The 144,179-nt window shown below is 38.8% G+C and overlaps 7 protein-coding genes across 14 annotated transcripts; 3 read left to right on the top strand and 4 right to left on the bottom strand.

Moving 5' to 3' along the window:
* Positions 1 to 27,198: 27,198 nt before the first annotated feature.
* Positions 27,199 to 32,967, bottom strand: LOC137287011 (ras-related protein Rab-39B-like). Its single transcript, XM_067819090.1, has 2 exons — positions 32,651 to 32,967; positions 27,199 to 28,855 (listed from the first exon to the last, which is right to left on the bottom strand). Exons 1-2 carry the CDS (start codon positions 32,866 to 32,868, stop codon positions 28,429 to 28,431), a joined length of 645 nt encoding a protein of 214 aa, XP_067675191.1. The 5' UTR covers positions 32,869 to 32,967; the 3' UTR covers positions 27,199 to 28,428.
* A 138-nt stretch (positions 32,968 to 33,105) lies between these two features.
* LOC137286763 (solute carrier family 35 member F1-like) lies at positions 33,106 to 53,142 on the top strand. 4 transcript variants are annotated; one of them, XM_067818754.1, is made up of 10 exons: positions 33,106 to 33,182; positions 34,185 to 34,355; positions 34,846 to 34,952; positions 35,699 to 35,892; positions 38,528 to 38,699; positions 39,798 to 39,954; positions 40,952 to 41,007; positions 46,092 to 46,246; positions 48,973 to 49,075; positions 49,323 to 51,208. In XM_067818754.1, the coding sequence occupies exons 2-9, from the start codon at positions 34,192 to 34,194 to the stop codon at positions 49,054 to 49,056; spliced, it is 1,089 nt and encodes a 362-aa protein (XP_067674855.1). In that variant the 5' UTR covers positions 33,106 to 33,182; positions 34,185 to 34,191; the 3' UTR covers positions 49,057 to 49,075; positions 49,323 to 51,208. The 4 variants fall into 4 exon arrangements, with proteins under 4 accessions (XP_067674855.1, XP_067674850.1, XP_067674854.1 ...); XM_067818749.1 differs by having other exon boundaries at positions 33,107 to 33,358; positions 49,323 to 53,142; XM_067818753.1 differs by having other exon boundaries at positions 33,110 to 33,182; positions 48,973 to 49,071; positions 49,323 to 53,142.
* Positions 53,143 to 54,016: 874 nt separating this feature from the next.
* On the bottom strand, positions 54,017 to 84,504 carry LOC137286761 (serine/arginine repetitive matrix protein 1-like). 5 transcript variants are annotated; one of them, XM_067818746.1, is made up of 17 exons: positions 84,390 to 84,437; positions 78,425 to 78,514; positions 77,891 to 78,013; positions 77,350 to 77,511; positions 76,053 to 76,223; positions 75,071 to 75,177; positions 65,711 to 65,950; positions 64,874 to 65,035; positions 64,555 to 64,761; positions 64,185 to 64,272; positions 63,584 to 63,713; positions 62,515 to 62,647; positions 61,655 to 61,678; positions 57,834 to 57,869; positions 56,440 to 57,487; positions 55,769 to 55,885; positions 54,017 to 55,558 (listed from the first exon to the last, which is right to left on the bottom strand). In XM_067818746.1, the coding sequence occupies exons 5-17, from the start codon at positions 76,221 to 76,223 to the stop codon at positions 55,442 to 55,444; spliced, it is 2,580 nt and encodes an 859-aa protein (XP_067674847.1). In that variant the 5' UTR covers positions 77,350 to 77,511; positions 77,891 to 78,013; positions 78,425 to 78,514; positions 84,390 to 84,437; the 3' UTR covers positions 54,017 to 55,441. The 5 variants fall into 5 exon arrangements, with proteins under 5 accessions (XP_067674847.1, XP_067674844.1, XP_067674846.1 ...); XM_067818743.1 differs by lacking the exon at positions 77,350 to 77,511 and having other exon boundaries at positions 84,390 to 84,465; XM_067818745.1 differs by having other exon boundaries at positions 76,053 to 77,511; positions 84,390 to 84,439.
* LOC137286764 (putative nuclease HARBI1) lies at positions 67,553 to 70,011 on the top strand. Its single transcript, XM_067818755.1, is given in 4 exon segments — positions 67,553 to 68,027; positions 68,292 to 68,404; positions 68,560 to 68,671; positions 68,996 to 70,011. Coding segments are annotated over 4 exon segments (1,098 nt in total). The 3' UTR covers positions 69,394 to 70,011.
* On the bottom strand, positions 69,500 to 74,633 carry LOC137286765 (uncharacterized). The gene is made up of 6 exons (XM_067818756.1): positions 74,443 to 74,633; positions 73,465 to 73,532; positions 73,094 to 73,246; positions 72,683 to 72,724; positions 72,345 to 72,407; positions 69,500 to 72,104 (listed from the first exon to the last, which is right to left on the bottom strand). The coding sequence occupies exons 1-6, from the start codon at positions 74,631 to 74,633 to the stop codon at positions 71,860 to 71,862; spliced, it is 762 nt and encodes a 253-aa protein (XP_067674857.1). The 3' UTR covers positions 69,500 to 71,859.
* LOC137286762 (uncharacterized) lies at positions 84,495 to 98,340 on the top strand. Its single transcript, XM_067818748.1, has 12 exons — positions 84,495 to 84,710; positions 87,724 to 88,142; positions 88,372 to 88,435; positions 88,731 to 88,856; positions 91,369 to 91,496; positions 92,010 to 92,183; positions 92,331 to 92,466; positions 93,209 to 93,280; positions 94,213 to 94,371; positions 95,333 to 95,492; positions 96,236 to 96,340; positions 96,578 to 98,340. Exons 1-12 carry the CDS (start codon positions 84,591 to 84,593, stop codon positions 96,892 to 96,894), a joined length of 1,980 nt encoding a protein of 659 aa, XP_067674849.1. The 5' UTR covers positions 84,495 to 84,590; the 3' UTR covers positions 96,895 to 98,340.
* A 10,883-nt stretch (positions 98,341 to 109,223) lies between these two features.
* On the bottom strand, positions 109,224 to 130,783 carry LOC137287593 (uncharacterized). Its single transcript, XM_067819964.1, has 15 exons — positions 130,601 to 130,783; positions 130,254 to 130,415; positions 127,621 to 127,708; positions 125,381 to 125,498; positions 124,939 to 125,062; positions 123,888 to 124,034; positions 121,990 to 122,187; positions 121,371 to 121,496; positions 120,782 to 120,949; positions 120,293 to 120,454; positions 119,858 to 120,069; positions 112,759 to 112,879; positions 112,289 to 112,438; positions 110,320 to 110,505; positions 109,224 to 110,032 (listed from the first exon to the last, which is right to left on the bottom strand). The coding sequence occupies exons 1-15, from the start codon at positions 130,773 to 130,775 to the stop codon at positions 109,602 to 109,604; spliced, it is 2,568 nt and encodes an 855-aa protein (XP_067676065.1). The 5' UTR covers positions 130,776 to 130,783; the 3' UTR covers positions 109,224 to 109,601.
* Positions 130,784 to 144,179: the final 13,396 nt, after the last annotated feature.

The raw sequence follows: 144,179 nt of genomic DNA, 5'->3' as shown, positions 1-144,179 counted from the left end.
CTGTTTGAATAATAGGATCATCAATATAGCTTGTAAACATAGCATAAAGGAAAAAACAAAGAAATTTGTCACTGTAACAGAGAAGTAGCAGCATGGTAGCACATCAACAGTTTGTACTGACAGAGGCCAGACGTGGTGTTTGTTATGAACAAAGAGAACATCAACATGTCTGTAATCAATGAACGGCCTTACATATCCCCCTTGCCACTAATTACCTTGATCTACTCCTGATTCACCTATCACTAGTTGCCATGCCCACCTGTATTTCACGGAGTCAAGTCACACCTACCTCTGCAGTCTCACAATCAATATCAGCAATCGGCTGATGAGTCGCCTGCCACACGGAATCATTCAATCACAGGCACACTCATTTAGTTTGCCACTTGGGAATTAATAATATAGTCACTATACATTATGTATTGTTTAGGTCCAGAAAAAAATACCTGTTGCTGCCTTCATTTTCATAACCTGAAAACCAGAGGCACCATCAGTTCTGAAAAATCTATTTTCTGTTTAAGTTTTATTCTTATTCATTTCACAGCTTAACATATTCCAATCAATTCTGTGCTGATACATTCCAGTCACACACGATCATTTTCAACAAAATGACAACCCATGAAGGTCGGGGATAGAGTAGGTCTTTAGCAACCCATGCTTGCCATAAAGGGCGAGCATGCTTGCTGTAAAAGGCGACTAATGAGATCAGGTGCTCAGACTTGCTGACTTGGTTGACACATGTCAGTGTCTCCCAACTGCGCAGATCGATGCTCATGCTCTTGATCACTGGCTTGTCTGGTCCAGACTCGATTATTTACAGACCAGTGCTGTACGGCTGAAATATTGCTGAGTGTGGTGTAAAACTAAATTCACTCACTCAATAAATCGACAGTTTGCAGCTTGCTATGTTTTAAATATGTGCATATAAATAATAGCGCAGATTTCTTGGTCGACACTCAGTCAGATAATGAAAAGAAGCTGTGCAAAATACTGTAAACTAAAATTAGATCATAATAAAGAAAAATATTATTCAGGTACTCATGTGTCATAACCTAATCAGATGATTTTCTTTATCTTAGCATAGTCAAAGTCAAAATGCACCCAAACAAGTAACTGTTTACACTGTCGTATCTAAAACACACTACAAGGATAATGTAAGTTATCTCCCATGTTGACTTCTCAAGTCCATCTGAACTCAATAAACTCTCAAGTATCCATCATCAGTAGTTGTTCACAAATCTTCAACAGAATGATATCGAAGACAAATCTTTAAGCACATGGCCCAAATAAAAGAAGATAATAGATATTTCTATGTGGCAGACATGTTTGAAAATTAAAGTAGTCTTCCTCGGTGGGTATAAATACTTACAAATGTATCTCTTGTCAAAAAGCTTCTTGAATATATTAGTTTTAATTTCTGCTATATTTTGTAATGTAGAAAATTTGCCACTTACTCTTATGAGAGATCACTATCATTGATTTTCAGCAATACAATGGCCAAAGCATTATCCGTTTGCCACATTTCACCCTGGAGCAGGACTTTGTATCAGTTTGTTGGCTGAATGTATCACCATAGCACATAGGTGATTTATGTATTCAAAGGCGGGCACTGGTATGATTAGAGAGTCTATACAAGAGGGAGTGGGCTGCAAGCACACTGACTAACTTCATAGGAAAAGCACTGCCTCCTTATGCTGCAGTGTCTGTGGAGTGAGCACCTGCAATGTGATTATACCGCATGTCATCACTCGTGTAAATCTTAATGAAGGCAAATGGAAGGGTAATCAATGGAACTAATGGAGTAGATTTTGATTCATCTATCACAACATCTTCCCATAACATACAAGATTTAACCATAGCCATTAGTGAGTGAGTTTAGTTTCACACAGCATTCAGCAATATTCCACCTATATGACAGCGGTCTGTAAATGTAAATAAATGAGTCTGGATCAGGGAAATCTAGTGATCAGCATCATAGGCATCAATCTACTCTACTGGAATACAATGACATTGGTCAACCAAGTCAAGGAACCTGACCACCTGATCACATGAGTTGTCTCTTATAACAAGCATGGTTTACTGAAGATCAATTCCAACCCAGTTCTTCACTGGTCTAATGTTCTATTAAAGAAATAACAGAACTAAATCTAACACTAAGTGTTAGAAAGTGCGCCTACAAAGTATCCCAGTTTAATGAATGTGAAACATTCAGTGTTGAGTGATAAAATTTAGAATACTAGTATGCAAGTTTTCAGCCTCATAACATCTCATCCAAACATAACCAATTCATACTGGAACCTCCAACATGCAGCAGTCATCCCCATGCCTTGTCCATTTCATTCATTCTTTTCTCTGAGCAAAAACTTCCAGCAGTAAGAGGTGGGGTCAGATTCATGGGTATAAATTATATGATATTGTGTAGGGCTGCACAGTATTACCAGCATACTGGTATACCACAACACAAAATTGTAACAATTATGTATCATGATACGTTTATGACATACCAGTAGACAAAGGTTTATTTGTTCAATTTTAAACCATTCCGCCCGTATACCCCCTATATTTCAATTGTGAGAAACAAGATACAGAACTATATTTAGGTAAGAGGAGTGATTGTGTTGGGTTTGGATTAGACAGAAGTCTTTCCAAATTATTGGCAACAGGTCCACTTTATAGCTATCAAATAGCAAAATACCAACCTTTTGAGGAAATAATTAAAATTGAATAAGCTTATGAATAAATTCAGAAGTTTTCATAAATGTTGTCAAACGTACATCTACGTTACTACTTCCATCATTTTAGCAATCGTGTTATGAAAGTCACGTGTTATGTTAAGTGACATTTCTGCTTTCGTCGCGTTGATCTTCATGCTTGCACACGTTTAATGCAATTGCATAAAGAATACTTGTCACAGGTCACCATCTAGCATGATATGTCCAGTATGTTTCATAATTTACGTGTATATATATGGCGATTTGTTGATTAAGACATTCAGAATAGCATTATTGTACCCAAAACAATGTCTATAAATTTTTGTTTATGAGGAAGGTATCCACTGGTGTAATATGATTGACTGCCATAGGCTGCGTGCATGATTTTACCAATCTTGAACCTTACAGCAGACTGTAGCCAAAAAGCATCTTCAGAAACTAATCTTCATCCAATTAAATCGCTTCTTACAACTGCAGAAATACTGCTGGCCACGTTTCTGTCATATTGTGAATAGAGCTTTCGAATGATACCCACAATCAAATAAATCTTCTCGAGTACTATTCATAGGGAGCCTAGAAAACAGAGGCATTTCCCCCAGTTGAAGTTGTATTATTTGAATAATAGGATAAAATAACCCTCCATATCTATCAACAGTTGGATGAGGCCTAAAACTTCTAAATGGTGTATGACATGTAGTAGCAATAATGTTTCACAAGCTGATACTTTCCTTGATAAAGGATCATTTCATATTAAACGTAATTTGAATTATTTGAAATTCAACATCCTTTGCTGCTAAAAGAAGTTAAAGCATATACACTGTATGGGTGGGTTGATGGAGGACATGATGTAAGCTTGCTTCAGTTGAATTTGTCATTCACATGAAAAATCATACAATTATCTGTGTTAACTTTCCTTTAGAAAGCAGTTACAATTAAAAGAAAGACTTGACCGATTTTTTTCTATAGTAAAGTGTTGGGGTGTTTTTTTGGGAAAGGACTAGTGACATACAAAATCAACTAGCCAATTTAACTTTTTAGTAAGTCTATCGATTTCTGCAAAGGTTTCAAATATAAACTGTAGAATGTTCTAGTTTTTCCCTTTTTTTAACTTTGAAAGAAGCTATACAATGCACAATGGTTACATATCTTGTGATTCAATTCTATGGTAAAAGAAAATTTACTCATAATGGCACAGATGGGACTGAAATCAATAGCTGTTCATAAGCAATATATCGCAATACGCATCTCAACACAGGAGAGTGTATCGAAATATATCGCAATACAAAATTCAGGGCGATACACAGTCTTAATATAGTGTAAGTCTTTAAAGAAAAATATTTTCAGAAATGTAATTTTCTGAATAAAATTGATACTTTATACTTATCCTGACTCATACTTCATTGCTTATCTCCTCTTCCCTGGCGAAGGTAGTGGAATACCTGAAATCCCTTGAAGTTCCCTTCTAAAAGAAGTGGACGTAAAATATACAAGTAGTCTCCCTTTTCTCGCGTATTTGGTCAGCTGACCAACCATGCTTGTTACTCTCTGCTTATAAATCGCCCAACACGACCATTATTGGAATTCAGCATGCCTGGGAGGGCTTTCGTCATGAGAGAAAGGATAAGTATAAAATATCAATTTTATTCAGAAAAATATATATTTTTCATTATCCTGAATCATGCTTAATTGCTCATAGAATCCGACGGAAAAGGCGGTGGGTCAGGCGATGCTGGATTCTGCTGGCTGTCAACATTACATCCAATATTTCCCCCCTAAACGGGAACTTGTAATGGCGATAATGTGGTCCTGTTCTTCTAATATTCATTGTAGATTCCTGCTAGTGTCTGATGCAACTGAATGTCAAGATATTCCCATCAAGACTAGTTGGGACCCTTCTTCATGTACATGTATCATGATTATGAGTACAGGGTCATAATCACTCACTCTAATCTGTTCGAGACGTGCGAACATGGACTTTCCACCATTACACTCCGCAGAGCATCTGGCATCCACAAGTCACGTGATAAAACGGGCGAGTGAACTCAGCGCTCAATGACTAGAGGCCCAAACTGATGCATGCCAAAAGCAGTCCTCCATTATAGCTGATAGTGAGCAATTTTCATGTAGAGCTAATGTAGAGGCCAAGGCTCTGACTTCATGTGGGCTACAGGCTCACGGAGGTTCCAATCCTGCTGCTCGAGCTCTAAATCTGCGTTGTTGGTCTTCCAACTTGAAGGAGCGTAGTAAGGCGAGTAGCTCATGTACTTTAGTCAACTTGATCCCTGTTTTTACGGTGATGACTGAGCTGCGAGCTGCCAAATACGTTGATAATGTAGAGCCTTTCAGACCTCTGGAAAGTCGTAGATGTCATAGATAATCTGCTATCTGAGGATGTGTCACCTTCATAGCCGTGAATCCTTTCTTCCTGGCGTATGTCTCAATTCGTTTCCACTTGTCATCATATAAGGTGCTAGTGGATTTCCGTAAGGCTAAAGTACCTGCTTTCGCTGCTCTCGCCAAATATCCTCTGTGTTTTAAACAGGTCTTGATATGGGCCATACATGAAGTCAGAACACAGATGGGTTGCTGTGCTCCTGTTTTGTGTGGGAATGGATGAGAAGATTCTTCCAATCTGATAGTTGTAGCGCTGGTTGTACTAACTCTTCTATAAAAGTTGGAAACCAATGTCTCATTGGCCAGTAAGGCGCGACCAAAATCAGTTGTAGTTTGATTTTCTCGATGATCTTTGGTAGCAGTACTGGAGGGGGAAATGCAAACGCAAACGCATTTCATCCTTCCAACAGGATGCTGAGAGCGTCTGTTGCCCAGGCTAAGGGATCTGGTACCAGTGACACAAAGGTTGTTGTCTGTTTGTTGAACCTTGTTGCTAATAAGTATCTGTGGCGATCCCAATGTCTGCTGATTAGTTGATATGCCTGCTGATGAAGCATCCACTCTGTTGGTGATGGACAAAGCGGACAAGAATGGGCGCCTGCCATGATGTTGCAAGCTCCTGGTATGTGACATGCTTTTATTTGGAGATTCAGACTGTCGACCATGTCAAAGACTTGAAACGTCAGGTGTAGTAGAGATGGAGATCTCGTTGACCCTTGTTTGTTTATGTAGAAAGCCACTGTTGAGTGTGGATCATGAGTAGCTTATCTCTCAGTGTTGTCGACCAGTGATGGATGGCATGAATGACCACTTTCATCTCCAACTGGTCGATGTGAAGAGCTCGATCTTCTTTGTTCCAGATTCCTGCTGCTACCTTGTTGTCTAGTTGGGCTCCCCATCCTTGAAGAGACGCGTCTATGTAGAGATCCTTGTTGAATGCCGGCTCTAACAAACAGGTGATGTTCGATCAGCGAGTCCACCAAAGTAGAAAAGGCTTCACATTGTCTGGGAGCGGTATCTGATCTCTGTTGCTGAGATGTAGATTCAAGAAGCGTTGCAGTGGATGCAGATGCAGTCTTCCTCTTCTGGTCATATCTTGCACTGATGTGAGGAGACCTAGGAGACACTGCCATTGTCGAAGTGTCAATGGACAGAGTAGTGCTTGATTTATCATGTCTTGAATCTAGACCCACCAGTCCTCTGGGATGCCAATCTGATTCAATGTGGTGATGAAACGAATCCCAAGGAACTTTAGATCTTGTTGAGGTTCCAATTCTGACTTCAGATCATTTACTAACCATCCCAGTTGTGTAAGTAGCCTGACGGTGAAGTCTCTTTCTCTTGATGTGCTTGTATGCCATCGTCCAGGTAGAAAGCGCTCCATAGCCAGCTCAGGTGTTGATAGTTGATGATTGGCTTGGTTACCCGAGTAAATAACCATGGGGCCAAAGATATTCCATATGGTAGGACAGTCCATTGGTAGTGCTGACCGTTGTACAGGAAGCGCAGATAGTTCCTGGATTCTTGATGTATTGGGTCGATGTTGGCAAGATAATCTGCTGGTTGGATAAGGAGTCTTAGTTGAGGAAGATGTATCATCTTGAAGTGCACTGGTTTCTGTAGAAACTTCTTGTTGAATTCCTTCATGTTGCATATGAGCTGAAATTTCTCTCTGGAATTCTTCTTTGGTACCAGAAAAATTGGGGAGTAAGGGCCGGGTGTCAGACTCTGTGGCTGTATTACTTCTACTGCTCCCTTCTGCAACAGCATTGACATGGCGTCGGTAAACTTATCTAGTTGAATCTCTGCATAAATGATGTGAGCTGGAACTCTTGTGAGCAGCAGGAATCCTGTAGCCGTCTTGAAGAATCTTCATGACGTAGTCGTTGAGAATTCCCCAATTTTTCCAGTGGAGTTGAAGACGTCCACCCACTCAAGACGGTTGTACGGGAATGGCTGGGGGTGGAAGACTCCAGTCGTTCCGAACCTGATCTTCAATGTTTACCTCCTCTTCCGTGCCTAGACGAACGACCAGACGTCTGAGGGCGCTTATTTCCTCCATAGGGGCAATGAAAAGATGACTTGTCTCTTCGAGGATTAAAGTTCTTATCTCTCGCTCTTTGCACCCTGGAAAACTTGGACTTCTTTTTGTAGCACTGACTTGTCTGAGCACCGATGTCAAGGTGTTGATGCATTTAATCATCATGACTTCTCTGGAGTCTTGAGCTACCTCTACCTCTTCCCATCAAATATTGTAGGCACTCACCACAGGGCTTGATATAAGTTCTCACTCCACGATACGGACAAGAGACCTTGTCAACGAAGTAGATTCAGTGACGCAGTAGTAGAGGCTAGGTGTTGGGACATAAAGTGCTGATCCTTCTTCTGAGTGACGCGTGCTGACAGGATCATTCTCTCTTCCTAATTCGCAGGATTGCTGAACTTTGAGATGCGAGTCTCGCCGATGGCTCTAGGTAAAGCTAATCCGAAGGAGGTGTGTCTTGTAGTGGTGTCGAGCTGAGCAAGCTGCTTGTCGTCTACCTTGTAGGATCTGTTGCGGGCAGTACTGATGACCTTGTATGCTTTGTCTACATCTGGTGCTCTGATGAAGGCATTCATATGATGAAGAAAGAAACGACGAGCATAGAACGGCGGCATATGCTGTTGTTGAAACTTAGGTGCTGACTTGAATGTCATAGATAACGTTTCAGGATCATAGATATCAGAGTTATCGGCAGAAACGTTAGGGTGTCAATGTCCTCGTTCTTCATCTTGCAAGTTTTAATTTCGTTGGAGTTCTTGGATGGTGAGGTTAAGCCCAGGCCATTCGTGATCCACAACGTGACTTCAGAGCCAAAGATGAAGGCTTCCTCCGGCAACGACACTCGGTAGTATCTATCTTCATCCTTCCGTGAGTGCGACGCATTCAATGGATGATGACAATCCCTCTTATGTGAGTCTAGGTCTGAAGGGGACGATGAGTGCTGACTGCATCTTCGACGAGCTGGGGAGACTGATGAAGATCTTTTTCACTGACGAGTAGACTTGTGAGTGCACTCACCCGAGCAAGCATCCTCACTCACGCGAGCATAGTCACACTGTTGAACGCACTCACTTGTGCAGGTACACTTACTCGACATGGGTGGATCTCTCCCCGGACTGCGACGGGATGACAAGCACGACGGTGACGACCTCGTCGGGCGATAGGGAGAGAGTGACAAGCATGGTCAGTCAGCTGATCAAACACGCGGGAAAAGGGAGGCTACTCGTGGCTGAGTGTATTTTACATCCGCTTCGTTTAGAAGAGAACTTCAAGGGATTTCAGGTATTCCACTTCCAATGCCAGATAAGAGGAGATTAAGCATGAGTCAGGATAAGGAAAAATTATTCATTTTCAAACTTATTCCATCTCACTTGCTGCATTTATCTCACAAAGGCTGCTAAAAGTCCCAGACAATTACACTGTAAGGTAGAGTAGGATTGACAAATCATAAGCATAAATAACTCATGACTAAATATCAACATACCTTTGGAATCATATATTCAGCTCAAACCAATCAATTAGAAGAAAGTCTAAGACAGGTGACAGAATTCTGGTGTGATAGAGACATCGTTGAAGATGCCCCAACAAATGAGGCAAAATCTGATCTTGAATAGCACTATTCCATTATGGATGAAAACATGCATTTCCTACATGTTAAGTCATGCTATCATGCTTTAGAACTCAGGTCATAAAGGTTGAAAGAAGGTGTTGCTGGTAAGCCTTTGTACAGCAAGTTTTGAGGATAACTGAATGCAATCCAAAAGAGAATGTGGCTCTGGATATGTCAGAACCTGGACACCATGACTGTCCGAGATCCTCATGATCTTCTGGATCTTGAGTGGTAGATACAGAAGAGATCATAAACAACCTACATATAGCTGTATAAGGTGGTGTTTGGCTACTAGCTGACTTTGCAATGTCTATATCTCTGATCAGTCCAAACAAAAATGCAGTAGGCAGGGAACATCTGAAGGTTTGGAAATAGACAACAAGGGTGCAACTGTGCTAGAAGGTATTTAAAAGTCCAGATAAGTGATTGCTACCAGAGTGCTGAAATAAAGTTCACAAAGGGTGTGATCAAAATCAATCAGAGCTGGTGGCTCTGATCTTCTTGAGCAACAAAAGGAGAATCTCCCATGAAATGGTTTGAGTATGAAAGTCCAATTCCTTTGGAACATGTTCAGCAACACATACATGAGCATTGTATCTTGTTGAAAAGTACATGACAACTAACAAATTGCTGGCATATTCAAACGAACACTTCTTGATGGAGCTTTCAGTCAAAATCCTCATGCCTGAGATGTATATGGCTTGAATCCCCAGAGTCCATGATGCCTCATGATTGTGGCTGATGGATTTTCACACTAGTCCTTACTGCGATGTCTTTTTTTGTCTTTGTGATTCCTGGAATGATATTTCTCTACTAACAAGCTTCTGAAGGAGCAGATTCTCCACAGAAACTTGCAGTTGGTTGTCTCTAAACTTTTATGCTGGATGGAAGAGGAGCAGTGTTTCCAAGACACTGAAAATTGCTGAAACAGCCTTACCATGAACCAACTGACTACAAAATGGGGGTCCCCAACACCTAAATATTACTGTATCAAGGACCCCGCAAATTGACAACATGAGTCCCAGGGACCCTCAAATACAGAAATCAAGGTGAATCCCTGCAGATATATTTTGAGAATCATGCTACAGCAGCCAATGCTCTTATGTTTTTTTTCATGATGGCCACAAATCTGTTTCTCTATCACTTAATGAACGTGCAAAGGAAAAGCACATTATTCACTTTAAAATGAAGCACATCCTCCAGGCTATGGATGTTGGATGTTTGGGTTCTTTCATGAGACTATTTACGACAGCCTGAAACATAAATTCACCAACAAACATGTATGTTATCTCGGAGTGACACATATTCAATACACAAGTGTTACGATGTCCATGTTATGTTTCATGCTAATTTTATCAGATGACATCCTTTTCTGCATCTAGGATTAGGAAGCTAGTGCTAGGATCAGAAGCTGTGATAAATTGATTTGGACTACTGCTTTATGAACTTTCAACATGAACAAGCCTATAAGGTAACACAGATACATTATGAAGTAGGAACCATACATCATATCTGTTCTGGTTTTTGTTTATATTTTAAGCATTTGCGTCTTATCCAATCAACAACTGATGGCATGAGGTTGTCAAATTGTTCTGTAATAATTAAATCATAAGTGACATAAAAGTTAATGTCCAAAGATTTCTGATGGATGCAAAATATTTGCAGTGTATATATTATAAAAATGGACAAATATGATGGTCAGATATGTTGCCTAACATTACAGAATATTTCATGAAATGAAGTGTTTTGAGGATGACAGTAAGAAAACATTAGCAGATACCAGCTGCCCAAGGTGAAATTACATGATTTTGTTTTCTGTGAACCATGTCTAAATAATAAAGGGTTTGATCCCACATCCACAAGAAATGGGAAAGGAAAAGAAAGAAAAAGAGTGTGAAAAAGACTGAGCTTTGCTACCACTGGGTCAATTAAGGTGGCTCTCAAGACTGAATATTGACAACCATATGAAGTGAAATGGATAAAGAGCTTAAACCACTGTAAAAAAGAAGTGAAAATGCAGGTTCAGAGGGTGAAGTTGGCTACAACCATCAAGAAAACAGAAGTGTCAGACCAAGTTATGCAAGCCTGAGTAACCTCCCTTTCCCCTCTGCCAGTGATGGAAAATAAGCATTTGTACAACTGGATGCAATTTTCCCATAACAAACAGGTTTAAAAAGGCGATACAGTATGTGCTATTATGAGTAAATGGGGCATCTCCTTCAGAGCATACCTGAGTGGGGAGCACCCTTAAAATACAGCACCACAACTTCTCGTGAGGACGGAAGGGTTAGGTTGACCTGACCTGACCTGACCTGACCTGACCTGACCTGACCCTAATAACCTTCAATTATGTAAAAGAGCAGTATGATGTGTTTTCAAAGTTTGTGGTGCTGTATTCTAAAGGTAGACTCATAATCTAGTTTTTCCAATCAATCGATCTGAAGCTGAAGGTATTCACAGATAATTGAACATTTGGATGAAATGATTGACACTTACTCCTTTGCACTTAGTTTGCCATGAAACAGTTAACAGAATCACAACTTTAACTGACTTCTCAGTATAAGGAAAGATTAAGCATTAATTGAAGGGCACAGTCTGAAAGTTAAAGTCTGTCAGTCAAAGACGTATATTTATGTGTATAAGTCTTTGGGTCAGCCAAGTTGTGTTTGGGGCCATCTTTTTTCAAGCAGTTGTAGTTGAAATCCCACAAAATTGTTTTGAGTGATTACTTCATTGCAGATATTAACTGGTTGAGTGATATCTTGTTAACAGTCACATGCAACATAAAACATAACTTTGCAGATAACAATTCACTAACTTTCCCCCAGCATTGGGATGAAAAAGTGGCTTCAACACCTATGCTGGCCTGCACTGATAATGCATGCGCAGTGAATAGGTTCACAGAGCTTGAAACAGTGTGCCTCCCCGGAGTATGATGTCGTGAGAAGTAGTCTAATCTTGGTTGTGTAGATAAACAAGTAAATAATCTAATTGTTACATAAAAAAATTGTTGATTTTGAAAAGCAGACTCTGTTACAGACAAAACTCAAAGTGTGGTATATTCACACCTATAATATCTGCCTGCCTGTCTGCTAATGACAATATGCAATGCACAACTTCAATCACTGACATGCAATTTGAAATTAACACATATTGAGCCATAAACAAACAACCAGCTAAGCGTATAAGCAAATGAACCAATGGCCATCTTCGTTACATTTGAGCGCACACCAACACGCACAGACCGAGTTCGGTATCACGGGTGCTTCGTTTCGACGAAGGTAAACCCCAGTACATGGAAAAGTCAGCATTATGAACTACAGTGAGTCCATGAGCCTGCATACTTACGCATTAGAACAGAGTTATGGTGCCTGTTTTAAAGGTGACATCATTTCTCAATATTTCAGAAGTTTATTCTAATGCAAAGTACAAATTCGATATCCAAGTCCATTATTTGCCAGGATGTATGTATCACATTAATTACTCATGTTTGAATTATGCAATTTCCCCTATCTCAGGTCTATGAGGAAGAACTTGAGCAAATTAAGTTGTGTTCATTTATCAAATAGGGAAAAATGTGGTAAAATGGCACACACCTCTAGATATAAATCTGACGTCTGGGCAGAGGCAATAATGAAGAAATTTTATCATTTGATTTTTCTTATTGAGATTGATGCAACAGCTAGGATTTATAATCAATATTGGTCTAAAGCTCTCAGTTGGATGAGCTTAAATTGTAACCACTCAAAGACATATACATCACTTCTTGTGAGAATGAATATTGTGATGTAAGATGAATCAGTGTGATGTGTTTCCCAGTCCCATCGGTCAGAAATGGAATGTCAGTAACGTGGTAAAACGTATACAAGAGGCCAATTTGATTTGGTCTTTTTTTTTTTTTTTTTTTTTTTTTTGTAAAGCCTAATAAACACCTAAACACAGTTGAAGAACTTGAAGAGTGAAGGTTTCTGACTTTTTTCAATTCAATTCTTTTCAACGCTAGTAAAGAATGCAAAATTATATTCAGAAATACAAGGTCTCCTTGGGAGTCAGCTTCTGACATAACACAAAAAATTACGTAGACTCACTCTCTTGACTTGAGACTGTCAATCAACGCCGAAGGCTTTATACATTAATGTCAACAACCAGACATGACTTTGTCTACCCTGCAGTTTTCATCCTGGTCTGTGCGAGATAAATTATTATGAAGTGAAACATTCAACTGATGTAAAATAAGTCCTGTTGCATAGCCAAATGCACTTTCAGTTTCAACGTTCGTCCCAACTTCTTACAATGTTGACATTATGTCGTCACTTCCGGAGAGTCCGTACCACGCATCGCTTCCCATTGGTCACGTGCTAGCTGGGTTAAGAATCTATAACCATGTAATGTACCGTTTCAGTGATTGCACAGTGAAATTATGTTAAACGTACACATTACGAAATAATGTCTGCGTTGAGATTAAACAAAGAGAACCTTAAATCCATTTGATTTATCCACTTGATCCATTTGATTGCTCCCCAAACAGTGGATCGAGCTTTGCCCATTTATAGACTGGTGCATATATATATAGTGAGCATTGTAGCATATGGAGGAACTAAATTTTGCGCATGCGCAGTAGATAAACAACATTTTGCCTTTCCAGGCCATCCAAACCCTTCTTGAACTATTTTTTCTTCGAAATACTGACCCAAAATAATGGTTAAACAGCTTGAAAACATAGCTGAATCAGTGTTGTGAACACTGGCTCTCGCACCATTGCATGTAAGTGAAGACTGTTTGCATTTGCATCGGTTGTTACACCCCCTTGTACAGACAACATTCCAACTCCTGAAAAGATTTTGATGTTTGGTGTAGTGTCGTCCAGTAGGGAACATACTGTCCACTTTCCATCTGTATCCAGCACCACTCCGCTGGAGAAGGGAGTTCATGTTGTGGAAGAATGGCTGACCCCATATATGCCCGGCCTGGTAAGCAGTGCATTTGAACAACTGCGTGTGCTGATGGGATGGAATGAGTTTTTCTTCACAAACAATCTCAAATAAAGATGATTGAACAAAATACACACTCAAAAAATATTGACCAATCATCCTTCCAAGGTGGTAGGAAAGGAACAAGTGGCATATGAAGCTCTTACTTTGTGTAGTCTGTAAGCTGAGGGAGGTTCTAAGCCTGAAACTCTTTGTGCTCGAAGTATCACTGATCTCATCCAGAAGGATATACTAGTAAGTGTTTTGGATACTTCTGCTGTGACATCTCATATAAGCGGAATGAAGAGGCGTTTTAATTTCTGATGTCTGGTGCTCGTTAGATGCAGTACATTAAGTCTTCCTTTTCTTCAATACGAGGTACTGAAGATGTGAAACTGGCTGGCTGAATTTTGGCAACACAATCCAAACGGAGATCAAGATGCACTGGGACCTTTTTTCAAATCTGTTAAAGCTGAAGTCTACAGAATGGAGTTCTGACATTCTGAGTGAGTTTGGGGCCTCCACCATGGTGGTGACAGAGCTGATGGGTTCTAAGAATGAGCTCAGTCTTGAGGTTCTTTAAGGTTCTGAGGCTGTATATCTGCTGGAATCACTTACTTTGGGCGAACTGGTCAAGACTGTTCCACTTATACAGGCTTCTGGTAGATCTGCATAGAGATTGCTGCTTTTCTGGAATAGCTGGTCAAGTTCTTGATTTGCATGCAGATCGAAGACACTAAGGCTTTGATGCCTCTGCTTCAGGTGAGGATAAGTAAGGCGTGCCCAGTGGTTAGAGTATTGGATAACTGCTAGCTTAGGCGAATTGTGTGGAGAAGCATCTCTTCTGGAGGCCACTGCTCTGACGTTGCATCTACGTCGTGATGTGCTCCCAAACCCTGTAGAGACGCATTAACATACAGATGCAGGTTGAAGGTTGGCTCGCTCAAGAGGTCCCTGCACATACGTTTGATTTCATCGTCCACCATTGGAGATACTGTAAAAGTCGATTTGGTAGTTGTGGTCTGAAGTCCGGCTGGTCAAGGAGTGAGACAAGGAACCTGTGGATGGGTGGTAGTTGCAGACTGCCCCACTTGACTGATTGGACTGACGTTTGGCAGTAATCGTAGTGTGAAATCAAACTGACGTTCAACGTCTTTTTTGAAGTAATTTAATGCCATTGTCTAAGTAGGAGGGGTATCTAATTACCCTGTTGTGCAGGAGGCTCAGGATGGACTTAGTTACCCGTGTGAACAATCACGGGCCACGAAAATGCCATACTGTAGAACTCTCCAATGGGATTTTTGATGGTTGAACAGGAATCACAGATACGTCCTGGCCCCAGGGTGCCGATCCCTTAAATCAATGCTTGCCTGAAAGTTGTTCTGCCTTATCTGTTTCATCTGTAGAAGGTGGAGAATTCTGAAGTTCTTCATGTTAGACTGGACTTTTCTGATAAATTGTTCTTGGGAAGCAAGATAAGGCAACACAATCCAATGTGTCTAAGAATAAGACAGAATAGAAGTGGCTCTATCGTATCTGTAAGCTTGAGCTGTAGAGTTTCTGTGTAATATATCTAAGGAAGATAGACAGAAATGACGTTGTGTTCACTGGAATGGTGAATTTATTCCTTAAGGTTTTTGTGTTAGGTCTTCCAGAAGGTCCCAATTTTGCCAAAACTTCTTTGTCTACGTAGTGAAGCGAGTCTGACGATTCTGTGTCTGGTCGGAGATAGACTCTTGGTACTTAGGATGAGTGACCATAGACATTCATACATCCTTTGCCGGACTATGGATCTTTGAAGTGTGATATCATCGCCTCTTGAACATGGTGAGGTCCAGGAAGACTCTTCTGTTAATATTTTAATAGTGTCAAGCAGAGCGAGCCTGAAAGACACTGCATTCTGGTAGCTCGGTTCTTGATGATTTGCAAAGTTGCTCCAGTTGGCGGTAAGGTGAAGGAGGACGACCTTTACTATATCTGCAATCCAAGGTAGGAGTTCATCGACTGATACTGACCTTTCATGATGAGGGTCTAACCCTGTTGGCAGTAATATAAGAGAGAGGGAAGAGTCACAAAGGCCTGGCCACGTGCATTCGCTGCACAGCCGCTGCTTGGAATGTGTTTTCTATTGAACGAGATCACCATCACTTGATTTTTTTTACTACTACAGAGATGAGATAAGTATGAGTCAGGATAGGGCACAATTTGCAAGTTTGCACTAAATCAGTTCATGTTTATCATTATTGAGTGAGTGAGTTTAATTTTACGCCACGGCCACGTGCATTCGCTGCACAGCCGCTGCTTGGAATGTGTTTTCTATTGAACGAGATCACCATCACTTGATTTTTTTTACTACTACAGAGATGAGATAAGTATGAGTCAGGATAGGGCATAATTTGCAAGTTTGCACTAAATCAGTTCATGTTTATCATTATTGAGTGAGTGAGTTTAATTTTACGCCACAGCCATATTCCAGCTATATGGCGACGGTTTGTAAATAACCGAGTCTGGACCAGACAATCCAGTGTTCCCTGCGCACCTGGGAACCGATGACAAGTGACAACCACGTCAGCAAACCTGACCACCTGCCACCCGATCCCGTTAGTCGCCTTTTACGACAAGCGTAGTCGCGTTTTCTGGCAACGTGGGTTGCTTAAGACCTATTCTACCCCGGATCGTCACGGTTAAGTATGATTTATATCGGAAAAAAAGACCTGAATCTGAATCTGAAGTGTCTCCCTTGCTTGGCCCAAGCAACAAAATTCGAGAATATTAACTACATTGTTTTTGATGGTTAAGCATATCCAAGACTTGTTTTCTTCTCAAAGAGGTCAAAATACCAAACGGAGTGTTCATTGTTTCAATATATTTTGTACTATTCTAAAATTATGTATTTCTTGTGTTCTCATGAACATGTGAATCACTTTTTATGAAAATTATAGGTGCGTAATGAATGGCAATACTACAGATTGAAGGGGAAACAATGAAAGTACACTAGACAAAATTAGTTAGGGATATATGAAAATTTTGAAATTATAAATTATGATATATTTATTTATTTGACATACTGGTAAAATATCAGTCATAAAAATGCCAATATCCCTAACTTATTTTGTCCAGTATATTACGTCAAAGTTTACGAACTGCGTATGCGCACAAGATACAAAATCTGAGGTGCCTCCATATCTGAGAAGTTATTTCTGAGACACATTCTTTCAAATGATGACCTATTTTGGTGCTTTTATCACCAAATGCACAACTCTTATGAAAACGCGATCTTAGCCGCTCCACTAATAAGTGTTTTCTCAATGGTCCATTGAATATAGACAAGGTAGTCTTGGTGTTCGATTTCGTCCCACGAAAAGACGTTTAATTTCAAAATGGTTTGAAGCGCGTGCAACACTTCAATCACCATATGACACACAGCTTTGACATAATATAAAATTATATGACTTATATGAATTGTATAATAATTAATGTTATACTGGTCTGTTTTTGCTTGTCTTTCTGAAGTGAATTTTTAGTACAATGTTAGATATTGTTTCCTTCTTGTCCCCTGGAGTCCCCGTAACGTCGGAGTTGCAGCTTTCAGTAGTAAAATTCATTTATTGAAAGAACAAATCTGTACAAGAAAAACATAACTAAAACATTGGCCAACAAAATATAGCAAACACTCATGATGGCCAAAGCACCTTTGAAGCCACCTCATGTTGGATATCATATGATATTATACATATCATATTTGACTAATGAATGGTAAACTAAATGAGTAAATCAATCTCATTCAGCGCTGAAAAAGTATATTTGTGACACAAGCTGTGTTTTTCTTGTTTTTCCAAGATCTTTTTATCTCTATGATCGGTGAATGATAAACCATTTATTATGTTCATGACAAGCGTTGCGCCTTATTTGGCAATCCTCAGTAAACTACTCAAAAGTAAACTACTCAAAAAAGAAACCCATAGGTAGTATTTTTCCATGTAACCTTTCGAATTTGAATCATTGTATTTTGAATCAGTATATCTACGGTGAACGCTGTCTGCAAACATTTACGCGTTTGAATCCATTGTCATTGAGGACAACTCGTCAAAACCCACCTAAATCAGTTTTCCTCAGTAAATGCATGCAATTGTGAACGAGAAGAAATGTATGCGTTTCCTTTTGCACGCACATTTCATGCATCATTTCCAATAAAAGTCGGAGGGGTTTCAATGTTCTTGCGGCAGTTGACAATCTTAAATTTGGTGTTTAATTCATGCCAAGACTTACCGAGGCTCAGTGCAACAATGCGATTGGTCACTTGGAGGCTGAGGAGTCTCGGTATGCGATGGCAAGGCAACTGAATGAGTAACAGGGTACCATAGCATTTTGGCACCCCTGCCAGCAGCAAGGGTCAACACGTGATCGCCCCAAGTCAGGTCGACCCCGTGTAACCATGCCCACTCAGGACAGGTTTATTCGGCTTCGACATTTGCGGAACAGGTTCACCACCGCATCCTCCACAACATCGGTAGTGCCAGGACTCAGAACAATTTCTGATGAGAATGTGAGGAACCGCTTACGTGAGACCTTTACGAGGACCTGTCCTCACACGTCAGCATCGACAACAACGCAGATAGTGGTGTCACCAACATCTCCCATTGCCATGGCAAAGATGGAGAACTGTTATCTTCAGTGATGAGTTACGTTACATGCTGCGACGTCCCGACGGAGGAGCACGTGTATATCGACGTCGGAACGAACGCTACGCTGTAAATTTTGTACAGGAAGTGGACAGATTTGGCGACGGGAGTGTCATGGTTTGCGCTGCCATCTCAAACAGTGGCAGGACAGACATCATCCAGGTCCAGGGCAATTTGACAGCTCGACGTTACCGTGATGAAATCAAAAGGTCTCATGTCCTTCTTTTCATGAACCGCCAGAATGTCATTTTTCAGTATGATAACGCTCGGCCGCATACAACAAGAATAACCAGGGATTTCCTTACCCAGAACAACTTTCAGGTTCTTGACTGGAGCTCATGATCACCGGATCTTAACCCTATTGACCATTTGTAGGACGAATTGGATCGTCAGGTGCGACAGCGCGAACCTCAGCCACAGACGTAACCTGCTCTGTTTGTGGCCTTGAGGGAAGAGTACCAACTCAATCCCTGGCACTTGATCCGGACTGTGGTCCAGTCTATGGGACGCCGATGCCAAGCAAACATTGATGCTAATGGTGGCCACACACGATACTGACTGCTCTGCGATCTTGACCTTGGAACACTTGTCATCTGTGACGTACAGTTTCTTGCAGCATTGGACCGTTGATGTTCATTCAGGTTTTCTTCATGACTGCCCTGTATTACTGAACCTTAAGTGTATAATTTGATAACAATCTTCAGCCATGCGTTTCTTTTTTGAGTAGTATGTAACTGAACGTGATCTTAAACATTTTATAGCAATAACTGTCGTACATATATTCTAACAGTACCCTGTAACATTCGGACTAAGAGAACATGCAATGGATGCCAACCTAGCTTTCGTTCAGAAGGTGCTAATGAGTCTGGCATGTTCAGTGGATACATATCATGATGGGATACCAGGGTTAACTCAGTCGTGTTGGGATTCACACGGACTGACCTATAGTAATTTGTATTTGATGTTGTATACATTGCATGATGTCAGAGATATATCAACGAACCATGGAAATAAATGAGCAAATTGTCAATGAAATATACACGGAGCTGTGACCTTCGGAGATAAGCATGACTGCAGAGAAAGGGGTTAAAATCGAGTCATCCATGAAGTTAGAACAACAATTCTCGGGAAGGATGATAATTCCTGTGCCACCGTAAGCGATACAGCAGAGTAGGACAAACATATGTCCCATGACCATCTAGCTCTGTTTGGTCGAGAAATAATCGACCTTTATATGTAGGTACTGGATCAAATGGACTTCCCTGGAATTATTTCTGCCACCTTAGCGCAATACCACAATAAGAATGCATAACGGGAAGGCTTGCATAGTATAAGGCTTGGTTCACTATTTCTGCGACATATCACCGCAAAAAACAATTTAAGAGGTTCCATAAGGCGATCGCCGAGGTTTATCTTCCGTACTTGAACGCTGATGTACGAGAATCATTGTCCTGCAATCACTTTTGATAACGCAGCTTGGTAGTTCTCACAAATGAATAGAGTGGATAGCAAGATAGCATTATGACGAGTTAACTGGATTCACCACTCTGATATTAGAAACACTTATAATATGCATTGGTTCATACTTTTATTTCAGGTCCCAGCGTGTTGTAAAATGGCGGATCCGAGTGACAGAACAACGGCGTGTTCAGTTGTTTTGATGTCAGTGTTGCTGTAACAGCTTGGACAACGTGAATGAGTGCAGCATGGGTTCAGCGAACTCCTTTCAACAAGGGAGACTGTAGTAAGTGGATTCCGGATGTATGGAAGGGACAAAAATGAAGGGATGATATCCTACACAATGAACTAAGTGTCTTACGCTATATAAAAGGTATATTATAGGTAGTTTCCCCTCATACATATTGTATTCGGTATTGAATTGTTTCAACTACAAACGTGTGTCGCCCATGCTCTCAAACATCTGTCCCAGCTGAAACTGCTTGACTATATGCCATGTCTCCAGATATGTTCAGCAGTTATATCCGTATGTGATTTGTCACATATATTTTGTTTCCGAACTTTATTAAAATGTTGTCGGGTGCCCAACTGATATAAATTTGTATGTGTTTCTGTTCAGGTTTGCAGACAGCTGGCACGATGTCCTCTCAAGTGATACACGGTTTGGGGTCCTGTTACAGGACAAGGGGTTAATATAAAACTGGAACTCCGTTCAGGTTCTTGTTTTGTTCTGCTCACTGCATGTAAGTGCATTAGGAAAAGGAAAAATAATAAATAGTTGCATGGTTAAAACACTTGTGCCACATGAAACACATAAATTCACAGGAAGTAAGATCAGCTATAAAACAATCATGATTTATAGCTTGGGGATGAACAGAAGTTTTCAGTATTCAGTCCTGTCCTAAGCTTGGGAACACCATCAATTTGACAAACAAAACAGTCACGAGCCCATGAAACTCCAGGTTAGAATTGGTGGTGAGGCTGGGTAACTTGGTTGACATAGATCATTGTATCCAAACTGGGTAGATGAGTGCTCTTGCTGTTCATCACAGGCTTGTCTGGTCTCAACCGTATAGCTGGAACATTGCTGACAGCAGAGTCAAACAACAAAATTAAAAATATGTCCACAGCAACTCATATCACTGAACACACAGACAGTGAGATGTGAAGTTCAGGTGTCTGTAACAGGTGGGTAACCAGATCAGGTTGTCAAGTTCACTGACTTGGTTCATGCATATCATCGTATACATCGGATGAAATATTGCTGTGTGCAGCTAACAACAAAATATACAGTGAGAATGGTTGGTAGAATGTCGAAAGGCAAAACAGCCAGGAAACCTTGCTTCATGAGATCAACAATATACTTACACAAGTCTTGTATGATGATACAGGGCCGTGGGCAGCCTACTGGTTAAAGTGGTCACTCCTCATGCAAAAGACTCTTGTTCAATTCCCCACATGGATACAATGTGTGAAGCCTATTTCTGGTGTTATGCGCATGATATTGTTGGAACATGCTAAAAGCAGTGTATACCTTACACTCACATATTAACAACATGTCACATGTAGACTGCATGTATGTCTTTATTGTTAACACTTTAGTGCATACCAGTGTTCACAACTGCAAGAGGCAACTCAAAACCACTGGCTGCATTAAAAACAATAATGATATTGCACTTACAACATATCAACAGACATGTATGCATATGGCAAGTAGCAACTGAAAGATACTGGCCAGCAAACAATAGTACCAGATACACATGTGACATATACATGTGGATATTGATATACATGTAATACAGAAGGCTGTGGGTATTGATACATGTGTGATACATAGAGCTGTGTGTTTGGTAGAATGTGAATTCTGAAGGTTCAAATCCAATTAATTCTTGAATAAAGAATATACTTGTACTAGTATGTTTTCAAATAACCAAACAGTATCAATTTGAAAAAGCAGCTAGAATATCACAGCAAAGACACTGCACTGTTACATCACTGGGAAAACGAGTTGTAATTAGTATGAAAGAACAATGAACATCATCTCAAATCAAAATAACAAAATATCTTTGTTTTATAGAGGCTGACCATGAGCCAAGCACACTGAACGGAATGCAAAATATCAATGTGTCCAGTCATGTGCTCCTATCGTATACATGTTTTGCAGAATCTGGATCCTCCCTGTTCCAATCATCTGACCATGTGGATCATAAGAAAATGTGTAAAATGAACATAAACCAACAGGAAAGAGAACTTGTATATGTGTCATTTGACGCTTACTGCAACATGGGTCAATAAAAGATTTTCATTAATGTTCACAAAATACAGTTCGCAAAATAAACATTATGACAAAAACAGTATTGTTACACATTTTATCTGGTAGGGTAGCAACAACACACTATGCACTATATGTAAAAAGGCTGGAATAACAGTCATGTGCCCTACAGTTTGTACATAGAGATGATGTAGTTATACACTGTAGTGCATGAAAGTTAAAACACTGTCCCTGTGTAATTTGTGTAATTAACATCCACATAGATGTATGTCATGAAGTTAACCTTCGAAAAAAAGTGTTCTAGTGATGTGTGTGAAATTGGGATGTAGTAAGTGGGAATACTATCAACTATCGGTTGATCTCCATCATACACAAAGTGTTTACAATGGCTAGAGGCAATTTTGCACAGACTGTCAGAATATTGAATCAGAACAAGTTCAAAACCAATAACATGTTATATTTGGACTACATTTTTCAGTAAAGTACTGATTCTAATATTTTAGATGGGTAAATTCCCATCCAAGATTTGAACCCACCCCTAACAGTGTGGCTTTACATTCTGGATGGGACTCAACCCACCAAAAGTTCTCGAATCTGTACCTGACTAAGAAAGTGTAATTCCAGACAAAACATGAAACATTTGACCACTTTCTAAAATGGCAAAACATATTTAAAACAAAATTAGTAATATTCCAAACTAGCAATAACACCATTGTACTGCAAGAAATGAATATCATCCAGTGAAGAGTTCCCTGCTGTAGCACAAGTCATCTTCACTAATGACTTCATTTGATGTATTGAGGTCCCTAACAAACAAAATATTAATATTCTACAATATGCATACAAAAGAAAGGAAGCTACACCTACTGACCTCTTGCCTCTGATATGTCAGCTTGTTCAATATTGCGGTGTTCTCAAATAAAATTGAAATATTAAAACTCAACACCATCTACATCCGCTAAACTGTGTTGACCAGCCATGCATATGTAATAAAAACAGAAATAATGACCATCACCAGAATTCTGGTCTAAATACATTCCAGTACTTACTTGAAGATATGAATTCTAATGGACTTAACAAAATAATATTCTCTAAAACAACAGCCACTATCCATAACCACTCTGAAATTAGTCACCACCAATACAGTGTACATACTTATTAGACAAGCCCAGAGATGTCACTGTCACTTAACACGTGACTAATACGCCAAAGCCACGGAAGTTAACTAATTCCGCTCCAGTTTAAAAGAATTTCTACTACAAAGCCACAACATATCAACATCTGAAATTAATAAACAGTGTATACAGAAAGAATCAACATTGGTATCATACTTAACAATGAATTTATACGTTATTTAAAATTTCAATAACCAGGGCAAAACGATCTTTTCACTTATCATAACCTTTGAATATTTTCACAGCTCACAGGGAATACATAGGTTTAACATGGGAAGTGTGAAATATGTCCAAAAAGTCTTATTCAACACCCTTTTTGAATTGTACCATGCATTTCTGTTTGGTTTGTTTTTTTCTGTTTTTTTGTTTTGTTTTTTAAGATAAACAATTGACTAACCATTGCATGTGTTTGTGATGGGTGCCACTGGTGGGACAGGATATTCTCAAACTCTTGCAGATACCTGTTACCATTCTCCTGTGTTTGATACATATACCCATAATACAGTGATACAACACTGACTGCTCTTTGCAGAAGTTCCTTATGGAAAGCTGGGTGGAAAGGTATTTGTCACTTCAGAGGTATTTATACTTGCTTATTAAAAAAAAAATGAACGATTTACATATAATGATGAGCCAACTTCAAAGGATAACATCCCTAGGTTATCAGTCAAGGCTGATATGCAACTTATTAACCCTGATTACATAATAACAGTAAGATCACAGTGTATAGAGTGGTGTCAATATACAGGATTTATTCCATGTATAGGATGCCATACAAAGCGTAACACATGAATCACTTTTCATTACCTATGCCTGCTATTTTCATATTTATTCTTGAGGGAGAATTAGTTCATGTCTACAAAAGGTGATATGATAAAACATATTTTTAGCTTAAGATCCACTAAGTATGTGTTATGATTGATAAATTATCTTCCATGTATCTGCAAGTATACAATCTATGTCCAGCATAATTATACTGGTGCAGCACATAATCATTTATCAAGACACACACCTCTGATTTATGAATTTGTTAGGAAAATTGTATTTAAACCCTATCCATCATAGAGTGATTAAATGAGCACGTCATCATATCCTGGCAATGAAGCAGGAAATCAAAATTACACGTATTCTTTATCGAAGTGTCCATGCAGACTGATTACATTGTTCATTGGACATTGTATAATACTTGTATACCATGAGCCATATCACACCATGATACAGAATCACACTCCTACTATCATGTACACCAAATTATAGAACAGCAAACATACAAATCTGTCAAATCATACAAAATGTTGAGTAGACATACACAGTGTTAGATTATGTTCCTACCAACACTCAGCGTTCACATACCACAGCAAGCATCATATACACACACAGTAATTTTGGCATGTGAAATATTTGGTTACATATGTGCAGTGATACTGTAAACCATTGATCAGGAGATTAATTCAATCCCTCTTTACCATTTTTTACTATTTTCACTCATTTGTTGCTTTGCCATTTGTAGGCCCCACTACACCTTGTACACAGATATCATCAACACACACTACAGTTCTGGGTAATGTTTCACAGGCTATCAGTCAACAACAGAGAACACAGTCAACTGTAACAGTTACAACACCTAATGGGAGGCTACTCATACACACAGCTGCAAAGTTTCAACAGTCTTCTAACATGTTGATATTTCAAGCCATTCAATGTGGCTGGCTTTATTTCTTGAAGCATAAAATTTATTGTGAAGACAGGTAAGACTCACACAGTACTTTCTACATGGAATATACACACTTACTGGGTATCTCAAGCTGACAAACATGCACTGATTCACAAAATTTGCATAATACATTGTCACACATTGTGATTGTCCTTTATGGTTCTTGTAACTTTTCTGTAGTATTTGCCTTTGTTCACATGGATAATCCATTTAATTTATATAGTGAAAAAGCCTAAAAAGTAAATTATGACTTGCTAGGCTGATCTAAGAAAAATCATAACTAAAGTGACATTGTCAGTTCTCTCTTGCTAAAACAAAGCTTACAGCAGTGTGTAAACAACAAAGAATTTCAAGAGAAAAAAGAAAATTCCTTTCTGCCAAATATGCCATATAAAAACCACTCCTTAGAGCCAGGACTGTCTCAGACAACATACACTTAATACTGTGGATCTGTGGCTCGTCTAAAAACCTTTAGTGGAAAACTATGAGCTAGTTACATGTTTGATTGGCTCTTAGATGTTGTAAAACACAAAGGAATACACCTTTCTTAAGGAGAACTTCTTAGTAACATTTCCAGACTACTTATTGCATTATCATTGTCCTTCTGATACACAAAAACTGAACTAGGACTGCATAAACTCCGGGTTGCAGATATCAAAATTGTACACAAGATGCAAAAGATGAGCTGTAGAACCACAGTACCATGGTAACAGACAAGACATATAAAGTGACAATATACAGTCCTTACTCTATATGAACACACTCCATTATCACAAGCTATTCATCATCATCATCATCATCATCATCATCATCATCATCCATTCATTCATCATCTAGCACACACTATAAAGCCTGGTCACTATCTCCCACTGTATTAAATTGTTTCTCTACAGTTCATACTGAGCTCCAGCAATCTGCAACCAACAACAGATATTAGGGAGAAAAAGGTAGAATGCACATTCACAAGTACAATACAAAATACAGAAGTCCAACATGATACAAGTTTGAGAAGAAATATGAAATGTTTGTGTAAATATTCTATATACATCATCAACTACATAGACTATTTAGTCAAATCTATATTGTCAGCTGAGACGGCTGAACATGAAGGGGTTTACTCATACATGTAATGAATAGTCTTAATGAATAAACATAATGAAATAAGATGAGCGAAGTATCTCAAGTCATGGAGAGCACATTTCATCATGGGTTTATATCAAAACACTTGTATATGCTTCTATCGAACTCAACTGATGAGAAATATAGTCTGAAGCAACAAGGTTCAGTAGAACATACCAGATTAAAAAATGATGCCATCGCTGGGACAAAAACAGTTGCAGATAGAAAGATTCAAGTACAATATAATGACCTTCATTGTTGGTCATCAACCACAGATGCATTAGTTTTTAAGGACTGTATTCCTTTTTTTATCCAAATTTCATTCAGGCAACTTACATGGAGTACATGGGATAAAACTGGCCACGCCTTCGATATCATGGTATTTGTTAAACAGAAGAGATCCAAAGGTAAGCGTGTCGAAACCAAAACAGAAAAGGTATGGTACAGATAGCCCCTCCTTGCTGCCGAACATAATATGCTCAAAAAAAAGCCAGCTTGACTGAAATCATGCCAGAACATTTTTTTTTGTTTGGTCATCCAAAGATTCTTGCCTCCACTGCAGCATCGTTCCTATAACAGTTTATATAATACATAATTTTTAGCAACGTTTGAGAATTCCAATTTCAATGACTCTAACAAAGAAAAGCAGCAAACATCCATAAATGAAAACCTGTTGTTCTACATGGTACAATAAGCATTTTATCATCTTAAGATGTATGTAGCCTCTATTCAAAGAAAATATGATGGTATTTACTGTCAGCAGTGGCATACCAACTGGGTGTATACAACTAATCATGGTTATGCACACACATCAATAATCTGGTCATTAGCTACTTCAAAATCTTTGGTAAGAAACTTGGCAATACTTACACCAAAATATATACCTGTTTGGACACAAAAATAAATCAACAAACGTTTGAAAATTTGAGACATCCATTCAGCTGTGAGGAGTTAATATTGGTATTTGCACCTATTAGCTTAAAACCTGAACAGCATCATCTGTTCTCACAGTCTCAAACCTTGTAAACTGTAACGGTGGGTTAAAACTGTATATTTTTACACCTCTTTCTTTACAAAAATGAAGGAATCTGAAAAGGAAACAAATTAACAAAACACAATGTCATTCATTTTGAATTCATCACAAAAAATGTATCAGTTTACATTATTCCACAACTAATAAACTATTGTCTTTTCTCCTGCAACTACTGAATTAGAAACTCCAGCTGAGCTATTAGTTCCACAGAACAAAAGCAGACAGTTGGAACAACTGGAGATAATAGATGTTGACAAACTGACCGGGCATAATTAGTAAAAGTTTCAATGCTTTTAAATGACATAAATTTTCTAATGCAGAGGACACTTTAATTAGGTTGAACAGTGAGAAGAATGTAAGTTAATCCAATGGGTGGGATAACAAATATCTGGCACATACTGGTCTTCCAAACCATGAATATGCACAAGGTATCAAGGTATAATGTAACACATTATATTTGTCCATGCTTTTCTCATTTCATGTCTTAAGTTAATTTCCACAAGGATCTGACACAAAGCTTGTAATATTGTATGCATGCTGATCCATAGTGTCCTCATTATGTGTACAGGGGAGATAAGTCTACAATACAATATCACTGCTCTATTACCCTCATCTGATATAAATACAGATTCATCAAGATCTTAACATCTAGGATGTACAGATTGGAAGACAATGCAAACTAAATTAATAATTACTTGAAATACAAAATAATTGTTTCACACAAAAAAGATGAATTAGAGAAGACAGAACCCCAAACTTACATTTCTGTAGTTCTCATGATGAGAAATCTCACAAATACAGAAACCCTAAGACAGTGGCAACTTTTCCCTCCATTACAATACACCAAATTGGCTTAAATTAGCAACCCTAACATTCTTTCATAACATAGATATCATTATCGCATGTCAAGAGCTTGATGATGATCATGATTATTTTTAAGTTATACAGAGTTACAGATCTACAGCATAAGGTCATTACACAATTTACAGATCCAATAGTAAGTACATCAAATACACTGATGGAGACTATCTTAAATTCTTTCAATCCCTTTGGTGCCTTTAGAAGAAACATGTCACATATCACATATAAGTAACAACACCTATAGTTGAAACACCAAGGTACAACTGACTGGATAGCATTATGTAGCACTTAGCTGATGATAGTGTACTATTACAATATCTATAGTGGGTCCAAATCTAAACAAGCCATTGCACATAAATTGATGGAAAGACTTAAGGGAGATAACTCCATCAACAACATCCACCTCCCTCAGGATCGCCTTCAAGAAGATGCAGATTATCTTTCGGTCGAGAAAATCCAGGCTTCACCCCATCCCATCCTTCTTCCAGTTTAATGTGGCCATCCTCCAATTGCTGATATATGTCCCGTGCAAGCAATGCAAAGGATTCTTCAATATTTTTGCCAGATTTTGCTGAGGTTTCCAAAAACTTATGTCCATGAATTTCAGCAAAACGTCTCCCTTCCCTTGCTGTGACCTGACGTTGTTCCTCCATGTCTGACTTGTGTCCTAGCACAAGGTATACAGCCTTCTGTGGCTCTATGTGCATTTTAGACTCCTCATACCAGTCCTTTATGTTCTCAAACGTGCTACGTTTCGTTATATCATAGATGATCATCACGCCCACAGAATTTCGATAGTAGGACCGTGTGATGGACCTGAAGAAAAAGATGCATCCATATTAATAGAGTAACATATTTCGAAATAAGTGAGTATTGTTTTACACCACTTTCATGTATGTCAAGGTGGGGAATGAACAGTGTCTCAGTGTGGAAAGTTGAAAGTGATGAGTAAATGCTTTATATACCCTACTGCCCGTACACTATTCAGGACACTACAAATTGTTATTTCTCTATAAGAAATATCAAATTACTGTGTATACCCTCGCATAATGCGACCCCGCGTATAATGTGATCCCCTCTACACCCCTTCAAAATTGAGGATAAATCCTATACCCTGATGTATAATGCGACCACAGATGAAGCACATCACCAGCGCCAATAAAAAAAGTGTTTTGTCATGCGTTGTTTTTTTTTCTACAAAGTTTTGTTGAGTGTGTAACTCCAAAACAGTCGCTAGGTCATGTGTGCTGTAGAGACCATCTCATGGAAACGTAATGTATTTTCGTTACTGGTTACATGTTTGTCTATTTTGCCATGTATTTCAGTATAGACATGTAACCACATACTTTTCTGAAGGAAAGTGATTGCTGTGATAATTTATTTATCGGATAGTAACAGCTATTTCGGACTAAATGCGAAGTTTTCTTGTGAAGTGTTGGGACGGCTATCAAACGCCGTTTGACATCGTCAGTGGAAACTGAGAGTAAAACAGCTGTATATAATGCGACCCCCCTTCCTCACCCCCTAATTCTAGGTATGAAAAACTTGCATTATACATGGGTATATACGGTACCGTGATGATGGACTTTAACAATAAGCACCAAAGGCAAATATGTTCTGCATGTTTGGAATTAAACTCCAAAGAACAACTGACAATACATAGTTTGATGTTATGTCTTTCAACAACCTCAAACACAAAAATTAACATTATACTGTATGTATTTTCATCTACCAGAGAGCGGAATGTCACGAGTTTGATCCCCAGCCAGGTGATACCGAAAAAAGATGTTAAAATGTGGTACTGATTGGTCCCTGCCTAGCACTCTGCATTAATGAGTACAATAAAGACTGGTCGGCTCAGAGTCAGTACAATGTGTCTGAGTGGGATATTCAAGCTTAATTGCAGCATAGTATCTCAATGAGCTATCACTATAAAACCAGTTACGTCTGGGCTAGTACAAGCAACCTGACATACACACATATTCACATCATCATACAATGAAATATTCTTAAGTACACCATTATCTCATCTTGCCTCTAACAATAATAACTTTGCCACTACAGAACTTGCAACTAGACTGCCAACTCATCTTCATACAACAACATATTTTATCTATTTACTGATGTTACAATCAATCGCTTTACTTAATAACCATGATAGTTGTCAAATTACTCTTAATTGATTAATTCTGTTTCACAATGGATTGTATTATGGTTATCATTACAGATGTCTATAACAGTCCCACCAGTCTGTTTGATGTGCCAACAGTTAATCCCAGATGGGGGGAGTACCATCTGGTCTTTGATGTACCGACTATATTCTGTTTTGGAAAGTTTATAAGGGTTAAAAAGATAACACATTTTAACAAGATTTTAATACCGCACTTAACTGACAATGATTCATAACACATCATTTTGACATTCATAAGACTATATATACACACAATAAGGATACATAAAAATACATATCAATAACCAGTGAGATGTGACACTGCATCAAGGTACTGCACAGAAGATTTCTGTCTGCTTAAGATTGTCTTTTGTACATGTCCAGTGCCTCCTCCAGCTGATGATATTTTCATTTTTTTCATCTGATGTGTGCCACCCGCTTGAAGTTGCACAAAGGTTCTTTCAACACAGGCCTGTTCTTGCTTCATATAGTCTACCAGCTTGAACAGATTGGAGCTGGTTCCTGCGCCAGCCTTCCCTGTAGTTTGTCATGAAAGGTCCAACTGTCTCAAAGTGGTTCCAGGTCACATGACCATGGTCACTCTCCTCCCAGTAGCTACTTCCTTAGTCGGTAAACTTGACTACATTGTCTCTTTCGGGAGCGTGCTCCTGGGCATGAAGATGAGCATCTTGTCTCGGTCGCCATATGATGTCAAGAGAAGATTGTTGCCAGTCGTAGTCTTGGTGTATTTACTCTGGAAGTTCAATATTGGAGCAATGATGTGGCAGAGCAGGTCTTCTCTTGGCCCTCACTCTGTACAGAGAAGATTTAATGGCGGGATATGTCAGGATCTGACTGATGACATTATCTTCAACTCCATCTTCTGGCAGACCTAATGAAAAAAAGAAAAAAAAAACATCAGTATTAGATTTGTACAAGATACTTGCACTCAAAACAAATACATTCACATAAGAAAATTGAAACTTAATACAAAGCAAATATATACTCATATTTGAAGTCATGTATTCATATAAAACCAGAAACATATTTTTAATTTAACATCAGTTATTCAATGCACATTTATCTTAAATCAATGATCGACATGTATTACACGAATAATTACCTGTTATTTCTTCATTGTGCATCCTTGGCATTGACCCATAATCTTCAGATGAGAAATGAATTTCTTTATGAGAATCACTGCAGGTTGTCATGAGGTTTTTATGTGTGTTGATGGTGCAACGACATGTCTTCTGACAACATTTCCAATGGACTGCGCCACCGTTCCTAGACTTAATACAAAATTTGTAACCAAAGTGTATTAAATATTGACCTCCATGACCGTTAGGAACGAAATGAGGAACTTATGCATTGCCATGATTGCAATGACATAAAGCAAATCCATCTCTTACTTATACTCTATGTAGTGAATTCGTTGAGGTATTTTCACTTAAGGAACGATCAGCAGAAAAGTGTTCACTCAATGGGCAAGTGACAGTAATTGACAGACAACTGAACTAAGCTCACTGAAACTGACTATAGCAGACCAGCAACCCAGATGCAACACTTGATCTTGATTACTTCGGATTACCTGACTGAACACGTGGGACGACCCCATCATGAAGTTACCCCAAAAAATGTAACAAGAGTCTCGGGTCCACTGCTTGGATCCAACTTTGAGCACAGTTGTGGATACTGTCATTGGTGTCATTTCTTAAACTTGGCATTCTGTCTCAATGTATTCTATTTCACTGTTCAATCTCACCAAACAGATGTAGCAGAAAAGCAAAAAATCACGCTCAGGACAGTGACGGATTTGCTGAGGCTATTATTTAGCATGTGCTGAGAGCCCATCTGATCATGCTAAAAGTCAAAAATAACTGACCAACAGTGACTGATTGCCCAAGCCCCCTTTGATATGATTATAGAGCAAACTGCCCTGTAGTACACTATATGTTAAGGATGTTTTGCAGTGATATAATTGATTGGCCACATTTTGAACTGAAATGTTTCAAACCTCTTGTGAACAATGTATCCAATGTATATTATTCACAACAATCCTGTAATAAGTGTTTTTCGGGTTTTTTAAACCAATGTCACTCAAAAAATAGGAAACTGACTCAGTCAATGCTACGAAGGTACCAATCTCAAATATTCAGTCTCCATTCTTGAGAATCATAAGGAATTCCTGTTGGAATGGTTAATGTGAGTTCAAATTTGACATTGGCATTTCACATACATTTACTGCAACACTCTTTCATCGATAAACATATCAATATCGATGTGTCCATATCCAAAACTGACGCCTACAATTATTTATTCTCCGTGTTCATGAATGATGCTTGATGCAACATCACGCCACTGTATTATCAATGAAGAAGCCATGTTGAATAAATTATTTGAGTTCCACATGGATGTTAATCTTTATAAAGACAATTCACCTAAATCGTTCTTGACCCGCCGTGTCCCATAGTTGTAGTTTCACTCGAATTCCAGGTTTCACCTCGATAAGACGAGCATAGAAGTCTACCCCAACCGTGGGATCGCACTGCTCTTCAAACTTTCCGTCCGTGAAATACCTCAGGATAGACGACTTTCCTACAGTGCTGTCTCCGATCAAAATCAGTCTGAACTGATACTGGAAGATTGGTTCAACCATATTATATGAGATAATTTGTCTCAATTGTCACTTAGTTCATTACGGGTATGAAAAACGTAACACGAATCTGAAAGGGGTTTCCCAACCTTTGAGATTCACCAACTTCCTGTCTAGTTTGTTTGGTCACGTGGGTGGAATAAGTGTTAGAACTGTAAGCGGTTCTCCGATTGGATCGCCTTTAGCCACACTTGGATATCTTATCCAATCCATCAAGTTTTAAGAAAATAGGGGATCAATAATTGCCTCGGCACGTGACTGAACGGAGAGGGCACTTGCAATCATGTTTATAGAGACAACGTGTATATTTCGAAAAGGTGCCTGATGCATGTTTTAATTAAATTTTTAAATGCCGCCTGATTTCTTTTGACATTTATATTTCCAGACGCAAGTTACGTGGAAGCTTTTATGTTGCAACAGCTGATCAAGTGCACCAAGGGCTGTGACAGTTCACGAACCACACTTGACAGCTGATTTGGTGCTTCCCAACTTGGTTTGTTCAATAGTACAATAGTTATAAGTCTCTACGCGGTAAGACTTCCGCCCGTATCCACCTTAAATTTCAAATCATATCACCTGAATACAATTCCTCACGTGACAATAATGTGTTTTTAACATGTTTCTTAAATTGTATTTCAACGTACTGAAACACGTGTAAATTATAACAACGACTCTCTAAGAACGTTTTCCTCAAAGTTAAAACTTAAAGGGGATACGGTGGAAGTCTTTCCAAATGGGAAAGATTTCCACCCGTAATCGTCATTTTATTTTATCATTCTATGATAAAGCAGAAATGTTTATTTATAAGAAAAAATCCTCAACACAACCATTACCCTAATTTTACACCATATTCTTAGCCTGACCCTATGACCCTAAAACCTCGAAATAATCCTAATAAATAGGATACATTTCAAGTGGGGGTTACAGGGAACTCTCACCGAAAATTGTTTTGAGGCATCATAATTTTTCAGATGGCTCTGTTAGTTTTGCCGTAAAAAGATGTGTTGATTGTAACTATACTGTGATGATGATGTTTCACAAATTTAAAGTTGTTTTCAGTTGCAAGTTACTGAGATGTTTAGTGTAATACTAATGGAAATAGTGAACTCATAGAAAGCCCTAATTACTAATTAGAGTTAATTTTAGTTTGTTTTACATATTTTCTACTAATATGTATGATACAGCTAGTTGCAAGCAGAAAAAAAAGTTTGCTATATCCGTCCATGCATTTCAGCAAATTTACTATTTATTGCATGAGGATGCACAAGTACAATCATTTAAGAACACAAATCCAATGAGTCATGAAGCACCCTTTACAGCATAGATATGGATATGGTTGAGGAGAAACGTGAGCTGGTGACCAGTAGTGGGGACAGATACCAGTACCACCAGTTGCCAGGCACTCACACACCACCAGACATGTCTGTCAACCTGGATCAACCAACAGTCAAACAGAGGTGTCGTGACCTACTTACAAAGTTGTGTTCCAGGTAAGTCACAGTATGGCAACATACCAGAACTATTCCAGCATGGGGCACTGAGAACTGATGCTACACATAGAACAGTGGTTTTCAGTGTCTCTGGCACATGATTAAGCTGCTTAGTGACATATGGGTGTTTTCTACCATATGGAATTACCAGTATGGAATTTCCCTTAAGATATTTATGTTTTCTGCAAACTGCATTGTGGCCAACTATAGATAACAGCATATATGTCCATAAATCTCTCTTTTCAGGTTAATTGAAGACATATTAAAACATGTTTATGATGTGTGTTTTAGTCTTCAAGGGCAATGTGTTATTGGTAGAAATTAGTTGAAAACTATGTGGAATTGACCAATAGGAAGGACTAGTATGATCAGTACTGTCAGTCACACCAGGGACATAAACCCCTTAATATGTCCATCTTATGACAGAAAGCAGTATTCCATCAATGCAATACTGATGAAACACATCAGGTTTCATTGACCCTGTTTGCAGACATGTGTTGAAGCTCATTGCCATGGGGCAGCTGCTGTCTCTGTTGATTTGTGGGACAGGAGTAACCAGTGGACTTCTCCAGCAACAAGGGGTACAGACACCAACAGGTTGGCACCAGCATGGACACAAATGTCTTGATTGATGGAACAATAAATGATTACTTTAGTGCCTCAAACACACTGATGACAGTTTTTGACTATCAAGAGTAATAGGCACCTCCAAATTGTACCTTTAATGCCTTCTTTTTTGACAATTTGAATCAGAGTGTAAGTGATGTAACTGACATGATGAGGCAAAATATCTTTATGTTTTAACTTACAAGTCACATCCAATTCCAAATGTATTTTAGATTTAAAAATTGCTGGTAGACTGTATTAATCCTTTTTATTCACTAGATAATGAACTAAATTTTTGTTGTGTTCCTCACAGTGTGTACTGTTTATGAACATTGCAATGCAGCAACAAATCACACATCATGTTAGAATTTGCTTTTCCTAAAATTCTACTTTCCGATCTGTCTGTTTTATTCAACATAATCGGGGCAGTGAGATAGCCTAGTGGTTAAGGCGTTTGCTCATTACACTGAAGACCCTGGTTCAATTCCCCACATGGGTACCATGTGTGAAGCCAATTTTCTGGTGTCCCCTCTGTGATATTGCTGGAATATTGCTAAAAGCAGCGTAAAACTTAACTCACTCATTCACTTATTCAGCACATTGGACATAATTAGTAAGCAAAAATGTGAGCACATCTGTTTGTATGTGTCTAACTTAAGCCTTGTCTTGTTTGATTATCTCATTTACCTGTTAAAGGTGGTGTCTGCTGTAAATTACTGTACATGTGTTTCCTTCAGCTCAGTCATTCCTCAACTATGTGCTGCTGTGTTTGGTGTTCACGGTTGTCCTGGCATGCCGACAGGAGGAGCGCAACCTTGTGTTTCTGCTCAAGACCTACTGGTGGAAGTACCTCATCTTAGCTGTGATTGACGTAGAGGCCAACTATCTGGTAGTAAAGGCCTTTAAGTTCACCACTGTTACCAGCGTGCAGGTCAGTGTCCAGGTCACATGTCTATCACTACTGTAACCAATATGCCACTCACACATGTACCCACACCATAACCAGTGTGCATATCACACATGTATCATCACTGTCACCTTGTCCAGGTCACACATGTCTCATTACTGTAGCCAGTGTGCAGGTCACACATGTGTCACCACTGTAACCAGTGTGCAATTCACACATCTATCATCACTGTAACCAGCATGCAGGTAACACATGTATCACCACTGCAACAAGTGTTCAGGTCACACATGTATCATCACCAGTATGCAGGTCACACATGTATCACAAATGTCACCAGTGTCCAGGTCACACATGTATCATCAACATCACCAGTGTCAAGGTCACACATGTATCATCACTGTGAAAAGTATGCAGGTCACACATGTATCACCATTGTCATCAGTGTATGAGTCACACATGTATCATCACTGTCACCAGTGTGCAGGTCAAACATGTGTCATGACTTTGAAAAGTATGCAAGTGACACATGTATGACCACTGTGACCAGTGTCCTGGTCACATATGTATCACCACAGTAACCAGTGTGCAGGTCACACATATATCACCACTGTAACCTGTATGCAGGTCACACATGTACCACCACTGTAATCAATATGCCAGTCACACATATATCACCACTGTCACCAGTGTCCTGATCACACATGTATCTTCTCTGTAACCAGTGTGCAGGTCACACGTTTCACCACTGTAACCAGTGTGCAGGTCACACATTTATCACCACTGTAACCAGTGTGCAGGTCACACATGTACCACCACTGTAACCAGTATGCAGGTCACTCATGTACCACCACTGTAACCAGTGTCCAGGTCACACATACGTCACCATTGTAACCAGTGTCCAGGTCACACATGTCATCATTGTAACCAGTGTGCAGGTCACACATGTGTCATCACTGTAACCAGTGTGCAGGTCACACATGTGTCATCACTGTAACCAGTGTGCAGGTCACACATGTATCATCACTGTAACCAGTATGTGGGTAACGCATGTATCATCACTGTAACAAGTGTATGTATCACACATGTATCATCACTGTAACCATTGTGCAGGTCACATGTGTTTTACCACTGTAACCAGTGTGTAGGTCACATGTTTTACCTCTGTAACCAGTATGCAGGTCACACATGTGTCATCACTGTAACCAGTGTGCAGGTCACACATGTATCATCACTGTAACAAGTTTATGTATCACACATGTATCATCACTGTAACCATTGTGCAGGTCACATGTGTTTTACCACTGTAACCAGTGTGTAGGTCACATGTTTTACCTCTGTAACCAGTATGCAGGTCACACATGTGTCATCACTGTAACCAGTGTGCAGGTCACACATGTATCATCACTGTAACAAGTTTATGTATCACACATGTATCATCACTGTAACCATTGTGCAGGTCACATGTGTTTTACCACTGTAACCAGTGTGTAGGTCACATGTTTTACCTCTGTAACCAGTGTGTAGGTCACACATGTGTCATCATTGTGACCAGTATGCAGGCCACACATGTATCACCACTGTAGCCAGTATGCAGGTCACACATGTATCATCAACGTCACCAGTGGCCAGGTCACAAACATGTCACCAATGAGACCAGTGTCCAGGTCACACATGTCACCACTGTAACCAGTGTGCAGGTCACACATGTCACCACTGTAACCATTGTGCAGGTCACAAATGTATCATCACTGTAACCAGTGTGCATATCACACATGTGCAGTTGGTGTTAGGCTAAGTGCCTGCCAAGTAATTGTTTTCCATGGTATCGCAGTTGTCAACTCAACCGTTGAGTATTAAAAGAATCCCTTGATTACCTAAACTTAATCTCCATTTATTACTTAATTCAAAAGTGACTGACTTATAATATTCTTATAGAACTCAATTCCATCTGTACCCTAGGAGAAACATTTGTACACTTTCGACAAGTGAGCCATGTTAACATAAATCAACAACTGGATATGTTCCATAGCAATTGGCTTGTGAATGTGCCAACCTTAAAAAAGTGGAAATGTAATGTGATGTTTTTAGTGCAATGACTATTTCTTGTACTTGTCAAAATGCACACATTGCAGATAGGAGATAAACATCATGACGCCGTCAGTTCAGATATATTCCTGTGCTTCAAATACTCAATAACACCCGGAAATTGGCCAACACATAATGTTTATCAACATTGTAAACAAAAAAGTAAACCAAAGGGTTTTACTGTCTGCACTTGTTTACATTGAGCATGAGTACAACAGAGAAGTGTCATCAGCTGGCTGCTTGAGTTGGTTCCCATGGTGGCATCTGGAGCTGCTCATTTGTGATGTCATTCTGACTTTACGTCACAATATGATTTCAATAACATCACCACTGTTGATGATACAATAAAATAATTGTTTGCGATGTGTTCCAACATGTCAATATGCAGAGAATAGTCTTGCAGTTTACAGGAATCAAATACTGTTTGATCATGTTTATCAACCAATCAGATCACAGAACACAGTGACTTTTGGTTTACAATCAAAGATGATGGTATCATTTTATGATCTTTTTCTATAAACAGATTTATAATCACATGACTTCCTTCTCAATATTGTCATTTGTCTGTCTGTAGCTTCTGGACTGCTTCAGTATCCCCACTGTGATGTTACTGTCTTACTTTGTACTGAGAGTCCGATATCGTCTGGTGCATCTTGTGGGTGTTGTCTGCTGTCTTTTGGGACTTGGTGGGCTGGTGGCAGCAGATGTTTTGGCTGGCAGGAACAATGGAGGAGGAACCACAGGAGGTAGATAGTATCTTAGTTGGGTTTTATTCTACAGTAAAACTTTATTTGTTAACATTTGTTTTTCTTCCTTTTAAGATAACATAGAGTCACCATAGTTTCACAAATGAAAGACTGGACCGTCAGTGTTAGAACTGGAGCGGTGGCAGTCTAAGTAAACTTATCCTCAGTACTTTTCGTTACACTCCACTACTGAGTCTAACAAAACCTTATGGGAGGTCGCCTTTGAGATTGACCAAACAGAACAGAGCTTACCAAATCGCTAAAAAAGTGCACATTCTTACATCCCTTATGAACTTTTTATCTCGAAAAGGTTCATACCCGAACAATTCCGAATGCTATTTAGCATACTGTCGCTTCCGGGTGATGCACACGGCGTACGTACTGCCATGACAACGGTGAGTAAACAGTTGCTGAAAATAGTGTTTTTGACGATATTCAAGGATGTTATCTTGCTGAAATATTAGCTAATGGTAACCATGTCAAAAGAAACCCCAAAGTGTATATACTGCAGGTCAAATAACTGTGTTATATGCGGATTTTTGTTTGTAGAGAGATCTGTGTCGGTGACCTGAATATTTTGAAAGTCCCTCCGATCCCTAAATAGTAGCCGTTGTCTGATTGGTTAAATCTATTTAAGCGTCTCGCATTTGATTTGACTGTCATTGATTGCTCAAAGGTTACCTGATATGACCTCCTACTAGGTTTTATTAGACTCAGTGGTGGAGTGTAACGAAATACACTGAGACGAAGTTTACTTAGACAGGGAGCAGTGGGGTAGCCTTGTGGTTAAAGTGTTGGCTTTTCACACCGAAGCCTGGGTTCGATTCACAACGTGTACAATGTGTGAAGCCCATTTCTCATGTCCCCTGCCATGTTATTGCTAGAATATTGCTAAACTCAGCTTAAAACCATTTTCACTCACTCACTCACTCAAATGTTTGGACCTTGTTTCACACATTTTGTGCTTATTTAAGGTTAACGTTGAGTTACAACTATTTCATCACACATTTTGCTTTTTGTTTCCTTGGTTTAATGGAATAAAACTGTATTCCTGTGTGGATTCATTTCTCATGTTAAATGTCTTGTTCTGAATGACAGCTAGTAACCCTCTCCTGGGAGACTTCCTGGTGATTGCCGGTGCTGCGTTGTATGGCATGTCCAATGTAGGAGAGGAATATGTCATCAAACATTTTGCCCGCACAGAGTTCCTGGGCATGCTTGGATTGTTTGGTAGTTTCATCAGCGGCATACAGTTGTAAGTGAAGCTCTCACCACATCTAGGGTGATTTTATTGTGTGTTAATTTATGATATCTCTCATATATATATTTCTCTCACTTTTGTTTGTTTTTCTAACCTTGTAGTTGAAATAACCTGAAACAAAATTTTCAGTCTCTTGTAACACCTCACTCAAACACACCACAGCTCCAGTAATTGCTGTCGGCAGTCACCAGTCATCTTCAAAGTGAGCGACTTGCTCAAGATGACCATATGGCACCCAGCTGAAGTCATTCTCTTTCTTGTCTTATTTATCTTTCTAATCCCTTGGCTTGGTTACATCTTTACAACTAACATCCTTCTTGTTCCTTCTCAGGATTCACCGATCCCTACAGGCTCCTTGATCAGATTTGATAAACCCTAGAGTTGATCTGTTTTGTAATGCATCTATCCACTTCCTTCGTTATGCTTTATGTATGTTCCACAGCTTCCTCTGATCTTGTTATGTCTGGATTACAGAGCTCTTTTGCTTTATGCATGTTTGTGAGGAACTGAAGTCTTTGGTTTCTGGGGCATATTTTGAATTGGAGTAAAGCAATACCTCCCGTCTCTTAGTCTCAGCTTTATCATTTGTCCTTTGACATTTGACAAAAAATCAAGGTACTGATGAGAGTCACTTAGAGTTCATGTAAAGGATTGCTCAGGGGTTTTCTGAAACAACCCATCACAAATTCAAGTCTATGATATGAACCTGGCATCAGAGGACTAGACCAGACTCCTTGTGAAACAGCCATCCCATAGTTGTTGTCTACTTAATGACCAGGGTAATCTGCACCCCTCCAAGGGATAAGTCCTGCATTCGAGCAGTTAATCTATCTGCACTCACAATTTGTTGAAACATTGCAAAATGCTATTCTTTGTTGTTTTCATCACATGTATTCATTGACAACCCAAGTATGATCATTTTTTTCAGTCTGGAGAAATGGCATGATTTTAGAGAGGTTGAAATATTGAAAATTGATATTTTGGCTTTCAGTGTCATCCTTGAGAGACATGAAGTTTCTAACCTTGACTTTACAAGATATGAAATAGGTAAGGTACTATTTTCATAAAATTTGTACGATATAACTTTTGTTAGTACTGATGTGCTTGTGTCCATTTCCTGCACTCCATAACATTCGGGACATTGTAATGATAATGTTTACATATTGTATAAATATATATATATCATCAGCCTCAATTTGCCTTATATGTGAACATCATCATAATAGTGTGTAGTCAGTGTACCATTGCAGCAACACTTTTAATTCATGTCGGTAGATTGGTTGAATGGTTGCTTTGTTGTTTAATGCTGCACTCAGCGAAATTCCAGGAGGCAGTCTCTTAATAACTGAGCCTGCCTGGATCATGTGTATCGATCTATGCAGTTATAGTTTGGCATGAAATGCATTTGGACGTTTCCCTTTATGACCCAACACTGGTCATTGGCTCCCTCCCTCTGCAACTAGGATGGGTTCTGCTGTTTATTTTGTTGACAGTTACATAGACAAATTCCTTCATACAAATGCATAAAATCAGTGATTGACAATGTGGTTAGGTTGTCTGACAAAACATCCACTTGCAAAGTTTGAGATCGATTGGATCGTTGGATGAAGAGATATTCACAAAAAAATGGGTCCACATGCATTTATGCCAAACTACAGGAATGATGACATGTGTCAACCCATTCAGCAAGCCTGACAACCCGATTCCATTAGTCACGTCTCTCGACGAGCCTGATGTAACTGAAGACCAATTCCAATCGGATCTTCACAGGTCAAAAGAGTAGTAGATAAATTATTCCTTATCCTGACTCATGCTTAATTGCTTATCTCCTCTTCTTGGCGAAGGTAGTGGAACACCTAAAATCCCTTGAAGTTCCCTTCTAAAAGAAGCGTACGTAAAAATACACTCACCCACAAGTAGCCCCCCTTCACCCACGCACATGGTCAGCTGATTGGCCATGATTTTCACTCTCTCCTCATCGCCTGACAAGGGCGGCTGGATCATGGCAATACGTTTTTCAACTATTTCGGTCCTTTAACTATGTTGGATTTGGTTTATGAATACAGTCGTGCCCCGTTTATCCAAACCTCAGATATCCGGAAAACCTGCCTTCCGAACTAAATTTCCTTACAACGAATTCACAACGTAAAACTACTCACCTATCGGGAAATCCGGTTTCCGTAACTGTACAGTCATTTTCACATACAAAACACTAAATTATGTACATTTTTTGTCTCATATATCCGATGGCTGAACACCTGTATGGTTACACACGCAATTACCGAGGGCCTCACATGCTGCAGCATGAATGAAGTCGGTGGTCTTTGAAGCGTGAGAAGATTAACTACTTAACTACCTGTATGTAGCAAGGTGACACTGAGTTAATTTTGAGCCGTGTCAATTTCTTGGTCACTATAATTAATTAATCCGCTTGATCAAGCAAGCCTGGACAGCTGTGAGCAAAAAGACAATTGCTAACTGCTTTCGTCATGCGGATATTATCAAATCAAATGAGGACCCACAAGAAGACATGGCCATGTCGGAACTTCGTGATGCACTACGATCCTATGCACAAGTTGCAACTGTGACTATAGCTGCTGATGACTTGTGAATGTCGACAGTGAGTCCTCTTGCTTTTATAAATTCCTCCGGATTTGATTCATCACTACATGGAAATACACTGCTGTCCCAGAGAATCGGTGGGTCAAAGTTCAAGTTGATGTTAGAACATGTTCTACCCTCTCCATTACCACTATGACAGTGTCACTGTCTACTCGGTCTGCTCACGTCACCTCAGGATATGACCAGATGAAGACGCCTACAACTATGTCTATGACGACGGTTCCGGAGTCACGGTTTCACGTCCTGACCGGTTTGTGACGCTGGACATCTTGTGACCACATTCGCTGTGGGGGAATCGCCAGTCAAATGTCTGCACAGGAACTTTGTGTTACAGTCGGCATTCAACAACTGTGTAGACACATCTCTCCAAGGATGGGGTGCCCATCTAAACAACAAGGTTGCAGCAGGAATCTGGAAGAAGGAAGATCAAACTCTTCCCATCAACTAGCTGGAGATAAAAGTGGTGATGCATGTTATTCATCACTGGTCTAAAACACTGAGAGACAAGCTACTGATGATCCACACAGACAACTCAACTCTTCGACAAGGTCAACAGTCTGAATCTGAAAATAAAAGCATGTCACGTACCAGGAGTCTGCAACATCATGGCAGACGCCTTATCTAGTCCTCTTCATCCATCACTGCATCGAGAGGCGTTTCTAATCAGCCAGACATTTGGGATCACCTTAAATAGACTTATTTATAGCAAGGTTCAACAAACAGACAACAACCTTTGTGTCATCGGTACCAGATCCATTAGTCTGAGCTACAGACGCTCTCAACATCTTGTGAGAAGGACTAAACGCGTTTGCGTTTCCCCCTCCATTGCTGCTACCAAAAAGTCATTGAGAAAATCAAACAGATGAACGGGCTACAACTGATCTTGGTTGCGCATGAGCGGCCAACGAGACATTGGTTTCCAACACTTATAGAAGAGTTAGGACAACCAGTGCTACAACAACCAGATTGGAAGAATCTTCTCATCCATCCTCACACAAAACAGGTGCACGGCAAGCCATCTGCATTCTGACTTCACGTATGGACTCTGTTAAAACCTGTTTGAAACACAGAGGATATTCAGCGAGAGCAGCAAAAGCAGCCACCTTAGCCTTACGGAAATCCACTCGCTCACTACATGATGACAAGTGGAAACGATTTGAAGCTAGTCTAAGTAAACGTAGCCTCAGTGTATTTCGTTACACTCCACCGCTGAGTCTAACAAAACCTAGTAGAAGGTCAGGTAACCTTGGAGCGACCGATGACCGTCCGACCAAACGCGTGACAGTTAAATAGATTTAACCAATCAGACAACGGCTACTATTTAGGGATCGGAGGGACTTTTCAGGTCACTGACACGGATCTCTCCACAAACAAAAATCAGTTATTTGACCTGCAGTATATACACTTTGGGGTTTCTGTTGACGTGGTTACCATTAGCTAATATTTCAGCAAGATAACATCCTTGAATATTGCCAAAAACACTATTTTCAGCGACTGTTTACCCACTGTTGTCATGGTTGTACATACGCCTTGTGCATCACCCGGAAGCAAGCGTACGCTTAATAGCATTCGGAATCATTCGGGTACGAACTTTTTCGAGACAAAAAGTTCAAAAGGTATATGCAAATGTGCACTTTTGCGATTTGGTAAGCTGTGTTCTGATTGGTCAATCTCAAAGGTTACCTGACGCGACCTCCCATAAGGTTTTGTTAGACTCAGTAGTGGAGTGTAACGAAAAGTACTGAGGATAAGTTTACTTAGACTGGATTTGAGGCATACGACAGGAAGAAGGGATTCTCACCGATTAAGGCAACATCCTCAGATAGCAGATTATCTATGCCATCTACATCATTGCTGACGGTCTGAAAGGCTCTACATTATGTACATACTTCGCAGCTCTCAGCTCAGTCGTCATCATGGGAATGGGGACCAAGCTGACTAAAGTACCAGAGTTACTTGCCTTACTATGCTCCTGCAAGTTGGAAGATCAACAACACAGACTTAGACCTCCAGCGTGGGATCTAAATGTCATACTCCAACATCTCACAAGTGATGCGTATGAGGTGCTTGATTGGACCTCAATTGAAATGCTGCCTTTGTGTCAAAAGACGCTATTTTTTACATGCCCTGGCTACAACTGCAAGAATGTCAGAAATTCATACTCTAGACTTAATTGAACAAAGTTTGATGCAAGTCACCAAGAAACAGCTCACTTGGGTCTGTGAGTCGATTTCATCGCAAAGATTCAACTGCCAGGTCAACCAGACAGACAGTTCCGCATACTGACCTTGTCTTCAATCCTGGGACCTCATGATACGCGAGACTTATCATTATGTCCAGTCAGAGCATTACATGTACCAAGTCTAGACGACAACAGTTCAAGTACCTATTTATCCCTATATCTACTGAGACACCTACGGAAGTATCCCGCAACACTGTCTCAGTATGGATCAGAGCTGTTACGCTTAGAGCATATAAAGCTGCAGGATTGGAACCTCTGCGAGCCTCCAACCCGCATGAAGTCAGAACCCTAGCCTCTACACTAGGGCTACATGGAAATTGCTCGCTATCAACTATAATTGAGGGCTGCTTTTGGAAGTCAAACACAGTGTTTGCCAACCATTACCACCGAGACATAGCCATGGAGGACGTCACTGGCAGTCATCAGCTTGGGCCTCTCAGCAACTAACAGTCCCCTGAAGATGCTGACTTCACTCACCCGATTTTTCACATGACTTGTGGAAGCCAGATGCTCTGCAGAGTATAATGGTGAGAAGTTCATGCGCACATCTTGAACAGACTAGCATGAGTGATTATGACCCGGTACTCGTAATGAAGATACTTGTACATGAAGAAGGGTCGCAACTACGATTGCTATATCTTGACATTTAGTTGCAACAGAAACTAGCAGGACGCTAGTTACTTTTGATGTCATCATGTGCCAGTCAATGAAGCCATCTACGGAAGACAAGTTCGACTGGATGTGATCCCCCCCAAAATCTACAATGAATATTAGAAAAACAGGACCGGATTATCACCATTACAAGTTCCCATTAGGAGGGGAATTATATGACGTAATTTTGACAGCCAGCAGAATCCAGCGTGTCCTGACCCACCGCCATTTCCGTCGGATTCTGTAAGCAATTAAGCATAGTCAGGATAAGGAAAAATTTGTAATTTTCTGAATAAAATTGATATTTAGTACTTATCCTGACTCATGATGAAAGCCCTCCCAGCCGCCCCTCAATTTCATTCAGAAAATTACATTATGCTATGGAGACATGACTTTTTTATCCGATCCTGGTACTCATATCACTCATATGAGTCAATTGAACAAATATTTTTCTGTGAGTCAGTAAAATAGGAATAGATCTGAGGTATCTGTAAATTTGACAAGGAAGGATTTTGTTTTTGTTTTATTTGCTGGGCAGTGTAAGAAGTGGTATTGTTACCAAAGCAACAACTTTTGTGTGTATTAATGGAATGGATACCTCCCTTCATTGTTTCAGTGCTACCCTGGCTGGGCTTTGTGTTGTGCCAGTTTCTGATCTACAGCTGTATGACGATCGTCATCCAGTACACCAGTGCCACCTCAGTCAACCTCTCCATCCTGTCAGCAGACTTCTACTCCATGCTGTTTGGATTGTTCCTGTTTCATTATAAAGTAAGTTCACGAAGCCTGTCCTAGTGAGTTGGTGAGTTGGCTTAAAACCTAATTTCCATCACAAAATTATTTCTAACTACTTATCAGTGGTTTGTTTGTTTTAAATTAATTATGTTCATACTGATGTGATATGCCAGCAATTACTGACTGTTAGGGATATCACAATTCACTGATGCTTCATGGGCAAGTTTTGCACAATAAGATACACAATTCATCTGATTTTATATCAATTCAGGGGGTTTTTTTTACGTATATCAAATACTATTTTGAGTTCTAACACATTTGACTTCTCTTTTTTAACACACAACAGCAAACATGACTTGTTGAGAGTCAGTGATGGGTACTTGGCTGATGGATAATTGTCCTTTGTCTAATAATCTTTACCTATTACAGAAATGAAGTGGATTTGTTGTGTACAGGTTTTCAGTGAACTATGGTTTCAATATCACACAACTAACCATCAAGGTAATGGCTGCTTGTGATGCACAAAATGTTGAAAATGCCATATCGCAATACATACTGTATTGTGACCTCAGTGTCGAGATATGTATCTTATTGCAAGGCACCTGTATGGTGACACCCCAGCTGACTGGTATAAAAACATCACAACCATGACAATTCACAAAAGAATTGGTCTTCAGCAAACGATGTTTGACTTGAGAGGTGACTAACAGGATCAGGTGGTTAGGCTCGCTGACGTGTTTGACTCATGTCATGGTATTTAAGTAGTGTAGATTGATGCTAACGTTGACCTCTAGATTGTCTGTTCCAGACTCAATTATTTACATTCTGCTGTCAAATAACGAAAATATTGCTGAGTGCAGCATTATCAAACAAACAAACAATCAGCTAAAACATTGCTAACACTCAAAATCTCGGCTTCTGTACTGTTGGTTTGTTGAGTCGAAATTTGATATTTTACACACTGATGTGAACCTACTGCAGTTTTGCTGACCGTAGTATATAGCGACGCTTCCTCTCAGCGCTATTTCAACTCTTGAATCATAGGTTTCTTTAGTCCTGAGTTTAAGTACTGATGTTCTGCGGTTTCAGTGTTGCTGACTGAGTGGTGAACTACATTCACTTAAGTTTCTAGTCAAGGTGTGGTTAAGTCATGAGTACCATCTGATTTAAGTCCAAGTAGTGACACTTCTTCCATGGCTCCCCAAAGGTGGTAGGGTAGTGTTGTGGTTAAGGCATTGCTTGTCATGCTGAAGACTTGGGTTCAGTTGGGACATGGGTACTGTGTGTGAAACCCATTTTTGGTTTCCCCTGCCATGATATTGCTGGAATATTGCAGAAAACAGCGCTGAAACTAAACTCACACGCTCCATTGCTCCCACTGAATCAAACTTTCACTGTAAGGGTTGATCGGTAATAGGCAACAACATGTATGTACCAGGCCAGTGTAATAGTGCTAACGTTTATCCTACATGGGCCATGTGTAAAGTGAGTCCACCAAACAGTCAATAAAACAGTGTCCTTTTCAGACATGAGCTAAACTATGGTTAAATCAATTTCTGATGTACATATTGGTGCACTAAATATACGTCCTAAGCTCCTGGAGGCACACCAAAGATCTGGGTTTGATACCACACATTATGAAACTTATCTTCATCTTCCTTGATAATGGTGGAACATTGCGGAAAGCAGTTTGGAGCCTTATTCACTCCCCTACCATTTTCCATATATGCAATTTGCTGACAACAATCTGTCCTGAGCATAAAGGACTTTGTGTGAAAAGGAAATGAAAATGGTTTGTCCCCAATTATATAGGCTCATTAAGTTCAGTGAATTTGTCATTTAATTTATGGTGTAGTTCTATTCTTAAATGGTACCATATGGTACATTTCTATAGTGCTCTACCGGTTCAATTACTTCCTTCATTTTCCTCTTTGTTTTTGTTGTCAGCATATGTCTGTGAACACGTGATTGCTGAAGCTGGAAACCTTGGCTGTAGAATTATAGCAATGTTCTGCTCAGTGTTCACTCCATTATCTATGGTTACAAGTACATAATTATGATTCATGCCATATAGGATCTGAAAAATGATTTTCTTGCAGTCATCACAGGCATCATAGTGCAATTTACATAATAGTGAGGAAATATTGTTCTCAAACCTTTTAACTAACTGTAAATTTAATCAATTAACACAATAGAGTTGATTTCATTGATGCAGTTACTATTACTATTTTTATCCCTCACAACACTTTTTGTGGGGATTATTCAAATGTCCTTGCCTCAGTGCATCTGTGCACATTTTGTCTTTTCCAGAGCAAAATTTTAAAACCTTTCAGTATTTCTTCACCATATTTGGTATGTACCTCTGGTAGTGTACTAGTGCCTTTTGGTATTTTTGGAATTCTGAATACAATATTTTTTGCATTTCCATGGCAACATGTTTGACTTAGACTGAAATTGGTGCTAGTGCTCTTTTCCGGATCAGCACTCTGAAACCATTCACTATTTTTTCACCAAACTTGGCACATATATTGGTCTAGTGTTGTACTGGTGCCTTTTGGTAGTTTTGGCATTCTGAATACAATACGTTTGACTTAGAACTGAAATTACTTCTCCTTTCTGGAACAAAACTCTTAACACCTTTCAATACTCTCCTTCCACTTTTCTATATACACACCAAAACATATGACATAATCATAACTCATAGACATATTTATCAAGATTATGCTTATGATTTCATGTGCTCATTTCTACCATTCTGACAGTTCCATGTGCTGTACTTCCTGGCTTTTGTGTTGGTCATAATGGGGATCTCCATCTACTCTATGAAGGAAACGGAAACCAGATAGAAGAAGTACATTCATGTCAGTAAGTTTGGGTCACACTTTATGATATGTGATATGTGATCTGAAGATTCTGTCTGACTTTGTTCAGTTAAAGTTGCAAATGTATCGAACAGTTCAGTATTATTTCAGTTAATGTAAAATTTGTTTAGAGTTGGTTGGTTTTTGAAATGTAGTGGAAACTTCCTGTGGTCTGTTCCATTCCCCAAGAACAGAAAAAATACATGTAATCAGAATTTTTGACAACTCACACTCTCCATTTTTCCCAACAGGATGGTTGGATGATTTTCCTTCTGTAATACAGTCCATCCACAACAGTGAGGAAACTGAAGACCATGAGTTGCAATCCATTTTCTGAAGACGAGAAGCATGTCGATCTGAATAGAGATGCATTCAGACTCTGCTGGACAGGATTCACCTGTTGGTTGGCAGAATTACTTGCAAAGAACTGTATTTAGAAGAAACGCTATTCATACCCCCCAAATACTTATTTTTATATATTTTTTTTTATAAGGGTATTTGTATTGCACAGAAGTTTGTCATTATGGATCAGAAGCAGTAGGCTTGATCCTCCAGGTGAAGAAAGATCTATCCCCACTCTCCACTAAATTATTTTTTCTTTCAGTCCCTCAAATGCAACAGTGGAGTGAGTGACTGGTTAATTCGATTGGTTACATGGCTCTGGTGCTGCGGTGCATTAATAGTTTGAGATGTTTTTCTGTTCTGGGGTAACACAGCAGAGGAAATTGCTAATATATTTTGGGAGAGCGAGAGATGAGGAATGAAGTGTGAGTCAGAATAAGCATAAGATTATATTTTCTCTAAAATATGTTTTCAGTATGCATTGTTTAGGATGAATTATGTTTCATGTGAACAAATGCATCAACTCAGTTAGATCTCATTCACTGAATTTCTTTTTGGTGATTGTCTATTCTTTTACCAGAGTACTTGGCAATATGATGGAAGTGTTTGGAGAAATATGGTTTTCTGTACTCCAGCATATGATAATCATATTTTTAGTGTCCAGTTTTTGCCTGAACAAAATATTGTTTGGAAGTACATGAACTGTTATTTAACTAGTATCTGATATTGCTGTTGAACTGAATTAGGTTTTCATTCAATATTCATATCAAGTGAATTTGAACGAGGTACATGCAGCAATTTTGTAAACACTGAATTTGTTTTTCCAGTAACCCCATTACGTTGTGAGCACGGTAATATGCAGTAGAAAATATTCAATGATATTACAGTGCATAGATTATATTTGTAGACAGTAGATTATTTTTTATGTTAACATGTTTCACTGCTAGCTTTTGGTGATTTGGGGCAGGTGGTGGGAGAGATAGGATATTGCCTATATGTTGACACACAGATACTGTTTCTGCCTTAACTTGTCTTCCAGACTAGTGTCTTCAAGGACACTAGTTCAAGGTAATAACTCGCATAACTCACTCAAATACACAAGCTTTCTGAAATATGATTTCTTACAATTTCAATTAATTTTCATGATGGAAAACGATTTTAATTTTGCAGTATTAGGAGTACATAGGATTTATTAACAAAACAAGAGGAAGCAATGAAGAGAAACTGAAAGAAACGGTTACAGATTTAATAAGATTGTGGAGCATCTGGTGCCTGGCTCCATGCATATAACTTTGGTTATCTCAGGGAAAGGTCTTGTGACCAAGAGGTGTGGGACATTCAAACAGTGATGATTATATGTTGAGATGGCCTTGAACTTGACTTACATTGAAGTATATTTAGAAAAAGTGATAATCTTAAGTGAGAGTTCTTTGGACATTTTAGGTGATTGTAGCCTTTATCTAAATATACAAGATCTGAAGGGCAAACAGTTCACGGTTTACAAATTTATTTTATATTTACTTTCATGTTGTTGTTTTTTTACATTATACTGAGCAATAAGATAGCAGAATGTGGAAGTTTTATGTTATTTGTGAATTTTGTGTTTTATATTTCTTAACATTTTTGTTCAATATGTTTATTTGGAGATTGTTCGGTATTCATCTGTTTAGAACACGAGAGTCCCAAATGTCATGACCAAACTTCCTTTTTATCCATACATTTTTGGTAAATGAATTTTATGAATACATTAAAATTATATGGATAAGATATGTACAATAAACCTGTAATCATGTCACATCATTATATTTATTCATTTTTGTATACATGTATGTTTTAGTGGTTGTTAGTATGGTCAAATTTTAACAAAGAGACATTAGTCAGATGTTTCTATGCAGAGCTCCATTTAATGCTTTGTTACTTGCACTGGTGCTGCTCAATATTGAATATGTAAGACTTTTTGAGTGGGTAAACATTTTAACAAAACATGTAAATATTTCAAAAGCATATTTCTTTCATTACATGTTCCAATAAAAGCAGTGCATCTGGAATGTGTCTGTTGCAACTAGGTGTATATCTTAGCTTGCACCTGGTGCAACTAGGTGTATGTCTTAGCTTGCACCTGGTGCAGCTAGGTAAACAGCTCTTAAATTGAGCCCTGCTATGAATATTAACATCAAAAAACATTTCTGCAGAGGGATTTTCTTGTCATATTTATACTGATAATAAGTAATACAAGTCTTAAATTTTTAAATGATTCCAGCTGTCACCACAAAATTAATGATGTGAACTATACAAAGCTTTCCATAAAAATCATCATGTATTTAAGTCTACAACGTACTATTATAGATCAGGGTAACTTGATGTAGCTGTAGTGCATTACAGGGTTGAGTGAGTGAGTGTTAGTGAGTTTAGTTTTACGCCGCACCCAGCAATATTCCAGCTATATGGCGGCGGTCTGTAAATAATCGAGTCTGGACCAGACAATCCAGTGATCAACAACATGAGCATCGATCTGCGTAATTGGGAACCGATGACATGTGTCAACCAAGTCAGCGAGCCTGACCACCTGATCCCGTTAGTCGCCTCTTACGACAAGCTGAGTGTCTGAGGATCACAATTATACTTTTCAAATTTGAAACTGACATTAGTTTTGGTTATAATGGGAATATTAAAACTTTGAATTCTTTGAAATGCACCTGTCCATTTTAACATGCATACAGCTTCATGAGAAGGACGTTTCATGCCATGGTCATGAAATTCAAGTATTATCTTTACGTGTTGAACAATAGTTATCCATCATGTGGAGCATATTTGTGTGAAATGGTCTTAATAAGCCTTCCAGTGTCTGGCTAGAGCTTAGAGCACAGTATGATCACAGAGGTGGTCTGTCAAATCAAGTGACGGTATGTGTATAACTTTTGAAAATGTAGCAGCAATTCTAAGCTTTTACCAGATATATATGAGAATGTGATCATGGTTGTTTTGGAGTGTCATTTGTTCTGGTTTGGTTGTGTCCAGGGAATTTATATTTACATTGTAAGATCTCAGGATTGTGATAAAACTGCATAATATGTTGATATTGTATTATTAAATACTTGTTATTGTGCCCCCAAACAGCTCCAGCTGCAGCCTGTGACACTGTGGATGTCTGTTGAAATTATTTTTGATATTAACGTTATGTACACAGTTTCAGTGGAGTCAATCAAATCATTTTTATAATCTGGACTGTCTCAATTAAGGACTAAAATAACAGTTCTGATAAGCAACTTGCTAAACACACATTTTTAATTTGATAAGATTAACACAGTGTCAGTTAGAAGCCCTTCCGTATGACCTTGACAGTCAATCGGAAGGCTTGGATAAATGACGCCATATGCATTGATTGGCTGAAACAAGTAAACAGACATATGACATGTCAACGCTGGAACACTTAACAATATTCCTTCCCGTGGATCAAAATTCTCATGCAGTGTTGAAGTGAAGTTTTTGCCAGTTAACACATCTGTCCTGTAGGCGTTAGATCCATCATCCATGACTTCAAAGCTTGTGATAGCAATCATATGTCCAAGTCAATGCTATCAAGGATAGAGGAAATGTTGAATGTTGAAAAGTTGACTGGACTGTTAAATAATCCAGACAGATTTGCAGTCCTTAAAAAGACACATTCCACTGTACATCTTTAATGTTGCAGACTCGGATGATTTAGAAATAAAAGCACTCGTTTTGTCATGCTTGTCAGTTTGTTAATAGTGAACTTATACACTGATCATAGTCACATACTGCAAGAATCTACATTGACCCTGCAATAACTGATACAAAGAACTAGAAATTATTTGAGTGAAAATTCAGAAAACTAGGCAGATATGAACTTTAAAACAAGTCTTCAACTAAAATAGAGCAATGGATAACTTATGAAAGATTTAAGTCACACGACTGATCCTGATACTAGAGAAAAATCTGTATAACATGTTTAGGTGCATGTGTAATGGCGGAATGCATTGAACTGTGTACTAATGGCCTGACAGAAGACTTGTGGTGCATGCTTACACTTCTTGTGTTGAACCTATGGTTGTCTAAAGTGAAAGCTTCGTACCATAGTTAACTATCTTCATTTATCATTACTTGTATCAAACATTTGAACAATTATTAATAAAACATCTCGTCACGACTTTTCTTCAGAACTATTTCAGAAATGAAAGAAAAAGGTGATCAGTGATCCAATGATTATGCCATTGAAGACAGCTGTTATCTGATGTCTTGAAATGGCTTAAACTTGCACTGCTGTGATAAAAGCAGCGTAAAACTAAACTGACAATGAAACTCAAGATATCACCGATTTGAAAAACAAATTTCAGCCACCGAATGTTCTTTGTGCATGTGGAATGCTGGGAGGTGCCTGAGCTAGTTAACACAGACGGCAGCGAGTAGGGGTTGACAGCATGATCATCTTTTTTCTCTTTGTTACATAACGGTGGTGGTCCCCAAATGTGAAAACAATCCAACCAAGTTATTGTTTGAACAATAATGGTTGCATGGACAGAATTCCTAAATGACCCATGACCTTTTCAGATCAGGGGAATAAAGATAAAACACAGCACAAACATTATTTTCATGACTTTATTGTACCAGTGACAATGCATCACTGAACATGAAATCAGCCTTGCAAGAGAAATGCTCTAACTATAAGGCCTTTCAAACCAGAAGTGTGAAATGTTGATTAAAACAAAAGGAATCTTCTAAAAATACTCCAAAAAGCACAGTATTGTAGAATACATTAAAACCCTTGCAGACATTCCATCCCACACAAGAAAACAAAATGGAAAAATTTCTCAGTTCAACTTAAAATTATTGTGCATTTCACATGCCATACTTTTGTTGCAATTGCATTGAGTTGGATAACTTGTAACATACTGATCAACTACTGTGATTTCAGTAACTATTTACAGAATAACCGTACCCATGTTGACAAGCACCTTACGGATGAGAAAGACAAGACCATGTTTCTGTGTCATACCATATCAAAAACATGATCTATTCTGCCAATAGCAAATTCACAGGACAGGAATACAATATAATAATCTCTGAAATTACCTTTCAATATCGACAATTGATAATTTCTTCCAGTTCATACCCTGCATCTCAGAGTAAAATGCTAATGAAGTAGAAAAAAGAAACAAAAACAAACATTATCAGAATAGAAGGATTTTAAAGTTGAAGTGTAATTTTAAGCTTTTTTTTTTTTTTTAAGTACAGCTATGTGTCAAATGATTACTGGTAAACTAGTATATTGTTCAATTTAACTGGTGGTGGTGGTGTTAGCCAGTGACAAAAATGACCAACATATTTAAAAATATCTCACACATTTGTTCTTGCCACACCAACAGCATCACATGACCAGAGAAAAAGTATAAATTAATATCACTATTTAAGCAAGTAGGTGAACAAGAGTGGTTACCTGTGATATATTCTCAGCAGCATGGCTAGTCCTTATTGCTCAATAACTGTGGTGTATAAACTTATCTTCAGTCTTAGAAATCAATGGAACAGTATTCTTTAGAAGGAGATTGTTATGCACTTTGTACATAAAGTACATGAAGTGGAATCATGAAACATTAAGGAGTAAAGAATGTACATATCCCAAAGTTCCATTTCTACCATACAAGTTTTCCCACTTCAGTGGACAAATACTTTGAAAGGCAACAGAAAAGGAATGGATTTATAAATCACTGATCCAAGAGATTTCAGGAATTTACAGTTAAGATCTTACAAACTTGCCATGAAAACAGCCAACCTTTCATGCAGCAATTAACATCCATCAGCTCTAAACATGAAACCATCATTCAATGCTAGAAAAATGGAATTTTGGCAATTCACAGGGAACATAGAGTTTATTGGACTGTATTTGAAACTACTCTGTACAATTACATCTTTATTATGACCAAGTCCCAAGGAATAATAACAGGATGCCCACTGTTTGTTTTGAATGAACGTGGAGCAACAGCTAACTGGATTTAGGGTAATAGTGATGTTAGACATCATGCCCCTCCATCACAGCACCAACTTTCATCTTCATGGACATGAGAGCCTTCTCACGCAGCTTCTTTTCTAGCTCTTCTAGAGTCTCCCCCTCACCAGTGTCTGAACCCTGCACATAAAACATTGTCAAGGTGGTGATCAAGTGTTCGGTGGGTTGATATGTGTCTGGTATTAACAAACCAGATTAAAGGAAAATACCATAAAAATATGCGAAAGGAAAATGGGGTTCAAGGTTGCATTCTATCAATGCTTACAAAGGCACTTGAAGAGGCACATGTTGCATTGGTAGCATGTCTATGTTCAGTGGTCTTGTCCTCACCTCAGCAGCATCTTTGGCCTCCTTCTTATGCTTGTGTTTCTTATGTTTCTTGTGCTTTTTGTGCTTCTTGTCCTTCTTCTTTTTCTTCTTCTTGGCTACCTGGTCACCCTCTGAGCTCTGCAACATACAGGAACAACTCTTTTAAAAATACATCTTAAGATATCACAGCAAGAGCATGCTAGTGTTTAGTTCATATGGAACATTTTGGTGGGAAAAGGGAGGAGCAAAACTGGACGAGTGAATTTGTTTGCTTCAGGAAGAAAAGAGACTCGCGTCTCCACACACCGTTTCAAGGGACAGGGAGATAAGCACATAACACGAGTCGGAAAAGGAAAAATCTTAAATTTGGCAAGAATATCAAATCATATTCCCAAAAGCATCCATGCTGACAATTTTTATTGTTTTATTCATGTAGACACTAAGCACACAAAGCGAAGTGGAGCAAGCTCTGCTTAAATGTTGACATCCCTATAATGTTTTGACATTTTTTAAAACAGTCAAACTGTGTGAGTTTCCATTAAAATGTCACAGGAGTAGGGTATATTTTAAAATTATATAGGATGAAGCTAGTGTATGTTGCTAAGGTACAAAGCCAACAGGAAAAATAACACAGAGACAACATGTACAATAAATACTCAAGTCTTTTAGGCTGTCACATTGATTCAGCTCACCTCTGAACCACTTTGTGATGCTGCTGCTGCTGCTTTCTCCATCTTTGCCTTCTTCTTGGGCGTTTCGCCATTGGCCCGGGCTGGACTTGAACTAGGTTCCCTTCTCCTAGGAGCATCACCAGCCTCTGACTTGTCCTTCTTGATAGTGATCACCCTCCTGAATGTGTCCTCGCTTGCTGGGGCCTCCTCATCCGAGTCCACCCTAGGGGGTGTAAGTCCTGGAACTGGTGGTTCTGGTGAGTAAGATGGAGCTCTCTTTGTCTTCCTTGATCTTGGCTCTGGACTGACAGACTTTCTCCTTGGAGGTCTATCATCCAACAACTTGTCTCCTCTCACCTTGGATGGCTGTTTACGACTCTCTTTGGCAACTCGCTGTGGTGAAGGGGAAGCCGAGGAGTTGCTATCACGCCTTGTTCTCTTCTGTGTCACCATAATCTGCCTGCGCGGTGGTGGACTCTCTGAGGTGTCCTTCTGTTTTCTTCTTGGAGATGACGTTGAGTTTTGTCTTCGTCTTGGAGGTGATGGGGATGACTGTGATATTTGTCGTCTTCTTACTGGCGATTCTCTTGTATTCCGTCTATGAACAGGAGATTTAGAAACAGGGGCTTTAAGCTTTCTCCTTGGTGATGGATCTGTCAATTCATCTCTATGTTTAGGTGGTGGTGATGAGGAACCTGATGATGAAGTAGATGGATCCCTCTTTTTTGGTGGTGGCGAGGGTTTGCGTCTGCGTGCAGGAGGTGATGACTGTCTCTTCACTGGATGAGGGGATGAATCAGAGTCTGATGATGATGATGGTGGTCTTCTTCTTTGCATAGCTCTCTGCCTGGCAGGTGAGGGAGACCGGGATATGGGCCGTCTTCTTGGTGATCCTCTCCTCATCTGTGGAGGGGGTGATGGACTAGGTCGGGTTCGTCTTTGGACAGGAGATGATGAGCTACGTCTTCGCCTCATAGGAGGTGGTGATCGGGATCGGGAACGCGACTTAAACCTACTGTCATACCCTCCTGCTCTGCCCCTGGGACTGATCCTGTGTCTGGGAGGACTTCTGAAAACAAAAACATGCTATGTTGTAATGGTGTGTCATACAATAATATGGATGCTGAGGAAGACCAACACAAGAGTTGTTATTAGAAGATAATGTTCCATTAGTGTCAATGAGCGAGTTAGTGTCAGTAATAATTGTGATTCAATTCATGTAGACAAATCATCCTTTAATGCTTGTTGAGCTTTTAAGAACAGGAACCTTATTCTTATGTACTCTTCAGTCACATCCTTATTGACCACCTGGTCTGGTAATCAGCAATGCAGAATACTGTGAACTGCATGCTGGTATGCAATATAACGAAGCTGTTGTCTTAGTATAGTAAACTAAATCTGTAACTACAACCTACCTCCTTGGTGGTGAACGGTATCTTGGGGGAGAAGGTCTGAAACAGAAAACAAACAATACATAACCATAACATGTCACACTTCACAGTACCTTTCAGACACAAAGCATAACAAAAATACATAACAATACAAAAAACAAAAACAAAACAAAAACGAAAAACATTTACTGCACACAGACACACACACACACAGAGAAGCAATTACACAAATAGCAACTCAAAGATGACCAACTCAACTATTTTTCAGGAGCAACATTTTGAAATCAGATACACATGTACTGAGTAATTGTAGGGATAGAAACTATGACTAGCTACAAGCAAACAACCTCTATGAGATAGTCACGATGTTCTACCACCACTACAGAAATGCCTAGCTGGTACTCTTTGCTTGCAGGGAAGGAAGACAAATTCCAACTAACCACCTGTCAGATATAGCTGCAACTTTCTTCTGTCATTACAGAAATACGAGTGAAGGGCATAGCTATCTTGTACTTGAAGAGACGGAAGACCATGTCCAACTAACAACCTCTAAGTGATACAGTTAAAACCTATACTTGTTGGGAAGGAAACCCTCTTTAAGTTCCTGCCAACTACCTCTACAAGATACAATAACTATCACTCAACGTTTCACTGTTTCTTATTTAAAAACCGGTCGAATTCTTTATGTAACTGTTCACATCTCTGTTGTCAACCTGCAATCTGCCTGCATCCCTGACAATATCACATGTGCTGTTTGCTGTCTGCTAGAGTAATTTATTTCCGACCATTCACACTACTGTAAATCTACCAGACCAACTATTTCCTATCAATTTAGGACAAAGAGCTCTTAGCCTGCATGGATGTCCCACAGGCACTACCCCTGAATGATTATGACATGGCCCATAACCAACACAACTACTTATTTCAGACCTAGACATTAACCATTGCTTCCTCATAGTTATACTAAGGTACAAAGGACTTCAAGACCAGTTACATGGCAAATCACTGGGAGTGTTTTCTTTCCAGGGCCCGCTTGCACAGAGCACTCTTAGTTACAATCAATCTTAGGCCCCTACAACCAACTTTACAACCACCATACAATTGTCCTAATCCACTTGCACAAAGATCTTAACTAAGATCAAACTCTTCAATGTAGGAGGTAGAAATTTCTTAAACTTGACTCCTGTCTACAGTTGTCTGCATAGCATGCTGTGCAAGTAAAACATGGAACTGGTTACTACACACAACTGACATACCTTCCTTAATCGCATTTAACTGAAATGATAACGTGGAAGAAAACATATGTACATGTTCTCACTCGTACCTCTTGAGTTATTCTCTAATTTTTTTATGTTCTAATTTTATTTAGGAATTAAGAACGTGATACTGCAACCACAGAAATATCATGTTTTATGAAAATATTGAAATACAAACAAATACATAACAAATTTGGGTCTTGAGTTATTGACCTAATAATCATGGAAATTAAAAAACAACACATTACCAAAATTTCCTTATGATATAACACCTAAATGTATGATTTCTCAATGGCAGTCAATGAAACATAGTTTGGTATCTGCTCAGTGTTATGTGGAGTAAAATCCCAAATATATTCCACAAGCATTAGATTTGTTTGGATATGAAAGGGTGACATGACTGTAGGAAAATGCATGACAGGGTTATATAAAAACAATATTATTATGTGTATGTTGTATGCGTTGTTAAATACTTATCCACACTATGTACATTTCATTAAATATTTTTGTCTTTCAGTTAAAAGAACTTTTTATGTAAATTTCACATGCCTCAGCAAGTGTATTTTCCTGTTTTCCTATCAATTATAGATTTTAGAATAAGAAACAAACATAATTTTGTATGTTATCCAACTGTAGATTATTTTAATGATAAACTAAGACAAAATTAGTGACACAAACATGATGTAAAAGAAATATATGTGGAGATCTGTGACGTCACAACCTACCATCCATTGTATTTGGGCATAGCATATTTTATGGCAATGGGATAACATGCAAAGGGAAACCACTCCCATCTTTCGTAAAAAACACTGCCCTCGAGTTATTGAAAAGGTCATGGCCACTGCTAATTGTATGCAGACACATTTCATTACTATCCTTTCCTTGATTACCAAAAAGGCATCCTTTCTTGATTACCAAAAAAACATGGTGTTCATACTTTTTCCAACATTCTCTTTTTTGCATTGTCTGTGTTGTTGAAGTGTTGAGGTGAATCATACATTTTTTTGTGAAATATAAAAGCAATCTCCAAACGTAAAGCTAATTATTTGTGTGAAACTTACACCAACTTGTACGCCATTTTGCTACGGACTACAATGATCTTAGCTCCATACAACTGGTTCCAACCAATTGCAAGTGTTTCCAACCAATAGTAAGTTTGCAATCGCTTTGTGCAAGTGGATGGCGATTGTAGCTGAAGCCTAAGATTGCAATCTTAAGGATTTACAATAACTGCAGCTCTAAGATTGTTTTGTGCAAGTGGGCCCAGTAAACTAAGACATTTCTCAATGCCCCATCAGAGTAACTTTTTCCTAAGATATTACACACATCTACAGTGACAAAGCACACATGTAAACTGATAAGAGCACATACATAAAATGAAATAAAAGTACATACATTCAATGACATAATGACATAGGAACACATACATACACTGGAATTCATGAATTAATATGTAACTAAAAACAGCATTGAAACAAAGACAATTCAAAATTGGGAAAGTCAAGGGACAAAAAAAAAGCTGCCGTAAAAAAAAAGTAAAAAAAGAAACAGTGTGAGACCCAATGCTTATGAACAAACATTTGAGGAGACATAGATGTTGAACCCCTCACACCTCCAGAAGAGTTTGATTAGGGTTCTGATGACTTTCCGTTCAGTCAGAGCAGACCAACAAGGGCATGAAAACTTCAGAAACTCAAAGTGATATTTGTAGGATGCATCCCTATACATCTACTAAGATGCTAATCCATCACTCTGGTCTCAACATATCAAGTTCTATACTGCATCATCTTGGCAATATAAGTAGTCAAGTTTAAAGTGGGTACAATTGACAAATGAGGTGTGTGTGCACGTGTATGTGTATGGGTGTGCAAGGTCCGAGATGCAACTGGCCTTCTACCCGTTTGTATAATAAGGGTACATACACTGAAAAGTGAGTTTAGTTTAACACCACTCAGCAATATTCCAGCTACATGGTGGCAGTTTGTAACTGGTGTCTGGACCACACAAGCCAGTGATCAACAGCATGAGCATCAATCTATGCGACTGAGATACGATGACAAGTGTCAACCACCCGATCCTGTTAGTCGTCCCCTCTTATAACAAACATGGGTTATTGAAGATCAGTTCCAGCCCAGATCTTCATTGATTCATTGATTTTAAAGTATTTAACTTTAAGTAGACGTCCTTGTGCTGTCATTCAGGATGTCACAGGTTTCAGGTTAAGTTGCATCCCTGAGAAGATGGACTGGAAGTGAGGGGGAGACAGCATGGATGGCAAGATGTGTGTAGCTGTTGTGCAGTAGTATCATGGACGTGACAGATGTCAAGGACATCAGTGATCACACACACACATCCTGTAGGATTAATACACAGTGCATGCACATTAACATCACACACTGTCAGTCACAACCAGCCATTCAAACGGTATGAAAAGTAAATAAAAGGAAACTGTAATTCTTCTACTGGTACTGAATATTGTCTATATACAACCACTGTGCCAAGATTGCTAGATATTGTAAGATCAATGTGGATTAAGTATTCTGAGACAATATGTAGCCAACATTGACACAGCTTGATATCAAATATCACCTTCTGAAGTGAGGAGGTGGAGGTCTGAAATACAAAGGGGCCTGGCATTAGAGATGGCTGATAAGGTCTCAGTAATAGTGTCAGCTCCATCATAAGCGCTTGAGCAATTGCTCAAATATTTACAGAATTGGAACATACATTCAGGTAATAATGACAATTATGTGAAAGCAACAGTTGATGCAAACATTTTCATAGTACGCTTATCATTTCAGTTTCGTTTTGTAAAAAGAGTATTAGAACAACTACTACTGATTCATGATCAATTTGGGATATATACTTCATAATGTTTACAGTGATACAACACACAACACTACTTCCGGACCAATCAATACATCTTCAGGATGCTTGTTTAGTAACAAGGATAAACAGAGCTGTTTTCATTAACAAATCCTTGAAAATCTGCTTATCTGTCATCAATAGGAGGAGCAAATCTAACACTACTAGAGGATTTTCCACTTATGATACTTTGAGTGATAATAAACACAACAACTTCATAGGGTAGAAACTAATCAACTTAAAACAAAAACATATGTCCAAAAGAACACAAAACAATTACCCACCCAGATCTAAGACAAAAATGGGACTGTATTTTACAAATGATTTATCTCATGTGGTCCTTACACATTTTGAATGAGTGTGTTTTAAGTCTTTAGCAATGTTCAAGCATAGGGTACACCTGAAAATGGATCCACACATTGTGGACATTTGGAATCAAACAGTAAATCTTAACTTTTAAAAGCATAAATCTTGGTATTTCATATCTTCACAAACAGAATGGATGTAATTCTTAGATGCATTTACAAGTGTCAAACAACAAACCCTAACCCTTATCTAAACTTTCGTAGCATAATATTAATTACCTTCGTCTCAATACAGGCGACATCCTGTTTCTGCCTCCAAATCTGCGTGGTGATGGTGACCGTCTAAAGGGAGAACGCCGCCGAGCTCGTGGGGAGCTGGATCTCCTCATATTCCGCTTTTGTCGCCCTTTATCTGAAAATATTGATTGGAAAAGGTAAGATTTGTTTATTGTCTACTGCAGCAGTCAATTTTCCAGCAACATGATGGTGGTCTGCAATAAGCAGCTTCTCTGAGTGGCATTTAGAAACTGGCGTGATGAACAAGGTAGAGAATTCTATGGATGTATAACTTCCTTATGCTGGACCAGATAATCAAGTGACTGACATCATGAGCATTGATTTTCTCAGTGAGCCTGACCAACCAAATGCGTTAGTCACCTCTTACAACAAGCATCAGTTGAAGACTAATCCTGATACAGATATTCAAATGGTAACTACAAATAAGTGTGGGTCAGTTGGGTGTTATGCTGCTTTCAGGAAAATTCCAGCAAAATCATGGCTGGGGACACCAGAAATGGGCTTCAGCCATTGTGCTTATGTGGGGAATTGAATCTGGGCCTTTAGAGTGACAAGAGGATATTTTAACCAGTAGGATTCCTGATCACCCCTCTACAACTTAGAACTCATACAAGTTCTTTAGACACAAAATCCACACGATATCAGGACATCAAAGGCATATTTGAGAAGAAACCAATCCTTGACTTGGGAGATCAATTTTTCACAATGGGCAAAGGCAACATGTAAATTAATGCATGGTACGCTTTGAAAAATACTGCCCAGGCACAGTTTTTGGGAACTGACTGATCACGTTACATGTGTTTGGGAACTGACTGATCCTTTGATTAAAGGAAAGTTATTTTACTTGTACTGGATGTATCTTAAAATGAGAACTAAGCTGTACTAGACAAAACCTGGCTGGACCATGGTTCCCAAAAAAGTTGAAACAGACTACTCTGAATTCACAGCAATACAAGTATAATGTTCTATAAAAATGAAACATTCCGACACACAAATTTTCATTGAAAAAAGAACAAAAAAATTAAAGACTTGGCAGAAACAAGCTGAGTACCTCTTTCATCCTCTGATGATGAAGATGAAGAGTCAGAGTCAGAGTTCTCTTCTGTGTCGTGTTTGCGATAGTGACGCCGCTGTTGTACGCCCACCTTCCCACCAGAATCATTTCCTTCCTCATCACTGCCCTAAACGAGATTCAACTTTTGCACAAACAATGCAACAGCGTATCAAGTGACTATATCATGCAAATTAATGATTCTTCTCAGTTTCTGAACAAAAGTTTAAAACCTTATCGGTTTAAGGTTTTGTTGGTTTTGAGTTGTATCACTTGGTTACATCCACCTGACATTAACATTAAAATTTCCTTTCATTGCAACACTATTACATGCACTGATGAAGCTGCTTTATCTATTAGCATCATGAATTTGTCAGAGGCAATTATCCTCTGAAATATCGTGAATCATAGTCAACTGCTTCACTTACTAAACAAATCGGTTATTAAACATGTTTTAAAGACAAAATCTTAAACTGACTAAAAACTAGTCTTTTCAAATCTTTAGTAGCCTTGAATGGTATCTACATGGTCTACTGACAATTGGTTAATACTGGAAAGCAAAGTTGACATATGAAGTTAAATCAAGCACACGCAGTATCACCTTTCCTGTTTTCGACTTCTGCTTGGAACGGGTACGTGAATCAGAGCTTCCTGAGCTGTCCGAGTCTGAACTGGAGGAAGGGCTGCGTCTGATTTATGCAACACATCAGTCTTAGTATCTCGTTTTCATCATTTTGCTAAAGAACTGAAGTTATTTATATTTATGGCAAATATTTATGGCATAACTTAAGGTGCTAACAAACCTCGAAACTCAACTGGGACAAACTAGCATTCAAACCAACAATGAAAGGTTTCTGAAATGCCTCAGGGACACCTCTGCACTGTGAATTGTGGTGTACTGGGTCACCTCTACCTACTCTATTAACTCCACTAAGATTTACACTAATCAAAACAACCACTAGGCTGTGTACCTTCTCCTTGGTGGTCTCTTAGTGACGGGACTCTTGGACCTCCGATGACGTGGGGAACGTTCCCTTCTTCGGGGAGAACTATGCCTATGCCGAGATCGGGACCTCGATCGAGATCGTCTGCGACGAGGGGAACGCCTAGGGGAACGTCGGGGAGATCGTCTTGGTGAATAGCGTCTAGGTGATCGTCTTCTACGGGGAGATCTTGATCTATCAATTTGAAAATTTCAACCATAAATAAACTTGCAGAGTCCCACACAAGTTTATAAAAATATTCCGGACATAAATGAACTATGGCAAAGATTCATGGGATGAAACACACCTGGACCTACTCCTCTTCCGTTTCCTCTCTGGAGTTCTACTGCGATGTCTCTTCTTTCTATCAGGGCTGCGAGATTTTGACCGGGATTTGTCTCGACTCTTTTTGTCTGTCTTAGTGGTGGGTGATGCAGCCTTTTCAGGCTGATTTTCTTTATTTTCATCCCTATAACAAAATTCAATAAAAATTACAAGTAAGGAAATGGAGACTTAAATATCATGCAGATTTCAAGTGACTTAAGGACAGGATTCTAAAAAATACTATAACAAAGTGTTTAAACCTTGCTTGAGGAAGGTGAATAATAAAAATTATACAGCAGTGTTTCAATGTAGATGAAAAGAGTTCGCACTTTGATTAATCTTGTGACAGATTATCTATGACATAACTGTTAGTAAAGCACCATGAACTGCTGACCCCAGTAAGTTGTGTGGGTGATCATGCTTTTACATCACTTCTAGCAATATTACACTAGAAATGGACTTCACACATTGTACCCACTTAGGAAGTCGAACCTTTGTCTTCGGCGGGCTGAACGAACACTTTAACCACTGGACTGCCCCCATTCCTAGCAGGGACATAACTCTTCATAGAAAACTACACCACTCTGTTACCCATGCACAACCTACTAACCTGTTTGAGAAGCCACAACAGAAGAGTTGGAATGCTCAAGGGAAACATTTATCACCAATTTATCACCAACAGACCTATGGCCATAATCAGGGAAAAACTAGACCAATGAACAACTGATATAGATATAGCTTTAGGATGCAGTGAATTACATGTTTTGTTCTTTTTTCTCCATATTTCTCGTAATTTCTATGAGCAAGATAAGACACTCACTTTTTCTCTACATCTTTCTTTTCTGTTGTTCCATTTTCAGTTTTGACATCAGTTTTACCGCTGTCAGGATCTTCTTTCTTTGGTGATGGAGATCGTTTGGAGGATGGAGATTCTTTCCTTGGTGTCTCCGACCTTGATTTACGTTTCCTGTCAGAAGGGGATCGTGACTTCCGCTTTTTTTCAGGTGATCGAGATTTACGTTTCCTGTCACTGGGAGATCTAGATTTGGATCGGGTTCGTCTGAAAGAAAATGTTGATATTTCAACCATGGATATCGGCTTCATCACATTCACTAGTGGTGTCTGGGTTCATACGTCCAATCTGAGCAGTCTAATCACATGTCAATGAATGAAAAAATGAACAAGAGTCATCAGAAGATGACACATACCCCCGGCCCTCACATATTTGAAAGGACAAATCATCTGAAGGTTACTTTATGTCTGAATCATTTCCATGGAAAGCATGAAAAATATAAATGCCTTATATCTGTTAACACCAAAAGGCACCACTTCAAGATTGTCTCATATATCTGCCAAAATCTGTTGAAAGATATCAAATGGTTTTCAAGTTCCAGAAATGAAGCCAATTACTCACTTTTGAAACTAAGTCCGAATTGTTTCCATGGTAAACGGAAGAAATAGAAAAGTCAAAACTTTGAAAACCACTATGTGGTCTGCCTTACGTATGTATCTGACACGTTTTGCTGAAAGTTTTCGAGTTATGCTCCAGAAATGAAGCCCATCCCACCATTTTGAGATTAAGTCAGAATTGTTTGTGGAAACAGGAAAAATGATAAATCACAAAAATCTGCAAATAGCAAAAGGTACCACTTTAAGGTCTGCCTCACATATCAAGCAAGTTTTGCTGAAAGATACTAAGATGTTTTCAAACAAACAAAGCCCATCTCTCCCTCTTTAGACTAGGTCCGAATCCCTTCCATGGAAAATGGGAAAATGATCAATTACAAAAATCTGTAAATAGCCAAAAGCACCACTTTAGGGTATCTCACATATTTGCAGACAGACATTAGGAAGTTTTTGAGTTCTACTCCGGAAACGAAGCCCATCCCTCCATTTTGAGACAAAGTCCGAAACGTTTCCATGGAAATGAAGAAAGTAATAAATCACAAATACCTGTACATAGCTAAAGGCACCACTTCAGGTTCTGATTGATATATATACCAAGTTTTGCAGAAAAATATTGAATGGTTTTTGAGTTCTGCTCCAGAAATGAAGCCCACCACACCATTACACTAACTCCAAAATGTTCCATGAAAAAAAAAAAAATAAATAAATAAATTAAAAATGCCAAAAAATCTGTAAATAGCCATAGGAACAACCATAGGTACAGCCTATTATATCTATCAATTTTGGTCTAAAAATATTGAACGTTTTCTTAAGTTATGCTCCGGAAACAAAATGATTACAGACAGATGGATGGGCGGACGGCCAGACAGACGAGGTGTCGACCATATCCCTACATCCTGGGAGGATAATAAAGCTTCAAAATAGGAAAAGCTACAAGTTAGCAGACAAACAGAGCTCTCTTAAAGTTGTGGCTTGGAATAGGTTGGAAATCAAAACACAAAACTCAACCAAGGTAAAAACACTATCTTACTTTGGATATTGTTTCACACTGCTTACAGCAATATCAAAACAGGGCATCAGAAATGAGCTTCATACATTGTACCCATGTGGGGAATTAAAACCGGGCCCCGAGGTTATAAAACTTTCCTGAGTACGATCTCGTGCTCAAATCCGGTTTCGTGCTCAACTCAGAACTCAGACTCAGTAAATGGAGGTTATAAATAAATCTGAGTACGTGTTCGTGCTCAACTTGAGCATGAAACCCTTATGATCTCAAGTATGCTAAGGACCGTGCTCAACGCTGAGATCGATGTCAACAATGGCAGCTCACCTGCGTCAGATTCGGCAGGCTCGGCGGAGATCGCGAGTACCGAGAGTTTTTCGAGATCGTTCGAATCCGCTCGAAGATATGGGAGAGGACGAGGTCTTCGACAGATATCGTTTTAGGCCGAGAACGATCATTTATTTGCTCGGTGTACTGAATTTACCCAGGCACACAGCACGGAACTGTTCACTGCCACCACTTTTGCAGCTACTCATCTGTCTCCGCTTTTTGGCGACTGGAGCTATGCATCTGTTGGTTGGGGATAGCCTCAACATTTCCAGATCAACTGCCGGCAGATGCATACGGGCAGTATCATTAAAAATAGCACAGCTTTCCAGAAATTTCATCAAGTTTCCAGTTGGAAGGGATGCCGTTCGTGCAAAGGAGGCATTCCGCAACATTGCAGGTACGTACATTGGGATTTCCCCAATATAAAAATACCTAGATGATTTCATTGGTGCAGTACGCGTCAGTGCCATTTCTATTGGCCAGTGTATTGGTTGAGGGGTCGAGGACGTGTCACACATCGAAACATTAACGTACGTGAAATTTATGTTAGCGATAAGTGTTACCTTAGCAGAGGGCTTTGGTTGTCAATGAAAACTATTTTATCACGTGAAAATGAAATATGCTATCTGTGTGAGACCATGCCATTGTTTTGTACTTGCAGGTTTTCCAAATGTTGTCGGGTGCATCGACGGGACTTTCGTAAGAATACAGCGGCCTACTGCTAACGAGGGAGACTTCGTGAACCGGAGAGGTTACCATTCTCTAAATGTTCAGGTAACTATCGATATGAACAAATACAATCCGTTAATGTTTAGTTCGAAGATGGTGTAGGTGTCACATGTGTTTTTGTTTTGTCATTGTATTAAGGGTTAATTTTGTTTGTTGCTGTTGTGTTGTTGTTTTTTTAAATTCTGTCTTCTCTTCTACAGATGTGCTGCGATGCAAATTTTAAGATCACCAGTTGTAATGCCAGCTGGCCCGGGTCAGTACACGATAGCCGCATCTTCCGGACATCAACACTGTGCCGTATGTTTGAAAATGGTATCATATTTTTCTCAAACGTTACCTAGCGTGAAACCCATAAATATTTTAGGTTGCCAAAATATCAAGATTAATGGTACTGTTATTTTTGTGTTAAATTGTAGAATAATTGCAGTAATGTGTTAATTTATTGCTTGTAATGGGTATTCTATCATAAACATTGTCTTCAATTTAAATGAAGATGAATGTATCATTCCAGCACCAAGCATAATATTAATATTGCAATTATTTTTTGCTGAAATAAATATCACAAATCATACACCTACAAATTTAATTAATACACTATGCTGTCATCTCATATAGGTTTTCATTTGTTTGTTTAAGGACAGTACACTGGCTTTCTACTGGGGGACTCAGGCTACCCATGTCGTTGGTTCCTCCTGACACCTTTGCTGAACCCAACCACTCGAGCAGAGGAGAGATACAACGGCTCTTTGTGCAGGACAAGGGTGCTTATTGAGCAGACATTTGGCATTCTGAAACGGCGATTTCAGTGCCTGCATAATGAGCTTAGAGCCACACCAAGGAATGCTGTGCAATATGTTATAGCATGTGTTGTGTTACACAATCTTGGGATTGAAAGGGGAGATATAATTAATAATGAAGACAATCCTGTACCTCCAACACCAAATGTTAATGATAATTATGTACCATTGAATACAGGTCAAAATGATGGTTGTGACGTGAGACATCACATTATTCGGACATTTTTCAGTCATTAATCATAAGTACCATTAGTTTATACCAATTACACTCATAGCAGTAATACACTGCATTAATGATTGTCACCCTGAAAAACATGGATAAAACTGACATTGTATAACAATATTCCTTTGACAGAGATTTATTTCAGACCACTGGCTCAGACTAAGATAGTATTTTTTTTAATCACTGAGATTTCCTCAGATACTGAGAGGCAATGTACATAACATTATTACTTGTTGCTGATTTCAAATGCACAAAGTATTATCCACATTGACAATCATTCTGTGTAGAATTTCTGATGGTAAGTTTTTCCACTGAACTGTACCTATGAAATATAAGCATTTTAGGATATTCATCCTCAATATCAAATTCTGCTGATGTCATGATACAGAAGTTTCATGAATCAAGATGTATCACAATACCCATGTGAAGGTTTGATATGTATCACGATATCATTTTTCGCTGCATTATTCTATAAATGTTGTTAAAATTTCAATGTTACTATTTCATATTTTATAATTGTCCATGAACATATGGACATGTTTGATTATCAAAGACTGAACAGTTGTAATCATCCATCTTTGTGCATCATAATGATCAGTTGAAACATTAAAAAACATTTTACAACTGCAAAATGTGAATGATACATAAATATATTCAAATCAGTAGTTTGAACACTAAATATCGATACAGTTTTCATTGTATCAACAATTGTATCTTATTAGAAAAAGTGTTGATGCATCGGTGTAAGTGGCAACCCTGTGAAATTCCTAATTCATTTTACAAAATCTTATTAAATACACAAAATGGACAATATGTCATAACACTGGAAAGGTAGTCTTTAGTGATATGTATGAAAAAGTCAGCAACAATATTGAACAATTGTAGTGATATATACAGGCATAAGTGGGATTCCTACACAATCCCCTATCCCCACACAACCAGTACGTACATGTGCATAACCCAGACTTGTTAGTTAACATAGGAACAATACAATTAAGAATACTAGATAAATCACAAGAAGACATACCGTCAAATCCGTTTCATTGTCATACATGGACCCAAGTGCTTCATTTGCCAGTCTACTCATACAAAGCAGTGACTTACACAGTTCAGCCAGTGTTTACCATTACTGAAATCTTTGCAGTAACCCATCATTTTGAGAAAAAAATCCCATAGTTTCAGTCTTATGGGTATTGACATTCATACCAGTTACAGAACAAATCTTTTCCAAAGCACCTAATGTTTGTTTAATCTGTACTGTAGATTAAGCAAGAGTGGAAACGTTACACAAGTATATGAGCAAATACATGTATCATGAAATGATAATTCATACCAAAATCCATATTTACTTGTAACCAGTACAAGCAATACATTAGTATTCAAATATTAGGAAAGTATGGAATATTAGTTTCATCATGTATCAGTAATAGCTTAGACAAGACTCCTGTCAAAAGCAGTAAAACTTATTTCACAGGCATTCTGTTGAAAAATGTGTAAGTCATGACCACACGATTTTACAGATGTTCTGAAGTTAAAATCCTAGCCTGAAGTAATCAGAACTCAATGTAAGACAAACAATTCACTAGACAGGTTAATAAATTGCTTTGATGAGGTAAAGATGCCATCACCTACAATAAAATAACATTATGCTGACACCAGTTAAGGTCATTATGCTAACACCAGTTAAGGGTCGTTAAAGATCCAGCCCAGAGTAAGTAATCAAGCTGGTCATTGAAGTTGTTATGGTAGGACACACCCCAGTTTGTTTATTCTGTATTTCATTGCCTATTGTAGGTTACACACATTTTTGTATCAGTCAGCAAATCATAATCTTTGTATTGTTTCAATTATAGTTAAATAGTCTCCACCTTCATTTGTCCATCAGTAGGGTTTAGACTCTCAACACAGGTCAGCTCTAGCCCCAGCCCAGAGGGTTGTACGGACTCTCTGTGGCCACCCTTGTTACTCTATCTCTTGTAAATAAAATTGTAATTGCCTTCTTGTGACTTCAGACTCTTTGCTGAGTTAATTCCTCCAAGCAAACCAGCACACCAGTTAGATAAGGGATTTCACTGGTACCCTCACTTGGACCAAGACCCATATCATAACACATGCCTAAAACAGTACACTCTGATCACTTCCATAGTCTTAATTAATTGATAAATGAAGTTGAAGAATATCTGTGCACTTAAAATTCAGCACTGATAAGTGCCAATCTGGCAAGAGATATAACCTGAAGAAAGTGTGTTTGTCTTATCATATGCACTAAATTTGGAATACACAGATATGATAATGAGAAGAAACAGACCTTGTGAATTCTGAAGCAATGCCATCTTAACCTGGAGACAGGTGCAAATACGGTTTCAAGTCATTTTTCTGCTAACGACATACTACAACTTACATCTTTTATACAAAGTAGTTCTTACTTTCCTATTTCAGAACCATCTACTTAATAAAACTTGAGTGCATTTGGATGTTATTTATTCTTCAGTATCACAATGTTCCAACGAAACTCCAAATTCTGCATTCATCTTTAGTTGATAATAAACTGATTTGACATGGAGCAACTGAATTTCTGAATCTAATTTCTTTTGATTTTTTTCTAACATTTGAATTTCAAGTTCGAGCTTTCTTTGTTCAAGTTTGATCCTCTTGGTGTCCTCAATGGTATTTTCATACGTAGCCTCAGCTTGATCGCATCTTTGCTTCCGGCTTTTCTTTATCTCTGTAAGCATAAGGACAGATGTATTTGACATGGTAGTGTACAGTTGTTCTTCAAACAATGGTCCAACTTATCTTCTGTTTGGGTGACAACTTTGGATGATATTCTGTGCAAATATTTTACATTTTGGTAGTATTGTACTAGTATTATGGTAACCACATTACAACTGTGACAATAATGAAATATGCAGATTACTTCTTTGATTGTTGTTTTACATACATAAGTAAACTATTTCAAATGTACCATCTGAATTGCTTTCCTGCTGTGGCACTGCCCTTTCATCTTGTGTTTCTTCACCTACTAGGCCTGTAAAAGATGGAATCATAATTTTTTATTTCAATAATTTAAAAGAAATTCATATTTTATCCGAACACTGATATATGTTTTTTTTTCAAATTAAAGGAATTAATAATTTAACAACACAGGTAATTGATAATGTTTTCAGTTGAACACAATGAAGACTTAATGTATCGTGGTAATGAAAATTCTGTGTTAAGGGAGACAGATGTTTGATGTTGTGCATGAGATGTATATACTTTTACATGTAAATAGTACACAGAGACAAAAAATGTTTGGTTTACCTTGTACTGCAGTGCCAGTTTCCTCACCAGTGGCATGGGCATCTGAGAAAAGAAAAGCAAAAATTATTTTTAACATATTTTAAATTGCTTCAAGTCAGCACATTTGAATGCTATGAATGAATAATTTTCTTCAAGTTTATTCTTTGACACACATTAATCGTTTCCTAAATACTTTGGCACTGATGTAAAGCACAAACAATGTTTTCTTTACTATGATCACATACACAGCAGGCTGTGTCTGATAGTAAGTACTTGATATGTCCATGAAGATAGTGTCCGCAACTTTTATCTTATTTCATAATGTCAAAATTTTAAGTGCCACCACATGCATCAGGATTATCAGAATATTTGCACAAAGTTCATATCAATCTTTAAAAATCTGAAGAAAAAACCTACTACCTAACAACATACCATCAGTGTCAATGCCATGATCCAGGCCATGAATGCCTGGCCTCCCTTCCAGTGACTGGGAGAGGGCCTCATCTGCACTTGTTAGTGTTGGTGGTGGAGGCCCTCCACCAGTTACGGACATTGACCTCTTGAGGCCATCTATCCTTGCCTTAGCTGTAATAAACAAATTGCAGTTTAAATTCAGTTATTGTTACACATATTAGTATTTGGAATATATCTGAATCATAAATAATGACCATTGAAATTGGCATGTGTTCATGTGTTATGAAGATAGTAACAGTTACTTTCAGTAGTTAATTAACAACTGCCCAATGAACAGTCATGGATGAAAACCACACCTACAGCAATTTCAATCAGATATGAAACAGTACCTCTTTGCTTCAAATTGAAGTACTTCTTCTTGACCTCCACTGTCTCTCTTTTGGCATTGATGTGTCTACTGAAATTATACAAATAAAGGCTCATAATATAAGAAAACATTTGTAAAATATGTCACAAATTAACAAACGATCATTTGAATACCTCATGTCCTCTTTACATATTTAGTCATTCTTATTATTACTTATTTTATTTCAATTAGTTCTTTATGAAGATATGTGCTTATTTTCGTTAAAGTGGTGGTGGTGTGGTATGTTTTTTTTCCATTCGAGATGTTTTTTTCATTCAAGACCAGAGCCCCCGCACAGCTAAAACTTGTAGCCGATTTCCGCGTAATTGTTTTTATTTGTGACATGTCCACGACCCCTGACCCAGTACACTGGCCAATCAAAATGGCACTGACGCTAAACGCACCAATGAAGTGATTTATGTAAGTTTAGACTTGGGGAAACCCCACGTATAGATACGGTGTAATTATGCATTTTCTTGGGGAGGAGGGTTAATTACCCATCGATATTTACAGTAAATACAGGCACTGCTTTGAACAGCTGATGCAGTTAAATAATGCCAAGAGCTTGAAAAATAAGGGACCGTTCACAATATCAGGACTGAGGTGGTGTGTGATGAACATTGCATGGGGCGTGTGTGTGGGAGGTTGACTGTTTTGTACATGGCATGCAGAAGATTTGTGTCGGGGGTTGGAGGTTGGGAATTCATTCAAATGGTAAATGCTTATTTCAGCATAACCACCCACCTCCAACTCGCAGCCATTAATTATGAACGACGCGCAGAAATTATTCCTTGTTTGCAAAATATGTCTTGAATTTTCCCGAACAGATTCTTTGGTATTTGCTTCAAGAGACTGGTTGTTGTGATAACATGGTAGCTAGTGAATCAGTGATGTGGTGATATTTCTGGGAGGAATAGTTAATGTGCAGAGCCTGAATATGGAAAGATGATGAACAACTTACGCGTTTAAGGTGTTCGTGACTTCTTGCCACCCATCGCTACGCTGTCGATGGATGGACTTTGCTCCACATCCTTTGATGTCTCCAAAGAGAGTTCTCTCTCTCTGGAGTACTTCTTGTATGAGGCAAACCTCCTCAGCCTCCGACCATCCTTTCCCACGTTTTTTCAAATCGGGCACACCCTCGGTTGCCATTGTAAACAGAGCAGACGACAACATCCGAGTCGTTCTTCTTACCTTTCCTGACGGAAGAGTTCCAAATTCCCGCTTGTATCATAAACAAAGAGTACATTGAGCATACTCAAGCCGAGCTTGAGTTGTACTCAGCTGAGTACGTGCTCAAAATGTTTTATAACCTTTGCTTGAGTACGAAACTCGGCTGAGCGCGATTTTGAGCATGAGCACGAATTTGAGCATAAACTTGAGTTGAGCACGAAATTTTGTTTATAACCTCGGACCCGGGTCTTCGGCATTGGGTGCTTTAACCACTAGCTACTATCAACAACAACCTGCCCCAAGCCCCCCTCCCTTCGAGAGATAGGGGATAGAGGAAACAGAGACATATTATTGGTACATTATTTTGTAAACTGACATGAATAACCTAGCCTTCACACTAGCCTCGCCAAGTCTACCTGCTGTCTCTGTCCTTTTTCTCACTCTTCTCTCTCTCTTTGGCCAAGGCCTCCTTGATCTGCTCCTCATGCTTCTTCAGACTTGTCTGGATTCGTTCCTGCTCAGCCTAGGGTGGCAACAAAGTAACCATCAACAATAAAGTCGTCACTGGGTTCATTGCTTAACAGTTACAGTTCAAATGGGAAGTTCAAAAAGGAAATTTGGAGCATTAGTCAACAGTATCAAAGGATCTCATTGTACAATTAGGCACTGTACTTCACTGAGAAAATCTGGTTGGCTGGCTGGCTGGCATGTTGTTTACTGCCACACTCAGCAATATGTCAGCTATATGACAGCCTGCAAATAACTGTGTGGACCAGACAATCCAGTGGTCAACATCATGAGCATCAATCTACACAACTGGAGTACAATGATGTGTCAACCAAATCTGTGAGTCTGACCAGCACCCAATCCTGTTTGTCCCCTTTTACAAGCATGAGCTGCTGAATTGCAATTCCAAACATGGCATGTGTTATACCTTAATAGTTAGTTCTTATGTGTATAGCCAGCAAATGCGCAAAAGGGAAAGGAAAACTGACAAATGTTATGGCAGAAAGTAGCTACATTTATCCTGATTATGACAGCCAGTTGGTAAAACTGAATTAAAATTTCAGCATGGATCATGAGACAACTTCCAGAGGGGTAACAGTATCTTGATAATGTTTGCTCAATAAGCAATATTCCAGCTATATGACAATGGTCTATAAATAATCACATGATCAACCAGACAATCCAGTGATCAACTGCATGACGTTGACATTTCAACCAAGTCAGCAAGCCTGACTATTGGATTCCATTAGGCGCTTCTTGTGCTAACTATATGGCACTGATAACAAATTCTATTCCATATTTTCACATGACAAATGTGATTACGAAAGAGAAAATGCTCTGAAAGGCAACATTAACATGTGATTATGAGACAAATGACAAGTACAACATTACCTGTCTTCTCTTGATTTCTTCTTTCTTTTGTTCAAGGAATGCAGTGGGAATGCCACCAACATTCTCTTGTGCACTACAGAGCAAGTCCCAAAGTTCTGACATGAAGATACGGGCATTCTTGGGGTTGAGGAAGCCAGTGAGGTTGATCTGCATCTCCCTTGGGTCTGGCATCTGCAGATACATGGTGGGAAGAACACTTGCATAAATAACTGTCTTTCCATAACTCTACCTCTAGCATACTGGGACCCTTGTATACTGACACTACGTAAGCAACTGGTTTTGTGTATGCCAGAGAAATAATGCTTATATCTAAAACCCATACTCATTCCTTGGAAGAATGTGTCAATGTAATTTTAATACATTAAGTTTCTGAAAAACGTCATGTCTGAATAACATGCAACTAAAACACATTAAGTGATTACATCATACTAAGTGTAGCTTTTATTCCAATACTTTGTACATCTCACCTACAACTACAATTAAACATGTTGAGGTTATAGTATTCCTACTCGCATGACTACTTGTCATAAGAAAGGTCCATTACTTGAAATAAAAAAAAAAGATTATTTAACTTGCAGGCCACAATGTAGCCTGCAATTTTCACTTCTGAAAACATATCTTTTCTTCTACCAGAACCTTATTTAACCAAAACTATGCCAAACATCTTGACACTTGTAGTAGATGAATAAGGTTCTGATGTTTTACATCCTCCAACAAATGATTCATAGTTCTATTTCTAAAATTACATTTCATCAACTTTATATCCTAAATGAGATGGGTTTGAGATACTGTCCACCTTGCTATGAGAGACTTCTTTGCTTCCAAAGATCATGTACATTATTAATTTATTGTCATGCATTACTAACAAGCAACCACACAACATCTTCCACTTTCCAAACGATGGTATTGTGACACTATTGGCTTTCCCAGTACAATACTTGACAATGTTAAATTTTAAGTTGGCTGTCAACAGTAGCAGATCCGAATGATGGTGATCCGCACTCCAAGATGGCTGCCTAGAAGAAATCAACATGAGAACAGTTCTTACATGCCTGAATAAATACTCATGGAAAATTATGTATTTTGAAATTGGATTTACTGTGGACACGATAAATGATATTTACAATAAGCTGAGATTTGAAGATATATGTCAAACTTCCATGAATTTTTAGATGACTTTGTAAACTTGACTACCTTTGACTGTGGATAGGGAAGTTCAATATCAAGGGATTACAGAGAGACAAACGAGTACATGTAGAAAGACTTTTGAAAACTTTGACAGAAATAAAATACAAACCCTGTTGTGCAAGAGCCACCTTTGCGATGGAGCATCATCGCGAGGATCAAGGGTATTTTGGTTGGTCCTGATAACTATGTAAAGCTATGGAATAACTGTACCCTGCAAGATCATCTCTTGGCTTGTCACTGATAGCTCGCTGACGAGAAATTATGATCTTCTCTAATAGCGGAAGGAAACAGTCAAGAGTAAGTAAATCGCACAACTCTTTCGTCTACACAACTATGTACAACAACATATACAATTTGTACATATGTTTTCTTGTTTAGCTTGGATAAAATAATAATAACAATAATACACAATGTACTCTTAAGTTCAAAACTGATGGGAATTTGACAAAGAAATATAAGGACTGTTTCTAGGCATTGTGTGCCCTGATTATGATAACTATATGGGTTGCGGTTAGATATGGATTATCACTGATTCAATTCCTATCATATATATTCATGTTCAAAGTATTCCTAGACAAAAAAGAACATAATCATGCAGTATATGGCATGTTGGATGGGATGAAAATAACCAAAACAAAAACACCTCTCACCCTTTCTTCCAACTGATTATATACAAATTCAACGATAACGTCATCTTCTAAGCCTAGAAGTTCAGTGATTCGTTTGGCAATCCATGGCTTCAGTGTGTCCACATTCACCTTCGTCATGTCCACCTACAGAAATAAATGGAACAACATATGGGTAATTCTAGTAATGTTCATTTTCTGACAAATCAGTAAAATGTCTGTATCATATTTGCCATATGGAGACTTTACATGCTAAATGCAATGAAACATGTCAATAGACACAAATAACCCTAGTGTCAAGCAAATGTCTTTCACTTACATTAACCCCAGATATTTCCTCTATTAAAATGATGTCCTTGTAACAATTTAAATTATATCAACAGAGTTTAGCTTTCGGCATGAATTACCTCTAAATGTACATCTTGTTTCAGCAGGAACTCTGGTAGTAAAATATGTTAATTAAAGATCATAAATAGATACAATGCACTGTCATTCTTTATGATTCTGGATATTATATGTAAGTTTGCTATCATGTTTACCATTTACCTCCCTTCTCACCTTTTTCTCCAAGGATTCTGCAAATTTCATGGATTTCATCAATTTTTTCTTTTTGTCTGCAAAACGGTTGTCCTGCTCTGCACTGGTGCCCTGAAACATGAAAGCAAATGATGAAAGAGAACTGTATGACATGTAATTATCATTCAGTCCACACACTAAGGACATAAAGACTTTACTGGTGTTGAGCTTCTTTCAGTTCATACGAGTGGCTGCAATAGATGGTTCAAGGTTTGTATATAGTATGCCATAAATCCTGTCATACATCAGCATAACATTTTCAGCATGATATGATATGGGGATTGTTGCAATATTTTTGTAATATCTCAATTAGGTATACATGACGAAAACAAGATGAACCAATGAGAATAGGGGAAATGCAAGGTGCTTATATATAAAGAAAGACTTATGTTTTCTTAGGATTATCTGTTACTGTTTTGGGCAACATTTATTCAACTGTCATGTAACCATGGAAACTATCTCATGCAGACTAGAATCTACAGGGTAGAAATAAAGAAGCTGTGGGGTGAGGGATCTGGTTAACCTGAAATATTCGCATTGTTACCTCAACAACACTTCAAGCCGGTCACATAATATACTTAATCACGTGTCTTGGTATCTTCCCATTATGACTACTTCCAGTTTGATCACTCATGAACATGAGTGACCACCCCCACAATTAATAACAGACCGTATCTGTATGGCTGATTACTCCAAGTTTTTCTGTTCTTTGAAATAAATCTGTGAGTGAGACTTCTTCTAGCACCTACCTATAATGATTAGAAGCTGAGTGCCTCCAGGATCTTGCAATCATTCATTGTTTGATATTTAGGTAAATCTTAGTACACCTATAGTACAGGTTGTTTGTTCTGAAAATAGGACATAATTCCTCCAACTTCTATTCTAACTAGTAACTGCTGAATGCAAAATATTCTCAATCATTTTACCAGAGGGACTAAGTGTTGACTGTTGTAGATTATCCCTGATTATACACTATTATGCCATGAACTTTATTGCCCGATGGAGCTGTGAAAGCTATTTCCTTGAATTAATTTTAAACCATGATCAACCTCATACAAACTCACAATTACTTTGATTTAAATTTTGGGACTTGATTTTGACAAGTCATCCATTGTCGCCTCAAGCTCTGCTGTAGTGACCTAAACACTGACAAATATATCAACACATACTTCCCATCAAAAGTTTAGATTCACATTTACTTCAGGCAACTGTCATAAACTAAAACTTGCAAAACATTTCATACTATATAAAGGTACTGTTTAAACCTGTACTGTAAAACAAATCTTAAAATTCAAAACATCATTGTCACAAGTTCAATAACCAAGTGACATTCTCAACTCAGTACTTCTGATCATTTGCTAATACTTCCAGTGATTATCATCTCCATGTATATATTCAATAAAAGACAAGTTTTATGTTACTTCATTTGTTTACAAAGTCTATGTCGCTTGTGCTTCCACATGTTCAAATATTGTGTGAACCGGGTTCAGCTATATTTGTTTACAAGGGTTGGTGGAACAGTCTACATGATAAAGGGGAGAGAGCTAGAAATTAAACAGCACTCGACTGGAACAGGCTGTGTATTGGACAGGTAGTCAAACTGAGAGTAGTCATAATGGAAATGAACCTGTGTCTGGCAATAGTTTTGTTAATGGATCAAGAAAATGAATGAAACAGATAGCAAGATCATTAATAAGTATCTTGTGTGAACTGACTCCAATCAGAATAAAGGGTAAAAGTCTGTGTGACCTACGACTTCCATCACTATATACATTCCACCAATACCCAAAACCTTATTGTTTTTATCACTAGCCCAATAACATATAACTTCTGCATGTATGCTAATTTATGCAAAAAAATAATAATGTCATAAAAATCACATTATCTTACCTTACGTTGCAATGAAAGTGGTAAGACAGAAATAAAAGTGTTCTACCTGACTATCACCTAGGATCATGAAGGAATGGAATAGAACTGGAATAAGTGACTCAAAAGTGGGCCGATGAATTGCAAGCAATTTGAAAACTAATAAACATATAATCCTCAATGAAATGTTGATCATAATCAAACCATCAGACTAACTGTGGGGTTGTTTTTTTCAGCAGAATTTGTCCTTAAAATAAAAATGTTGTTTCACTAACTGTCACTAAAATATTGACACACTTCACCATTTGTTACAAGGAAGAAGTGCAAAGAAAGGGGCAGCTAGGTATGAGAGAAAAGGCGGAGATGGCACAGCACACGTTAATGAATAAATAATTTTGTTGGCACTTGCCAAATTTGCAATCAAACATCGTGAGGTAATATTATTTACTTTTTCTAATTTGTTTTTGCTTGGCATTGCCAGATATGCAGGGATAAAAATTACTGCGCATATTTGTCTTGTATACTAGTACTAAGCCAGAAATGTCAATCTGCTGTGCACACGTTTCTCCACCATCTACCATTGATTTAGTTAAATATCACAATATGAGAAAATGAATTCTGATGCAATGATTGGGAAATAAGAGCATCAGGAACTATTATTTTAATCAATATTCTAGCACTATGTCATTCTAATTGTAGGCTTTGGTCAATATTGGTGATACATCAGTAATCATAACTTGTTTCATGCATGGAACAATCTGACCAGTCACTGAGGAGGTTTCACACAATCTTGCTATTTCCACCACAAAAAAACAGTTTGTTGATGTGATCATCTGGCTACAACCAATATAACTTTCAGTGATACTAAATATGTATATAATCATTTTCTGTTAACTACACTTCATTTCAAAGTGCGAGTGAATGTAACATGCTGTGAAAGAAGATGTAAAGATTAGAGGATAAAGTGGCATAATTTAATATGGTTTTGTTGACACTATTTCCCATGACTGATCATGACAAAAGATGAGCAAGGCTTAGGACATCGATTTTATAGTTTCGTTTCATTTAGAACAGTCATCACTTGACCTCGCAATGGTTTTTGTTCTTTTTTGTTTCGAAAAACGCAACAGCAAACAACTTTTCAGCTACATTTTATTCTGATCACTGCACACTCTCTTTTCAACTTCAGTGACCGCCCTTTGATACAGACCTGGGAAACACATAACTCTTAATGTATAATGAAACATCATGACTTGAACAAACTACGTTTTACAAGCTTCATGCATTGATTTAGGCACCACATTAGATGTAGGGGAAATCGTGTACAGAAATGTGGGGATTATGACTGCCCATTTATCACCCGGAATTGTCAAAATATGTTGTAAATATTAAAGAGTTTGGAGAGGTATGTTTTTACATGATTGATATGAGTCAAATTATCTTTTAAGCGCGCCAATCAGACCCACCAGGTTAGGGAATACTGCGTCAATGACGCAAGGGCGCAGTCTAAATTCGACTGTAAGCACAGGTGGTCAGTAAAGATACAGTTACGTGAATGCCACATACACAGCTGGGAGCCAGTTTACACAGTGAACTGTGAACGTGTGACTGGGACATGAACGTTCATCAAATTTATACATAACAGGGGTGCCAGTCAAATCGCCCCAGCGACAAAATGCCCCAGCAAATTTGGTCAAATCGCCCCAGTTTATTCAAAATGGTTCGATATATGCCATAAATGCATGGTTTTGTCAACTTCCATAGTATATTCTTCACATAATATTGTGTGTTAAATTATTAGTAATATCCCATGTCTAGGTAACACCGAAATACCAATTATTTGGTAAAGAATTACAATCTGAATACAGTAAAAGGTTTGTATAAAATATTTATTGTAAATGCTGTAAATGCATAGTTGTTTGTTTGGCATTGTGTAATCATAACATCATGCTATCCACTCATCCATGAAATGAGTGGTCTATGGGACTGCTTTCCCTCAGTGTCTCTTTGCAGATGGTGCATGTAAAGGGTATAGGGGAACCTGTCCCGTCCGGAGCATAACTCAGAAACCGTCTAATATTTTTAGACCAAACTTGATAGATGTACTTATCTCAGCCTATGGTTGTGCCTTTTGCTATATACAGATTTTTTGGCATTTATATTTTTTTTGTTTTTCTATGGAACATTTTGGTGTTAGTCTTATGGTTGGGTGGGCTTCGTTTCTGGAGCAGAACTCAAAAACCATTCAATATTTTCCTGCAAAACTTGGTAGATACTAGTATATCAGTCAGAACCTTAAGTGGTGCCTTTTGCTATGTACAGGTTCTTGTGATGTATTATTTTCTTGGTTTCCATGGAAACGTTTTGGACCTAGTCTGAAAAGTGAGAGGTGTGTTTTGTTTCCAGAGAAGAACTCAAAAACATCTTAATATCTGTCCATAAAACTTTCTAGATATGTGTGGCAGACCCCAAAGTGGTGCCTTTTGCTCTCTACAGGTTTTTGTGATTTATTATTTTCACGGTTTCCATGGAAACGTTTCAGACTTAGTCTCAAAATGGAGGGATGGGCTTTGTTTCCAGAGCAGAACTCGAAAACCATTTCATATCTTTCAACAGATCTTGGCGGATATATGAGACAGATCTTGAAATTGTGACTTTGCTGGTGACAGATGTATGGCATTTATAATTTTCATGAATTCCATGGAAACAATTCAAACTTAGTCTAAAACACAATGAGTAACTCTCAGATTATTTGTCCTCTCAAACATGTGGGGGCCTAGAGGATATGTCATCTTCTGATGACTCTTGTTTTGATAAGTATTATACCATACTTGTTGACCAAACCTATGAATTTACAGCCTCACTTTTTGACAAGAGTAATTAAAAAAAACCCAGCAAATTGTCTTCATAAGTATTATACTATACTTGTTGAGAAAACCTATGCATTTATGGTCGCACTTTTTGACAAGAGCAGCTGTAGATTGTTTTGATATGAATTAAGTCCCTTACTTGCTGACAAAAACTGTACATTTACGGCAAAAAAAAAATCTATACAAGTCTTTCATTTACTTCTTGTAATTTACAAAAGCACAGATAACATGCAAATAACTGGTGTTATAAGTGTTGTCTATCCATGAATATTACTTTTGCTCTTATCAGTTTACTAGTTGAATATTTATCAGAAACATTACTTCATAGTATTATGTGAAGGCTGTAACATGGAAGTTTTATACAGATTGTAATTCTTTACCAAATAATTGCTATTACGGTGTTACCTAGGCATGGGATATTTCTGATAATATAACACATAATATTATGTGAAGAATATAGTATGGAAGTTGAAAAACCATGCATTTATGGCATATATCGAACCATTTTGAATAAACTGGGGCGTTTTGACTACCCCCTGGGGCGATTTGACCAACCCTGGGGCGATTTGACCAAATATCTGGGGCGATTTGACCAAATTTGCTGGGGCGTTTTGTCGATGAGGCGATTTGACTGTCACCCCATAACAGCCCCCACCACAATCAAAACGACAAAAGCCAAAATCCAAAACTGACATGCACACCCTATATATACATTCAATATACCAGAACAGGTATAAAATACAATCAATAAACTTAATATCTGAGATGGAATATTACATCGGGGAAGGTAGAAATGTACGTGAAAAGAGGGGGTACGAGTGGAACTCCGTGCAAATGACCTGAGGAAAGCATCGGTCATGGTCTTGATCCAAGTTACAATGTTTAGCAGTTTAACTCCTTTCGGTATGAAGTATCTACATATTTTCGGTTGCGAAAGGTTTATTAATAATACAGGAAAACATTCATTTGTTATTCGCTTGGCTATCCGACAGAAAACTTAATCGTGTTTAACCTAAAGCAGAAGCTGAAGCTGCAACATTCCTGAATCCTGACCTGCACATGGGACCCATTTGAAGTTTCAAGCTAGTTAATGACTATTGCTTGAAACAAATTTCGCCTCATATTAGCACTATATTGACATAAAGGAACATTGGAAGTGTCTTTTTAGTGTTTTATTTATGTTCTTTCAAAATAATGCTTATATTTTCTACCTTGAAAAACCCAGCATCCGACATGGTGGCTTCGACTTCTCGCAAGTTATCGAACCGCACGTGAGCGGAAAAGGAAATAGGTGTCCGGAAACGGAAGCGGGAAATTCAAAATGGCGAAGAGTGTGTACGGTAGTTTTGAGATTAGCATCTGTCTTGTTCTCATGGCTTATTTCACTTGGACATTGTGCCCTTCTAACGCAAATGGCTTGCTCACGACCTGTTTTCTACTTTGGAATCCTTGTTCTTCTATGTCAGTGTGTTGTGGCGTCGGATAACGCAGCAGATGACAAGAAGCAAGCAGGGCCAGAGGATGAGCCACAGGTGATGTTTCTTCCACTAGTTGCACTACCACAAAACAAATACAGCAAAGACTTCCTTTCTTTCCCCCATATTCTCTCTTGGTAAGAGTTCCGCCCGTACATTCCCCACCCCCCACCCACCCCCTACCCCTCACCCCTCCCACCCCTCCCACCCCTCCCAAAACATTAACTTACGAACTGTCACTCAAATTAATCACTAGTTTTACCGTCAATAATGTATCTAAGGCATGAAAAACAATGTATTACCTGCAATAACTGCCGTTCCCGTATTTAGCATCGGGAATCGAACTGGTGTCCACATAGGTTGAGGTCAGCATAACAACATCGCCATTGTAAGCTATATTCCACTCAACTGATCAATACTCAAGAAAAGTACAACATACCTCTACTGTCCTCCAGAGTAAATGGAGCCAATGCCCTCTAGGATTTGCATAATAATGTCTTTCTCGGCACTACAGTGATACATATATTCGGCTAGATGTAGAGCCAAGTAGTGTCGCCGAGTGTGTGTTGTCGGTAGTTGCCTTTTGATGCACCACCACCAGTTTTCGATCCTTTTTGTACAGGCACAGATGGTGGCATTTGGTACTAAATACAAACAATTATTACTGGAAATGGCGGGTCATTTGCAAATTATTCGCGTGCATATAGACAAGACAATCGTTTATTGTATTTTATGCCACCGGCCCTTATATAAAAGAGTTGGATACAGCTTTGTGATACATGTTGTAGGTATATACATTATACACTTAGTGTAAGTGCTCGTTACGACAAATAAATGCATACTTAACATAGAGAGCTAGGTTACGAAGGGTGGATTCGTTATTAGTTGTTAATATACTAGTAATGACTGTCAATGATGGTTTTGATAGATAATATTCTGGGATATAGTTGTAACGTAAATCTTCAGAAAACGGACAATCAAGAGTAAAATGTACTTCATCTTCAACCGAGGAATTGTATAAAGGACAAATTCTTTCAGATTTATACTATACTGCATACACTTACCTTAAAAGTTCTATGAATGGTTCACTGTACTAGGGGTATACCTAGTTACATATAACAAAGTTCTTTGTTTACTGTTTGCAGAAAATTGCAATAAATTTTAACTGTATTCCAATACAAAATGAACATGGACATGGTGAATACATAGCCCTGACTTAATATCAATTTAACTTGTCAGATTTAATAAATACCAATAAACATTTCTTGCATTAAAATGTCAATGACTTGATATTAATTCACATTTTCGAAATATTTCTAAGCAATTCCAATAATATGAATTTGATTTTTAATCATTATTTGAATTCTGATTATTCTAAACTAAAGTGTATGTTTTGAAATTTTCTTGAACTCAGTGCTCAACTGTATTTCTGTTCATAAAAGATACAACATGTAAGAAATTGACCTTGGGTTTGTTGAATGAACCAGTACGTATATGTCCTTTAAAGATAAGGAGCATAAGATTAGCCCATATGGAGCGATAAGACTTTTGAAACTTAACACAGAAGATTACAAAGTATCGTGTCTCATGCTACTTTGGAAATGTGGCCTCAGGAAGTTATCCACATGTGAGTAACATGATTAATGATTGTGTACATATCTGCAGAATAATTTGTCCTGCTATTCCATTTAAAAAGAATATTAACTTATGAGCCATGTATTCTCACACAAATAATAGGTATAAAAGGTACCAGCACCAGTATTAGAAATAAAGAGTCCCTCATTTCTTTAGGTTCTTTGATGTAGTATTTAGATTTAGGTACATCCCAAATATATTAACATTTAGGTGGGTTGCGATAAGGTTACTTTGGCTCTAATACTTTAACAATAGCTATTGGTATGAGAGGATTGTTCCTTTTGAGGGATACTCCTATCAGACTGAATGACTGTATTCATATACAGGATAACATTTAAGAATATGTGATAATGATTAGTACATAATGACATGCAAATTTATCGTCTTGTTTGAAGAAGAAATATTTCTGTTATTCTTCTGTGTACAGCTCATACAAGCCTGTGTGTTGAATATGTGTTATTTGTAAGTTTGGGGACTTAATCAGACATACCCATTTTAATGATGACAGGTAAGATGCAAGAGATGTGCACTTGACAATCATACATAGCATGTTTTATGCAGTGGAAGATGCAGATAAACTCATTTGTGATGTTAGCCTCAGTAAGTTTTGGCACATCTACATTGGTGTGAACATACAGTATCCTCTGGGTACATTCCTGTAATTCTTGCAATCGCAAATTACTTACCAATCAGAATGCATTTTACAAACCAGCCTCAAGGTGTTTTGGTAACATCAACAAAGTGGTGTTAGATGGAAGAATACCAGGGTTAGTGTAGAAAAAGGAGATAGAGAGGATGTTTTGGGCATGATTAGCATGAATGAATTCTCATGACATGCATTGTCATTGCAAAATGTTGTAATATGTTATGATATATAGAGTTATATAGTTAAACATTTCCTGCATTATACCATCCTCAACATCTCTAGGGTATGCGTTCCGATAAATCTCTACTTTACCATGTTGCACCTACGTCCTGATGAATTTACTACCTCCCTTGGCAAGCTTTTTATCCAATTAGGTGTGTACACTGGGAAGTTGAGCATATATATCACAGCTCACTTTATCTTTTTAAATTATCGAACAATTATCAACAAAAACGATGCAGAGGTTCTCTGAAAGAGGTAGAAGGAGTTCTTTGATATAGTTTTGTTGAAGTTTTTGACCTGTCAGTTTGTCAGGATGATTTCCTCAAAATCTGTGTCACACTGCGAAGAAACCTTTGCAAGCTGCAACCACTATCATTCTTGACACTGGCAAGCTCAGTTGAAATGGTGACTTAGCTGATTGCAGAGCCAGCATCCAGGGTATAGTGGATATTTATTAGAACATATACCCTGGAGATATCAAGGATGACATTATATTTAAGATAAGTAAGATCAGATTGTGTCAGGGAACTAATAGATAAATGTACCGCATCATTCTGTAATACTTAGGCTCATAGTGAGGAGGATGAAGAACTGTTGCCAGACTTGGGTGAAATTGAAGAGGATGATAACTGGAATCCAAATGGAGTGCTTCTGACAGACAACCCAGCTGACTGGCCAGGTCATCTGAAGAACTTTGGTTCAAAAGGCAAATACCGCAATGTTGATATCTACAAGAACTTCCCCCAAGCACCTCTGTTTTTTAGTGACTATGTTGCTCCATACATACCTTTAGTTATGCGAAATGCTTCAACTACAGATGATGCTTTTGCACTTTGGAAAAATGACAGCTACTTCCTTGGTCTGCCTCAAGCAATCACATATAGGATGCCTCTTACCCCAACAGCAAATATAAGTTTTAAGGAGTTCATCCAGAGGTACAGAAAAGAGAGGCTGGTTTTTAATGACGAAGTCCCTTTTTTCCTTGGGTTAGTATTATCGTCTTAATATTGCAGAATTCATGTTAAGTGTCTTTGTATTTTATATCTTGATTTCTGCCATTATCCCAAATTTATCTAACCTTCATTTCTTTAACACAGTATGTCTATACATCTATGTCTCACTGAATGGGAAGTATTCAATCATATTCCATTTAAAATGTCCTTTCATAATTTTTACGTGATTCGCAAAAGAATTGTTTAAAATCTTGTGTTTTAGGGACAACATAAAAATGCCACTACCCTTGCTGTGTGAATCAGTGATCCGAAACCTGTCAAATCATGTGAGTAAAATAATATACTTAAACTTACACAAATTCCACTTTAAAAAGTAGCAGATAGTGCCATGATTACAATACCAATATGTCATCTATAATATTACAGGAGGAAAAGATGATATGCTCTTTTATATACACAAAATGTCAATGAATTGTCAGATAAAAGTTTGTTTTGACTGTTTGTATGGAAAGGTTTAAGATGTTCAGTGTGCACCTGATGAGGATGCATTTCTGTTCCTTTGACACGCCAAGGAAAGAATCCAATGCTTAGTATAGGTTTATGGTATTGTCTTGTGCACAGGTATTATTCATTGCTGGTGAAGATCAGCAGACACCTATTGTACAGAGAAGCCTGGACACCATGCGTTGTGTGTATGGCGGAAAACAGAACATCACTTTGGTCAGTCACCTTGACTTTGGTAATAAGGTACGTTTACATTATCATTGCTTATGAGCTTGGTTTCAAAATCTTGTTTCTTTTTATTTAGACGTTTGCATGGACAGAAAACCTTTTGACATGATTCTTTCAGTTAGCTCCCTTTGGAATTTACCCAAGAAGAATTAGGGTCACAATTTGTCTTAAAGGGGCACTGATGCGGAGCGAATAATGTTTCTCGCCAACGGTCTAATTACGAAACCAAACCGCAAATTGGTCAGCGCCCGCTCCTTCGACCGTGACGGACAAAGGAACTGGGCTCCTGTCCATATTAGCACAATGTCTTCGCCTAAACAGTCAGGAGGCCGGATGCCCATCATATGCCATTTGTTTAAAAATATCCATGGTATTCCTTGTCTGATCGTAACCAAATATCCCAGCAGTGTAGTTCTTTTCTGATGCTTGGATGGTATAGTTACTGATCCAATTTGATCCTATTTCTGTGTTTTTAACCTCGATATTTAATCATGTTACATGAAAATATGATGTCTACAGGCACGTAGCAAGCCATTTGTTTCAGTACGGAAGATTGCAAAGCTTTATATTTAGGTAGTTTTGAGTGTTGGTTCAGCTGTGATAGCAAATATCGCACGTAAATTTTGGTAGCTATGGTAGCTACAATGGTTTATTATTTATGATAATAAAAACACACGGTTGATTTATTTGAATTCGTAAACAAAAAACGATGACTTTGCCTTTGGTAGAGAAATCTGAAAATTTTCTTACGTAAAAACCCCTTATTTCACCTATTTACCCAAGTACACAGCAAATGCCTGTGTGTATTCCTTATGTAACGAAATTCAGTTGGTATCCTCAAAACAGTATCGGCCCATAAGTGTTTTCAGACTGCATGCGACACAGAGATTACATCTTCCTTGCTGTAACTCGCGTTTGAACCTACACGTGTTATTTGTCATCATTCTCTGGATGGTCAATTAACGAATTTATAACAGGTATAATTAGTAGTAACACCACTTCGGTTACTCAACAAAGGTTCCCATTTGGCATTTCTCCTGTCTGGAGTAAATACTCAACATTATAAATTAAGGTCTGTAATGGCAAATGTATTGTATGTTATGTAATATGTGCATGTAAGTGATGCAAGAGGGTTTATCAGCTGAGTTGCAAAAACAAACATCGATCAAAGGATTAACCGATAACACACTGATTGATTAATTACTTTTATCTCCTAGCGGATTTGTCAAAAGGCAGTGTGTGTAGATGACTACACCCTGTCGTAAAGAGTGAGTGCAAAAACAACATCCTCCCTTCAAAGAATTAACCACCCTTGCGCTGATTGATTGATTGTTCATTATTGGTTAACTAAATTACTTAGAATAGTGGACATCATACAATTAGTTGCCAGGTGTGCTATCTTGGGAGACCAATGAGAGGTTTATCTGGTTTTCACTAACGAAAGACTTGAAACGATGTGTTACTTTTTCGCAAACTAGACAGTTGTAAGACGCGACACAGAGCATGATTATTTACCAGCTGCAGATGAATGGAATACGATTTCTTTTACGTGGATATTGATGGATGCATTCATGAACAAGGTAGTAGCCTGACATTGTTGCTATAAAATTAGTCTGTTTTACTTTCATTATTTGCATTTTGTTTTAATTTATTTGTTGTAGCATTCAGCAGAATCTGTATTACAGAAAACACACACTAGATCGCATATGTGTGTGAAATAGGATCCAAATTGACAATGTATAAATGTTGCTGTTATGTTAGAAATTTACTATGAGTATAAGCAGATCGTGTGTTCTTTCATTAATTTTCAGAATCATACAAATATGACAATAAACTAATCAGGGTTATGAGACAAAATATAGAGACGTACATTGGCTTCGTTATTGTTCTGTCCTAATAGTTTTTTACCATTTCTACCACTGGCAGATGATTAACCTTCAAAGTGTTTCATTTGTTTTCATAATACATTTGTAATGAAGTAAAAATGACTTCACCTAAGTTGATCTGTCTATAATTAAACTATCAGTTGCTTTTACGGAATGCGCAGCAGAGGTCACGAACCAGTCATGAATTCTGGGATATCATCCAGGTACTCACGGGAGAAAAACAATAACAAACGTTTACACCAGTCCACGGAAATTGCTCCGCATCAGTGCCCCTTTAAGTAACCCATACATGTTGTGAGGGGTGATCAGGCGGTCAGACTCAATGACTTGGTTACCTCATGTTATTGTATCCCAGATGCATGTATTGATTCTTAGGCTGTTGATTACTGGATTGTCTGATTGTCCAGACTTGATCATATACATGTCATCATATACATAGTATAGCTGAAAAAGTTACAAGTAAAGCAGTTACCATTAAAAAAAACCCCAAACAACCTACCAACCCTTTAGAATTCATGTAAATTTGGATTCAATAGAGACATTCATGTATGACTGTGCATAAAGAAGTCCCTGGGGTTTTTTTTGTCTTTTTGTAATGTGTTAGCATGATTCATATAAGAATTTTCTACACTGCTGTACAGATGCCGAATGAGTATGGATCAGTTGATGTGAATCAGGTGGATTATGTCAAGTACCCAACCCTCAGAGAAGTGGAATACCACAAAGCATCCCTCTCTGTTGGAGACTGTATCTTTATTCCAGCCAAATGGTGAGAAGACTGCATTTGATATCTGACTATATGATTTGTCTTTTGAGTGTCTGATATTGCCCATCCACGGAATATGCACAGAGCTGCACCATGGCAAAGAAATTAACTTTTCAATATACCATGTATTGCTTTGGATTTTCACATATAACTTCAGCAAGGTCGCAGGTTACTTTTGAATATGTGTAATGAATCAATCATGTTACTTGTATGTTTAGAAAAGGCCAGACAAGGGAATGGATCATGTATGACACAGAAACCACAAGGCTACAAATGTCATGGCTGATTCAGGTCCCCATAACACTCATGTAACACAGCCTGTCTATGTGCTGGCACTGTTGCCATGTTGCGCTGTCATCTTCATTACTATTCATGTGATGACTAATTATTGTAGCACAATGCTATTGTTGCATTCTCCCTGCTATTCATGTTCTGATCTAGCACGGTGTTTATAACACTTTACATTAATATAATCATCCTCTCTGGTATTCATGGAAGTGTGTTTTGTGTGTGCAGGTTCTGGCAGGTGAACTCACTGGAGAGCAGCAAGTCTGTGGACATCCTGTGGTACCACAAGGTGAAACGTGTGGAGACAACAGAGTGTATGGCACTTGCACTGGAACCCACCATTGCCAAGGCTCAGTTTCCAGATCAGAAGTCATGGACTGCTGCTCGGAAGGATATAGCACTGTAAGATTAAGTTCGGAAGCATTGAAAACTTTCTGCTGCATATTCTCAAGACCTGTTCCTCATTCCACAAAGCTGTCTCAAATGGGAAGTGGGTGAAGCAGTGTGCAAATTAAGGTGACAGTTCTATACAGCTTATTACTTTTGCAGCCACTATTTCTCCACCTACCTGGTGCTCAACAGCAGCCTCACATATGGGTCATTTGCAGCAGCTGTAATCAAGGATGGGAAACTGTTCAAGGACATGACAAACTGGACTGATGAATATGATGAAATTACACATGAGGTGAGCCAGCTGCAAATGTATATGATCCTACATGATCAGTACAGTTGATTTACATACACCAAATGAGTGCAGCACTTAGTCAAATCTTAGTTTCCCACATTTTGAGACACCAATTATGGGAATATTTTTTTTTTCATTTTAACAATATTTCGTAAACAGTTTCTGAGTGTCAGCACATTTTCAGCCTCTTAAGGTCTTTGATGGGTGTTACATGTCAGACTGTATATGTAGCAGTCTCATGATTTGCATGGCTTGTGTACACCGTAGTCTTGAATATTTTGTTCATTTGTGAACCTTTAAGTTTCCTCTACTTTGTGTAGTTGCACGCTGGTCAGTGACCCCTTCATGTGCTTAGTTCTTGTAACAGCAGTACTGCGGATTGGTTTTACTTTTAGGCTTCACAATGCAGAGTTGGTGTCCCTTAGCAGTGTCAAGATTTACTCTGTAAATGCCAGGTGTTTTGTGATTGTGATCCATGTGTTTCATCGTCAATTTGGCAAACCTCTTTGACTTGCTTCAGTTTGGTATTTGCTCTCACAATAATATCACACTCAATGGTTCAGCTTACATAAATGTACTGATCAGTGTGGTGTCACTAATTGTAGCATGTGTGTTGCTCTGTTAGCTGCTTTGCTCACAACAACAGTGCATGTTGTGGTTGTTTCCTTTCATATTATTTTGTACCTCAAAACATACAAAGAACATTTGAGTTGGTACCATGCCATTGTTGACTTTGTTGCAGCTGTTTAATGTGCTGGACATTACCGGGGACCACAAATTTAGTATAGATGATTTGGAAAGCCTGACACCTGAGGTAAGCAACAGTTCATTCCAACTGTGTGAAGTTGTTAGTCTTGAAAGATGATATATGGTGTTGAACACTGGCAAAATCATTTAGCTTTGTTATTATTAATGAGTGAATCATATGGTAGTGTATACAACAAGCAATTTGTTTCACATAATCCACAGTACACAACACCTTATTAAGGCTTCTGTATCGATCAATATGAACAAGGCCCTTGTTTTGATCTCAGTTCAGTAAAAAGAAATAGAATACTGATACTTGAAGTACAATGCCAACAGTAGTTATTTGACAGAATATAACACTCTATTCACAAACCATTTAAGGCCTGATTGTGTATTCTTTTGAGTTCCCTTCCATATGAATTGAAAATGTAATGTCCAGCCCGATTCTGACAAAAGTTTACGTATCAATATATTATTTAAACTAAAACCTTTTTGAAACCAGATAAAGATAACAAGATTGATAATCTTCAGGGCACAGGGATGTGTGCCCTGGGTTAAGTGCAGCACTGTAGCATAAGACAGGTTGATTGTTTAATGTAAGCACATAATCTGACATGTCAGTAGCCTGATAACACAGAGTAGCATCAAACAAAGGTCATGAGACATCAAAGCAAGAGGTGATGGAAGTGCAACAGAGGGGAAACATGTCAGGGAGAGGAGGGCTGTTGATTTCCCAGGGAATTGGAGGACACAGTTGGAAATATGTGTGTTAGAAATACAAGGTGGTTTGGACTATGGATATTCACTATGGTGAACACAGGCAGTTCCCTGAACTGTTGTAGGCAGTCACCAACATTCCATAGTGGTAAAAGGAGTTTGTTTCTTTGCCTGTGGGAAATGAATGCAATAAATCATGCCTGATTCACCTAATCAAAATGATGCAGTTACTGTGAACCCAAATTTATGTTATATGTCGATGAATGATGTGGGTTTTTGCAGCTTATGGATGAAATGCGCGGTCACCTGGAGGATCGGGTCGCAGACTATGAGGATGTGATGAAAGATCAGCAACTGGAACTAAAGGAGGACCAGGCTGCAGCATCACAGGCTGCCAGAGACGATATTACAGCACCTCTGTCCCCTGATAACATACCAATAGTAAGTTCTCGTATTCAGTGACTGATGAATAATAGCATAACCAGTTTAAACTCCGGGTTAGTAAAACATGTAGGTCCCCAGGTAGAGATTGTGAGTTTGTGTCAGACTGTGTGTCAGCGTACCATGACATCATGGGTTGTGGATGATGTTAATCCCTGAACTGTCTGGGCAAGCCTCAATTATTCACAGGTCATCATCATTATGATCATCATCATGTAACACAAAAACTGCCTAATGCAGAATAGAGCAAGAAATTATGAAAAAATAATTGTGATTACATGGATTTTTTAAATGAAACTTAATATGCTAAACAAAATTGATTCTTTGGATTATGGTTGAGGACAAAGTTCATGCATTTGGATGGGTTGAGAATGCCTTGATAAGACTTAGCATTACCTGTGCAGCTAAAACTGTAAGGGATTCATTTTGATGATGTAATGTAAGTCAATTCATCGCTGATATGGATGATGAAGCCAAGAAACTCAGATACTGCATTATTATTCATATCCAGTCAGTTCCTATGTTACCATACTGATGATAGTATGGGTGAAATGAAAGATGATGAAAATATTTTAATTTATGTTGTCACAGTAAATCTATTCGAAACATCTTTGAAATGTTCTTTGAAACATATAATAATCAAGAATATATTACATCTGGCATCTGGAAAAATGCCTTCAACTCAATAGTGCTCCTCAGATGTCATGGAACAAAGACACAGATTGTTGGTTACATGTATGATTTGTTTTGAAGGTGAAGCCAGCTCAGGCCCTCATTTCACAAAGCTCTCGTAGCTCTACAAATACTGAAAGTCAGTGCTTCAGTATAGGAGGTTGGAATGCTTTGTAAGAGCTTTGTTAAACAGGACCCAGATCCCACTATAGGCTCCATGTGTGATTTGTTTTGAAGATTCAGTCAGGGAAGAAACCATTAGGGACTACATGTGTGATTTGTTTTGAAGATGAAACCAGGGGAGGACCCAAAAGAGGCAGTTGAGAACTATATCAACAACTACCTGAAGGTGCTGGAAGACGTCATCCAGGAAAGTATGTCTGAGCTGTCTGTCACAGGCAAAGTCCCTGACTTCAAGAAGAAGTTAGAAAGTCGACAAGCTGAAATAGGTATGCAAGGTCTTCAGTTGTCTTGGGCATTTTTCTGGTTAGAGTATAAGAGAATGACTAACAACAGAATCAAAGGTACAGACTAAGGTTTAATCAATATGAGAGTCTTGCTTTTGTATGTTTGCAATCCAGAAGGCATGTTCGAAACTTCAGATTCATTAGGCTGCATTAAGGTCAAATATCTGTTGTTCACAATCATTTATTTATTAAGTATACATTTGTGTTCATTAAGTTGGAACATGTAGTGCAACCTCTACAGCAATTTTATGACAAAATATGTGCTATTGGCAGGAATGTAATACTGTAATTTTGTTTCTAACTTATTGAAGTGAGACATACATTTCCAGATTGCTCCAGATTAAGGGAATATGTCTTGATGATGCTTGTTAAATTAATTTCAGGGATTTTGATATTGTATTTTAGGATTTCATTCAATGCAGGAATGAAAAATATTAAGCATTAAAACCGCTTCCTCCCTAATGGTCTTGATATAAGTGAAGTGCCCTCAACGGAGCTATCTCATGCATTGTTAGTATATTAACATGAAATAGTAATTTCCTTTCCTCCATTGAAAATTTTGCTTATAGTTGTGACAGACTTGGAGCAAAATATCTCCCTGTGGACAGGTGTAAATGAATTCCATACTGTCAATTTAATGTCATCATTTAGGATTTGGAAACACACCTGAATCTGATTTTATTTTTCCTCTGATATTTTGATTCATTGATTTATTTCATTTTCAGAAGGATCTCAGCCATTCGTTCCCAAAGGGAACCTTCCCAACCAAGGCACTCACAAGTCGGCTCGAGAAGAAGCTAAGGCTAAAATAAAGGCACAACAAGGAAAGAGTAAGGGATTTTAAGAGAACGATCTTTCTTGAATGAATGTATCAAATCAAGTAATAACTTTACATGATTTTGTTGTCAAAAAGCTGTGGCAGGAGTCCTCTTGAGTTTATCTCTTGATTTATGGATTTTTGTTTTAATAAAATCTTAGTATATTGATCTCGAATGACATTGATGCCTACATACATGGTTTTTTAAGTAGCAGGTAGCATTAAAGGATATGATGTTGTTTGTTTACAGAAAAATCTTCTGATGGAGAAGATGCAGCTGATGAATTTTCTGACACTGAGTCCTACCAGGTCGTGGATGACTCAGTTGTTGAGGAGATACTGGCTGATGATGAAGAGGTGGTTCAGGAGCCAAAGTCTGAGCCCAGGCCAGGAAAACCAGCAGTAGGAAGTGGGAAGAACAAGGGACAACAATCCAAACCTCAAGATGGTAAATCAGAAAAGGATAAGAAGAGCTATGATTCAAGAAAGACCAAGACGAAAGATAAAGATAAGAAAGAAGGGAAGAAGGATAAGTCTAAAAAGAGGGAAAAGAAAGATGAGCTTTAGAGGAATGTTACTATTATGTAGAAAAGGGTATTATTCACATCTCATCACAGGGTAGTTGACAGTAGGCTTTGAGAGGCTCTCATGGTTTTATTATGAAGCAAAAACCATATAGATAATCATCTGTACACATCCTGTATTGAACTTTAGTTTTATTCTTCCCCTTTAGATGGATGTTTTGTTTTTTTTAAAGTGCATATGCAAGCAGAAATAATGTTATAGTTCTTCTGTTTCTTGGGTTGTTATTTCTGTTCCTGTTCAGTTCGCTGTTGTGTGAGAATTGCTGTATTTCTGTACATATTTAATATTTTGACAAACAGTATTGCAAGCATGTTAATGTGAATGCAATGATGGCAAAATAGTTCATTCCAGCCATTTTAACACCAACTTTGACTATTTTCTGACTTCAGTGCCTTAACATTTAGCACAGTATTGTCCGTTTGGCTCAAAAGTGGACCGATGAATTGCAGTATAACTCAAAAACTAATAAGCATAACATACTCAGTGAAATGCTAATAATAATCAAAACATCATACCAACTCTGTCACGTTTTTGCAGAATTTCTGTCCTAATAATAAACGTTTAACAAACTATCGTTAAGATATTGACACAGTTCACTGTTTATTATGAGGGAGGAATGCAGGGAAGGGCACAGTCAGGTGTTTGAAAAGCACATGCACAAGTGCCAAGAAAGTTTTGTATTCATTAGCCCCTGCTGTGCTGTATCTATGCTTTCTCGCACACCTGACTGTCCCTTTCTCTGAACTCCTCCCTCGTAACAAATAGTGAACTGTGTCAATATTTTGATGGTAGTTTCTTAAACAACTTTTATATTTTAAGGATAAATATTCTGCAAAATCCTCACAGAGTTGGTATAATGTTTTGACCGACGTTTCATTGAGTATGTTATGTTTACAATTTTTCGAGTTACATTGCAATTCTTTCAGTCCGCTTTTGAGCCAAACTGACTGTAGCAGCATCTCACTTATCCAGGGAAATTATTGATTGCAATGTCTAGACCTAGTCTTTCCTACTAAGCTTAGGTTGTAGTGTCCTCTGCCATTATATTGTTGGAATATTTGTAAATTCAGCTTAAAACCAAACTCACTCACTAACCTTTGGCTCATTGTTAGTCTTGTTGTTTGAAGTCTCTGGTTTAGGTTTGTAACATGTTCATGTTATGCTTATCATGGAGAAATGTCTCTTTAAGCACTATTTCTAGACCTGAAGATGAAATTAGCTGCTCAGTAGTATCAAGCATGGTCTGCTGTTCTCACCATGGAGGTACATTATAAATACCCTAGTTCAGTCTCATATATCTAACATGCCTATAATCAAGATCTTCATGTTTAATTATCCTTCACTTCATTGTGTGCTTGCTATGTCATATTCCAGGAATCAGTGTTGTGAAGTTATATTTGGTTCTAAATAAAACACTTTGGAAATATATTCTTGTTACCAGTCATTACAAAGCATTTCCTCATTAAAAATAAAGATTTTAAGTGTTATACTGCTTGTACTTCTAACTGCTTTGTTTATAAGTTCTTGGTAATTCATATGAATGATATAGCAAGATGCTGAATCCAAAATGATTTATGCATGCAGAACCTGTGACGATCTGGGTTAAAATTGGTTCTCTGTGGTTGTTGTAAGAGGTGACTAATGGGATCATGTGGACAGACCCACTGACTGGGTTGTCACATGTCATCGTATCCCAGCTGTGTAGATCAATGCTCATGCTGTTGATCCCTGGATTGTCTGGTCCAGATCAGTTTATTTACAGACCTGTGCCATAAAGTTGGAGTATTGCTGAGTGTGATGTATAACTAAACTCACTCACTCATGCATATAGAAGTGTGTTTGTGAGTAAATCTACATTTTCTATGCTGCTACAGCAGGAGTAAATGGCTCTATCTGTTGTTGCTAAAAGCTGTTCATGGTAAGGTACATAATCTTCTGACATATGTTTACAAGAATGATAAGGCTTCAGTTAGGTGCAGTAAAACAACAATGGTATGTTCAATACATCTTGTGGCGTAAGAAAAGGGTGTATTTTGTCACCAGTATTATATGTAATGAAATCTGACAATGCTGGTATATTTATTGATGTATCTCCAAAAGCAATGTCAGTATTGATGATGTAGCTATATTTGCAGACTTACTTATCAACCTCCAAAAGAAAGTAGGTAGTTAAGATATTGTGAGAAATGGGGATTAACTATAAACAAAAATACAACCAAAGTTGTCATTTTTAAAATGGGAGGCATTTTATCAAAATATGAAAAATGGTTTATTAATGGACAGCCCATTGAAACTGTATCATATTATAAGCATCTCGGCATTGTAGAAACTGTAGAAACATGTTTTCAAAAGCACTTTCCGAACAAGTAGAAAAGGCCCTTTACCCAATGATACATTTTTTCAGCAAAATACAAAATGTGCCAAATGAGGCAGCATTCAAGCTATTAGATGGCAAGATTAAGCCTATACTTTTATACGGGTCTGAGTATTGGGGGTGGGAAAGAGATGAACCTATTGAAAGCGTTCAAGCTTTTGCAAATCTATATTACAGATTGGCTCTAGGGCATCAAGTAAAGCCGCGCTAGCAGAATGCAGTCCTTATCCTATTGAAATGTATGCCCATATTAGCCTTCTGTCATTTTGGATGAACCGCCATACACATACACAAAGAAATGTTATGAAATGTTAAGACTAGATGATAATGGGGATGAGAACTGCGTATCAAGAGTATGTATGGATAGCACAAAAAGTTGGTAATGAGAAATGTTTTCTCGATAATTTTAAACAGCCTTGCAAAGATACTAGTATTTATTACCAAGAGTGGCATCAATACATATTTTCTTCCGAATCCTTGACGTTCTATTGTCTTGAAAAAATATCTTGTAAGTTCAAAAGATTTTAAGAGAAACAAAAACTTTGTTGTAAACATACATAATTTTAATGTAAATTTGTATAGATACTCCAAAAACTATGAAACAGCATTTTGTAGTTCCTTTGTGACTGAACTACAAGATGAATTCCATATTACATGTACAATGAGTATCGTGCTTAATATTTACCTGAATACTGTTGTGTTCAAATGTTTATTGAATTGATGAAAACAAGTGATAAGGATAGATTATGTTCTTTCTTTAAAAAGTGTTTGTACTTTGATTGAAACAAAAATCTCTGTGAATATATAATTATATCAACTGAAATAAGATCTACATTATCAGTGTGTCGCATATGCATGTCTTTATCTTACTACTGTTTTACACATGTTGTACAGTTGACCTCATGGCCATCTATACATAATAGAGGATGATGATGATATAGCAGCCAGGTCTCAGTGAGTGAGTGAGTTAAGTTTGAAATCTTATCAGGAATGTTTCAACAATACAAACTTCACCTGGACATAGCAAGAGAGGCTTCACATATCATACTACTATTTCTCAAAATAATGGATGATAAACAATGGACCGATCATGGAAATTATTCAATGGTTACAACAATCTACTTTATGTTGGCTTGACATAGGTTCAAGTGCAGATGAAGAGCATAACAAGGTGAGATAATATCAGATTTATTTTTGATGCATGAAAACATGGAAATAATAGCATTTCAGTTTGAAAGTCCCATCCAAGACGAAGTTGGGATGTAAAGGTAGCATGTCATAATACAGATTTTACTGTGAAACATACATCTTCAACAACAGAGGTCATACACAACAACTACATTAAAATATCAGCAGGAATTCTACAATACATACATATGGCAGTTAGCAGTCTAAACAAATTCTGTTGTCTAGTTCGATCAGTTGAGAATAGTCCATGTTGCACAGATCCACTAAAGTCTACTTAAAATAGTGATAAAACCATTGCAGTTGATTATGTCACCTTAAGCACAGTGACAATGAAAAAGGACTTGGATAGGATTGCTTTTAAATGCATGATTCATAAGAGGTGTGAATGCCAAAAGATTCATGACAAACACCATACCACATCCCTGATGCAGGAACCCATCAGAAAGTCTGTAGCAGATGAGATCAAATGAGGGCTGATATTATGGTAGTACAGTGGTACAAATAACCTGGAACTATCACTAACTGCCAGCCCTCAGGATTCTCCATGAAGGAAAAAGGTAGGAAGTGTCAGATATATAGAAAATATATAAAAGAATCCATCACTCTGTGGCTTCCATTCTTTTCACTGAATGACTTTGATCATGGATTTGCTAACACAAACCTTAAAACTGTGAAATAAATTAAATATTTTAGGACTCTATTATATGGACAGAAGGCTGTGATAAAAGCAAACGACCAAATGTAATTAGGTATTAGAAATGTTTCTGTCTTTTGCAGACACAATTAATTCAAGTGGTGCGTAATTATGGCAGAGGAAAACTGGCAGGGGATTTTTATATTCATGTGGAGTCATTGCTGGATTGAACATTTCATATGAGTCATAACTACAATGGAGCATTCACCATAAGAAAGAAATAACATAAGTAATGGAGAAAATGTATCTTAGGAACTGCTCCAATGTTAGATGATAACAGCACTTAGAAGTGGACAGCATGGCTATAACATTACAAGACCAATGTTTCAACTGCATCACTAACAGGATGATGGGATGACAAAGTCTTGAAAAGCCAACAATACATGGAAACTCCATATTGTTGTGAACAACAATCAATAAAGACAAATGACAGATGGAAGACAAAGATTACTCACATGAAGCCAGAAGTAGTCACACAAGGCATAAGCAAGCCCTGAATCAATAATCTCAAAACATAAAATATATTACCATTGCTGAAGCTAACATCTTTCATATGAATTCAACAGCATTAGAAAAAGCACTATGATTGTCATTTCAAACAGGCTTTAAATTATGAAAGGAAAAATGTTTTTTAACCTGACGTAGCACACACTTAAAAAATTGCAAGTCGATAATGTAGAATGAGATAGACGAAGTGTAGACTCCGAGGCAAGCACTGTCAGAAAAACAACGGAGTAGCAGGATTTTAATGGTACAAAGTGTGAACATACGTAAGAACATCTGACCAAATACCATTGGCCTTGAAAGCTTTACAAACTTTCCTCATCCACCTGGTAATAAATACAATGAGCATGGCTCAACAAAGTCACATAAATGTTTGAAAATTAGGGAGACCCTTTAGGTCTTCTCATATAGTTTCTGAATCTTGGGTTCTCCTAAATCTCTCAACATGTAACATTTAGGGAATGATATGTACTGCCTGATTTTCATGCTAAACCTCCAACATTGGTTATGCATGCAACTGTTTTTGACTGGTGAGAGTTAATTGTCTGTGTGACAGATTCTAACAGAAAGTAAGGAATGTGACTCCAATTATGACATGTCCATCTCTACCACCTCTATATTGTTAAAATATTCTGAGGGTCAACAGCCCCTACTTTCAATAATCAGCCGAACATATTAGGGAGGGGATGCTGCTTTGTGCCACATCAAAACTGTTGGAATTCAACAAATAATAGTGGAATATGATCATGACAATTTACAAAATATCAACATTTCAGTGTAGTAATTCTACAGCTTGATAAAATACATAACTGAACATGTCAAAAAATATTTATGACAAATACATGATAGTTTTAATGAAGTGTGACCATTTTGAGATGATTGTTAGTAAATGAAATATAAATTCTGTGATTGCAAACATGGCATAACAAGGAAAAAGGTAAAAAAAATACACACTGTGGAAACACCTCTGAAATCACACTAAATCTGAATCTATTTGATATGTACATAACCAAATATAAAGTTTCTTTGATTAATATATCACATAATCTGTGTAAATCAAACAGTAAAATCAAACATGGATGGAACCAGGAGAATCACAGATAGTAGCCAACAAGTATAAAGGATAAAGGAATGTTTCATGAAAATAGTATACAAATGCCTTTTTCAAACTGAACATATTGCATCAATTGATAATTCTTCACACTGACCTTGACCTTTCACTAATCTTGTCTTTTAAACTGAAGTAAGTAATTTACTTATTTGAAACATGTGACCATTACAAACACTTTCACGAAGAATGAACAGTTTCTCACTGATGCAAAATGCGAGACATGTTTTCACTGTTAATGGTCAAGAGCCAATATGCAAAGAGGTAAACAACTATTATGCTTATGATATATCTAATATACATTGTGGGCATATATAAATTTGTTGGCATAGTTATAACAGATCTGCAATAAGATTTAGCAACATACACAACAATTTTAAATAGGCAAAATTTCTGAATGTCACAAGCTCAACTTACACCTGCAAATTCCTTCTACATTTATAATCATTTATACTTAAAGTATTTACACTGTCAAAGTGAATGTGTCACTATACCTGACTGAACTCATTTGGGAATCCCCCATATCAAAATTAAGCATAATATCCCTTGATGACTCGAAGAGTTCAAAATTACAGATCACATCCACACTCCCACTTTCGGCAACTACAACTCACTTCACACACAATTCACAGGCTTGGGAAATTGGCACAGATACATCAAAGGCAGAAAGTTTTCTGACACATAACAGTATAGAAAAATGAAGCCAATCAAATCTACAAGCCAAACATTGCTCGTTGGTGCAAGTTGATACCTGGAGACATCAGTACGGAGGTCCTTAATCCTGTCAATCCTACTATCGAACCTATTTGACAGGAGAGCAACATAATGGCATCACGAAATAACACTTGCAACAATTATGCAGCAAGTCAGATTTATTTGTCATTTGAATTAGGTATGGAATGCATTCATTCACAGCTTTCTAAATACGTAATCTTCAATAAGTTTATGTAGCTTAAAATAATTGCCCATAAAGGATAAATGGGTACGCCAGATAATGGCCATGGTGACTTCAGGCACATCATGTTGAGTGGTACCTATTCATACTGTTCACAAATGGATACACGTCAAACAGTGTGGGTTTTTTTATATGTGATAGCATATCCAAGTATTCTGTGACGAGACTAGAAGGCAAATGTTCCTTCATACCACAGCAAGCAGCAATTAATGATAAAACCATCATTTTAAACAAGAAGACACTAGCGATAAATGTTTCTCTGACTATACAATGGATGATTTTCCCAGTTAAAAATAGTCGCACCTGACATCAGTACTGTCTCAAATACACATCTGGAAACAAAGCATCCTCTTAAGGATAAACATAAGGAAATTAACAATTCCATTAATAAAGACCACAGAATATCAAAATGTAACACCTTCTTACCACTATGATGCAAATACTCCGTTACACATACATAGACACATCTAATTGTTTTATAGGAACAAACTTACTGGACCTACTAAAATATACACTTTATGGAAATATTTCTCTGTTTAAATGATAACAAAAATAATAATATAATATGATAACATATGGTGATGATGGGAATATGGGAAGTGTAATATGAACAGACCTTTCACCACAAGTTCTTCAAAGCATAACAATACATAGCCATGTTTTATATACAAAAAAACAATAACCTTGACCTTTGACATATTTTGCTGTAAAATGCACATCCTTGTTATCTCCATGGTGTATGTTTCGATGAATCTCCACTATACCCTGGATATCTACCTTTGCTGACTCTGCATTCTCACAGTAGCCAAACAGTTAAGCTGCCATTACAACTGAGCTTGCCGGTGGTCAACAAAGATAGTGGTCACAGCTGCGAAGGTTTGTTCACAGTGTGAATCAGACATGTTATAAAATTTAATTATACAGACAAACTGACTGGTCCGAAACTTTAATATGCAATAACTCCTTCTACCTCTTTCAGAGCACTTCTGCATCATTTGTGTAGCCATGTTTAATCGGTTAGATAATTTAAGGAAAGAGTGAGTTGTGATTGGTATGCTCAGCTTCATGACACATGATTGGACAAAATGCCAGCTAAGGGAGGTAATAAATTCATTGGCCACAGATGCATATCCAGAGTATAGTGGATGTAAAATGCAAGGACCCAGCCTAAAATTGCTTTATACCAAGTTTAATGCTGCCATTGTCTTGACCTCCTCACTGCATTTGCTATAATAATTCTCTGAACCCAATTGAAAGATCTATTCTGATGCCAATCATCTTTGCTCCATATCAATCCTATTTTGACTACTACCTCAAAGGCGACTTTGACCACTGACAAATGCAAGTGCATTAATGTTTATGCAGCAGTAACTTGACAGAATGACCAGCAGTGGCAGGGAACGCCACCCCTTTTCACAGAGCTGCTAATGATATCCAATTACATGACTCAACACCAGAGAGAAACATGGTGAAAGTACATGACATGAATACTCACAATGCATTTGCAAATACCTGGACAGAATAAAGCCCAATACTGCCACTATGCAAAAAGATGAAAAGCAAATCTCAGTGATGAATGAGATAAGCTCAGTTCAACTGCCTAATCAAACGAGATCACAGACTGCAAGCTGGTACACACTTGTATGTAGTGAGACCATCAACCATATTGGCCTTGTCAACATTCTTATCTATCACACAAACAGAGTCTGGAGTACATGCAGAAATCCTTAAGATCACAAAACAAAACAAAAATGCAAACATTTTCAAATCTTTAAACATATTTGCCAGATGATCCCAGTTGATAACACCAGGGAGGGGAATTCTCTAAAGGAAGTGGCCATTATAAAGATATATGACTACACATCACAGATGAGTGCAGACAAAATACAATGTACATAACAACATTAACAGATGTTGTATTCAGTAGTAATAACAATTACTTAAAATATATCACCAATAACAGATTAACAATCAACAATTGCAGAATATATACAATGTAGATGCATGCTGGTCTCTTAAAAGTATCAAGCATTTCCTACGATAGAATAAATAATCAAGATTTTTGGACCTGTCTAAATATAAAAACCAGGCATTTAAGTACTTGCCAAGTTTCCAGTTCAAGGTACATGATGATGTCACATTTAGTGTTTTGATTCTCAGGTTCATCACTTCACACAGGCAAAAGACTGATAGATTGATAAAGGACTCTCAGAATAAGACTGGTTTTGTGTCCATGGTGCAAAGAGAGCATGTAAGATTTTATTATGCCATAGCCAGACTAGTTGAAATTACCAACACTATCAAATACAGAGGAATACTGAATCACACGAATCATGTTTAAGTAAACTAAGACTTTGCATTATTGTAATCATATATGTAATATATTTTTAATATCATCATCTGACAGTGTCACAGTTTATCAGCAGAACCAAACCTACAAACTGCATTTTGATTGAACAAGTGTATGATTAGTGTTGTCATGAAACAGCCACAGTGTACAGATTCCTTGTATCTAACATATCAGATATACTAATACATGTACGCTTTCATGCTATCCTTGTTCATATTACTTGGTAATACGACTGTTATATTACCTCGTTGGCTTTGTCATCATACATGTATTGGCATCTTTCTATACAAATGATATTCCACTGGCTATGAAAAAAAAAAGCTATCACTCTACACCCAAAATTCCTCTTGTGTTGTGTAAACATATATATATTTTTCTGTGATCAAACATAACTTTTAAATACATGTACTGACTTATTACTAACCCTCCCCAATAAAGGTCAGTATAAACTGAGATCAGTGTAAATGTGGCATGTGTTAAAATATTGATAACGACCATTTCAATGGGATCAGAACTACCTGTCATGACTGTGACATAGTTAAAAATTTGGCAAACCCTTGCTGGTGCAGTCATCCCTTACCGTAACTTGGGCCTTGGGGTCCATGGATGACACCCCCATTTAATGGGACATCCGGGTAACACCAGAGTAAAACCATATTTTCCATGGACATAATAGAACTGCTATTGTGTGTATTGTGGCCATTCAAACCTATATTATGTCATCAGAGGTGAAAAAACAAACTTTGTAAATAACAACAGATACATGTAGAGAACATTTGTAATCAAACATCACTAGACATGGTAACTGAGTTGTTGCTCCTGTTATGCTACCTATTATTCAACTAAGCCAGAAATAGCGATCAGCTGTGTACACATGTTTTAGTCCAATGTACTGGTGATTCAGTTAAAAATGGTCAGAAAATATAACATCAGTAATAGAAATCTCCCCACAAAATCAGATATCAATGTAACTGTGGTTTGTAAATGTACTACAAAAACAACTAATTATTTTGGGCAGTTTTGGCAACATATGCTTCTAATACTTCAAATCAACGATAAAATAATTCAGATCTTTAACAGTACAATGCTGAAACAATCATACAAACAAACAATACATATACATTACATATAAAATATGTCACTATCAAATGGAGATACAAGCAAAGTTTTCCCAATAAAGGAAAGGTAAACATACATTTATAAAATCTTTATAAAGAAAAGTTTCATATCAGAATGAAGGATCTCATTTTAATCTTATAGAACTAAGTCATGGCCTAAAATCTGATTACTACATCGGTACATATCCAGGCATCAAACCAGTGTTTGAAATACCTGGCTGCCCTACCGACCAGGACAGGATATTTTCAACACCGACTGCCAAATTCTCAAATTCATCTGCCCGAAGGTCAGGTTAAAATTTAGACATGTATATATGAAGACATTTTGTGGACAGGTATGTTTTAAACGGTCCTTTAAACGGTATCTAACCTGCCCTGTGGTCTGGCTGAAATGTTTTGGTAGTTTAATTCGCTGCATATCCACATGTCTTCTACATCAACACAAGTCTTTTTCAACAAATGGTGAAGATGAATTTTGTTGCTACAACTCAAAGTCATGATGTCAGGATCTACAGGCATCATACAACATAGAGGACCAGCTGAACAATCAGATGAGGTCTCACTAAAGTCCAAACATACAAGAATTCCAGTAAGTAGAAACAACAATCACACATTTGATACACAGTCCCTGAAGAGATCAGATAAAGCTTTGACACAGAATATATCAAACTATATACGAGGTGAGCCATGTTGTATTGCATATTAATAACATTGCATGAAATGTCTCTAAGATTCATAATGCATAATTGCTCATCAGAATGGCTGTTACTAACATGTACCATGGGAACAAAGTTTTAACATTATCAAGTTGTCTTTTACTGAACTTTTGACATAGCTTGACATTAATATTTCCAGCATTCATTAATCAGTTAAAGGTCACATGCAACGTAAAACACAACTTTGCAGATTCTGATATCTTCAGGTATGCACTTACCAAAACAAATCATCGAAAATGCAAATTCAACCTATCAAGTTGAAAAAAAACAAATGAAAAAACGATTCACTAAATTTCCCCCAGCGCTAGGGTGAAAAGTGGTTTCAACAGCTGTGCTGCCCTGTGCCCATAATGCATATGCAGTGAATGGGTTTGCAGAGCTTGAAAAAGTATGCATGCCCAGAGTATGAAGTCGTGAGCAGTAGTCTAATCTTGGCTGTGTACACAAACAAGTAAATAATCTACTCCTTACATAAAAAAACCCTGCTGATTGTGGGAAGCAGCCTGTCACAGAGAAAGTTCAATGTCTGGTTTATTGACACCCATATGTCTGCCTGCCTGTCTGCTTAAGACAATATGCAATACACAACTTCAATCATTGACCACATGCAATTTGAACTGGCTATACGCCACAAACAAAATAAATTGACTTATGACTTGTGCACCTGAGTCCTGTCTCTGCCACATTATGTAATTAGGCAGGTGTGATACTTGTACACATGACATGTTTTTATGTCTGTTGTGGGCTGCAAACAAACTATGTCTATTTTTATCACAAGACTGGATCCGACAGAAGCTGGTGCAAACTCAAGTCAGTTTCAAGTCCTGCTTTGTAATGGATGAATGACAGTTACCAGCCACACAGTAGTTCACCATCTCTACTGAGATGATTTTTTATTGGATCGAACGCAAATTCAGAGAACATGTCTTTACAGAACCCAACATCTCTATATACATTCTTTATGGATAACTTTTTCCAGTGTATATGATTCTGTTTGACAACGGTATGTGAATCCATACTGAAACTATGCATCAAGTACAATGAAAGAGGTTGTTATCTATAAGGAATCTTACTTTTTTGTGACTCACCATACTTTTAAAATGCCCATCAAACAGATCATCTCTCTGTGCTCACAGTGAGCCCTCTGTGTATCAGCAAACGAACCAGCCAATCAGAAGCCATTGTTACACTTGAGTGCATACCCACCCGATATGACTGTGTTTGGTCTCAGAGGGCATTGTTTCGAGGGAAGTAAGCCCAAGTACAAAATACTGCACTTTAGAATCGCGATTGTACTCTTATAATTTTGTTTATTTGGTTTTTTACAAGCAGCAATGTATATTATATGTCATGAATAATTGATGATTTTGTTTTAAATATGTTTTTGGGTTGCATGTGACCTTTAAATAAGCATAATATGATATTTTAGGTTGCATGTGACCTTTAAATAAGCATAATACATGGATTTCCAACTAAACATAAATTTTGTTTCCGTTCACGGTGAAACAGTTTTCTGTTAACAGGGCTGAAAGTATGTCTAAATTATAGCCAAAGGATCAAATACCCACATTATTCAAAAGACGTCAGCATAGTAACATCACAGAAGCTATTACCTGACAACAAAATGTGCTTAAACCACAGAGAGAGACACATGGTTGACACAACAGAAATGACAAACCGGATCACAAGATTGTACAACTCTTCGATTTTCCTTCATCTCCTTTTCGTGACCGTTTCGAATTTCTCCGTTTGACCTTTTCTCTTACATTTCCCTGCGTGATGATAGAATCAAATCCCCTATCCTGTGGTGCCACATGAAAATTCTGAGGAGATGGAGCTTGATTTGAAACTGAAGCAGGCTGAACAACAGGAGTTGTCTCTTCCTTCCCTGGCTCCACATACTTCTCAGTGGGCATGTCCTCTGGAATGTCAGGGAGAGGTTTGAAGAGTTGGTCTTTAATGTCAAGGTCATCCAAGTCCCCGCCATCTGCTTGTACTGAGTTTTCAAGGTCAATCAGTTGTTTTGCCTCTTTGACAAGAATGTCTACTGCCTGCTTTGTGAAAGGGTGCGACTGGATGATTGAGGCAGAAAAGTCAAGCTGAACTTGATTTACTGAAATGAGAATAAGGACACATTCAATCATAATTTCATTTTCACATTATGTTCAAATTGAATGGACATGATTTGTAAATGTACGTCTCAGTACAGGTGGGTAAACATTGTAGATTTATTAAACAGTGATATCGTCAATGTGTATACTTCTATGTGGATGTTTTCATTTCTTTTTTCAGCTAAATGCTGAGATTATAATTGTCTTATATTTCCCATGTGACAGCAAACAAGGTGAATTAATACCTAGTTACTTCAATACAATATACAACTTTTGTTTATCCTCTTACCACCAGGTGGCAGGATAACCAGGGGATAGAAGCCCCCCGGTGGCTGATAGATGACACGGGTCAAAACCATGTTCCTGTTGACAGTCAAGTAGCAGATGACCAGTTGCTCCTCATGGTCCTCCAGGGTGTTGTCCAGATACAAAAGTCCCCAACCAACCAGGTCCCCCTTCTGCACCACGTCTTTGGCTGGAATTCAACATGACACAACACTGATACATCCTTACTGCAATAATAAAAGACATAGCATTCATACATCCTTGGTTGGAACAGAAAATAATGCTTCATTAATACATCCAAGGTCAATCATTTGTTAATTGATAAACTCTTCAAAATAAACATTAATTCTAACATCTTCAAATTCATTAATTCATTCCTAGTTAACAGACAACAATTTGTAGGGGTAAATAATGTAATTTCATCAGTTGCGTTGAAACTCTCCTAGGATGAAAACACTGAGAAATTACATAAAAAAGGACAACACTGCTTGCACTATTTGGGGAAGCTGAAACATTTTAAAATCAACCCAACTATCATCACGCTATTTACAAAACCTTTATTCAAAGTGTATTCAAACCTATAACTTCTTGATTTGGCTCAGGAACCTGTGTGCCCAGAATAAAGAAACTTGAAGAGAATCGTTCTTGGGGTACATATATGCATTTTCTGCAGTTGGAAAATGTCACGTGACAGTTGTATCAATGTTTTAATAAAATATTGTACAATAAACAAAGTCTTTTTTGTTCATTATATGGCCCCTCACCACGTGGAGTCACCCCTCTGCACTCTGTATAATGAACAAAACAGACAAAAAATGAGATTTTCCAGCAGCAGAAAATGCATATATGTACCCCAAGGACAATCTCTATGAAAAAAAATACTGGGCTTCCTATCAGAAGTATCAGCAGTTGTTACATGCAGCAAATTTCAAAAGAGGCAAACAAAATGTAAAGTTATCCTACTCACATACTCGTTTCGGAATATTCATCATTACCTTCTGGATATAGGCTGTGTATGCATACTTTTAGAAGAAACAGGCTTCGCAACTCATTTGTTTAAGCTAGTATTAGATGTACTAATAACAAATTCAGTGAATGACTTGTCTTCCAGTTGTCAAAAGGCTTGTCAATACCTATGTTTGTCTACTAAATCTAGCTATGTATTCATATCCTGATTATTTTAAACAAAAGGCTTATGACTACCATTTGCAAAGTTATGTATCTGGCTGCTTTATGAAAGAAAAAACTGGAGAACAGCATATTATGCAAAACACAATTCCCTTTCCCTTTGATAATTAAGAATTATTTTAACTTACCTAAACTTATCTACATACAACATCACATGGCATCCTTCATTGGAATGCAACATGACATCAATGATAAATCCTTGTTTAGAATATAACATAGTACTGACTTAATACATCCTTGGTTAGAATACAACATGGTACTGCCTTAATACACTCTTAGTTGGAATGCAACATGACATCAATGATAAATCCTTGTTTAGTATATAACATAGTACTGACTTAATACATCCTTGGTTAGAATACAACATGGTACTGCCTTAATACACTCTTAGTTGGAATGCAACATGACATCAATGATAAATCCTTGTTTAGAATATAACATAGTACTGACTTAATACATCCTTGGTTAGAATACAACATGGTACTGCCTTAATACACTCTTAGCTGGAATGCAACATGACATCAATGATAAATCCTTGTTTAGAATATAACATAGTACTGACTTAATACATCCTTGTTTAGAATACAACATGGTACTGCCTTAATACACTCTTAGTTGGAATACAACTTGACAGCATTAATCCTTGGTTGGAATACAAAAAGATACTTGATGAATACATCCTTGGTTTGAATACAACATGGTACTGTATGAATACATCCTTGGATGGCACTGCATTATACAAATCCCCAGTCATACACTAACATGTATTACTATGACCATCATACCTTCTCCTGTAGCCCAGAATCGGAGGAAGTCCTGCTTGAAGTTGGACTGAGGTGGTGGATCGAAGGGACTTGCTGTTGACAAGGCCAGAGCAGGAGGAGGGGAGTCATCATCAAATTTGTCAATAATCTTGACCTCAAAATGATTGTACCCTACAATGAATAGATGGAAAAACTGTGGGATCATCTACACATACTGCTGTTCATATGCATCTCATCATTCATACATCAACAGTGTAAAGTAGAATCCTCATAACCTAATATCATTAACATCTCTTCTAAAGACTATTGTGACAGATTATGTTCCATCTGATATCTGAGGCTGTGTAAACAATCACGTGTGAACAGATCCACCAAACGCTGTCAAAAATCCCAGTCACAGTCTTAGCGTTAATCATGGTCAAACTTTTTAATACAACACGCCACACATATATTTTAGAAGTGAAGTTCTTTTTATGCATCTGCCATCCTACCTCTATTGAGACTGTATGGAGCCTGGAGTGCGACCGGAGATATGTGATCCCTGACGTTCACCTGACAGGCTGCCTGGTCCACTTTGGATCCACTTGGCAAACACCAGTGGTCAGCATTGGTCTGGAACAAGATTGAACAGGTGATGGTCAGGACCACCAGGACAACTGCATATCATACTTAGGAGATAAACATCATGTGTTGGTCAAAATTATTAAAATCTAAATATTTTAGATATTTAAATACTTACCTTACCATAGGTCTTATGCATATTACCTCAAGCTTCGCTAGAAGAGATCAGACAGTCGTTGATTCGCCATTCCCTAGATGGCTACCTCATGTAATCTACGAATGTAGTCACGGAAGTGACGTGATCTCCCCACTCGCGCAAGCGCGAACAATCCAAAAATCACTTTTACTGGCAACAGGAAGGTCCGAAGAGTCCAGAGTGGGGAGGAGCATCCAGCGTTGGGAGGGAGTCACCGCCCTATGGTAAGGTAAGTATTTAAATATCTAAAATATTTAGATTTTAATAAATTTTTAACTTACCTTACCATAGGTCTTATGCATATGGCTTCGACAGATGGATGGTGGTGTGGACTCCAGAGGACCATCCCTCAGCAACCAGTGCACATGCATTAGGAGAACCTGGGAGACCCATGTCAACAGTCACAGGACAAACCTGGAAGCAGGACAAAGAGTAACCCTAGGGAACTCCAAAGAAAAAACCGACGCACCCTGAAGGTGAGGTTAATCTTAAGACCAACGGTAAGAAACAGTGTTATTACCTAAAGGGCGGCCGGCCGGGTAAGTTGCTGGGCAACCACCAACGGACTGTAGTCCCTCCATGTCCTCAACTGCCAAGTCCCCCAGGTAGTGGGAAGCGAAGACAGTAGACCACTTCCAAAAGCAGCCTTCCATAGTTCGTGGCACTGTGCAATTACTATGGAGGGCCAAGGTAGATGCCAACGCTCTGATCTCGTGTGGGTTGTTCGCCACCGGATGAGGTAGATGCTTGGCATCAAAAACCGTCAGGATCGTAGATCGAAGCCATAAGTCGACTGTGTTCCTGTTCACCTCCCCTTGCAGGTAGTCGAAAGTGGGATGAACATTCTTTTACGGGAACGTCTCTTAGAAGCCAACTTCCGGATGTAACATCTGAGGGCTCGAACGAGACACAGTCGCACCTCCTCTAAGGCATGTTGTCCCAAGACTGAAGATGCAGGAGGAATGGAGAACAGCCTGTCTGGCTGTCCAGGAAGCTGATTCTTGGCCACAAAATCCCATAGGAGACCCAAGGAGGCTTGTCCATGCCTTGACTGCTCAAAGCGAACATGTGTGACGTCCAGGGCATGAATTTCACTAACTCTAGCCGCAGTAGCCAACGCTAGAAGGAAGACCGTCTTTTAGACGAAATACATGAAGGAGGCTTCCTCTCATACGGCTCATACGGAGGTCCTCTAAGATGTTGTAGGACGATGTTGAGGTCCCAAGCTGGAGGATGAAGCTTAACTTTCTGGTCCTCCAATTTGAAAGGCTTGAGTAGCGCAATAAGCTGTGGTATCTTGGAAATCTGTTTATCCGCTTTAATCGCCAAGAAGGAGTTCAAAGCCGACAGATAAGTCCCCAAAGTACTGCCTCTAAGATGCTTGCAGTTATGCAGGAACAGGAGGAAGTTCGCTAAAAACTGTGGAGAAGCTGTCATAGGATCTTGCGGTCTTGAACACAAAAACTCTCCAATGAGCGTCACTTGTCGTCATATAAGGACCTAGCGGACATACGATGCACACAAGCTAGGACGCTTGCCACTCACTAGCCCTTAACTCTCAATGCCTTCTGCAGATGACCCAACCGTGAAGATGAAATCTCAGCGGGTCCAGATGAAGCTGCCGACTGTGCGGATGTCAAAGCAGACGTAACTAATCTGGAAGCTGGTACGACTCTCTGCTGGTGAGAAGACGCAGGTCGGGGAAGCATGGCCTGGCTGGCCACCAAGGCGCGACCAAAGGCAGTCGCAGGTTCTGAGTCTGCTTGACCTTGGTCACCACTTCTGTGAGAAGGGCTGATGGTGGAAATGAGTAAGCGTCCAGACCTTCCCACGACAGGGACATCACATCAATCGTCCACGCCTGCAGGTCCACTGAGTGGAAATCCTGTGCTCCAGGGCGATTAACTTCGCCACTTGAGATGAGTACCCCTTGGCCCTCAAGACTTCACAGATGGTCCAGGCACAAAGATGAAATTGCGGCGGATCCAGGTGCAGTGTCCGATTGTGAGGATGGTACAGCAATTGGTCCCACTCTAGAAGCTGATTATTTGAAAGTGTTTCGACACACAATATTCTCTGTTGGTGATATACGTAGGGGGCGAGATAAGGCGTCTGCCATGAAGATGCAGGCTCCTGGTATGAGAGATACTTTTATTTGGAGGATCTGACTCGACCACGTCGAAGGGTAGAAACGACAAGAAGTGTAGTAGAGGTCGAGGCCTCCTTGACCCTTGATTACCTAGAAGGCTACCATAGAGTTGTCCGTAAGGATCATCAGTAGCTTGTCTCTCGGTGCTGTCAACCAATGATAGACATGCATCACCGCTTTCATCTTTAACTGGGTGATGTGAAGAGATAGATCTCCACTCTTCCAGAATCCTGCTGCAACCTCCTTGACTAGATAGGCACTCCTCCTTGACTAGATAGGCACTCAATCCTTGGAGAGACGTGTCTACCTAAAGATGGTTGTTGAATGACGGCTCAAATGTGTAAGTTCCTACGCAAACATTGACCAGCGCGTCTACCACGGGTGTGGTGTCGAGACGTCCAATGTCGTAAACCTGTCTTGAAATCATGATCCCTGTCATAGACGTAATAGTGGACGTCTACGTCTGATCATATCCTGAGGTGAAGTGAGCAAATCGAGTAGACATTATCACTGACACAGTGACAACGGGCAGAGTACAGCTTGTGTATAACATCGCCTTGAACTTTGACTCCCGAACCTGGGACGGCGATGTGATGAATTAAATCCCGCGGAGTTAGATCCTCAAGTCATCCAAGCTGACTTAACAGCCTGATAATGAAGTCCATCTCTCTCAAGAAAAGCTTGTATGCCGTGAAGAATGCGTCATTATTTGACTTCAGAACGACCACGCTGTTTATTATGAATGTGTTGACATTTCAATGAAGTCTATTTAAAGCTGGCTGTCTGTCCGATCAGAAACTGCCATACATCGCTGCATGCCTCCTGACAGGCAGCGTTCAGACTAATGTTAGAGGATCTCTATGCCGACTAGAGGCATCCAATGCTGCTGTAGACTGCTAGTCTAGAGTGTAAACGACATCTTCCCATCGTAAAATGACTGTAAGTCACTGCAGACAACTTGCTAACACTAGAATAAAACAACACATTCTGCGCAGGGCGTTGTCCCTCGATGACCAATCAGATAGTAGATGTAACGACCCTGGGATCCTTTGCAGGGCGTTGTCTCTCGGGGACCAATCAAAATGTAGACGTGACGTCACCGGTGTAGCACATAACTGATCATCATGAAATCTTGTAAACGGTGTTTCCTTGCTAGCCTGTAGGCTTGACCGTAACCATGCTGTTTGGCGAGCACGTGTGTAAATGAGTAAAGCGTGCGAAAACTGTTCCGCCGCTTGAAACTGAAGTAGACAATAGCTTTCCAGGTAGATGTGTTGGCAATTTTTCCCCGAGGATAAATGCCGTCCTCTCTTGTAATCACGAGGTGTAGTTAGACGTGGCACTTAGTTGTTGTCTCGAAGAATCTTCGTGACCAAATGAGTAAAGCAAGTGAAAGAAAACTTTCTCCGCTTGAGGCTTATGTAGACAAACTGTAACGTAAGGATCTTCGAGGATGCGACCAGTCCCTCCAAAGGACACCCAGTCTCCCGCCTACCGGCATAGGAATACCTGGTAAGGTGATTGATCCTCGAGGCGTTGTCTTCAGACCAGTCCATCGCCGCCGCCGATGTAGCTGACGCCAGCGCAGAAAACGGCTTAAACATTTGCTTGAGTTCAGTCTTCAATGCCACCCGCTTAGAATCCTGCACTCTGTAAGAGTGCTGCGAGGAGCCCAATAACTGCTACAGAGATTCACCCAGGACAGCCACGCTGTTCGCGAAAACCAGGCTGTGTATCTTGTAATCTGACTTCCTGGACTTACACGCTTGAAATTCGGATTAGATGACAATTTCGCAAAGACCGCATTTAACAACAGCGGGATGAGTAGCTCCGGCGATAAATGAATTGCTGCAAGGTTGCTGGAATCAACCGAAGGCGAAGGGCAGTCCACTCGAAGACAACTGATAAGGGTAGTTAAGTGCCATCACCGTCGCCGTCGTCTCCTGCCTCCTCGTCGAAGTCCGGGCAAAAAAATCTGTTCCTCCCGGTCCTCCCAGGACACGGGATTCGAATCACGCCACAGTGTAGAAGACGAAGTCGATGCATGAGCAGCAGATTCCTTGGACGGGATTCAAGGTGGTTCCGGCTACCGCAAACGCCGAGATCTGGAGGAGCACCGAGGTGATATGGACTGGGATTGCAAGCAACGTCTTCACCTGGTAGTAAAGCGAGAGTCCTCATTCAAAAGGGCGACGCGGGGACCGTGAGCTTGACCGAGAGCGCCGACAAAGACTACTGTGGAGGGTACAGGATCACCAACTCCCAGGGAACCTGGAGCGTGATCTGCGCCGAGATCGCCCTTCATCCAGCTGTCGTGCAAAACCTCTTCCCTGGACAACGTATGCAACACCCTGGGTGTACGGTAAGGCGCAGGCGCTGGCGCTGGCACAGGGTCCGGCGTCGGCATAGGCGCTGGTGTCGGGATAAGCGCTGACGTCCGGATAGGCACTGGCGTAAGCACAGGCGATGGTGTAGACATAAACGCTGGTGACGGGATAAGCGCTGACGTCAGGATAGGCGCTGGCGCAGGCATAGGTGCTGGAGTAAGTACAGGCGATGGTGTAGACATAAACGCTGGTGTCGGGATAGGCGCTGACGTAGGCATAGGCGCTGGCGCAGGCATAGGTGCTGGCGGAAGCACAGGCGATGGTGTAGACATAAACGCTGGTGTCGGGATAGGCGCTGACGTAGGTATAGGCACTGGCGTAAGCACAGGCGCTGGTGTCGGCATAGGTGCTGGTGTCGGGATAGACGCTGGCATCGCAGCAGCACCGGGCGTCAGCAGGGAGCGCAGGAACCTCTGGACTTCCGGATGAGACAAGGCATCTGGATGAAAACAGATCCACGATGTAATCCAGGCGAGGTGGTTCTGGGGCATACAGCATACAGGCGTCACGGACGAACGCCCCATCCCAGGCGTCGGCACAGTCGCTGAAGGCGGTTGTAAGTCAGGGTCGTCCGGCAGAGATCCCAACGACCACGCTTGAGACGACATCCTTCTCTACTGCTGTGCAAAAAGCTTCTTCTTAGCCGCAATAAAGTCTTGAAATCCGCCACCAATAACGACTCGCAGTACTGGCAGCGTCCGTCAAAAGAGCAGGCTAGAGACGCACAATCCGGGCACCAAGGGTGAGGAACTTTCGCTGATTTCTGCCCCTAGCTGATAGTGTAAAACTGGCGAGACATACACAGTTAACTGTAACAAAACAAGACATAACAATGCGTGGAAACCAACGCTAGGAGGTAGAAAAAAACACCCCTACACCAGAAATGCAGCACCAACGCACCCCCACTATAAAGTAGGCACGCCCGTAAGCTCGTGACAGCGAAGGGCAAACAACCAGAAAGGCTACCTGCATACATCGCAACGTGGCACGAAAAAACGTATAAATGCAGTGAAACATGGGCAAAAATACTAATCGACATGGAAACCACATGGAGGAAGAAAAACCAGCAAGATATAATACCCCCACGGACGCCATGCCTCACTCACACACGACGCGGGCGAACCCACCCCGAAGTGAGAGAAAAAAACAAAACAACACGAGGTAGCAAAGTAAGTGCAGTTAAATGATTACTTACCTTAACACGCACACCTAAGGGATACAAACCATACCTACCCGTGAAGAACAACTTTATTGAACCACAAAGTAGGTAAACTAAGCGAACCAAAAAAACGTCCGAACAGACGAACGCTAGAAGTAAAAGTGATTTTTGGATTGTTCGCGCTTGCGCGAGTGGGGAGATCACGTCACTTCCGTGACTACATTCGTAGATTACATGAGGTAGCCATCTAGGGAATGGCGAATCAACGACTGTCTGATCTCTTCTAGCGAAGCTTGAGGTAATATGCATAAGACCTATGGTAAGGTAAGTTAAAAATTGTGGGTGTTACTGAGTATTTGAAGCACCATAATTCATTTTGAACTGATGACATGATGTTTATCAACATTGTAAACACAAAAGTAAACCAAAAGGTCCACATGGGTTTTACTGTCTGCACTCATTGACATCAGCTAGCGATTACAGCTGGTTTCCATGGTAGCATCCGGAACTGCTCATTTGTGACATCAATCTGACTTTAAGTCACAATATGTTTGAATCATGTCACTACAACTGACACCACAACAATTGTGTACAATATCTACATGTATCACAACACAGTGTATAGTCTTGCAATTTCTGAGAAGCAAATACCGTTTCATCGTGTTTTTCCACCAATCAGATTACAGAACAAGGTGAATTTTGCTTTACAGTGTTTGCGAAACAAGCTGAAAATATTGGAAATATTTAATATTTATTTTATTTAACTTCCCACAAATGTCATGTACTTTCAACAGCCATGCTCATAAAAAGAAAAGTATCTGTAGGTTGCTGTTTTTGACTTAGAGAGCTCTCTTCAAATGTAAAAAGAATGTGCACACAAAGCTAAGCAGTGCTACTACCTTAGTCTAAAACTTTGTACAAAAACGTAAGACTAAGTCTAGCATAAATTACGGAGTGCTGTCTAGTAATTTCAGATTTCATATGACAACACTAAATCTACCAAGCAATGTTTGTACCTGTAGTCTCAAAAGTTGTTGGCATAAACTGCCCTTAGAAACCAACACATTAAAACAATTTCACTACAAACATTATAGAGAGGATTTAAAATGACCGATGTGCCATTAGAATGATTACATACCACACTAAAGGTTGTGCTGGACAGGATCTGGGTTTGCCAGTAGACATGTATCTCAACCTCATAGCCGTTGCCGCACACAGCTATAGTGGGCAGGTGCTCTGACATCTCCCTTTCTGTGTAGAAGCGGGTGCCAATGGCACGGGAATTTTTACTGAACAGACACACAGACATTTCTTTGGCAAACGATGATATTTCCATTGAAACTGTGTCTCCTGCAAAGTAAAGGCAAATACTCAAACTCTTCAGCCAATGGGTACATAACCAGTGACCTTTTCAGAATTATTCACTGCATATAAGTCAGAATGCGAGACAAATATATACAGACCAGACTGAACTAGTGCCTTCTCAAACACTGTGAAAGTTTAACAGATCAGCTGACAACATGCTGCTACAATATCTGTAGCTCTAGTCATCTAATTCTCCTGCTGCACAAACCTTCACAGATCCTCTCCCCTGGCATGTTGCCTTGGCTCTTTTCATTTGCATACAGACGGCCCTCACGTGACACCCAGCCCACAGATGCCGCATACTTTCCGGGCAGTTTCTTAAGAGGGAAACCAGATCCCGCTACACCAAAGGACACTATTGAGTCCTCATCTGAAAAATGTCAGTACATCCTCAAGCCAGGAAACAGGTGTCTTCTTTCTCAGTGTCACATTCTGAATAAAAATAGCGGTCAAGAAAATCAAACACCGACTAATCTATTGACAGTTGTTAGTTGGCAGTGTTGAGACCGATACACAGCTAGATACATCAGACTATCTGACTAGACTTACTGAATCTCCTTATTTCAAGTAATGTCAAAACTGTTGCGAAAGATGCACAAATAGATACATCAGTCTAGACTTAATTAATCTCTTAATCTCTAGTAATGTCAACAGTGTTGAGACAGATGCACAGCTAGATACATCACACTAGACTTACTGAGTCTCCTAATCTCCAGCACATAGCTTCTGTTGACAGTATTGAGGGGTTTCTGCAGTTGGATGACATGAATGCCCTTTTCCTCAGCTGGCAGACGGATCTGACTGTACTTCTCCATGTTCAAAACCTGGAGAGCGTCAGACTTACGAAACATGGACAAGATGATCTCTGAAAACATATTGAAGCTAATAGACTAAAATCTATGTTCTGAAAGATGTTCAACTATTGACATTTCAGCTAAATTACGGATATATCAATGCACTGCACTTAAAAATCTGGTAGAACTGCAAATTGAATCACAGAGGATTTTTAAAAATGAATTTATAACCATAAGCTTGAAAGAAATATTTGTTAGTGCCTACTGTCAAAAAATGCACTTTTATGAATATAAGTCTATGTTAAGTTCAAGCACAGTGGGCACAGTGGGCAAATTGGACATCAACTGTGTATTCCTTGGATCAAATGTCAAAGGTCTGTGAAAGACACGTTTGAACTTTGACAACAACATTATGAAACAGTTGTGACTAGAGATGAACAGTCATTGTTACAAGATAATGTGCACTAGCTTAGCCTGTCAAAACTTACTTACCTGAACTGATTGTAGCAGATGCCAGGGTTTGCTTAGCTCCTTCTAAGAGTCTGAGAAATGCTTCATCTAACTTGTCATTTACTGATGGCATGGGATTGGACTCAACATCCACTGTTACTTTAGATGCTGCAACATAAAATATCCACATGGTTAACTTAAGTGAGTGGGTGACTTTAGTTTTACACCACTTCCACGGTGGGTGAACTACGGAGATCAAATCTTGGTTCACTGCAGTGACAATGAGTACTACAATCGAATGTGTATTGTGCATGCAACTAAATATATTCAACATTAATATCTAAAGAGATAACTGATGGACTGTAATATCTTAAGACTCCATTCCAAAAAATCATGAGTGAGTGAGTGAGTTAATATTTTACGTCACATCGGCAATATCTCAGCCATATTGTGACGAGAACATTTAATACTGAAATGAAATATATGTCTATTATAAAACCTGTCAACGAAGGACAGTAAAACAACTAGAATATCACAGATAAGAATATAAAACTAGTAACTATACCTAAAACAAAAAAAATCATGAAACATGACTGATTCTAACTAATGACCAGAAACATATTTTTATTTACAAGGCATACTCATTTTTTAAGCATATTACCTTCTCTATACAAGACAACAACAGGATAGAATCCACCTGCAGGTTGCAACATCATCTGGAAATGACCAATCCTGGTATCCATGGAAACATAGCACAACACTAGCTGTTCTGCCCTGCAGTCGAATCCTGGCAGATCCCGTGTGAGGGGATTGTAATGAACACCCCAACCAATGTGTTGTCCCACCATCACCTTACAGTCTGTGGGAAATATAGCAAAAACAGTTTTCATTAGGTTCTTTGGCCACTTAACTGTTGCATATTTAGAACAAGACAAAATTGTGTCCAGGGACACAGATGCCCTCGCTGCTGTAGGAAGCCTTCTCTACACTGAGTGTGCTCTGGTTATTAATTTCTATTAAACAAGTTCAATAAACATCTATGTAACTATGAGATGCACACCTTTCAAGTCCCAGTGAAACACATGTACAAGCTTAATCAATTCTGTTGAGCAGTTTTTGTTAAGAAGTCGATAAACTTCATCCCCTATAACACTATATTCAGAGAGAAATTCAAAAAAATTTATGAAAGTTCAAACATCTTTAAAATTGGAAAAATAAATAAATACAAAATCAAAATTATGACATGAACACCTTTAGTCCCCATAAAGCACATATATAATCTAAATGAATTCCACACAGTAGTTTTTTGGGGAGAAGAGAAGTGGATAACGTACACGCCCCCTTCATCCCCTTTTAAACTATCATCATAGAGATATTCAGTAAAATGTACACAGTTGAAATGTCTTTAAACTTAAGGGTCCCAGGAAAGCCCCTGTGTAAGTTTAAATGAATTCCACCAAGTGGGTTTGTGGAGAAGTGGATAGAGTACATTCACTGTCTTGTACAGATGTATGTACAGTGTTATGAGAGTGTATTTTCTGTAAATTGTATTAATGATTAAGTATTAAATATTATTGGGTCACAATGTTTAAAGTTTTGAGTGATAATTATTATGGGTCACATTTCGCATCATAAATGTTCAGTGCTTTTAGTATTTTGGCTGCAGGCCTTTAAGGAGGTGCTCTAGAGTTGCCTCCCTTGATTAATTGTTTCCTTCCGAGACTTCTAGAGAATTCAACATTCATGGCGATGGTCGTATGTGCTAAAAAATTCAAGAACCGATGACTTTGCATATAAAGGCTGGCAGTCGTGTTGACATCCAGAACACACAGAGACCAACTGGAGTAACATCAAACTGGCTTCATCAACGCTTGACCTACATAACCGCTGCCTGACCACTCGCTGTGTTGCATTCAGTAAAACTGTTTTTCACTCTCACACCAGACTTTGGTGAGTTGACATTATATTTGTGAACCATTACTTTAGATTTGACTCATTTGCTTTGTACATGAAACCTCTATTGTGAATCTTTTGTGTCTTGCCTTTGTTGTTGCTGAATACAAATTATTGAAAATTTCAGACTTCTCACTGTTATAGTTTGCTGGTTCTGAAGGGATTTCTTACACCTTTTGTCACAGCAAATTATTCAGCATATATGGCGGAGGCATAAAAATCATGATATGTCAACCAATGGACAAAACTATCCATTTTCTCAAAATTGCAGTCAGTTAAGTAGAGCACTTCTGATATCTACTTACTCTAGCAGTTGACAAATTTTCAGAATATTTTCTTGAATTTTAAAGTATTCTGAATGCAGATTCAAATTTCAGGTCTTTTCAGGACCAGACTGACAAGCCAAAGGCCTTTTCAAGCCTATGTGAAATGTGAATCGCAAATGTCTTCTTGAGAGTTGGCATTTCCTGATGGTCCCACATTAATTCATTTCAGCAATTATTACGACTAAATTCGGATCAAACCCACATCTGTTTCCCCAATAAACAGCCTCTCAACTGAGCTATCTTTTCACATGAAGAGATGTAGACGGACACATGTACTCACTCTTGCCGTTAGCCTGCCACATGAGGAAGTCAGATGAGAGGGAGCAGACAGGAGTGGGCTTCAGGGGGCTACATGTGGCCAGTGTAATCCCTGGGCCCCGCCCTTCAGGGCTTGTCTCCTGGACAATCACCTCAAAATGCTGCTGACCTAAGAACAAATGATGAAACTGAAAAATTACCATTTGTCACTTTTTTTAAATCCACTGTATCACTGATAATTAATCTCTCACCAAATGCTTATAGTTATGAGTGCACCTGTAACAATTTCACCCTGAAAATGCCTTTATCATTATGTATCTACTCATTTTTCAAAAACTTACAAAAAGTTTTATATTGCTATTCTCAAGAGACTAGATAAACTGGTAATCCAAATTGTTTAACTGCTTCAGAAGCTTAATCAAACCAGACATCTAACCTGCTTTAATATATACTTGAAGCCAAGTCAGTGAGCCTGACTACCTCGTTAGTCACCTTTACAACAAGCATGGGTTGCTAAAGACTAATTGTAACCTAGATCTTCATGGTGTAATGAGTACTATGTCTGTTCATCTTAAAGTGGCTTGGTCACTTACTTACTTAGGGCCATACCATCAAGGGATAAATATAAAATTTGAAATAGGTTTTCAATTTTTTAAAATTAAGTATAACATTAAAAAAGTTGATCGACATGTGCAGACTTTTCAAAATTGGCAAGCATGAAAAACATGAACATTGTTGAAAGCACATTGTTTTTTCACGATGAATTGTCAAAACTCACTGGTCAGTAACAGAGATACTCGGTTGTCTGCAATTGTGTCTTCTTAAAAGAGTGAAATAATAAATGACTTAAGCAAAACAACACTTTATGCTGGGACTTCTTTTAGTATGCTTCAATTATGTAATTGTGTTGAGAGTTAGATCCTGAAGATCTGCAGGATAACACATTTGTCTGATCCTGTCAATAACCATGTGCCCACTTTGTTTAGTCACATGATGAGATTAACATACTAGAAAGAAATAGTATGTATCTTCCGTATCTTTCTGACATCGGCTTCTGGTCACCTCCAACCTACCTGTTCTCAGTGGCCGTGGGCTTTGTATGATGTTCGGTTCTCCATCATCCTTGGCAACAATAAACATGTTGTCTACAATGTTGTACTGAACAACACTTGGGCGGATCCAGTGATGCATATTGGTCTGAAAATATGTCCACATTTTGTGACCATGAGACAAGTACCTAACACTTGTAAGAGAAGTGGAATATGGAAATCACTTCAAGTGTATGTCAAATACACTGATGGTTATCTGAATAAATAGTTTTTGACATAGCATGTATCTTGTGACCTCTGTAGAAATCTGTAGAAAATGGTAGTGCAACAACAGGTGTTTCCATTGACTGACAACTGACAATTACAAGACATGTTAGTATTGGCAGATTTGTACATTACAAGACAAATGCACTTCTTGCAGTTCAAGTTTACAATATGGAGCATTGATAGGAACTGAACTGCTAACCTCAGTGAACTCTGGAACACTGAGAAGGGTCTCCGGCCACATCAAACCAAGGTCAATTGGTCCATTCTCCAGTGCAATGGTTGGCAAGAAATGGCTGTGTTCAGTCTCAAACAAATACCTGAATTTATAAGTAGTTGAAAAAGCCTTTCAGCTAAGGTATAACATCGACCACATTTTAAACATCAATGCACCATAGCATGACATACATGTAACTTACTATGCTTACCTCCTCCCTCCATGCGAAATAGTAAAACAATTGAAACCCCTTTGAAGTTCCCTTCTTTTGAAGTGGACGTAAAATCACACTCACCCACAGGAAACCTCCCTGTTTTCCTGCTAATATTGGTCACATGATCAATCATGCTTGTCACTTTCGCTGCAGTATCATAAGCCTGACACGAGAATTACAGTGAATCCAATGTTCCTGCATGGGGCAGTTGGGAGGGCTTGACATCATGAGTCAGGATAAGTATAAAATATCAATTTTACTCAAAAAAATTACATATTTTCCCTTATCCTGAATCATGCTTACTATGCTTACAGACTCCAACTGAAATGGCAGTTAGTCAGGCCACAATGTTTCTGTTGGCTGCCATATAAATACATCCAGTACTTTTCCCTCTTCAGGAACTATAATGACTGTAGTTCTGTGGGGGACCACAGCAAGACTTTGTTACTGAGACAAGTTGCGACCTTTGTACAAGTATCTTCATTACGAGTACAGGGTCATAATCACTCATTCTAGCCTGTTTGTGCATGGCCTCTCAACCATTATACACCTCAGGTCATTATACTCCTCAGCATCTTGGTCTCTAGAAGTCACATGATAAAAGGGGCATAACTCAGCACTTTTGTGGAACCATTGGTTGTCCTACAAGTGGCCCAAACTGGTGAATACCTGAGACATCCTCCATGATTTCTTTCCTCTTCAAAACGTTGCACCATAAGGTTCATCACATGAGTGGTGACCTGCTTCATGAAGAGGCCCGTGTCAAAAGGACGGGGTGCATGAAGTGACTGTAGACTTTAAGATTGTAGAAGATGCATCCGACATGTTGAGTGTAGACGCTGTGGATGTCTGCGTTGATAATACATTCTTTGAAGACTGCAGCACTGTGAAGGTCTAGCAGAATGTTAAGCTGACTTGCTGATGCTCGGTAACTCATGAAGTAGGAGTGGAGGCCTCCCGTTAAACGAGTAGGATGATGTCATCGCTGCAGGACTTTGTAGAAGAGCTAGTTCGTTGTTTCTGTGAAGATCTAGTAGCTGAAGACTCAGTGTTGGAGAACAAACATGACTTCAACTTCTTTGGTTGAGACTACATTGATTCTGACAGCGAATGTTTCTGGGACTTGGACATGGTCTCACTGGTATCTTGACCATGCCTCCGGGAGTGCATCTGGTGATTCACTATAGACATGAACATCAGCAGTAGTTAACACACAGTTACTAGACGCAGTATCAACCGAATTACCAGACATGACTTGAGAGAGCCTATGTTGTTTGTCCTTAGGACATCTTTGAACTGCATATAAACACAAATTAAATTCTGTATCTGATAAATTCTTACAATGTTCACAGCGAACAGTGGAAAAACAAACAATTGTGCAAGCAGGACAAAATATATGCAGTTCATCCATAGCTTGCACCAGGAGCACGATTTCATCAACTATGAACACAATCTAAGTTGATGAATCACGATGTCCAATTACATCAAAATTACAAAAATTTCAACAACAATTTCACATCATGACAATAGTTGGTACAAACCAAAAGTCTAATATGACAAAATGTGGATAAAAGGACAGAAACACAAAGAGAAAATAGACCCCATATTGGGACCCAATGTGCCTCCAACCCTCTTCCTCAGGCAATGAAGGAGAAAGTGACCAGAATGGTTGGCCGTGAGACAGATACTGGCAGGAAAACAGAGACGCTTCATGGAGAGAGTGTGACTGTACGTCTGCTTCAAAAGAAGGGAACTTAAAAAGGATTTCAAGTATTACACTACCTTCGCATACAGGAAGGAGATAAGCATAATAAGCATGAGTCAGGATATGGAAAAATAATACATCAATACATCATATGTTACAGCTTGAAACTGATCTGAACTGATTTTTCACAAAACACCATGTTAGCTGTTCTTAGTCTTAAACGGTAATGTTTTAAATCTAGTAATGGCTTCTGAGAACTACTACATTGTCATTTTCGTCTTGACAGTGAAGCTGAACATTGCATACCTTGTAGCAACTGGTTGACCATTCTTCAGAAACATCACTGTTGACATAGTTGAGCCAAAGTATGTCACCAATACTCCAAACTCATCACCTGAAGACACACAACATACACCATAAAAACTGTAAAGAATTTTTTTCTGACAATGTATCATGCACACGGGATAAGAGAACACCACATATTTCTATACTTATCCATATCTCTTCATGCTTTGAAACAATGTAGAGCAATATAGAACATGCACCTGAACAACTTCTCTGACCATCTCACTCTGAGCATGCTTCACATCTATCTACAAAAGTGAAACAATACCATTCTGAAATCATGGATATTTTTCAAAAGTCCTGAGAGTGAATAATAAAGCTGTCAATCATAAGCAACTTCCACATATACTGAGGGAAACATGAAAGCACAAGTGTTCCTTTATTTTTTTCCAGGTTTCTTCACATGCTGTTCGATACAAAGCTTGTAAAGACATCTTGGAAACAGCTAAAGCTTGTGCTTTCATGCGGTTCCTTATCTTTTTCTCTCAGCATATTACATTTTGAGCGAATGAATGAGTTTAGTTTTACACTGCACTCAGCAATATTCCAGCTACATGGTGGCAGTCTGTAAATAATCAAGTCATCAATTCCCTATTTAGAGATCAACAGCTTCAGCATCTATCTGCATGACTGCAACCGATGACATGTGTCAACCAAGTCAGTGAGTCTGACCACCCAATCCCTTTAGTAGCCTCTTACGACAAACATAGTCACCTTTCATGGTAAGCATGGATTACTGAAGGCCTATTCTACCCCGGATCTTCACAGGTCAGTTTCTTTTGAACTATGAAGAAGCTTTAACATCCAGACAATGTCTGGAAGCATTAGCTGTACTAATGGATTGTTGTCCTGTAATGGGGTATGGCAGTGGCAGCAATGTTTGATTGAAGACAGTTGCAATAAGAAGGTAATTGGTACCTGTAGCATAGAGTCTGAATGACTAAGTAGCCCAGACAGGCAACATGAGCATGATGAGAAGAGACAGACAGTGGCAGCATATCCCAGACATCCCAGAACTGCTGGCCAGACACTGGACTGTTGTCTTTCTCCTTTGTACCAATTTGGAGGAATAAATGCAGTCCCTTGCCCTTTGAGGCCTTATGAGACTCAGCCTGAGTGTTTGGAGTTTGGAGTATCACTTGGCCCTATGCAGGAACTTGACCTTCAGTTCATAGGGTGTACTCCATGTACACTGGGTACCTGTGCAGGTATATATGCCCTGAACTTAGCTTTGGTCTTTGCTGTAAACAGACTTCTCATCAACATCCTGAACCTCACTGCTAAATATCTTCTCAGAAAGCCATAGCTGATGTAAGATCTAGAACCAGAGTGATGGGCACTGCCCTGAACAGTAGCACATCTGTGACAGATATCTGGGACCTATTGTCAGTCATGAACCACCAAAGAGCAGATTTTTCTGAATTGTTGGCACTCTCCCGTCAAGTGGAAGTGCTGAGGGATCAAAAGAAATCCAATGCAACATAATCTGGATGTCAAGATTGTAAACTTTCTAAGCAAACCCTTGAGTAAGATCTTATCTAGCCACTAATGCAGAGGTGCAGAAGACAGAGATAAATTTCTCATGTTTAAGCATATGCCCTTGGTAAAGAAAGGAGAATATGATCTCTCATCAAGCACCTCTACTAGCATCAAAGGCAAGAATGGAAGTTTAACTTGGCAGTGAAAATAGTGGTACAAACAGCTCTGAACTGACATCCATGTCAGAATTATTGCCCACAACAGACACAACATATTAACAGAAACCTGAATGACTGGAAGCCATGAACATTAAACCAAATGCAACCAGCCTTTCTCAAGCCCGATCCACAAAGCGTTCATAGAGTTACAACATTCGTATATGCCTATGGTAAACTACGGAGTTATGACAGGTCATAATGTTACAAAGGCTTTGTGGATTGCATCTCCGTATACTAAAACAGAGTTGTGACAAACAGAAGGCAAGAAATATCATCATGAAAGGTTAAATTAAATCAAATATGACAAGGTCACAGATGACAGAGAGAGGATGGAACAAGATATCAAAGAGCATGTAATGAAGATGCAGTGAGAGGGTAAGTAGCAGTATATTATACATAAAATACAGCTTGAGAACAAAGATAAACAAAGATTCTGAAGGGACAAGAAGTAACCCAAATAACAAACATAATCTAATTCCAATCAGAATGTCTGTGCGGTTGGGGACGTATACGAAAAGAAATGAGTAGTGAAGGAGCATGCTAGCTATTATTAGGAGCAAGGTGGACATAGGTGTGTTGTGTGAATGTTGTACATTGTTCTACACTGTTGCATGACTGAATCAAGATGGAATACTGCATACTGGTAAGTAGGAAAATAAGTCTATACAAATACCTACTCAAATTATGATCTCTATATTGTCAGTAATATTAAAAATGCTTTTGATTTTGCGAAAAATATATGAAAAATGTAATGGAAACTATGACAGACAGAGGATAATTGTTTATCTGACTGCTTATTTATACGCACCATATATGGACATGTACTGTAAAAGTAAAGGTCTTTTTCCAAACATTCGTCACTGAATTATAGAAACAGCTTTATATTTTGTTCCTCACCGATGCCAAACTTTTCTCCCTCTGTGTTAGCTGTGCCATTATGGGATGTATAGCACTTTCCTGTATCACTATGGTAGCCCACAGAATTGTTCCAGTTTCCTGGGTGAGCATTATCCTCAATGTCTGGACCAGCAATGCCCAGGGTGATCTTGCTGTTCTGAGCTTAAATACAAGTCCAGGAAAATTACAAACATTCAACTGATGTCACACCTTCTATCACAATACTTCTTATTTAAAAATTCTACAAATTCATGAATATTTATCACGAACAGAAGTGTTAAGTTCCAGCTCAAGTCTCATTCATTTTCAGCAGTAGTCTTCATAAATTCTTGCGATGTGAGACTTACCAATTCCTCTGATCTGAGCAAAGAAGCATGGCTGCTGCGGTGTGAGGGGTTTCAGATACTGCAGGAAGTTGCATGTCTCTGAATACTGTTTCAGCTGTACACTGCTGATGCTGCCCGCCCTGGGTGCAGTGCGGTCAAACACTACATCACCCGCACAGCGGAATAGTGACGTCATTGAGAACACTTCTCCTGGAAAACATATGATGAGGTCAGTGTGCGAAATAGCCATAGGCCAGTTAGTCCATAGCCAATAAAAGTCAAGTCAGGCTAGTAAATCTCCACAGTTACTGGCCCTACTGGCAAGTGAAAATGTTCATCATACAAGCAGTTTGATGATAAAACACATGTCCACATTCAAACTTCAGGCTAGTCAATTATTTTGTGGGCTAGAAGTGGTACATTTCAGGCGAAGTTAGTCCGGTTGGGTAGTAAACTTTGGAAACTATTTCGCACTTCACACACTGGATGAGGTAAAATTTGATAATGCAGTTGAAATACCAGACAAAACTTGAAACTGTCTTGGTCTTTATGTAAATGAAACATACCATCTGGGTCACCGTCATTAATATTTCAGTCACATGATTTTAATAAAATATAACATTCTGTTCCATTAAAAAAAATTACAAATGAGACAAACATTATCCTCATGATACTAACAATCTCTATTTTGCTGATCATTCATGCTTGACCAAGTACAGTATATATTTCTTTTGGCTTTGTTCGCATTTGTTTGTCATATCTAAATTCATTTTAACTGAACATATTGTCAAGACAAAATTATGGTGTCTATGCACCATCGTAATGATGGCACACAACTTAAATATCATCTTTGAGTGGCATTTTAAAAGCTGGGGAGTATAAAACAGATAAACAATATAGATAACAACTTCTTTATTATAAGTGTGCAAATTCTTGTCACTGTCAAGCAGGAATGTTATCCTTAAAGTTTGTCTGTAATGAACTTTAAAATATCTATTCCACAGAATAAGGGGGTAACAAGCATAACTTCCCTGCAGGTGTTGAAACTGCTGTAAACTTTCAAAATCCACTTGACCAAACATTAATTTCACTTGACCACAGTCAAGAATTTGGTTTCTTCTACAAATAATCTCTATCAATTGGTAGCAATTATATACTACCGACAAGAAATAAGGGAACTAATGAAATAATAGCGAAATTGAAACTGCTTTAAATATCCACTAAATCAATCTGAGGCGTCAAGTTCAATATCTGGTGTGTCCACCATGTTGGGCAACACATTCACGGCACCTTGATGGCATGCTGTTAATCAATTTCCGGATGGTTGCCCGTGGTATTGCCCGCCATTCCTCTTGAAGAGCTGCACCAAGCTGGGCCAGGTTGGCGGGTCCTGGGTCCTGGGTCCCTGGCGTACACCCTTTGACCAAGAACATCCCAGAGATGTTCAACTGGGGACAGGTCTGGGGACTTAGAGGGCCAGTCCAATGTCTGGATACCTTCTTGTCAGAGATAAGCGGAGACAATTCGGGCCCGATGTGGTCTGGCATTATCATCTTGGAATACAAAATTTCGGCCGATAACTCTAGCCAATGGAGCCACAACAGGACGCAATATTTGGTCAACGTATCGCTGACCAGTCATGGCTCCGTTAATGATGACCAAATCTGATCGTCTGTCATGTGTAATCCCACCCAGAACCATGACACTATCACCTCCATATCGATCATGATCAAGAATTGCTGCTCTGGCATATCACTCCCCGCTCCGACGCCAACAACGTTTTCTGCCATCTGTGAATCGTAGGCAAAACCTTGACTCATCAGAGAACATGGTGTAACGCCAGTGGCGCATAGCCCGTCCCTGATGCTGCCTAGCCCATGCCAATCTTTGGCGCTTATGGTGAGCTGAAAGGGTGACACCCTTAAAAGGCCGTCTTGCTTTCAGACAAGCTTGATAGAGTCGGTTTTTAACGGTTGAGGTTGAAATGCGTCTTCCAGTGAGTGTGCGGAATTCCCTATTGATGGCAGGGGCCGATTTAAACCTATCGCGTAGAGCAATGAGACGATCCTGTCGTGGTGTCATTGATTTTGGTCTACCACGCCCAGGTCTCGTTGCAACCCCACCCGTTTGACGGTACTTATCCCACAGGCGTGAAATTACACTTTTTGATTTACCCATCTGCCGGGCAACTTCACATAATGATGTCCCCACCTCTATCATCCCCACAATTCTCCATTTTGTTGCTTCACCGAGATACTGCCTTGGAGGCATTTCTGTCAGTAAGTGTCAATCTCTATTGCATTAGTGATTGCGACTTCTCAAGTACATTTACAGGAGTTAACTTCTGTATGCACGTGTAGCATGTGCTGGGCATGCATTATGCGAAATTCCATTGTCATTGGATGCTGCGTTTGGGAGATACGCCACGATAACGGACCCTGTCACAGTCAAAGTCATCTACATTCAATTTCTTGGTTCCCTTATTTTCTGTCGGTAGTATATTTCTATTTCATCATCAAAAAAACATATATCATCAAACGATTTCAGCAGTTTGGTACTTCTGGCTAGCAAACAGTCATCACCATACTTTAGCGGTATTTACAAAATTACTCCACCATTCACTGAGTTAATACAACCTCAAATAATTGTTTGTGTGACTATTTGAATGTTTCTTTTACAATAGATTGATACGGAATGAAACAATGAATGACTTGTGAACTTGCCATCATATAGGCCGTTAGACATTCTTTGACAAAGTTCATGTTTTTATAATGGGTTTATAACTTTGTCTTTAATTTTTTTTTATGCAACCCACTATGAAGAATTAGCTCTTGAAGTCCTTTATTGTTATCTGATCCTGTGGGGCAAAAATACTGAAATTGTAATTGCACACAGCTGCATACATATGATACTGCTGTATTGGCAATAACTGTAACACAGATATAACTGTTCGCTAGCCTATACTGTACCATGGTAAAGTTAAATGTGGATATACACTTGTCCGACGGGAGAATTCAACTCCACCCGGACCACGGACAATGGTATTTTTTAATCCCTGCCCTGCAGGAAGCATTCAGTCTGCAGCAAGCTTTCAGATATATGCAATCAAATTTTAATTAAGGAGTACAGAAGCAAAACACTAACTTTTTTGATGATATAAAATATTATATAGGATATATTAAATTGAATCAGAGACCATATAATAGATTTATTATATGGTCTCTGATTGAATGATATAATGCATGTATTCTTTCTTAGATATTTTTTTAAATTCACAATTCCCTTCATAGATCACCATATTATATAAACTATTAAAGTGCATACACGTACTGACAATTATCGACAAATCTATCAGTATCACCACAGGCGATCGATGCATAGGGTATGCCCCTATACTACTGTTCTTATACCTATGCTTCGATCGCCTGTGAGTATCACGTACTGACACCTACCCGCGCTGTACCTAATATTTAAATCAACAACATTGGCAATATGAAGATCCAAAACAATGCCTCAGTCCTTAGAGGATGTTCTATTGTACTTCCAGCAAAACCATTAGAGTTAGTCAAGAGATGACATGCTGCCCAAACATGTTCAAAATGTACACCTATCTCCTGTCATGCAGCTTGTAAACATCTTGAATATGAGAATTACCTCCCTTGCTGCAGCCTCCTTATCAGTAAATAATAAAATCGCCCCATTTTTTATGAAATATTTCTTTCAACAGGCTACTCACAATTCTTCTAAGACTGTAAATTCCTTGTCATCTCTAAATGTGGTCTTTTGTGGAATAATTTACGTATGAAAAGCAGAACGACGTACAATATATTCGTCATCGAGGTTTGTTTCGTTGCTACAACAAGTGCACGGAGAGCTCATCCAAGGGGAGTAATTCTGAGTTTGGGTTTTCGTTAAAAAAAAATATAGCCATCAGATGCTATTCAAGTCGCGGTATTACATCTCAGTTATATATGTACAATTGTCAATAATCAAATGCAACGTACATGCCAGACACATGTACTGTTATTCTATAGAAAATTCATATCTATTCCTTTTTCAAACGGACAGCATGTAGCGGGTGAGGGAGTTAAGTGGGTTTAATTTTACGCCGCACTCAGCAACATGGCCGCTTATACTGGCCCTATTCTGATGGGGTGCCAGTCAAATCGACTGAACAAATCTGGTCAAAATGTCACACCATATTGGTCAAAATGCCCCGAAGTTTTGGTCAAAATATCCCAATTTGTTTGAAGTGATTAAATATATGCTCTAAATGCATAGTTTTTGTCACCTTTACACTCTTCAACTTATTATGCTCTTCATATGATATTATATGGCAGGCATGGTTTGCTGAAGGCCTATTCTACCCCGTGACCTTCACAGGATGAGTAGGCGGTCAGATAGCAAGCTAGAGTCAAATCCTTAAACACTACTTTGTTTTCATGGTATCTCAAATGTTGTTACAAAAGTCATGTGGCTTATCAGTGACAATGTCTGCGTTTCACATACGACTCTTCAAAGAACGACGTCACTTGTAAGCAATAGGAAAATAACTTTAATATCTTGGAGTACAGTCCTATATGCAGCAGATTTACGGCTTCACTGTGAACGAAGGTGGCAACATGGCTACGGATGTGATTTTTATTTATTTGATGAACTACACAATAACATTGGCAAGGATAATAGATATAATCAGAGCATGATAATTCACTGGCTTACAAACAATAGTATCGATGGTGCATGGTGGGCGAGATGACTAAGGTGCCAGGCTAGTGAACCAGAGAGGTTGAGGTGTCGGGATCGAGCCCACCTGTGACCGGGTGTAGAAACCTTGGAGTCAACTTTGTGGGCAGACTCTTTCAGTGTTGTCACAACCCCTAGTGTACAGTACACAACCCTGTGCACTTAAAAGAACCCACGAATCCGTTGGTATATGACCAGATGGTGGTCACATTTAAACGTGCAAACACCTAGTTGCGGGTACAGCAACGTGCAGTGTACTTCGACAAAATACTGTGAATACGTGTCCCAATCCACCCAGCTGTGAATGGGTACCTCGTTAGGGTGAGAGAGCCTCGGTGAGCCAAGTGGCAGCAATAGTTGTATACTCCCCAGGGAGTTGAGATTGAAATACGATGTGCTGTTGAGATTGACATCCAGTGATCGAAGGGAAAATACTACCGCCTTCGGCACGCACTAGTGCGTGGATATGTGCGCTATATAAACATCCTATATCACCATATCATCGATAACACGTACATCATACGCATCATTAAATGAAGACGGTAAATATAGCATCATTGTATGGGGTTATAAAACTGGCCTTGACCACATTCGAGCATCTTCTAACAAGTAAGATACAACCTGAATTACAGTTGTCCAGATAAAGAATGCACACGCACGCACGCACGCACGCACGCACGCACGCACACACGCACGTACACACACACACCTTGAGTGTGAGTACCTAATTTGATGTGGAGGACGCTTGTCTTTAAAGTAAAGAGTATAGAACGACATGCTGCCTAAACCTCGACATACAATATAGAAATACGTTTTTGTTAAACTTTCAAATTAAAATCAATTGGTAAATACATTTTTCTGATGAAACAAGAAATTGGAATTTATGTATGCATAGTCTTTTCACTTTCACACACAAAAGCTCGGATTGGCAGAAAAGTAAGTCCTTGTCTGACTTGGTTAATGAGACTCATGTTGTAGGCATGTGAGACTCATGTTGTAGGCATGTGAGACTCATGTTGTAGGCATGTGAGACTCATGTTGTAGGCATGTAGTTCAAACGTATATAAACCACCAATATATAGTCCCACGTTAGTCCCTTTTCTGACTTGAGCTGTGTGTTACGAGTTTTATGTTTCTTGTTCAGAGGGGTAATTTGACGGGTCTGCACGGTCTGTTCCTCAAGTAGATTCTAGCACTCCCTTCGGAACAATTTGACAACCCTCATACGTGCATCCCACCCAAACACTGCATTCAACAGCTGGTCGATCTCAATGGATATGTTAGTCCCGTAATGGACGCACTTATGATTACCGTGCTGATTTATGAAATAATCACACTTTGTAGAACCTCAACAAAACAACATTCTTCAAGAACAGGGCTGCACATTCTCCGGGAATGCTCAGTTCACGTTCCTGAGTGGTTGCGTGTATAGTATGTGTTACATGATATACTCTGTCAAAAAAAGAAACGCACAGGTGAAAATAAAATTTCAAATTCACTTTATTGTATTTTTATGCAAATCAAACCTAGTTTCTTTCACCAGACATGATGATATCATTTTCATGGCCATGAAAAATCGCTTACACACATCTTTTCACGAAATAGTGATGTTTGAAGGAGAAATTAATATGATTCATGAAATTTGCACGTGGAAATGAAACTTTTCGCGCTAAGCATGTGAAAATTGCTGTATTTATGCACCACTATGCAGGGTATATAAGGAAGGCATAGAACACTTTCCAATTAGCGTGCAACGACATTCAGCGACGAATTGAAAATGCCAAGTTTAAGTGCAGCTGACAGGAACATCGCCATCGGACGTCTAGAAGATGGCGAATCATAGTCATCTGTCACATGGAACTTTAACGTTCTTCATACAACTATTTCCCGTTTATGGAGGCGCTACAATGAACTGGGATCAATAGGAGGGGAGAGTGTTATGGTGGGGGGGGGGGGGGGGGCATTTCCTACAACATGAGGAGTGATTTGGTACACGTCCGGGGAAACCTGGCAGCAATTCGTTATCACCCGATCTGAATCCAATTGAACATTTGTGGGACCAGCTTGATAAAAGTGTCCCTGCGACGTCAGCCTCAACCTCAAACACTGCAGCAACTGTCTCAAGCCTTGCAGGAGGAATGGACCAGGATACCCCAAGCACGGATTCTGAGACTGATCATGTTTTTGCCTAGGAGGTGCCAAGCAGTGTTGAATGCTCAAGGCGGTCACAACAGATACTGACTTTCACGCCGTCTGTACGTCGAGTGTAACGTTTCCAGAAACATGGTTCATGTGTACCTTGTTACAGTGACTGCTGACATCACCCAAGTGAAATTTGATGTTTGTACGGTCATTATTTCTATTATTATTGACAAATAAAATAAAGTGTTTACATTACTGAATTTTCACCTGTGAGTTTCTTTTTTGACAGACTTTATTCTTACCCTCTTCTCACTCGGTGAGTATGTTTTCATATCAAAGTTGGTATTTCGTACAGTGATACTCTTGACTACACTCATCAGATCTTTTTTTTTGCGTTTCCTGAAGAAAAGAGAACATCATTGAAGAAAGAGTGGGGAAGTATTATCCGAGCAGTAATTGCTGACAATGATGACCATACAAAGTACTGAGTTTGACGCCATCTTGTGGACTCAAGTAAACAGAAACAAAACAATAAGGACTGGTGTGTTACCTTTGAACAGGGAGCCAATATAGAGGGGGAGAAGAAACTCCTCGAAAAGCCGCTGAACGTATGTCTCGGGTCGTTACGTAACCAGTGTAGCCAATATGGTGGCAGCGTAGTGTTTAACATTGAGCCCGGTTTATTTTCAACCGCTGATTAAGTTTGCTGAGTGTTGTAACAACTGAAATCCTGCATGTAGACGACAGGTTAACTATTTTGTCACTTCAGTTTAAGTGAAATAATTGGTATTAGGACAGTAGATTTGTAGTAAAGTTTCTAGTCGGTATGTTATAACTCACTGGCGTCTATTCTCGATTCACCGTGAAGATAGACTAACTTGTGCCAATAAAAACCTCTTTCACACATTCGTTTAATTTTTAGAAGGAAAACGTACCTTTAGTTGAAAGGTATTTGCAAGTAATAATGACAGTTTTTATGGCTTAAAAAATTGTTAGGGTGTAATTGGGGTGTGTGAAAAATATGACATTTCGCCGATCTGTTCTGATCCGCCTTTAAAATGCTATACGCCGTTGTTTGAGTATTCCTAGTTACTTCCTCAAAAACATCTTTCACATACACCTTTAATTCAATTGAGGGGAATATACTATCATCTGAAATGTGTTTGCAAGTAATGGTGATAGTTTCCTAATCTAAGAAAGAATGTTAGGGTGTATTTGAGGTGTGTGAAAAATATGACATATCGCCGATCTGATTTGATCCGCTATTGATGCTTGAGGGTCATAGTTCCATAACTTCTTTCTGTCTTGTTGATCTTATTATTTGACAAAACTGGAAAGGTGTTTTAGAACGCTTTGTGACAGTTTTACACTTGATTTATGATGGCAGTGTGACAGTGTCAGTTAACATTTTGTTAACGTCCATTCCATTCCCCACATGCAGTAAGATATCTGGATTAATTATTAATGTAAACACAAATGTCTCAAAGTAGGTTTTTTAAAGGACAGCTGCTGTTAACACGTGTTCTCGCGATACTTGTGCGTTTTTTAACATGTTTTGGGAGGGAAGATCGCGGTGTATCATTTATTCTTTCATTCATTCACATATGTACTTCTTTCTTTTATTCTTTTTCTGTATTTCTTTTATTTATTCACACAATTCCTGCTCTTAATTCTTACCATAATTCATTCATTCATTCACTGTAAAATTCCGACTGATAGAATATAAACTGGCTGAAGTTCTGTTAAACACAACTGAAGTTGCGCTGGGAACGAACCAAGTGACTGTGTGCGCTGGAGCATGACGAGGCACACGTTAATTAGTACAAATGGCAAATAAAGAAAGGAAGCGAGTGACCTATCCCTGTTGTAGAGAATCCCTGCTTTGAAATTACATGAAATAAATGCTCCTTGTAAAAACGATCTATGCGTTTCTTTTATTTTAGTATTTTAGTCAGATGTGCTTTATTTCCAGTTAAGAAATAACAATGACATTTGACCAGAATATGGTAAATACACGAGAAACTGTTCCTGTATCGATGTACGGTATACGAATATCTTTGCTTAAACTAGAATTACATGTGTTGTATCCCTACTGTCAATATGTTAACATTTAAAATGATATTTGCTAAACAGAAAAGAACGTTAAAGCTACTAGTCTTGTTTATCTTTAGTATAGCTCAATGTATTTTGACACAAAGTTTAAATGATGCTACTATCAGATGCATGTATGCACATTTATATCTATATGGGCTCAGTCCCTAAGCTGAATAAAGTATTGATTGAATGGATGACTGGTCAAAGAGGGAAGTACTGGGATGATAAAAGAGGACACCAAATGTGGTAGACAACGCCTGAAGGTTCTTCTTTGTTACTCACAGAGGCAATCAACATCAAACGACTCAGCCCGACAGTCAACAGAGACCAAGGTTATTACATCCTTATGGATTACGATCAACTAATCAAGCCTAATCAAGAATATCCTACCCTTGCCCACTGACTTCGTCATCGCTTATCATACCAAGCCTCGTGTCAACGCACTATACATCAACCTCCTCTATTATATAAACTCACATAAACGCCATGTACATACTTCCTGTTGTTCATATGTTATGAATCCTTTGTCGGTAATAACATCTACACCGAAACGTTGCATACACTGCGAGAAAGAAGTTGTATATCCATAAAAATCTTCATCTTCCCTAAGCCATTTATCTATACGCTAAACTGTCAGAAGTGGTCTCAGGGAGGGAAGTGCGGGAAAGGAAATTTACTCAAAAAGAGAGTTTACGTAAAGTAAAACGATCTCTGCTACTGTAATAAAGTACAGTCTTTTAACGGCATTTGGAAGCATCACGAATTTAGGGAATGTTTTTATTTATGTTGACCGTGTGTTATTTCTTTGGTTGATTTTTAAGAAGTTACAATATTGCAACAAGAGTAGGACGTTGTGGTGTGTTGGCAGTGTTGGACACTTAACACCACGATAAAATTCAGCACACCTTTCATGTATGTCCGCAGGAAATCAGCTGTAGGATGCCCATTATCAACAACCCAAATACAACTAGAACTGGACCGGCTGTGCGGTACACAGCTTTTTTATTGTCACCATTTCCAACAAAATTCAGTACCAAGATCTCTGCACGAATATGCACACACTGCAAAAGCGTCTGTTACATCGGTTACCATATAATATATATGTATGTTATACATGTACATCTGAAAACGTTCGAAGATAGCTGAAGATAGCTAATACCAGAGATAATACTTCATTCAGAGAAAAAAAACTCTGGAACCGTGTTCCCTTAACGCATGCAGCACTTCAATCTCTAGTGGACGGTTAACAGTAGCAGACACGCATATTTCATTGTCACAACTTATATCAACAATTACGCATTCACGCTATCCAATGACAATAAATATATCATAAGTCAAATATATCAAATCCGATAATGAGGGTGCATACATCTTCAGCCTGAATCGAGGCTGAATCGTATTTCATGAGACAGTCCCATGTCTGCGTCCTCGTACGAGGGGATGGCAATAAGTTTTGAGCCTTGAGCATTTTTCATACTAAGGTGTCACAGCCTATGGTACGACATTGAACCTTGGGGTGTAGCTGATGTGATGTATAGGTTTTGGTATCCTACTGTCAGAAGTTATTGAACAGCTCACATTGACAGAAAGAGACCCCCCTCACAGTAGTGAAAATGAATAAAATTGAGTATAGAGCAGTAATTAAGCTTTTAGTTCTTGAAGGACACTTGGTGAAGAACATTGAAGAAAGGCTTTCAGCGGTTTATGGGAAGTCTTCCCCTTCATCTGCTACCATCAAACAATGGGTCAATGAATTAAAGCATGGTAGAGAAAGTCTTGAAGATGACCCCCGTCCAGGTCGCCCAACAACAAGCACTAGTCAGGAAAACATTGACAGAGTGCATAGACTTGTGCTGGAAAATCGTCGAATCACACTCCACGAGTTAGAGGAGACCACAGGCATTTCACACGGATCCATCGAGACAATTCTTCATGAACATCTCGTCATGTCTAAGGTGTGCGCAAGATGGGTGCTAAGAATGCTTACAGATGAAATGAAGCAAACAAGGGTCACCACAGGCAACTCCATGCTAACCAGATACAACAAGAATCCAGAAGATTTTCACTTTAGGCTAGTAACCTGTGATAAAACCTGGATCCACCACTATGATGCTGAGAGCAAACAAGAATCCATGGAATGGAAACATGTCACTTCTCCCAGGACCAAAAAGTTCAAAGCCAGATCATTGCAGAAGGTAATGGCGACAGTCTTCTGGGATAGCAAAGGCGTCATCCACATAGATTACTTACCAAAAGGAAGAACAATGAATGGGGAATATTACGCTAACTTGTTGAGGCAAGTGCGACAGTCAATCAAGGAGAAGCGCCGGGGCAAGATCAGACGTGGTATTCTTCTACGTCAAGACAATGCTCGAGTACACACCTCTCGCGTTACAGCCGCTGCTGTCCAGGAATGCGGGTACGAAATCTTGCCGCATCCCCCCTACTCTCCAGACCTGGCACCAAGTGATTACCATCTGTTCCCAAATCTCAAGAAACACTTGCGTGGTCGTAGATTTCAGGATGATAATGAGCTTATTGCTGCTACTGAGGCTTGGTTTGAGGACCAAAATGGCGCCTTCTACAGAGATGGCATCAGCGACTGGCAGAAAAGATGGAACAAGTGTCTTGACTCACAAGGGGCCTATGTTGAAAAATAAATGTGGTTCATACCAATATTTTGTGTATTTCTACGCAAGGCTCAAAACGTATTGACATCCCCTCGTACCTTAAGCCACAGCTAGTCCCCTATGCAAACCCCGAACCAGAGACACATGAATGTATCGCCAAGTGTGAACATTGATCAGTGATGTCATTTGGCGAAAATATGCGCCATACTCCGACTTTCCATAAACATACTCACAACTACTCACAGAGATTTGTTCTTGACCAACTGATCAGTGGTCGCCACACAGACAAACATGTAGACGGGAAAGGTTTCCACAATGTGGAGTACATACAATCAATCCGTGTATCGTGTGAGACGTGGAAAGACAACAATTCGTACTTTTTGTGCTATTTAAATATTCTCTGAATAATTTTCATAAGACGCATTCAGGGATATTTGCAGTTCCAAGTATATTAATAGAATTACACGTCATTAGTATCATCAATACCGGTATTGAGAATTTAGTTATATGACTCGTGAAGGTGCCGGGTAAACATACTCACAACTACTCACAGAGATTTGTTGTTGACCAACTGATCAGTGGTCACCACACAGACGAACATGTAGACGGGGAAGGTTTCCACAATGTGGAGTACATACAATCAATCCGTGTTTGCCTTCAGCAAACCATGCTTGCCATTAAAGGCGACTAACCTTGTCGTAAGAGGCGACTAACGGGATCGGGTGGTAAGGCTATCTGACTTGGTTGACACATGTCATCGGTTCCCAATTACGCAGATCGATGCCCATGTTGTTGATCACTGGATTGTCTGGTCCAGACTCGATTATTTACAGACCGCCGCCATATAGCTGGAATATTGCTGAGTGCGACGTAAAACTAAAACTAAAACTCACTCACACACTCACTAGTTTTACGCCGCCCTTAGCGATATCCCAGCAATTTTCCGTCGGGGGACACCAGAAATGGGCTTGACACCTTGTGGGAAATCGAGCCCGGGCGTTCGTCGTGAAGAGCGAACGCTTTAACTTCTAGGATACCCAACCGCCACAGTAATGGTGTTGAAGGAAGGCTAAATTCACCACTAAGTCTGCTAGCGTCATTGATGAAGCGCCAAGCTACTAGTAACAACAATTCTTAAAAGTTGTAAATTTCTTCGTTTTTGTTTGAAACACAACTGGGTTTTTACAAACATTCTTAACAGTATGGAAATCACATTTATTTCTTTAATGTCAGATACATTCTGTTTCAAAAGGCACACATTTTATTCAAAATGTTGACATGGAAATCCATTTGTTGACACTTGCTGAAAGGTGTCAGACACAGACTAATGCTTAGTCTCTGAATAGATAATCATAAATTTTGATAGCAGCCAACAAACCTGTCATAAATTGAAAAGGAGCCCGAGGGAGACCAGGGATTCTGAACCTGGGGAAATCTTCAACCTGGGGAGTTGCTTCAATTAGGACTTTAGTATTGCAGGGAGGCTAGGGCGTAGGGAAAATAGAAATGTGGTTCAGGGACTGTGAGAGTGTCAGACCATAGGCCCGGTCAAATTCAGTGGTAGGTTGCTATCCGCATTTATAAATGCGAGTCAGGGTGCTGTTGGTAGACTGTGACGGAGATTTCAAGAATTCAAACTAGTCAGCAGTCTTAGATGATAGGCACACACATGATTAACGCTGCGTTATGACACCGATTCCTTAACGCAGCAGATCTTCCAACAGAACACTTCAATGTTAACACAGTAAGGATATCCAGGATATCGGTAATTTCCGTATATCGTACGTGTGTGCGGTGACTCGAGATAAAAAATTACTACAACGAAGTACCAAATGAGTTCGGCATTCCCAGCGGCGGGGTTCATAGAAACTGTTCCGCACTTGTAAGAGGAGTACACTGAAAATTACAGAAAAGCGCTCAACCAATCACAAAGCGACACCTAGGCGTGAAGTGTGATAATTATAGGATATCAAACGAGCTTCCCCTTTCAT

The sequence above is a fragment of the Haliotis asinina genome, chromosome 6 (assembly GCF_037392515.1).
Source record: "Haliotis asinina isolate JCU_RB_2024 chromosome 6, JCU_Hal_asi_v2, whole genome shotgun sequence".
In the NCBI taxonomy this organism is placed as follows: domain Eukaryota; kingdom Metazoa; phylum Mollusca; class Gastropoda; order Lepetellida; family Haliotidae; genus Haliotis; species Haliotis asinina.
The sequence above is the reverse complement of the archived record's forward strand: the minus strand, read 5'-3'. Positions and strand labels throughout refer to the sequence as shown.

What these genes read in the sequence shown, in the direction of transcription:
- LOC137287011 (XM_067819090.1), bottom strand. Translation starts at nt 32,868, where the DNA reads ATGGTTGAACCAATCTTCCAGTATCAGTTCAGACTGATTTTGATCGGA. An exon ending in GCGGGTCAAGAACGATTTAG is followed by an intron (nt 28,856 to 32,650) that starts GTGAATTGTCTT and finishes CTTTTTCTTCAG; the next exon opens with GTCCATCACACGGTCCTACT.
- LOC137286763 (XM_067818749.1), top strand. Translation starts at nt 34,192, where the DNA reads ATGGATATGGTTGAGGAGAAACGTGAGCTGGTGACCAGTAGTGGGGAC. An exon ending in AGGGGTACAGACACCAACAG is followed by an intron (nt 34,953 to 35,698) that starts GTTGGCACCAGC and finishes TGTTTCCTTCAG; the next exon opens with CTCAGTCATTCCTCAACTAT. An exon ending in TGTTCCTGTTTCATTATAAA is followed by an intron (nt 46,247 to 48,972) that starts GTAAGTTCACGA and finishes CCATTCTGACAG; the next exon opens with TTCCATGTGCTGTACTTCCT.
- LOC137286765 (XM_067818756.1), bottom strand. Translation starts at nt 74,633, where the DNA reads ATGGCAACCGAGGGTGTGCCCGATTTGAAAAAACGTGGGAAAGGATGG. An exon ending in CTTCAATTTGAAGCAAAGAG is followed by an intron (nt 73,247 to 73,464) that starts GTACTGTTTCAT and finishes TGTTTATTACAG; the next exon opens with CTAAGGCAAGGATAGATGGC. An exon ending in TCATGGCATTGACACTGATG is followed by an intron (nt 72,725 to 73,093) that starts GTATGTTGTTAG and finishes TTCTTTTCTCAG; the next exon opens with ATGCCCATGCCACTGGTGAG.
- LOC137286761 (XM_067818743.1), bottom strand. Translation starts at nt 84,413, where the DNA reads ATGTCGGATGCTGGGTTTTTCAAG. An exon ending in CGGATGCTGGGTTTTTCAAG is followed by an intron (nt 78,515 to 84,389) that starts GTAGAAAATATA and finishes TTCATGTTTCAG; the next exon opens with GGCACCAGTGCAGAGCAGGA. An exon ending in AAGAAAGATGTAGAGAAAAA is followed by an intron (nt 65,036 to 65,710) that starts GTGAGTGTCTTA and finishes ATTTTGTTATAG; the next exon opens with GGATGAAAATAAAGAAAATC.
- LOC137286762 (XM_067818748.1), top strand. Translation starts at nt 84,591, where the DNA reads ATGGCTTGCTCACGACCTGTTTTCTACTTTGGAATCCTTGTTCTTCTA. An exon ending in ATCTTTATTCCAGCCAAATG is followed by an intron (nt 91,497 to 92,009) that starts GTGAGAAGACTG and finishes TTGTGTGTGCAG; the next exon opens with GTTCTGGCAGGTGAACTCAC. An exon ending in GCTCGGAAGGATATAGCACT is followed by an intron (nt 92,184 to 92,330) that starts GTAAGATTAAGT and finishes TTACTTTTGCAG; the next exon opens with CCACTATTTCTCCACCTACC.
- LOC137287593 (XM_067819964.1), bottom strand. Translation starts at nt 130,775, where the DNA reads ATGACGTCACTATTCCGCTGTGCGGGTGATGTAGTGTTTGACCGCACT. An exon ending in GGTCAACCAGTTGCTACAAG is followed by an intron (nt 125,499 to 127,620) that starts GTATGCAATGTT and finishes TTATAAATTCAG; the next exon opens with GTATTTGTTTGAGACTGAAC. An exon ending in TCCATACAGTCTCAATAGAG is followed by an intron (nt 112,439 to 112,758) that starts GTAGGATGGCAG and finishes TATTCATTGTAG; the next exon opens with GGTACAATCATTTTGAGGTC.